Consider the following 128781-nt stretch of genomic DNA (forward strand, 5'->3'; position numbering starts at 1 on the left):
CAGCGTTATGTATGGTGTTATTGTGTTGTTGAATCCAGCTTTTCATATACAGGGGAAAAAAGTATTATACGGTACAGTGTCGAGATACAGATTCTAAGGTCAAAAAAAGATGTTAATTAAAAAAAACACACAAAACACAACTGCTATATGCAGGTTGTTGTTTTTTTTATACCCGTTGCAAAAGTGGGTTCTGAAACAAGATGGCGGGCCAGAGCCCAAACCAGTGAGCCTCGTGCAGCAGAGTGCAGGCCAGCGCGCGTGGAGGGTGTGGCTTTTCAGCTTTTTCTCCATCGTGTGTCCAGGAAAAGGGACACACGCACGCGCACACACCTCAAATGAGATTTTTGCAAAACAGAATCACACTACCCGGGTGGATGGACACTGACTTAACACATTTGTTTAGGGGCGTGACGGAGGCAACGTAGTATTTTTTTTGTACTGAAATGTATTAGAGTTTGTTTTTTTTTTATTACATCTATCTTAATATTCTTCTCATTTGTGAGCACTTTTTTGGGAGGGGGTTATGAATGAGAAAGTAGGAGAAGGGGTATGAATGAGATGGATGTAGGGAGGATATGGAGAAATCAGAGAGTGGAGAGGAGCAGTGTTAAATGTGAGAATTTTGATATTTCGTTAAGGCACAATAGAGTGTTCAAGAAGTTAATTAGTAAGTTTGGTGTGAATGTGATGTGTGTGGGAGTGGAAACATTTATACATGAGTGTGTTGAATGTTGTGAGCTGGAGGATACATGTTGAAAACGAAGGAATTAAATATAGCCAACGAAGTATGGCCTTAACTCATCTTCATTCAAATGCTTTGGCCAACCCTTCAGTGTGAAGCGCTTCACTCTCTGTAGTACTGCATCAGTCTTTGTCTGTTTTGCAATCTCTTGTGAGGACACTGGCACTTTATCCAAGAATGAGACCCTAAACACAGAACTATATCTGAGTCTGCCTCTTGAGTCTGTAGTGGTAACCACGATAATGCATCTGCATTAGCATGTTGTAAGGGTGGCTTGTAACGTATGTCATACTGGTATGCTGCTAAAATTAATGACCACCTCTGCAGCCTAGCTGCTGCTAATGTAGGCACTCCAGTCTTGGGCCCTAGTATCTTTAGGAGTGGTTTGTGGTCTGTAAGCAGAGTAAACTTTCGTCCACACAGATAGTCATTAAACTTGGTCACCCCAAAGATGATACTAAGTGCTTCTTTCTCTATCTGAGAATAGTTGGCTTCTGTTTTAGTGAGTGTCCTAGACACATAGGCTATAGGTTTCTCACTGTTGTCTGGAAACTGATGTGAAATCGCGGCACCTATGCCGTAAGGCGAAGCATCACATGCCAAAATTACAGGCAGTTTAGGATCATAGTGTGTAAGCACTGGTAAGGCTACAAGCTGTGCTTTAGTACGCTCAAACGCCTCTTGACATTTTCTTGTCCAATCCCACTCCTTATCTTTATGTAGGAGCCCAGTCATCGGCTTAATCTCGCTGGACAGGTTTGGTATAAAGTTGCCATAGTAATTGAGCATGGCTAAGTACGACCTCAATTCTGTCACATTTTTTCGGCACAGGAGCTTTCTCAATAGCCTCAGTTTTCTCTTTAATTAGTCCATGGGCCAGAGCCCCAAATTTCCTATTTCGGTACACTCAAGGTGGCAAAACTTACTTATAATTTTTGAAAGGATCCATGTCTGTAGATGATATTTTGGTATGATAACCATTCCTGAGTGGCAGCTGTATCACAGTTATCAGCTCATGAAGTTAACCACCCCCTAAAGTAAATTGCATTTTAGACGCTGGTGCATATCCTGGTTTAGCCTCATGGTCAGGACATTTTTCAATGTTCTATAATATTGTCTTTGGTATCATTTTAAAGGGGACCTTCTTAGCTTTCATTCAAGCCCTGTTGTGGATATTTCTCACAAATATAGAGGTCACTTGAGCTCTTCAACCCGTCAATAACACACATCTTTCTGCAATGTTCGCCTAAACTATATACTTTCTTTTAGCCCTGTGGCATCTAGGAATATCAGGGACACAAAACACAAAAACTGGAATACTCATAGGACTGTAAAGATTCAGGAAATGTATAATATACCCATACTATTTCATTGTGTGAGGTGATTGTGAACCTTAAATTAGAAGGGCATTATTACTAAGAAACTAACTAGACCAAAGCCAGTTAGTCCATGGGTCAGACCAGATATCGATATCACCCAAGGTGACACAACTTCACTGGTGCCATTTTATTTGGTACACTAACAGAAGTAAAATAATACATGATAACCTTTCCAAATGAGCAGCTATTTCATTTTTCTTTCAGGAAACCTGTTTCTGTGCCTCTCACGATTGTGTATTTGCCCAGATTTTTACAAATATAGCATTTCAACACCCCTGGTACTGATTAGCCTAGCTTAAACTCTGGGACAGTTCTTAGTTGGCCAATAACCAAGGATAACCAGTACTGTGTTCTTCCATTCATTGTGCTAAGCTAGGCTAACGTGCAGCCAGATAGCTTTCTACTAAACACATATAGAGGAAACTGGTATCTATCTTCTTGTCTCACTCTGGAGAAGATTGTAAGCTAATTTCCCATAATGTTAGCATGTTCTTTTAATGTATATGTTAATATAATTAGTTAAAGTGGCTACGAGGAACTTTCATCTTGTGTTGATTTTAGCGGCCTCATGTGGACAAAATACAGCTGTTGCATAGCAACTAGGTAATGTATCTATTTGTGGCTATGTAAGATAAATAATGGTAATATGACGCTGGTGAAGCAAAGTAAACTTTGTTTTAGTAGTGTTCATACACCTAAGTTACATGTATTTGTTTGTATGTGGCAGGGGAAAACTGACTGAATATGGCCACTGGTGAACAAGCAAGTTTTTACCCAATACCAAAGCGCCCACGGGTGGAGTGCATTATCCACTGTTCTGATGATACAGATAAGCTGGTTTCACTACAAAGTGTCGACTCATGGAGAACTCTGCTCAGGGCAGCTCAGATACGAAATCATGCACCAGTTTTGAAACTGGCAAAAGACATTCCTGAGGGACAGATTCCAGCAATCTACTACCACAGAAAGTGTCGCAGTATCTTCACTATGAAGCAAATTCTTGATGGCCTCCTTGCAAAAGAAAAGAAAAGTTGTGTCTCTGCTGAAGAGAAACAATCTAAGAGAGTAGCTCGACATGCTCCAAGTACATCTAGGACTTATGATGCAGAGTGCATATTTTGTCAGAAAAACAGCAAATATTCCAAGAGACAGAATACGAGAGAAGTACTGGTGCAGTGTCGAGAACTGCGAGCTGATGCAAAGATCAGGAGTGCAGCCACAAAGAAAAGGGACAGCAGAATCCTTGCCATTGTGAGTAGAGACCTTGTAGCAGCTGAAGGGCACTACCACAGGTCATGCTATAGACTTTACACCAAAGAAGAGGTTTCCAAAGGAGAGGTTGCCAGCAATGAAGATGATGATGCTGCAGCCCAGTATGAAGCTGCTGTGAATAAGGCATACAATGAGCTGTTCCTCTTCATCAGGATGGAGCTTTTTGGCAATCCTCAAGTGATGACAATGACTGATCTCTCTTCTAGACTGGTAGCTTCAATGAACTCCCAAGGCATTGCCCAAGTCAAGGAATCAACCAAGAAGCACATAAGGCGAAACCTGGAGAGTGAGTTTGCTGGAGCCTTGCAGATATTCCCTGATGAGAAATGAAAATTCCTCCTCTATCCCGGTAACTTGTCCATGAGGGAACTTGCCAAAGAAAATCAGTCTCTCAAAAGGGAGCTGCAGACCCTGAAAAGTGTCAGTGCACAAGATGTTATAGCCAAAGCAGCCATCAAATTGAGAGCAGACATTAAAAGTCAAGATGTTCCTCAAACCTGGCCGCCTGAAGTCAAACCAGAAGCAGAATGTCCTACCATTCCAGAGTCGCTCATTATCTTCCTGTACTCTCTACTCACAGGCTCAAATGATCCTGATCATGCATCCCAGAGAGTGCAGTGCCTTCTGCAGTCATTTGGCCATGACATAGTATATGCAGTGACATGTGGAAATACCAAGCCTTCCAAGCACATTGTTCTGCCATTCAGTGTCAAATCGTTGACAGGAAATGTAGAGTTGATAAACATCCTCAACCGACTTGGTCACAGTGTGTCCTATTCACAGATGGAAGCGATCAACACTGCCCTGTGTCTCCAGAAACTCTCATCATCAGGGAGTGGCATTGCCCTTCCAGCTAACATCCATCCTGGCATATTCACAACTTTAGCCTGGGACAATATCGACCGTCTTGAAGAAACTGTCAGTGGTGAGGGAACATCTCACAGAGTCAATGGGATTGCTATGCAAGCAAAGCCAGTCAACCCACTTCCTGTCCAACCCATGCCCACTGTTCCCAAAACAAAGAAGAGAAGCATTGATGGACCCCCACCAATGTTACCAACTTACAATGCTGGACAACGGGTAGGGCCACCACAAAGCAAAAAGTCAGATGCCGACACTGCAGCCAGTACTAAGCTTGCCAGAGAGAAAAACCTTCTTTGGGTCCTAGCACGCATGTCACAACAAGAAGAACAGTCAGTCAGCAGCTGGACAGGCTTCAACATCCTGACTCGAGGAGAGATGACGGTCATCCCCGACAATATAGGCTATCTGCCTACCATCAATGCTCCAGCGACACAAATGTCTACTGTCAACGAGGTGCTTAACCAGTCACTGAGCATCATGCAGTGCTTAGGCCTGAGGAAGATTGTCTGTGTCTTTGACCAAGCCCTGTATGCGAAGGCTGTCGAGATCACATGGAAACACCATGACAAGTTCCATGATATCATCGTTAGGCTTGGGGTATTCCACACCATCTGCACACTGCTGGCAATAATAGGAAAGCGTTTCCAAGATGCTGGACTCAAAGACCTCTGCATTGAGTCTGGCATGATTGCAGAAGGCTCAATTGCTGGTGTTATGGATGGCCGCAAGTACAACAGGGCAGTGCGACTACACAAGCTCCTGTATGAGGCTCTCATGCGACTGACCTTGAATGGTTTCCTGTCCTGGTTGGAAGAAACTCACAGGAATGACATGGTTCACCTGAATGAGACACTGAAGACCATTGACAGCCTTGGGAAAGAAGTCTCACAACATGCTTTGAAGGAGGTCCTCGAGAACAGCTCTTGTACACGCATCATGGATCTATTTGAAGTCTACCGTGAGTTCCTTAGAGGTGGAAACGGCAGCCTCTCGAACTTCTGGATGTCCTATTTGGACATGGTTGAAATCTTGTTGGGGCTCATCCGAGCATCCAGAGAGGGAGACTGGATGCTACACTTGGCTAGCATTCGAGCAATGATCCCATGGTGCTTTGCTTATGACAGGATGAATTATGCACGCTACCTCCCCTACTACTACGCCCAGATGTCTGAGCTGCCCATCACACACCCAGATGTGTACACAGAATTCATGGAAGGAGGCTTCTCAGTCCAACTGGGCTCCACCAATCCCTTTGGCCGAATCCCTGTTGACCAAGCTATAGAAGAAACGGTGAACAAAGACACCCAAACAGCTGGAGGGACAAAGGGATTCAGCTTGAAGCCAGGAGCTGTGACCAAATATTATCTCACAGCTGAGTATAGAAGCATGTACCTCAGACAGCTGAGAGACCTGACAGGTCAAGGCAGGTGCAAATGGTCTCATCCAGATCTACAGAGTCCAAGGATCAAGAGAGATGAAGCAGATGTCCAGTCTCTCATGGACCTTATGGAGAATAACTGGCTCAATCCTGTGTCCCCTGATGAGATTGATTTGGTTAGCCTCTCCACTGGCAACATGGCTCCACCTGATGTGACCATAGATCTCTTGAGAGCTCTTGAGAAAGGAGAAGAGGCCTACCAAGCATTCCAGCAAACAAGGTTAGATGCAGACCCACCACCTGTGAAATTCCACGACAAGATGACCAAGCAAAGTCTGAAAACATTCTCCAATGTCAGCACAAAACAAGCTCATGGAAAGAAAGCACAGGATGTGGTTCTGAAGGCAGATAGAAACCTTTTCAGTCACATGATCCTGGTGGCTGAAAGCAGGAAGGTGAATCTGAAGGATGTCCTTGCCTACCCATTGGGCCCACTACCATGGGCACTGGCAAATGCTGATGGGTCCTTACAAAAAACAAACAAGGCTGCACTTGCCAGAGAGCTTGAAAATAATGTATCTCCTGCAGAAGACATCCCAATCCCATCTACTTCCATCATTGATGGGATGAGCCTGGTCCAAAAAATGAATGGCAACAACAAAACCTTTGCACAGGTGGCAGAGTCAGCCTTGACCCAGGTCCTCCATGAGGGAGCACAGAGTGGGAGGATTGATGTTGTTTTTGATGTCTATCACCAGACTTCGATCAAAGATGCTGAACGACTGAACCGGGGTGGAGACATCACTCTCCAGTACAAGAATCTTGCAGGGGGACACCATGTCCAGCAGTGGAGAAAATTTCTGTGCAGTTCCTCCAACAAGACCAGTCTCATCAAGTTTCTGGTGGAAGAGTGGAAACTCCCACGATACAGAGCTATGCTGCATGGCAAGGTGTTGTACATGACCTGTGAGGAAACCTGCTACAAGTTGACAGAAGATGGGTGTGAGGAAGCAGCAGAACTGCACTCCACACATGAAGAAGCTGACACCCGTCTGCTCCTGCATGCATTGCATGCAGCAAATGCGGGCTCAAAGTCAGTTATCATCACAGCTGAGGACACTGATGTCATGGTGCTTTGTCTTGGCTTCCAGAAGGACATCACCTGTCCCATCTACCAGAAGTGTGGGACTCAGAACCGCACACGGTTTGTCGACATCACCAAACTGGCAAGTTCACTTGGAGACAGCATCTGTGACAGCCTAATTGGCTTACATGCCTTCACAGGCTGCGACACTGTCAGTGCATTCGCTGGTCGAGGGAAGCTGAATGCCCTGAAGATAGTGAGAAAGCACACTTCCTGCCAAGAGACTTTTAGTCAACTGGGACAGACATGGAATGTGAGTGATGAGCTGTTCCAGAAAATTGAGCAGTTCACCTGTCGGATGTATGTTGCTAATAGCAGCACTGCTGAGGTGAACAAACTGCGTTACCAGCTCTTCTGCACCAAAAGGGGAGAGGTTGAGTCCAGCCAGCTGCCACCATGTAGAGACTGTCTCTTTATGCATGTTCAACGAGCCAACTATCAGGCAGCAATATGGAAGTGCTGTCTGCAGGCTAACCCTGTGGTGCCAAGCCCTACTGAGTATGGATGGACAGACGATGAAGGCAAGCTGGCCATTTACTGGATGCGCTCCCCACCTGCACCAGATGTGGTCTTGGAAATGCTAACATGCAAGTGTGTGCATTCATGCAAAATGCCAAGCTGCATGTGCCTGTCAAATGGACTTCCATGCACAGACATGTGCAGGTTACAGACCTGCAGTAACCAAAAACAGCAGGATGGTCCAGAACTGGACTTTGAACTTGGGGAGTCAGATGATGAGAGAAACGAGCAGTTTGATGAATGACAGTGTGATGATTCTGATGGTATTACTGTGGTAGTAGTCTATTGATGCACAGGATATTGATTCTGGACTTGGTTACCCAGAGCTTGATAACAATAATGTAACCATATTCACATATACCCATTACCCTACCCATTACCATTACATATACCCACTAATGATATGGGATTACATGTATCATTGACTAAGTATATGTAAATGTCAATGTTGTTTAAAATATTAAAATAGTTCATTACCTCACTATGGTATTCCTTTTTATCATGTATTTTGATTGTGTATTTAAACAAATGTATAGACCAGTTTGTGACCTAACTGGCTTTGGTCTAGTTCTCATTTAAGGCTCACAATCACCTCACACAATGAAATAGTATGGGTATATTATACATTTCCTGAATCTTTACAGTCCTGTGAGTATTCCAGTTTTTGTGTTTTGTGTCCCTGATATTCCTAGATGCCACAGGGCTAAAAGAAAGTATATAGTTTAGGCGAAAATTGCAGAAAGATGTGTGTTATTGATGGGTTGAAGAGCTCAAGTGACCTCTATATTTGTGAGAAATATCCACAACAGGGCTTGAATGAAAGCTAAGAAGGTCCCCTTTAAAATGATACCAAAGACAATATTATAGAACATTGAAAAATGTCCTGACCATGAGGCTAAACCAGGATATGCACCAGCGTCTAAAATGCAATTTAGTTTAGCGGGTGGTTAACTTCATGAGCTGATAACTGTGATACAGCTGCCACTCAGGAATGGTTATCATACCAAAATATCATCTACAGACATGGATCCTTTCAAAAGTTATAAGTAAGTTTTGCCACCTTGAGTGTACCGAAATATCGTCTGGCCCATGGACTAAATTGGGCGCACACCCTCGGCATCAATGACATGCCCGAGGTAGGCCACACTGTTCTGAAAGAAGGCGTATTTCTCTTTGTTAAGACTCAGCCCATGTTCTTCCATCTCTGTAACACTTGTTAAGATTGCACAGATGTGCGGTGGTATCTGTTCCTGTTAGCAAAATATCGTCTAAGTAGCATACCACGCCATCAAGCCCTTGTAATACTTCATCCATAGAGTGCGCTGGAAAATAGCAGGCGCGCTAGCGACCCCATATGGCAAGCGGTTGCATACATAGAGACCTCTGCGTGTATTGATGGTGAGAAATGGCTTACTTTTCTCATCCATGTCGAGCTGAGTGTAGGCCTGCGTCAAGTCAAGTTTAGTGAAATGCTTTTCCACCTGCTAAAGTGGAGAATAAATCCTGCGGTTTTGGATGTGGGTACTTATCTACATCAAGTTACTGATTTACTGTCACCGTAATCTCCGCAAATGCGCACTGATCCATCTCTTTTCGGAATGCACACTAGCGGCGCAGCCCATTCACTATGCTGCACAGGAGAGATCATTCCCTGTTGTTCGAGTTCGGTTAACTTTTTATCCACGGCTTCACGCAGTGCATAAGGCACTGGCCTCGCTCTGCAAAATTGTGGTATAGCATCCGGTGATACGCGCAAGGATGCAGTGATGCCTTTTGCACGGCCTAGCTCTGCGCTGAAAACTGCTCTGAGTACACTTGCTCCACCGGGTCAGATGAGGCAACGCGTTTCACTTTTGACCAATCTAAGTTGAGCACTCGAATCCAGTCACGCCCCATCAGCGCCGGTGCTTTACCACGCGCCACTAGCAAGGCAGCTGTAAATGCTGCTTCCCACATCGCACATTCACTAGGATTTTACCCCACAAAGCTAACGGTTGGTCTGTGTATGTTCTCAATGTAACGTCACATGAATGCAGTTTGGACCCTTCCAGTTTGGATTTGTACAGGCTCTCTGAGATAACTGACATGGCTACCTCCATGTACAGCCTAACACCATTGCATTTTACCATCACCTTGTAAGGTTTCACATACTCACACTCATGAGACTGTATTCAGTAAAGACTATCAGTTCGCCGTTCAGAATCAGTCCCTGAGTCCGGTTCGCGAGTTGCGTCTGCCTGGTCCACAAAGTTCACCTCCAGGCCGCCTTTGGTCCGAGGCGGGCGGGCAGACGAATGTCCAGCAGACCGCATCCCTTGGTCCCTACCAGCGTCGTTGCGCTTGTTCCGACAGGCTCGCTCCAGATGTCCGTTCTTTCCACTTCCGCGACACTGGAAGTCTTTGAAGCGACAGCTCCCCGGTCCGTGTCCTTTCCCGAGGCACCTGTAGCAGTCCTGGTGGCTGTCGCTGACCTCCCTCTGGTTCTGCGCAGTTCTGGGCTCTCGGTGTCTCCGCACTCCGACATGATCCGCTCGCATATGCACAGATGACTGTCCCTTCTGCATGCTTTCTACTCCAGAATTCGTGCATTCGAAATTGTTTGTTAATTCCAGCATCTTTTGCCATGTTAATCCCTCGCCGATGGCGGTATTCAGTAACTTCCGGCGCAGCTCTTTGTTAGATGTCCCACACACGAACTGATCTCGGAGCTGCTCCTCCAGGCTCGCGCCAAAATTGCATGTAGAAGCTAATCCTTTCAAGCTAGCAATGTAATCAGCAAAAGTCTCCCCAGACTGTTGTCGACGGCTTCTAAAAGCAAATCTTTCCGCCAATACGTTCTTCTTTGGCGTGTAAAAATCCCGCAGCGTCTGTAGCAAGGTTGCAAAAGCAACTTCACTGATTTTTTTCGGTGATATCAAGTCCTTTAGCAAGGCAAAATTCTTCGGTCCAACCGCAGACAAAAGTACGGCTGTTCTCCTATCTTGCTCGATTTTGTTAGCAGACAAGAATTGCGTAAGCCTTTCTTCATGATTGTCGAAGGTTTCCGCCGTTTCGTCGAACTGTAGTCCTATATCTGTACTATACAGTGCCATCGCATACGTTAGCTGCTAAGCTGCTAGCATCGTTCAAAAATTACCGGTCAAGACGGGAGCAACCCGTTGCACATAAAAATAAAGAGGGAAATCCCATCCTCGTCGCCAAAACTTGTCATGAATCTACAGGATAACTGAATTATACAACAATCAAGGTGTATCTTGGTCTTCCTCTTTTATTTGCAAGACTGTAGTAACATTACAAAACGACTGCGTTAAGCAGGCACGAAAACACGAGTGACTCTCTTGCTCTGTCTTCTTCCAAGGGCGCGCACCAGAGTGGCGCGCGTACATTTATACAACATACACAACCAATAGACATCGAGGGTCAGAGGTCAAACATAAAATACATATTACTGCAAATAAAAACCATTTGCATTCGTGTGTATCTCCATACACTACACTAATGTAACTTCAGTACAACGCGCACCTCAAAATGTTTCTGTTTGAAGGCAAGAGTCAAGTAAGAACTAGACAGACACACCAGAGTTGACAACATCACACCGGTGACCGAGCCTACTACGTGGATAAGTAATATGGTGACTGTTGCAAAACCAGAAAAAAATGACTCTGCATCGACCTAAAACCCCTAAATCGAGCACTGCTGAGGTCTCACTACCACATGCCAACACTGGAAGACGTGTTGTACAAGCTGCCCAAGGCTCGTTTATTCACACTACTGGATGCTCGCGATGCCTTTCTAGAGGGCAAGCTCGATGACGAAAGTAGCAGTCTGACGACCTTCTGGACAACGTGGGGCCAAATGAGATGGCTAAAACTCCCGTTCAGTCTCAGTAGCACCAGGAATCTACCAACGCAAGCAACACGACCTGCCATCAGGCCTGGCTGGCATTGAACCAATAACTGGTGACATCCTGGTGGTCGGGTGTAGTGACACGGATGCAGAAGTGGAACTGGACCATGATGACAACTTGCGTGCTCGCATGGAGCGATGCAGGGCCCTGAAGCTCGGACTGAGTGAGCGCAAACAGCAGTTCAAACTCCAAGCTGTCCACTTCCATGGCCACGTACTGTCCTTGGAAGGACTGAAAATCGACGTAGAGAAAACAGGGGCTGTATTGGAGATGCCGAGACACAGTCTCTCTGCAAGCGAGCAAAACTTGATGGTACAGATGGCCATCCTTCACTGGACCAACACACCCACAGAGGGGTTAGACAGCAGCCCAGCCCAGTGCTTAATGTCACGTAGGCTCAACACTTCTCTGCCAGTCGTGGACAGCTTGCTTCTTGTAGTGATCAGAGTGACAGAAGTCACGGGGGAAATGGTGGATGGCAAAATCAACCTACGACGGATCTGCCAGGAACCTCCTAGTACTGAATGTGGAATATCATATAAGGATGAGGCCTCTACCTGGTGACCGCATGGGATGATGGCCTCTGGGCCAATGCCTCCAGAAAGTCGCTCCTCGTTCATTCATGGTGGATGTTGGCAGCACTCTACAGACACAACCGTGTAGATTTGCGTGTTGCAGAGCGCTCAACCCAAACACAGCCGTTGGGAATGTCTGAGCAGAGCAGTCCTGAACAGGGACATGGGAAAGACCGCCTCAGCCGAGAAAAGGAATGTCTCAGGTCAGGGCGAACCAGCGGCCTAATGTATCAATCGTTACTATGGGCAAATTTGTGTGTACACACCCGTGAGATTTTTTTTAGCCCTGATGTTTATCCCAGAGATCAGTATAGAACCTGGGTAACCCCTGAATTTAGACACCGATTGGCTAACACTGATATCTTTTCAGGCCTGTGTGATTGCTCGTTGCAAGAGGTAGGCAATAGATGTTAGAAGGCATTACAAATAACCATCATGCTTTGCCTATGACTATCAGAAAATCTTGAGGGCTAAAAATTCCATGGGTGTGTACACACAAATTTGCCCATAGTTAACGACTGATACATGAGGCAGGTGATGTGGAACCTCCTCACATGCCAAGTGCAAGGAACAGAGCAAGGACGGTGCCCGACACTGGGACAACCCAGTGGCACAACAGGCCATGTGTTGTACCCCTGAAGAGGGGGAGCAGAAAGACAGTGACTCGGCGTAGTGTTTCTCCACTGAATGCTTTGTCACAAGTGGTAAAGTAATAATACATTTGATACTTTCAATATCTTGGAAACATATTCCATTCATAATCCAAATAAATGTTTACATTTTTAGTTTGGAAGAAATGACCATCTATAAAGCTTGTACAGGTTACTCTTTACACTTACAAAATATTTTTTTTATAAATGCTGGAAACAATACATAACCAGACAGTCAACTAGCAACATGTGCGCCATTGTAAGCCAGCAAGATGCGTGTCTCACCTGTATGAACTTTGTGTTAACAAAGCACAGAAACGGTAGCTTTCTCTCTTCATCTACAAAGGTCAAAAACTCGACAGAAACACCATAAAAACACTCAAGTTACTCCCCTTTGATACATGCACACAAAAAGCCTGCAACTACGTATGTTTATAACCTAAAGAGCAAAACATTCCTGAAGAGGGGAAGAGAGTGACGCGGCGTAGTTTCTCACTGAACGCTTTATCACGAGTGGAGGAAATGGCGCGAGCGCTCCCCTTACTGCACAAAGGCAGGCATGAGTAATCGATCCCAGGTTAGCAGATTAAGGTTACTTTGCAGATCACTGATGGTATGATTATAGTTTGTCTTTTGACAACGACTTAACAATGAAGAATAAACAATGAATTAAAGACTTTTTAAGCATCTTAACAAAAGACGTTTTTACTGGGTTTCAAGCCATGAACCAGTCTTTTTAAACTTGTAGCAGCCCATTAGTGTATAACCGTTTTAACGTGCCATACATGCCGTCTACTCACGTAGTGGCCGCCTGTCACGGCCACCACGAAGACTGAATCTGTGACTTTGAGAGAAGCACTAGGATGTAGGTGGATCACGGCCCTTGCAAGAGCCCCCCCACACACACAGCACATGAAGAACTGTTAACTGCTTCGCATTCATTGTTAAAAAAACAAAAAAAACCATTGTGATAGGATGGAGAACACAGTATGTAATGCTATACCATTTCTAAATGTGTAAGTCCAAGTTCAAAGTTTATTCACAGAATTCATACTGTATTCTTAGTGTGAAATGCAGTTGATAAGGCTATGCAGTTTCTAAGTGGTGAAGTGTTTACATGCACCTTAGAGAAGTTGAGAAATTCTTTACATTAAGCATTCGATTACATTATGTTCCAAAGCTAAAGGAAAGGAGGTCTAACAGGTATATGTTAATGCTGAGTCTTTACTGACACCTACTGGTGAAGTAGGTTACCATGACCAGAGGTGGAAAAAGTACAAAAATATTGTACTCAAGTAAAAGTACCAATACTTTGATGAAATATTACTCAAGTAGAAGTAAAAGTACTCATCTGAAAATGTACTCAAGTAAAAGTAAAAAGTAGTTCATTTGAAATGTACTTTAAGTAAAAGTTACTTAGTTACTTTCTTTGTGTGGGGTGTGAGGGTAGTAAAAATAGGACAAGGGGTCAGAAATCCATAACTATTTTGTTTTAAATTAAAGAACAAGTGTAACAAATGTAAGCGCAATAACAATAACTTCACAACAACTGAACTTCTTGTTCAGTTTAAGTAGCATCTTCAAGTTAGTTGAGCTCATCCATTTAGTGGTACAACATTAAACATGCTTACTCTCACGTTTTCTCTCTCTCACGCTCTCTCTCACATGCACACACTCTCCCTCTCTCTCCCTCTCACCCTCTCTCTCTCTCTCACACACAGGTAAAAAGTACAAAGTAATGCCCACATGATGACGCTCATAAGTGTTGCTACAAAGTCAAACTGACGTAAAGGAGCAGCAATATTCCAGTGGAGACATGCTTGTGTGTGTGTGTGTGTGTGTGTGTGTGTGTGTGTGTGTGTGTGTGTGTGTGTGTGTGTGTGTGTGTGTGTGTGTGTGTGTGTGTGTGTGTGTTTGTTAACCGTCAAAGAATGAGAATGTGTTAATGCCATCTCCACAGCTGCAAGAGCGCTATAGAGGGCATGTGTGTGTAAGTGCGATAACAACAAAGAATACCTACACAAATGTAAGTGTAATTACAACAACATACATGTCAACACCAACAGCAACAGCTGTTATACTGCAAATCAAGGCCGCTAGTTTTGTGACACCCTGAATCACCTGTAACCTAGTCTACAAACTTCTTGTTCAGTTTAAGCAGCTGCTGATTTTCAAAGTTAATTGAGCTCATCCATTTAGTGGTAAAAACATTAAACAGGCTTGTGCACGCCTACTTTCTCTCTCTGTCTCTCTCTCTCAGAGAGGTACAAACTACAAAGTAATGTCCACATGATGACGCTCACAAGTGTTACAAAATTAAAGGAACTAACATAAAAGAGCAGCAATATTCCAGAGAGGAATATTGCAAATCAAGGCCACTAGTTTTGTGACACCCTAAATCACCTATAACCTAGTCTACAAACTTCTTGTTCAGTTTAAGCAGCAGCTGATTTTCAAAGTTAGTTGAGCTCATCCTTGCTCGCTTTGCAGTGAACAGTAATCCAGCACAACTGAAAAGCCGCTCGCAGGCAGCTGAAGCAGGCAGGCCAGTGTTGAGTTTCAGAGAGAGTTTTTTTTAAATTTGGAAAGGAGTTTAGCAGATCCATATCGTTTGGGATACAGGCTAGGTACCCTTCCAACTCCCCTGTACCTTCTGACCTTCTGGACTTTATTGAGGAGAAGAAATCATCTTCATCTGAGGAATGTTGTCCAACTTGCTCCACTTCTACCTCTGCCATCTGGTCAAGGTGTTGTCTGACATAAGCCAGACCTGTCGAGTGACAAACAACACATTTCTGACAATTAAGACTTGATTAATTTACCAAGAGTGCACCATAATGCATAATGCCTTATAGCACTGACCGCATTGTATTGAGTATAAAACAAAGTAGATCTCCAATAAACTGTTGAAAAGCAGTTTATTATAAGATGCAATCATACCTGTTTCTATGACATCAGGCCTCTCTGTCCAGGTGGTCTTGAACTTCGGTAGAAGTATTGCTGCCGCAATCAGTTCTGGGTCCATCATCATCACACCAAAACGCTTTTGGACACCATCCTGAATGGCTTTGATGAGTGGTAGACACATCTTGGATGAGGTCTCCTGCCTTTTGAGTTTTGCTTGTAGCTGACATATCACTGGAAGAAGCCACCCTAAGTGTGTGTTGGTCTCTGACTGAAGTATGTTCAAGGCCTTTACCAGAGGTTTCATCACCGAGCAGTAATCAGTCAGGAAAGCAATTTCTGCTTGAGTCAGCCTGGCATAAATAGAATACAAACAATTGTTAGGAAATCAAGCAGGAAAAGTTAAGTTTCAAGTATGTAAACACACATTCACACTTTCATACTGTTGAAGTGCAAATTAAAACTTACGTTTTCAATTTGAATTCTTCACAAATATTCCTGATTGCCTCCTCCCCTTTCTCTTGTATGATCCGTATGATTCTCTCCACAGCCATGAATGTTGAATTCCACCGCGTTTGATTTGGTCGGATGAGCTGGAGTCGGCAATGATCTTCCACAACTTCTGCTGCCATGTATGAACGACCTGTATTGTTCCACATGGCTTGACATTTCCCAAAGGCTGCACGTGATAGTCTCTTGTATGTGTCCATCTTCTTTTCTGCTATCTCAGCATCTGTTATGGCAACTAAGTTGAGAAGATGGCATGCACACCTTTGGTGTGTAGGAAGTTGGTACTCCAGGCCATTATCTTGCTCCAGGATGCTGAATGTGTCCAGGTAGTTGGCTGTGGGCTCATCATCAATTGAATCTCTGTCCGACTCAGCATCTGATTCTGCATCCTCAGACTGGCTCTGTTCTCTGAAGACACTAAAAGCTTTACCGAAGTTTGAGCCACTATCTGTTGTGGTTCTCACCACTTTGCCCCTAATTCTATACTGACAGTGTATGTCGTCAAGTGCCCCTGCAAGGACATCAAAGGTGTGGGACCCTCTTAACCAAGGCTAATTTCCCCGAGTCCACTCAAGACTACTAGCAACTAACAGCTAGCCTTTACACACTCAAGTACCAGGGGCTAGCTGTTATGCAAATTTAGCCAATGTTCTAAAGACTTAAACAGACTGCAAATATACATTACGCGTTTTGTATCTGTTTGAAGTACGATAAACATGCGGATTGTCGGCTGGAGCGAGTTCATTTGGTACTTAATGATGTGTCACGTTTGATTATGTTAGCATAGCAGCTAATTAGAATGTGCTGGCTAGCTGTGGGTTTCTTCTACTGTCAATGGTTGCAGGTGCTAGCATAAAAATGCCCACGAAATGGGGTGAGCCTGGGTTGGCTATATTAAATAAAACTACTAATGAGACAGCAGAAATACTTACCAAAACATGCTTCTGCAGATTTGAAGTGGAGTTGTTGAAAGCAGACAGGTACTTCACTGCTGGGAGGCACATCTTGCACTGCATGATGATGCTGTTACCTTTCCTACGCTTGAACAAAAAGAAATCTTCCAAATGTGGCCAAGGATTTTTTTCTGCATCTAGTTCTACAGACTTCGATGTTTCAGCTTGAGCTTCATCTATTATTTCTAGGTCCGGGTCTTCTGGACCGCTGGCCGCTGGCCGTGCCTGCTTTGTCGACCTCCATTCTAGCACTAAAAACTTCGTGCCCACTAACCTAGCTTGTCCACACGTGCCCTCTATGTTCACGCGCCAGTGCTAATCACATCATCATTTGTCACTGTTGGTTCTGGCCATTGGTTTACTGTCTATGGTGCTGGCGCGTATTTTTCCCCTGTAGGTTGAATTGTTATTTTTACTCAGTAACGGATAGGATTTATAAAGTAACTAAGTACAATACTTGAGTCAAAACGTACTCAAGTAAAATACAAAATACCGATTTTAAATTGTACTTAAAAAATACAAAATACACAAAAAAAGTATTCAATACAGTAACTTGAGTAAATGTATTTCGTTACTTTCCACCTCTGACCATGACACTATTCGGTACGTGGGGACTTCCTGGCATTCAATAAATTAAAAAAAAATTACAAGCTGAAAGAAACAGTGTTCCCTGCAAGCTCCAAACTTCTGTCTTTCCATAAAAATGTCTGTCCAGATGGGGATACAGCCAGGAATATTTTGCAGTGACGTGTTTGAATGCAGTGTCTTTTGACACATTAACTGCTTAATGGCTGGTCATGGTTCTGCAAGAGGGTCAAGGACGGGTTCCTCAAAACTGTTAAGTGTTGACACACCACTTCGCATACACATACAGTGGCTTGCAAAAGTATTCATACCCCTTGAACTTTTCCACATTTTGTCACGTTTCGACCACAAACATAAATATATTTTATTGGAATTTTATGTGAAAGACCAAAACAAAGTGGCACACAATTGTGAAGTACAAAGAAAATGATACATGATTAAAAAAAAAATTTACAAATAAAAAACTGAAAAGTGCGGTGTGCAAAAGTATTCAGCCCCCCCGAGTCAATACTTTGTGGAACCGCCTTTTGCTGCAACTACAGCTGCAAGTCTTTTGGGGTATGTCTCTACCAGCTTTGCACATGTAGAGACTGAAATTTTTGCCCATTCTTCTTTGCAAACAGCTCAAGCTCAGTCAGATTAGATAGAGAGCGTTTGTGAACAGCAGTTTTCAGATCTTGCCACAGATTCTCAATTGGATTTAGGTCTGGACTTTGACTGGGCCATTCTAACACATGAATATGTTTTGTTTTAAACCATTCCATTGTAGCCCTGGCTTTATGTTTAGGGTCGTTGTCCTGCTGGAAGGTGAACCTCTGCCCCAGTCTCAAGTCTTTTGCAGACTCCCAACAGGTTTTCTTCCAAGATTGCCCTGTATTTGGCTCCATCCATCTTCCCATCAACTCTGACCATCTTCCCTGTCTCTGCTGAAGAGAAGCACCCCCAGAGCATGATGCTGCCACCACCATGTTTGACAGTGGGGATGATGGTGTGTTCAGAGTGATGTGCAGTGTTAGTTTTCCGCCACACATAGTGCTTTGCATTTAGGCCAAAAAGTTCAATTTTGGGCTCATCTGACCAGAGCACCTTCTTCTACATGTTTGCTGTGTCCCACACATGGCTTCTGGCAAACTGCAAATGGGACTTCTTATGGTTTTCTTTTAACAATGGCTTTCTTCTTGCCACTTCCATAAAGGCCAGATTTGTGCAGTGCAGGACCAATAGTTGTCCTGTGGACAGATTCCCCCACCTGAGCTGTGGATCTCTGCAGTTCGTCCAGAGTCACCACGGGCCTCTTGGCTGCATCTCTGATCAGTGCTTTCCTTGTTCGGCCTGTAAGTTTATGCGGACGGCCGTGTCTTGGTAGGTTTGCAGTTGTGCCATACTCTTTCCGGATGATGGATTGAACAGTGCTTCGTGAGATGTTCAAAGCTTGGGAAATCTTTTTATAGCCTAACCCTGCTTTAAACTTATCCACAACTTTATCCCTGACCTGTCTGGTGTGTTCCTTGGACTTCATGATGCTGTTTGCTCCCCAATATTCTCTTAACAAACCTCTGAGGCCATCAAAGAACAGCTGTATTTGTACTGGGATTTGATTACACACAGGTTGACACTATTTAGTCAACATTCGATCATTCAGCAATCATCAAGCAACTTCTGAAGGCAATTGGCTGCACTCAGAGAAAAGGGGGCTGAATACTTTTGCACACCGCACTTGTTTTTTTATTTGTAAAAAAAAAAATTTAAATCATGTATAATTTTCTTTCTACTTCACAGTTGTGTGCCACTTTGTGTTGGTCTTTCACATAAAATTCCAATAAAATATATGTTTTTGGTCGTAACGTGACAAAATGTGGAAAAGTTCAAGGAGTATGAATACTTTTGCAAGCCACTGTATGCCAGCGGTGGCTAACCATGTGCCATGGAGAGCCATGTGTGTGCAGGTTTTCATTCTAGTCCGACTCCACCGCAGGTGATTTCACTGATACATTCTTCCTCTTTGGTTGAAGGGTAGCTAATCAGTGAAATCACGTGGTGTGGAGTCCGGCTGGAATGAAAACCTGCATACACATGGCTAGCCACCCCTGACATATGCTGACCTTTCTACTCTAGACCCATCTACGGAGTAAGTTACATTCAGACATGTTACTCTTAAGTATGTCATGGCAAAACAGTCAACCTCGGTGATGCACCTTTTAGGGTACATCGTCAACATTGCACGTCTATCAAACTCATGCATTCATTCATTCATTTATCTTCAGCCGCTTCTCCGGGGTCGGGTCGCGGTGGCAGCAAGTTAAGTTGGGCACTCCAGACGTCCCTCTCCCCAGCTCCTCCTGGGGGATCCCCAGGCGTTCCCAGGCCAGATTGGACATGTAGTCCCTCCAGCGAGTTCTGTTGGCCGTGCCCGGTAAACCTCCAAAGGAAGGCGCCCAGGAGGCATCCTAATCAGATGTCTAAACCACCTATCAAACTCAAAGAGGATCGCGTGGAATCGAGACAGCGACGCTGCAGTTTCTTTTTCTACGAAAAGTCTCTGTTGACCCAAAATACTGGCCAATTCAGCACTATAATCACATCTATGGCACATTAAGCTGCTGACTGCTGAATTGCCTCAATCTATACTGAAATTGCCTCATGAACGGTTTGATGCACAGATGATGTGATGGCATTGTCAGAAATCTTGAAGCTTGCTTGCCAAGACAAAATCATCGTGGTCAGAGGTTCCATCAGCAAGTCTGGTTTTTCCTGAAGACTGGTTACTTCCACGTCCCTCTCCATCTTGTTAAAATTGACTTCACTCTGCTCCTCTTCAAGGCTTTACCCCTCCTCAGTCCTATACTCATCCTATTTAAAATGTCAAGTACAAGTTTAAGCACATGGATATGTCCATTTGAGAGTGAAAAGACTATCGTACTTGCAGGTTCACGCTGTTCCACTGTGCATCTCAAACAGCTCGCTTCGGTGCAGCGAATGTGTCATGGTTGTGTGGTCTGGGTCATCAAGGCTCACCTGTCCCCCAGTACACGATTTGGCTCTCCAGCAAGTTATATATTCCCCCTGGTTGCGCTGGCGCTTTGTCGGACCGTCCCAAACACATACTGACTCTTGGTAGCAGATGCACCACGTCCTGTTTCGAACCTTCCTTGTTGTCTGTAGCGTCTGTTTCTGCTGTCTGGAAGTTCGTTTGTATTAGTAAAACATCGTTCAAGCACAGTCTGTCTCCGCTGTCTGCATTTGGGCGCTCAACTCCGGCTCCCGGTATGACAGTACGATCTAACAAACCGCAAGGGGGACTATATAACTTGCTGGAGAGCCAGTCAGGGAAATGGGGGACAGGTGAGCAGGGCAGGGCAGGAACAGGCTCGCCAATCAGGGAAATGGGGCAATCAGGTAAATGGGGTAATCACGGGGCAAAGCAGGGGTGGAAATGACAAGCCAAATCATGTAATGTGGGACAGGTGAGCCTTGATGGCCCGGACCACACAACCATGACAGACTGTGGTCATTTATTCACTCTTTTTACCTGTTAAAAAAGTATTCTGTAGGAACTTCACTCTACACTGTACATGCTAAACGTTAAGTTTACTTGGGGAAATGTGGGAAACTGATTCTACTTGTGAAAAGTAAGTAAATGAACTTAATTGTGTCAAGTTCGTTTCACATAAAATCATTTCACATAACTTGACACAATTAAGTTCATTTACTTACTTTTCACAAGTAGAATGAGTTTCTTAATATTTTTAAGTAAATTTAGCGTTTAGAATTTACAGTGTAGCCGCACACTGAGTGTAAAGCTCATGTTGAAAAAGTGACGTGTGTGTGTGTGTGTGTGTGTGTGTGTGTGTGTAAGCCTGTATGTAACTTCTTACTTTTACATTCCAGTGTAATTTCATGCTTGCCATAAACAGGAGGTGTTTCCTTCTTCATCTTGCACTGAATCTGAATGGCTGGAGTCAAGGGAGAGATGAATGATTTGGCCATCTGCTGTTTTGTCTGGAAAACATGCAAACACATGCAGAAGTGATACTGTAGCGAATTTGGGGGGCGTGATTTTTTTCGTACCCGTTTTCCGGGAACTCTGCCTCTGATTGGCTAGTACTCGTTGCCTCCGTTGATTAGGTTGGTTAGGGTTAGGGTGGGGTTAGGGATAGGGTTAGCCAATCAGAGATAGAGTAGGGGCGGGTCTTCCCGGAATCCAGGTGAACGCTCTCTCAACGAGTACTAGCCAATCAGAGGCAGAGTTCCCGGAAAACGGGTACGAAAAAAATCACGCGTCCGGGAACCCGTGTTTCTCACTCCGCAACCACTTGACTTAAGGGTCCGTCTACTTATCCATGCGCGTTACATTACATTTGTGTATCCACAACATCAGCACCACACATGTGAACGCTTAAGACGATCATTACAGTAACCATAAAAGTGAAAAGCAACCAAATTATCAATCAGCCAACTTGCATTAATTTCAGTGTTTGCTTTGTAATTTTGTGCAGCTGTGATTCTTTCTTCTTCTACTTGGTGTTTGTTGGCGGTTGGCAAACAACGAATTAGCGCATTACCGCCACCAGCTGGTGTGGAGTGTGGCTCAGAACGTCTATTAGTTACACTACCACCCCCCCCAAAAAAAACTCAATCTTAATTAAATTAGTTACTGTAAGAAACTGAAACGAGATTTTATAACACTCAGTTGAGTTCTTCTGTAGAATATCTACTAAATCAAATTGTATTTTTTTTCTGAGATTTTGAGTCAGACGCCTGCTTCCTGCCTCATATTTCTGACAACATGTCATAACATGCTCTCATGTGTCTTCTTGCCCACAGTAGTCACACCTGCCTGGATTGTGTTGCCTCTTTTGAAAAGTGTACTGTTTAGTCCAGTGTGTCCAGATCTGAGTCTTGAAACTATCGTCTCACCTTTCCTGTTCCTTCCTGCACACCTCATCTCTCCCACTTTCCTCTGAACTGTGTAAAACCAGCGTCCTTTCCTCTCTTCCTCCCACTGCTTTTGCCACCGTTCCTTCAGTCTGTGCTTAATAATGCTCTTTATTCCTGTCCTGTTTAAAGTAACTACCAAATCAGTGTGATTATGTTTTGTAGCCTTCTTTGCAACCTTATCTGCTACTTCATTTCCCTCAATGCCAATGTGAGCCGGTACCCATATAAATGACACCGTAAGACCCATCATTTGAGTCCTATATAATGTTTGTTGTACCTCTATTAAAATGTCTGGTCTGCTGTCTGAATGACTGTATTGTAGACTGGCTAGTGATGAACCTGAGTCTGAACAAGTAGTTGTTCTCAGTGGTCTTGTTTCCTTGATCCACAGCACTGCTAACAACACTGCAAGCATCTCTGCTGTGTGTACTGGTATTTCCTCGGTGATCCTTTTCCCTACTTTAATATGACGTTCTGGAACAATAAACGCTACTCCTACTTTATTTACTGAACTCTTTGATGCAGCCGTATAAATCTGGGCGTAACTGTGGTGATTATCAATATAAGCCTGTATGGCATGTGACTCATAATTAAACTCTTTATCTTTATTCTTCTTTTCTAATAGTGGGAAATCTACGGTGGCATCTGGAAGTGTCCAAAGTGGTGTTGCTGCCAAAGGTGCTGTTAGACTAATGTTGTGATGCTCTGCGGTGAACTGTAATACATTTGTAGAGATATACCGCCCCCTGCTGGAATGTATACGTTGTGCCGGTTGAGACCATTAACCGCACCTGGTCTGTCTACTGGTTGAACGCTGCCGGAAGACGCGCTGAAGAAGGGCGTCCTGCCTGAAACGTCCGTGTGGCAATAATGAATAGTTCAAATTGGAGTGCTGTCCGGGTCTTGTCTTTGTAAATTATACATTTGTCCCGTATCTGTCCCTGTTTGGGTCTAAGTTATGATTCAAGTTGAGCTTCTGGTGTTACGATTTAACCATTACACTGGTCTACAAAAATATAGTGTTTTTTTCTTGCATGGACTTTGGAAACTGGTTTTGGCTAATTTTGGGCTGCTGAATCCAAATCTGAGCTCAGATTTGCTCCATCCCATCAAGATTTTGTGCTCTCTGTATGCTCCTTATTCAGGATTTTACAAAAGTTGACCATCTAGTCTGGCAATCTTGGTGGGGATAAACAGGACCCCTATTCATTTCCTAAGTAATTTCATGCTAGGCTGAGTGTTTATTTATTCATTGTAATCATTTTTGCATCTATCGGTCTTCTAATGCAACAGTGTTTTTTTAACTTCGAGTGTAAAATTGCTGTTTTCTCAAAAATAATGATTTTTCATAGTTCATAAACCTGATTTGATAGGCAAAAACTAATGCCAGATTTGGATTCAGCACCCAAAAGTTAGCCAGAATCCGTTGAAAAACCCCATGCAAGAAAAATTATGTTGACCAGTGTTATCAATATGATTAATACAATCATGCGGGGTAACGTGACGTCACGGTGCTTACCGTTGTCTGATTTATCGGTTGTTGGATGCTCTTTTTTTTCCTTTTTTTTTTCAGCGTCCTCCATCTCTCCAACCAAGTTCTCTTCGGGTGGCGGCATACATAACGTGGTTTGTAGTCTGCCAGTAAACCCAAAGAAGACGAAGAAGAAACGACCATAGACTTGGTGTGAACGTAAGTTCCGTTCTAAGAAGACACTCTTAGTATTTGAAGGTTAATAATAATAATTACATTTATATAGCGCTTATTTTTAATTGAAATATAACACAAAGTTGCGTACAATGGCATGCTGGGTAATGTATGCATGACCTGGCTTGTTGCACAGCTGTTGGTAAGTGAACTCACTCGGAAAGTTGCGTGCAAGAGACCACGCTGCACAAGTGTGCCAGATCCTTGCGGCCTAGTTTCTCTGCTGGAGTCTTATTCTGTGGTTGTCTGCTGCAAGGTAGGTTGGTTTTTTCCTAAAGTGTGCTGCGTTTACACCCGTAAATTTGCAAGCGAGGGTAAGGTGGGCTGACGCTAGTGAGTGTTGTCTTGTTGTGTGTGAAGACAACACACAGCAGTGTTTCCCCCACACACGCTTGCCCATGCCCAGGTATATTAACGGCCGCCAAGGTAGATGTGGCGACCCATTTTAGCTTTCTTTTTTTTTTTAATTCCTCCGGAAGAAAGGAATCGTAGTCGCCTACTGAAAGCGCCACCTGCTGGTTGTGATGGACTGAGAGTGCGCTTCAGTGCAGAGCACAGACCACCCAGCTCCACAGCAGAACACGGACTCACCAGCGCCACACCTGTCACTGCACGGGATACAGACAATACGCCTCCCCCAGAGACCGTGAGAGAGAGGCCAAGTAGACAGGTTATCAAACCAGAAAGACTAACTGAGGAATGTTTGGTATGTTGCTCACGATGAAAGAAGGGAAAAGTGAACTGGAAATGTTTATGTTTATTTGCTTATGGGAACACGGCACAGTAAAGGGTTGCTTACAGGAAACGTTTATACTGATGTTTAAAACTGTTTTTTTTGTTATTATGGTCTCTAAACAAAGGCAGTGACATTTTGGTATACTGTATCAGACAGGTTGCTTATAATTTGCTGTAAACCTCATTATACAGTAAGTGTATGGGGATACTTTCATTTTGTTTTCAAGTTATTGTCACTTGGCCATATTTGGAGCATATTATGGTTTACTGAGTTATGGAGAGTGTTAATAGCACTTACACTGTCTTATAGTTTAACAGAGTATTCAACTAGGCTTATTTGTTCTCTAAAAAAAAGATGTACTGATACAGCCTAGTCTATAGATGGCGCTGTGGCGTTACTGATATTGCAGTACACTGTGTTGTATGTTACGCAGTAACGAAGAATAAACTACGCGCTTGAGAATAGCATCTGGCGGGAGTAGCGGCCATTACAGACGCCGTCCGCGATCGAGGAACTAGTGAACCATCTCCCCGCGCCCTCCCTCACCTGCTCGTTCTGCTCTCGCGAGAAGGATCTACTGACCATAGACACGCTACTGACAGTCGCACGCGCTCTTCAGAGAAACAAACACGCTGTTTACACGTGGTTTTAAAACGCGTTTTGGCGATCGGATCACAAGTGGACAGCGAGACACATCGCCGTTTACGCCTGCGTCTATTGTGTGTCTCCAAAATGCGTCCAGCTGACAAATTCTAATTGGATTTCGTTACTCTGATGAAGAAGATGATGAGTTCGTTACTGTCTACGTCACTTCCGCTACGAGGCCAAAGGGCATCAGTCAAGCGCAAGATTTTCCGACTAGCTGTGAAACGATAGCTAATGTTTGAAGCGCTGATATACATGAACGGACTATTCCAGCTGTTGAGACTGACCGGACTGATTCTTCCGCCCAAATGGAGATTAGGCGTCTCGTTTCACTCGTACTCCAACCACCTACACTCTCCTCTCGCGCCATTTTTTCTAAAGTTGGAGCGCTGTTACCAAAACAACCACCACGTCCTGCATTAATGACGTATTTCCTGTTACGTCCTTGTCGGAGACGCGTCAGCACGCGTAGCGTTCACGCTACAGAAGATACGGGGTCAAACGCGTCCCAGACCACCTCGGCAAGTGGTTTGAGTAACCGATTCATAAAACGTTTTGGTGGTCGTTTACACTTGTATTTAGTGCTGTCCAATTGTGATCCGATCGCAAAAAAAAATTAAAACCAAGTGTAAACGGGGAGACAGACAGAGAGAGAGAGACGTTCTCTGGTATTACGTCGTCGGACCGGATATCTTACCAGCACGGACAGGTAATGATTGTGTAATTGTTCTCTGACGTCACCAGTAGCTTCGGCTTCTATGAAAGAAACCGGCAGCTGTGCTGCGTTGGCAGCTACGAGACTCGAGAGTATTCAGCACACGTAACTTGACCGTTGCGCTACATGCAGCAGAGTTGTCCCGGCTGACGTCATAACAGTGGCCGCGTTTTCAGTTATTTCCGGTTTCAGTTACCCGCGGTCCGAAAATATTAAAATGGAGAATTCCAGAAATAAACCATGCATAAGTTCTTCCGCGCCGCTCTGAGTAGCGTGATGAAATCTCGCGCCGTCCCGCCAGTCAATCCACTTTCTAAAAAATAAAGTTTTATTTTTATGTGGACTATTGGGGGGGGGGCTATGGATTTTTGTTACAAAAACACAAAAAAATTGGGATGTTTTGTTTTTTATTCCAAAACAAGTTAACCTGTTGATTATGTTGTCATTAATGTTTACATGTGAAAACTGAACGTTTTGCAGGAAGGGGGACCTACTGATGTGTCGTAGGTTTCTTTCCATTATTAGGACAGCGACCCCCAGAGTGGTAAAAAAAACATCCTGATTTACGGCAGTGCCCGGCAGAGCATGAGTGAAGCGTGTTAGGCGGCTTGTCTGCGTTGAGTCGTTTGTGGTTCGTTTAGCCAACCAGTACACAGCAGATCCTTGTATGTGGAGCGCGGCATGACGCTTTGCAGTTTACATTTTGCCCGAAACTCATTAGAAGGAAAATCTGTTATTAAGATACATTACTTTCCTGTTCTTTTGTTCTTCCCATTTCTTTTTTTTCCAGGCTAGGGCTAAAAATGTCAGCCTCCTGTGGCAGTAATATCAGTCCTGAGAATTCTGGTCTTGGGGAAATGCAGTACGGTGGTAAAGATAAAGCAGGTAAATGCAGTGTTCTCACGGATAGTCAGCAGAAAAGTGTGTGTGTGTGTGTGTGTGTATAGTTATGTATGTAATTTTCAAAAAGATTTTATTTAACAAAACTAATTGTACTGTAAATGTTTAGGCATGATGGGCAGGTGGTCAAGTCTAATGGGATGAAATGAAATGACTTTTTTTTTTACCCTCCTTATCCATAGATGATCTGGATTGTGACCCAGACAGACTTCTTCTGTGTCCATTTGACAAGAACCACCAGATCCGTGCTTGTCGCATCCCCTACCATCTGATAAAGTGCCGAAAGGTATTGGTAGTGATCTGAGTATAAATGACAGAAATACAACTTGCATAAATGTGCTTATCTAGAACTAACATGCAGAGACATGCCTATGAAGGAATAATTCATACTGGACGTCCTGCTCTTGTACCGATAGCTTGTAAATGTGTTGTCATATTTGTTTACATTTCAGTAATACATTTTATTTAATAGGCACCTTTCTAGACACCTAAGGCTGGTTACCATTAATGGACTGGTAACCAGTGTAAAGTGAAAGGGAACAGGTGTGATGCAGTCATTGGAACTGGTATGTGTGGGGATTCAAGCAGATGAGTTTTGAACCATTTGTAATTTATTGGTGAGTTTGGAGGGTAGTGGTGAGAGTAAACCATTACAGTAGTCCAGTTCAGAGGTGACGGGGATCCCCGGTTCGAGTCCCTGTGTTACCTCCGGCTTGGTCGGGCGTCCTACAGACAGAATTTGCCATGTCTGCAGGTGGGAAGCCAGATGTGGGTATGTGTCCTGGTCGCTGCACAAGCTCTGGTGATCCTCCCACATGCTACATCCCCCTGGTGAAACTCCTCACTGTCAAGTTTCGGAGGAAACGTGGTAGTCTGCAGCCCTCCCCGGATCGGCAGAGGGGGTGAAGCGGCGACCGGGACAGCTCGGAAGAGTGCGGTAATTGGCCAAATGCAATTGAGAGAAAAATCTGGAGAAAAAAAAAAGATTCTCAGCCTATAAGGAACTCCCACTTCCGTGTTTACCAGCCACGTCATTAGTTGCCGCTTGTTGGAACCGTCATTGGTCACCTGATCAGTGGTCAAACTGGTCAGTCAGGCAGTCCCTCTAACTATGATCACCCAGTCAGTCAGTCTGGGACATTCACATTTGTAGAGCTGGACCCACTGGTTGGTCCAGGCAAAAGATGTGAGTCCTATCTGTGATGGAATAAAAACATTTGTTTCTTATTAAATGCAAGGTAAACGATTCCAGTATGTCCAAAGAAATTGAATCAAGTGCAACTGGACTTGGTATATATCCGTGAAGACGTTTCGCCTCTCATCCAAGAGGCTTCATCAGTTCGTGTCTTTCTGACTAGACCAAGCTAGTCTGACTGGCTGGTGATGAGACTCAGATATTTATCCTCTTTGGAGTCGTTATCAGAGCTAATGATGTCCATGGCTCTTTGTGATCCGATGTGAAGCAGCGACGGTCATTGGGGGTGTTAGTTTCGACTTCGTTAGTGCTCCATTCAGTGGTCATGAGTCGTTGGAGTTGTTAGTGACCGACTGTTGTTCTTGGAGGCTAAGCTTCTTGAGTCTCCTGGGTAGAGATGAAAGGATGGCATTGTAAGTGGGAGATAGGTGGTGTCGCAGACCTCCTCTGTTGAGGGATGGTTTTTTTCAGTTTCGCATAGATGGCTTCCTTCACCCCTCTTTCAAACCATCTATCTTCCCTGTCCAAAATGTGTACGTTGCTGTCCTCGAAGGAGTGTGTCTTCTCCTTTAGGTGTAGATAGACTGCTGAGTCTTGTCCTGAGGAGTTTGGCCTTCTGTGTTGGGCCATCCGTTTGTGTAGTGGTTGTTTGGTTTCTCCTATGTATAGGTCAGTTCAATCCTCATTGCATTGTACAGCATACACCAGATTACTTTTCTGGGTGTATGGTACACGGTCTTTGGGATGAACCAGTCTTTGTCGGAGTGTGTTGCTGGGTTTGAAGTATACCGGGATGCGGTGTTTGTTAAAAATTCTCCTGAGTTTCTGGGAGACCCCAGAAACATACGGGATGACTGTGCTATTCCTTCTGTTCCTTTTCTCCTCGTCGCTCACCCGGTTGGTCTTTTTGGAACGTGTTGCAGTTTTCACAAAGGTCCAACTGGGGTAGCCGCAGGTTTTTAAAGCTCCCCTCAGGTGTTTGTGTTCTTCCCGTTGGGCCTGAGTGCTTCTGGGCACATTGTCAGCTCTGTGTTGCAGAGTTCTGATGACGCCCAGTTTGTGTTCCAGAGGGTGGTGTGAGTCGAAAAGTAGATATTGGTCTGTGTGTGTAGGTTTCCTGTAAACCCCAATGTGGAGGCTCCTGTCTTCCCCAAGAAGGGTAAACTGTTGTTCTTTACGTCTTCCCTTGTGAACTTAATGTTCTTGTCCACTGAGTTGATGTGTTTGGTAAACGCTTGCACCTCTTGTGTTTGGATTTTGACCCATGTGTCGTCCATATATCTGAACCAGTGGCTCGGAGGTGTTCCTCCTGAAGGAGTTCAAGGCCCTGTGTTCTACCTCTTCCATATACCCTCAACGGCCACTTTATTAGGCACACCTGTCCAACTGCTCATTAACGCAAATTTCTAATCAGCCAATCACATGGCAGCAACTCAATGCATTTAGGCATGTAGACATGGTCAAGACGATCTGCTGCAGTTCAAACCGAGCATCAGAATGGGGAAGAAAGGTGATTTAAGTGACTTTGAACATGGCATGGTTGTTGGTGCCAGACGGGCTGGTCTGAGTATTTCAGAAACTGCTGATCTACTGGGATTTTCTCACACAACCATCTCTAGGGTTTACAGAGAATGGTCCGAAAAAGAGAAAATATCCAGTGAGCAGCAGTTCTGTGGGCGAAAATGCCTCGTTGATGCCAGAGGTCAGAGGAGAATGGCCAGACTGGTTCAAGCTGACAGAAAGGCAACAGTAACTCAAATAACCACTCATTACAACCGAGGTATGCAGAAGAGCATCTCTGAACGCACAACACGTCGAACCTTGAGGCAGATGGGCTACAGCAGCAGAAGACCACACCGGGTGCCACTCCTGTCAGCTAAGAACAGGAAACTGAGGTTACAATTCGCACAGGCTCACCAAAATTGGACAATAGAAGATTGGAAAAACATTGCCTGGTCTGATGAGTCTCGATTTCTGCTGCGACATTCGGATGGTAGGGTCAGAATTTGGCGTCAACAACATGAAAGCATGGATCCATCCTGCCTTGTATCAACGGTTCAGGCTGGTGGTGGTGGTGTAATGGTGTGGGGGATATGTTCTTGGCACACTTTGGGCCCCTTAGTACCAATTGAGCATCGTGTCAACGCCACAGCCTACCTGAGTATTGTTGCTGACCATGTCCATCCCTTTATGACCACAGTGTTCCCATCTTCTGATGGCTACTTCCAGCAGGATAACGCGCCATGTCATAAAGCTCGAATCATCTCAGACTGGTTTCTTGAACATGACAATGAGTTCACTGTACTCAAATGGCCTCCACAGTCACCAGATCTCAATCCAATGGAGCACCTTTGGGATGTGGTGGACCGGGAGATTCGCATCATGGATGTGCAGCCGACAAATCTGCAGCAACTGCGTGATGCTATCATGTCAATATGGACCAAACTCTCTGAGGAATGTTTCCAGTACCTTGTTGAATCTATGCCACGAAGGATTAAGGCAGTTCTGAAGGCAAAAGGGGGTCCGACCCGGTACTAGCAAGGTGTACCTAATAAAGTGGCCAGTGAGTGTATAAGTTGGCCACAATGGGAGATATTGGTGAGCCCATTGCACAGCCGTGTTTCTGTCTGTAAAACTGGCCCCTGAATTGGAAATATGTAGTGTTCAGGCAAAGGTCCAGTAGTTGGCAAATCTGGTCTGGGCTGAGGTTGGTCCTATTTTGGAGGGTGTTGTCACGTAGCAAACGTTGCCTCACAGTTTCCAAAGCCTCCATGGTTGGGATGCAGGTGAATAACGAGGTCACGTCGTAGGATACCATGGTTTCATTCGGTTCCAGTTTTACGCCTTGGACCTTGTTCACAAAGTCAATGGAGTTTTGGATATGGTGAGGTGTTTCGCCCACTAAAGGGGTCAAGATGTTGGTTATACATATGTTTGGCGATGTTGTACGTGACTGAATTTATGCTGCTGACGATGGGCCTGAGGGGGGTTCCATCTTTATGGATCTTAGGGAGTCCATATATGCATGGAATGTTATCTTGTGGGTAGAGACGGTGGTATTGTATCCGATCAATGGTTCCTCCTTTCTGTAGTTTCTGTAGGTATTCTATTAATCTCCTCTTGTAACCACTAGTTGGATCGCATCTCAGAGGTTCATATGTGTCGGTGTCGCTGAGTAATGACTTGATCTTGGCGTGGTAGTCTGTTGTGTTAAGGATAACCGTGCATCTCCCCTTATCTGCTAGAAGGATAGTGATGTTTTCATCCATGCTCAGGGCTGTCACAGCTTTCCTTTCCTCCATGGTTAGGTTGGAAGGACTATCCCTCAACAGAGGAGGAGGTCTGCGACACCACCTATCTCCCACTTACAATGCCGTCCTTTCATCTCTACCCAGGAGACTCAAGAAGCTTAGCCTCCAAGAACAACAGTCAGTCACTAACGGCTCCAACGACTCATGACCACTGAATGGAGCACTAACGAAGTCAAAACTAACACCCCCAACGACCGTCGCTGCTTAACATCGGACCACAAAGAGCCACGCACATCAATAGCTCTGATAACGACGGGCGTGGCTAAACATCGGAACACAACAGAGCCACGCATATCAATACCTCTGATAACGATGGGCGTTGCTAAACATCAGAACACAAAGAGCCATGAACATCAATAGCTCTGATAACGACTTCAAAGAGGATAAATATCTGAGTTTCATCACCAGCCAGTCAGACTAGCTTGGTCTAGCCAGAAAGACACGAACTGATGAAGCCTCTTGGATGAGAGGTGAAACGTCTTCACGGATATATACCAAGTCCAGTAGCACTTGATTCAATTCCTTTTGATAACCATGACCTGGATGAATGAGAACATTCACAGACAGATTCCAGTATGTTTTATTGCCATTTTAAGAGGTTTAAGCATATATTTGATGATTATCAGGATAGTATCGTGAATCACAATTATTTCAGCCAGGATAATCGTGACATGAAATTTCCATGTTGCCTCGCCCTTACTCATGGCATATCTAGAGCACATCCTAGCTTTGAACGGTGTTTTAACTTGACACTCAAATAGTCATTGGTATGGTGTAATCATACATTTCATGGCGTGAAATCCCCTTATTGGCTATCCAGTTGAGATTGTGCTTGCCGAAACATTGGAATAAGAAGTCCCGTCACTTATCCAGAACTGCTTAGTAACTGTGAAACTGGTTCATACATTGAGTTTGACAGCGAAAACGAGTCTGTGTAAGATTTGCTGTTAAGGCCTTTAGTCTATCTCTCACTGGTTCAGAATCATCAAAAACTTGCCAATAAACTGAAGACTTGCCCATTTAATGCTTGCCACCTGGTGCCAGAGCATGAGCTGGCACACCATATTGTCACCTGTTCGAACAGGAGATCTATCAGTGATGAAGGTTGTGGTAAGACCTTTATTTTTAAAAATCTATTTTTTCCCCATTTCAGTCACATTCTGATTCATTTGAACTGCTATGGCGTACTGTTTTGAGTTTAATTGTTTTTATGTTTTTTTTACAGGGGGAAACAGGCTTAAATGGCGAGTCCCAATCAGTACTTGGACAAGTCCTTGCACTGAGGAAGACTGGGATAAAGGTTAGATTGTGTTTAATCACTGGGTATTCTGTTCAGTGGCTGCATACATTGGTTTAAGCTTTGAAATGCAACCTTTTGTGACAGAATCTTTAATGTGAAGATTGAAATGAAAAACTTTAACAAAATTGTTATAAACGTGAGAGATAAAGCACTGTGGACTGTCCATCTGTGTATATGTCCTCTACCACCAGGCCTTGCGAGAACCTCAGGTCTGACAAGGCAGGGACACTTCTATTTTGCTTTTACTGTCACAGTCCATCTGAGTTTAGTTATTGTTTTGTCTCGTTTCCTTGTCTCATGCTTCCTGTTTTATTTTGATCCCTTGTCTCTCGTTGCAGATACCTTCACTTCCTGCCTTCCTGTGTTTCCCCGCGTGTGTGATTACTTGCCCCGCCGTAATGTGTTGTACCTGTGTCTAATTGTCCCCCTCGCTAGTGTATTTAGTCTGTGTGCTCCCTGTCTTTGTGCCAGTTCATCTTGATCCTTGCGTGACCGCATTCCAGCATTTTTCTCCTTGTGTTTTCCCCGTGGGTGTTCTAGATCAGACCCTTGTATTTTCCCCGTGGGTGTTCTAGATCAGACCTGAGTGTTTTCCACATGAGTGTTCTAGATCAGACCCTTGTGTTTTCCCCGTGGGTGTTCTAGATCAAACCCTTGTGTTCTTCCCGTGACTGCTCTGGAGCATTCCTGTGTGTTTTTCCCGTGAGTGTTCTAGATCAGACCTGAGTGGTTTTGGACTTTGCCTTTTGCCTGTCGTTTTTGGACACCTTTGCTGAACTAATTGACCTCTGTGTACCGAACCTTCTGCTGAATCAAGGACTTGATTTTTGCCCTGTCCTCGAGTGTGTTTGCGTTCTGGGTCCTGCTCTAGTTCCGTCCTTGACATTTACGGGTTTTGGTCACTGGAAATTCTGTATTTCTTGCAGAGACTGATGTTGCTGCTGCTGCTGCTCCTTTTGTGTGGGGCGTATCCAATGCCCTGGTTCAAAAGTTAGTTGCCTGGTTCACCAATCACTTGCAGCTTTTGTTCATGCTCGTCGATTGTGTATTCGTTTATGGCTAAACATGTCTTGTATTTCTTTTGCAGAATGGAGGCAAACGCCACCAACGACCTCACTCCTACTTTTGACTGAAGAGTCTTTCATGGCCGTCTTCTACACAGTGAATAGTCTTGTTTTTTATGGCACAAAAGGCCAATATGTTGGTCTCGTACATGAGTGGGAGCAGGTTTTTATCAAAGGGAAAACTAAACACTTTTTTTAAGCTGTAAACTGAATGATATAACTGCAGCAGGTCTATCTTTTTCCTTTTTTCTTTCTTTTTACAAAGTTATTAAACTTTGAAAATCCAAAACGGTGTGCATTCTCAGAGATGGGCCTATTTTAATATAGGCTATTTAATTTAGATAATTTTTCATTTACATGTCGATATGTGTGTAGCTATATTTTGAAACGGGAGGAAACCCTGTCTTTGCATTTTATTTTGCTCTGTTAATAAAAGTGCTTGTGGCTTTGACTTAAAACTGAACATTTAGCGCATTTAGTAGAAAATGAGTTCGACGAAGTAAGCTAATGAGAACAAGAGTGAGGGAGAGACTGCTGCAGCAATGGGAGGTCGTGTGGTTTTTACCATACAAGGCGCACCACACTTTGCTTCATCAAGCTCAAACAGCTTCCAGAATACATTCAGTGTACAGTTTCAAGACCGGTCCCATATTCAAGGTAAAATGTTCAAGACCGGTCCCATACTCAAGGTAAAATGTTCTTTCATGGCATGTTGTCTCGGTCACGTTAACCGGTCGCCTAAAGGGTCTGACCCGGTAGCCGAGGGCTAGCGAGTCTACATGGTCGTTACAGTGTAAATAACTCAAGCTGCACTTTCAGATCCCTAAAGACAGCGAGAAACGTGTTGCAGCACAGCTTCTGTATCAGATGTGCGCAAATCCAGCCGGCCTCATCTAGTGCCACAGCAGCCGGGGAAGGGGAGCAATCCCCCATTAAACAGGCCCTGGATGGGTGCGGTTTGTCACTAAATGGGCGTTTGTCAAAGCCGGGGAGACAACCAAACAGTGCACCAGCCGATGGAAGAGAGGAGAAGGACAACAGCTGCCTAAGCGCAAACCAGTGGTGGTTCTGCATGTGGCGGGAGTGTTGGAACAGTTGAGACTCGTATTTTCCAAACTCTGCGTCTCAGTTGCTTTCAAACCCCAAAACACGCTGCGCCAGACGTTCGTCCACCCCAAGGATCAGGACCCCCGGCACAAACAGAACAATATAGTGTACACTGTTAAGTACCAGGAGGACTGGCGTGACCTGTACACTGAAGAAACCAAACAGACGCTGGACAAGAGGACGGCACAACACAGGGAAGCTAACACGTCAGACCAGGACTCCACAGTCTACACCATATACAGCTCAGTCTACACCACCTACATCACAGTCTACCCCGTCTACACCACAGTCTACACCATCTACAGGCCAGCAGCCACTCTTTCAGGGGTGAGGATGTGCACATCCTTGATAGGGAGGAACGCTGGTTTGAACGGGGAGTCAAAGAGGCCATCTATGTGAAGAGGGAACGACCATCCCTGAACCAAGGGGGGAGGGGGGGCCAAGAGTACATCTGTCACCATCTTGCAATGCTGTGATTGCAAACATTCTCCAATCCTGTGTGAATAGTACGCATGACCATTGTAGCTCTAGTTAATGGTCGGTAATTTGCATATGAAACTGATCGTTAGTTTGGGTCGTTATGCCACTGTATTGTTTATAAGGGTGGGGACACGTGCAGTCAGTTGAGACTGAAGAGGTCACGTGCCCCTTTTCCACTACGTGGTACCGGCTCGACTCGACTGGCAGTGTCGTTTTCCATCACCGTAACAGTGCCCCCCAGTGTAGCTGGTCTGCATTGGTTTTGGTATCCGCTCCAGAGTTTGTTTTTTTGTTTTTTAACTTGGACAAAGGTGGTACCAGAAAAGTTACCAAAATGCCGGCACTTTCCAGTAATGGAAAACAAACAGTCGAGTGGAGCGGAGCCGGCACCATGTGGTGGAAAAGGGGCATTAAGTGCGTGATTAGCCGTTTCTCTGGATAGAAGCTGCCCCACCCAGATGAGCTGAATGATTCAGCTTTCTGTGAACACAACAGGAGGTAGGCTGCAGCAGCAAGACTGAAGAATTAAAAACCGAGACCACATCACAAAATATGCATCTACATTTAGTTTAGTTTTAATTTTATTACGCACGTGGCAACGCTTCAACGTCTTCCTGTGGTTCACCGAGATCAAAAAATTCACCAATCAATTTTAATTAAGAAAGACTAATCCGCAATAATGAGCTGTTACTGACGCTTTTAAACTAGACACACTTCCTTCTAGAACACGTGCAGCGGGCTACACCAAGAACCGCGCGTGTGTGTGTGTGTCTTTGACAGTGGTTCTGATTCTTTTAGCTCTAAAGAGCTTTGTTTAGAGAATATCGGTGAACAAAACAGTGTGTTATCCGTTACTCAGAGGGGAAGTGGTGACAGGACAGGTGTGTGTGCAGTGGTGACAGGACAGGTATGTGCAGTGGTGGCAGGACAGGTGTGTGCAGTGGTGACAGGACAGGTATGTGCAGTGGTGGCAGGACAGGTGTGTGTGTGCAGTGGTGACAGGACAGGTGTGTGCAGTGGTGGCAGGACAGGTGTGTGCAGTGGTGACAGGACAGGTGTGTGAGTGCAGTGGTGGCAGGACAGGTGTGTGCAGTGGTGACAGGACAGGTGTGTGAGTGCAGTGGTGGCAGGACAGGTGTGTGAGTGCAGTGGTGGCAGGACAGGTGTGTGCAGGTCTGTCAGGGCTGCAGTCTTTGAGGGCCAAAAACTTGCAATTTACATATCTGATCCACTTTGGGTTTGGCATTTCCAAAGGGCTCCAACACACAATGCAGGAGTGTCCCTCTGAGTTGTGTGAGTCTTCGTCCTAGCGTCCTTCTTGGCTGGCTGGCTCCTTGCATGGTTCTGTTTGCTTTGCCTCCTTCTTTAAAATAAAAAAAGAAAAAGGGCTTTTCCACATTCTCTTTTACTTTTCCTCTTCTTCTGATCTTCCTCCGCCTCCCCCGGTCGCTACAGTGTGACGTCACAGGTGTGTCTGTAAGGCGCGTGTGTAGCAGATTTGGAATGGAGTGTTTACTCACTTTGTTATTAAACATGTATCCACGCAGCCCCGCCCACTGTTTACAATAAAGCTACGTTTTATTTTATTTATTTATTTATGTATTTTTGCAGTTGTGTGTTGGGGAAAGTTAGGCATACTGTAGGGTCTCAGATGTTACACAGCCCCCCGCCACTACGGGGGGGGGGCTGCACCCGCCACTAGCCCCCCCCGCCCCGCCTCCCGCGCTAGTGCTCATCGGTGTACATGTCTTGTGACCACAGGGGAGAGATTACGTCAGAGTCACGTTCTGGGTAAAGTTCATACACATATGCTGATGTAGTTAGTGTTGGTGTCTGGTGTGATGTGGACGGACATTTGAAGACATCATGGTTGATTTGTTCACCACAAAAATGTGTGTTTTGTTTTGTTTCCCTGAAGAGTTTGGTCAGCAGCCACTACTGACACAAGAATAACAATCATCATTATTATTATTATTATGACATTTTTTTCTTCTCTTTGTTTTTTTTGTTTTTGGTCGTGTTGTTTTTGGGAAATTTTGGATATGTGTGTGTGTGCGTGTGTGTGTGCGCGTGTGTGTGCGTGTGTGTGTGTGTTACACTGCTGTGGGCTGGGGGAACGAAAAGTCATTTCTTTGTGTATGCAAGTACGTCTAAGAAATGACAATAAATTGTTCCTGATTCCTGATAATAATAATGATAATAATAATAATAATAGTAATAATAATAATAATTGTATTTATATACATACATACATACACACGTGCATACTGTACACACACACACACATACATCTATAAATGTAATTTCCCCGCGTGCTCTCAGCACACCGGATATTCTGGCACAACCGACACACAGGAGCAGCACAACCTGGTACTGAAGACTGCGCCCCTGTCCGAGTCCATGTCCTGGTGTTTCCCTTTAAACCGTGACGTCACGCGACGCAAACGCTTCCTTCGCTTCACTCGTGCCCGCCGTCCCGCAGCCCTGGGCGTGTGTGTGCGCGAGGATCCCCGCCGGAGCGGAGTCCCTGCGTGAAGACGGGAACCGAGGGTGACAACAAATTCGCCGCAATGGAGCCGTGGAAGGAGCAGCCGCTGCGGAAGGGTGCAGGTAAGCCAGCCCACACCTGACCGGTTCCCGTGCAAAGGGAGGAAGCTGCAGGAGCGTCTTCGTCTGCAGCGGTGTCATCGCCGCTGACATGTCAGGAAGCGCGCGCGTATGGAGGAGAGTGTAGGACACATCAAGGACTGTGCAACAAAAAAAAACAAGCATGATTAAACGGAGTTGTTGCGGTGCTGTGGGCGCAGAAGTGTGTACTTGACACGGCTTTGCTGTTGGCGAGACGGTGCCCAGGTGGGGGTAAGGCTGTTTCACGCCACCTCTGTTTATCTATTTGCTGCAGCTGAGGGAGGACGCTGCGCACTGCGCTCCGCCAGATGTTTGCGTGCCTTGTCATCGCGTGCGCAGATGGATGCGCGTCAACTCCGCGGCGGTCGGGCTCGATACGGGAAACGTGCGGACCACTCGTGCTGCATGCCCTAACGTTTCACCCCGCATCGAGCTATACAGGGTGCACACTACATGCGGTATGGGAGGAAATTGGGGCCCAGCGTTAAGAAACGGCTCTCTGGAGCCCAAAGTATCTGCCGTGTCGGTAGGGAGCCAAGTCGTGACGGGTTAAGTAGCTCTGCAGTTTGACCTTGCAGCATTTTATCTTGTACGTCGTGCAGGCTCTTCGTGACACGTTATAAAGACCCGCTTTCTGGGTCTTGTGGTTTTGCGCCGGTGGCAGCGTGACTCAGCAGCTGCGTGTCTGAATCCCTTCGTATCGCCGAATTCGGGATTCAAAAGGCTGTGTTGGCATGACGTAACGCTGTGCATATTGCCAGATATGAGCAGGACCCCGGTCCCGTCACCGTCCCGTGGTGAGTCACTAGGCTGACGATGCACGCGTGAGCTGTGCTGCCTTGTTTCTGCCCCTGCGCCGCCAGAAATAAGGATGTGCAGTAAGGCCACCATTTAGACGTCCATCCAAAATCCTACTAAAGGAACTGACTCTTCTAACTGTGATTTATTTCATTCATAATGCTTCAGTATGTATGACCAACACTTGCAGTGTAGTGGACCTCTTGCAAGCACACAACACTATAAAGCCTCATTTGGTTATAAACACATATGTAGGCTAGTGCCTTTTTTGTTGCTGCTCCAAACAGGAGTTCCAGCTGTGCTGGACTATGCAGAAATCCAGATGTTGCAGCCTTGGAGAGCAGAACCCGTGTTGCTTGCTGTATTATGGCACAGATCGGCTGCATCCTGTTCTGCATTGCCACCTTGACAGCAGCGGGCGCCTGGTGCTTTTTTATTTTTTATTTTTTCCACGACCATCGCAGCCAGTGACAGTTGCCCTCCTGCGCACGTTCCGCAGAAGCGGAGGAGAGACTGTAGTCATGGTGACTTGGCAGTCATCTCCATCACATGCTGTTTGTTTAGCAGTCATCTCCATCACGTGCTGTTTGTCCTGAGGTGTCCATGGTGGAAACGTCCCACTTCACCTCAAGGCTCCTTTGATTCTACTGCTGCACACTTAGTGTGTCAGTGAAGCGCGTTGTGTGATGTTACTGCTGCCATGGCGGGGTCTGTTAGTATTTCTGCTAATGGATTATTCATTCAGTCCCATGTCAGTGATGAGCTATTATCCTTTTCTGTCAGGCTGAAGATCGATGCCTGACAGTGAGAGCCTGCATGTAAATGCTCTGCTAGTTGTAGATGTGATGAAACCATTAACATAATGGCTTCAGCCTACATTAGTGGGAAACGTACCACCTCAACCCCACTTCACTGCTCCGTGACGTGTTTCGTCCAGTCAAGGGTTTAGTTGAGAATGGCGTCCGGGTGGCGCGACGGTCTATTGCGTTGCCTACCAATCCCCGTGTCACCTCCGGCTTGGTCGGGCGCCCCTACAGACACAATCGACTCTGTGCATAACTGTAGTCCACTGACTTCCGGTTTCCACTTCCTGGATAAATGTCAACGACATGTGAGGATGAAGATCATCATCATCATCATTGTGGACATAACTTGATATGTACAACTTGAAACTTTCCACCCGTGTGCTGGTAGGTGCAGGGGGAAGTGTGTGAAAAGTTGTGTGCATGTCGTTGACATTTCTCCATGGTAACTCTTGCAGGCATCGCGAAAAATATGCCATTGTCAATGCCACGCGCCAACAAACAGGAAACTGGTATGACCGCTGCAGTAGAAACCGGAAGTCAGTGGACTACAGTTATGCACAGAGCTGATTGGCCGTGGGTATGTGTTCTGGTCGCTGCACTAGCGCCTCCTCTGGTCGGTCGGGGCACCTGTTCGGGGGGAGGGGGAACTGGGGGGAATAGCGTGAGTCTCCCACGCGCTACGTCCCCCTGGTGAAACTCCTCACTGTCAGGTGAAAAGAAGCGGCTGGCGACTCCACATGTATCGGAGGCACGTGGTAGTCTGCAGGCCTCCCGTTGGTGCACCACCCCCCCGATCGGTGGAGCAGCGACCGGGACGACCCGGAAGAGTGGAGTAATTGGTCGGATACAATTGGGGAGAAAAGGGGGGGGGTCCAAAAAACAAAACAAAAAAACAAAAAAGCAAACTAAGCTACCCTGTCGCCTCATAGAGAGGTGTTGTGTCAAAAATCATCAAGAGGGTTTGACTTGTTGTGAGCTGTCCTCGTTCTCACACCATTTTCTAATTTCACGCCGGCTTGGCAGGACAGTCGGAGTACTGTTTGCAGGGTGAGGAGGAGCAGGAGACAAATCAGCCAAATGCATTGTGTAAATGCATAAGGTACAAATAAAGATTATAACCAACACTTAGAATCTTGGAAACTCACTTTTAAATGACGCGCCTGCCGGCTTCCCCAACCAACCACAGCTACAGCACCATCTGCTACCACACCGAGGGCAATAACCCTGTTCTGTAAAGTTCTGATAGAGGTTGGGGATGGGGTGCTCTTCTGACACCTGTATTTGTAGCTTTCACATAGATGGTTCGACGCTCTGCATAGCAGGCAATGCTATTAACAGTAGCCTGGTCCATTATGTCCTGTATCATCCTCTTCGTAAATAGAGACCAGAGTAGGGAAGGAGCGACACAGATGTGTGGGCTCCCATCCCCTCCCACGTGGTGTGTAGGCCTATTTGATTACAGGCTGTCAGCATTGATTTCCTGCTCCGTTGGTACTCTTTCCTTTTTCGTGGCTTTGATGGAAAATGAGCCTGGTGAGCTGTTGGTGTGATTACTAAGACTGTAACACACCAAGTCTGTAATGCCTTCCATTGCCATCCCTTCGCCCCCTAATAAGAAATTCCTGCTCTGAGATATTTTTGAGCTTCTGGCCCGAGGAGGGGCCCGGGACCACCCGGAGCGCCGTCAGTCAGCCTGTTAATGCCGCATGGTTTTCATCCAGGGCTGTCCGATTAAGGCTGAATCTGGTCACAGTCCTGTGAGGCTGTAGCGTGAGCTGGCCCCGAGGCGACTAAGGGAAGGCACTGCCAGGCCCGCTCTGAGGCTAGCGAAGACGAACCACAGCGACGCTCTGCAGCTGAGACAGGCCAGCTGACAAGACTCATGCCGGAGTGCTCTATGGTATCGTTTTGCTCACCGGCTTCATTTAGGAGAGTTTGGACACGGGAGCAGCACTAGACACTGCTTTACAATGGTGCCTTATCGACACTGGCATCTCTGGCACAGAAAGCCTGGTGAGCAGCACTCGGCTCGTCAGTGAATCTACACACAAACCTACTGACTCAATGAATTCCAACACAAATACACCTCATCAATGAATCTACTACTACTACTACCACTACTTCTCCCACTACTACTACTACCACTACTACTACTACTACTACTACTACTACTACTACTACTACTACTACTACTACTACTACCATTACTACTACCACTACTACCACTACTACTACTATTACTACTACTACTGCTACTACTACTACTACTACCACTACTACTACTACTACCACTACTACCACTACTACTACCATTACTACTACCACTACTACTACTACTACTGCTACTACTACTACTACTGCTACTACTACTTTCGGCTGCTCCCGTTAGGGGGCGCCACAGCGGATCATCCGTTTCCATCTCTTCCTGTCTTCTGCATCTTCCTCTGTCACACCAGCCACCTGCATGTCCTCCCTCACCACATCCATAAACCTCCTCTTTGGCCCTCCTCTTCTCCTCTTCCCTGGCAGCTCCATATTCAGCATCCTTCTCCCAATATACCCAGCATCTCTCCTCCACACATGTCCAAACCATCTCCATCTTGCCTCTCTTACTTTGTCTCCAAACCATCCAACCTGAGCTGTCCCTCTAGTATACTCGTTCCTATTCCTGTCTTTCTTCATCACTCCCAGTGAAGATCTTATCATCTTCAACATTTCATCTTCAACACCTCATCAATGAATGAAATCACAAATACGCACATCAACATTATGTGGCCTAAGAGTACATCTGACGCCGTCTTACAGGGCTGTGGTGCAACCATTCCCCAATCCTCTGGATAGTACACATATAGTATAGTACAACTCTTGTTAATGGCCATGGCAGTCTGCATATGAAACCGGTCGTTGGTTTGGGTGGTTATGCCACTGTATTGTTTGTAAGGGTGGGGCACCTGCAGTCAGCTGAGACTGAAGAGGTCACTTAGATGATGATGACACGTTTGTCTCTATAAACGTCGTGTCCAGATGACCTGCTCCAACTTTCTGTGATTAACGTAACGTGGTGCAGGAGCTGGCGGAGGTGGAGACAGTGATATGAGTGACGCTCATCAATAACGGCAGATCGCCTTGTTACACAGCATCACAGTACAAATCCGAAGTTACCAAGCAGCAGGGGTTAGGATGGGACTTGTTACGTGGGGGTCTCTGTGGTTTCCGGGTTGCCATGGGTGCACGTGTGTGCACATAGACTGCAAAATCTGATTATTATCATTTGACAAACTGTAAAGCCAACCCTCTGCTCTGAACACTGAAACGTTAATCAAAGTCATTCTAAAGACTGCTGGCAGTGTGCAAAACTACAGACGATGACAATAACATCTTTCTGTAAGTACACTCTCCTGTGTATCTTTCTTTCTGAACTCCAACTACGTTTGAGGTGCTATGCGGCAGTGCTGAGCCCCGGACAGCCCAATTTAATCTTTAATCCCTGGCAAGCAGTGTATGGTCATGTGGTCTGCGACTGTAATAACACATCCAACGCAGCATTTCAGAGCAGGGAACCCCATTGCTTTCCGGGCTTTAACCTGCAGCCAAAATAACACGCCTTGTAATAATGCAAATTAGACTCACCAGTGACGTTCATTGCTTGAAAAGAATGAAAAGATGCACGCGGATCTTTTAACTGAGCAAACTACTTTAAAATAACTTTTCTGTCCGAGTCCACAATCCATGAATGAATTGATTTTTCAATTGATAGCACAGCAAGGGCATTTACCCTCTGTTGCCCCATGGTGTCAAATGGGGTTGCGTGTAGCTGAGTAGCTAGACGTTTCCAAAACGTCTTGACGTATAGCCTATCATTTTTTATTGGCCGCTCTCAGCATGGGGCCAACATCATCGTGCCCCACAGCTCATTATTGAAAGCGTGTTGAACACGCGCAGTGTTTTCAACTGCTCACTTGGTTAAACGAACACTGACGGGCCCCATGTTCACCAAACGAAGACTGCTAGAAGTACTGACCTTTACACAACAGGTACAGGAAGCTATTTAGATTTTATTGAACAGCGCTACCATTGTCATATACAATAAACGTGCAACAATATTAGTTATGAAGAAAAAAATATATTACTTGTTACCCTGAATTATTGATCATGTTGCGCAACGGCTTGTCCACAGGGGTACCTCAAGGGTCAGTGCTCAGTCCCCTTCTCTTCTCAATGTACACCACCTTACTTGGTGCAATTATCCGCTCCCATGGTTTCTCATGCCGTTGCTATACTGACGATACCTCTTCCTATCATTCCCGCCTGACAGTCTCGGCACGGATATCGTCATGCCTTGCTGATATCTCTGCATGGATGAAAGAACGACATCTTCAGCTCAACCTATCTAAGATTGGGCTCCTTGTCATCCCAGCCAGTCTGTCCTTACAACAACAGATCAATATCCAGCTCGGATCAACCCAACTCATGCCCACAAAGTCTGCCCAAAACCTGTGTGTCATGATTGATGACCAACTAATCTTTAAAGGTTCACGGGGCCTGGATTGCTCGGTTGTGCCGATTTTCCCTGTACAACATCAGCAAAATTAGACCCTACCTGTCTGAGCATGCAGCACAACACTTGCTACTGGCTCTTGTTATTGACTACTTCAACTCCTTACTGGCAGATCTCCCTGCATGCACTTTCAAACCTCTGCAAATGATCCAGAACACGGCAGCGCATCTCGTCTTCAACCAACCCAAAACTGCACGTCACCCCGCCGTTCATATCCTTCCACTGGCTCCCAGTAGCTGCATGCATGATGCATCAAATTCAAGACCTCGATGCTCTCTTACAAAACAGCAACTAATAGTACACCTGATAGTATTAATTTTTTTTTTTTAATTTAAAAATTAAAAAAATTCCTCGCTTTTATGCACCCTATGCATTGCCTTTGTGCACTGCCTGCTGACACCTATGTCCTATTGGACTTGAACCTAGTTTTTTGGCACCTACTTGCGTTGTCGCCTCCTGACTAGATTCTTGCTTGTACGTCGCTTTGAAAAGTGTCTCCTACATGAAATTGTGATAGTGAATTGTAAATTTTACTGGCAACATCTGGTGGGGCCAGGCCCCACTGGCCCCTAATGCAGAGACGCTGTTGCTTATTGGGCAACCGAACTTGAGCGTTAAACATATTCTGTTAGCAACAACCACAACAAAGAAACCCTGGTGCCTCAGTACGACTGTACATGATCTGCCATTATCTTCTCTGTTGTGCTGGCCAGGTCCTTTATTCATTGTTACTACCACCTATGGTAACTAAGCTGGTCATTCCGGCAAGTTGAACCAGAAAGTAGCTCAGCAATGTGACCAACCACTGATAATGCTAAACCTTTTCGGTAATAACTTTTAACTTGTACTTTCATTTTCACTTCCAAATGTGTGGTTTAAATAGTTGGGTTGAATTGGACTTATTGAGACCCGTCTGACACTTGTGTTCCATTGCCCTGTAAGACATCACGGTAAAGCTAAGGTGCTCCCTTGCCCCAAATCTCTACAATAAAGTTGGTGAGTAAAATGAGATCATAACTGATATGCAAGATTGCAAAAACTACAAAATAAGACCCGGTGGTAAAAAACTGGATTTGCCTGTAAGGAAGGAAATCACTAAGAATTTCACTGTGATTTAATTTTGGCTAATTTTTCAGTCGGTGAATTTCACCCGCTCACTCTGTTCAGTTTTGTCTTGATAAAAATATGAAGAGTCGTCACACCTGTGGTCTGTTATAATACAGGTGCCTATTTGACGATTCCTTATGGCTTTACTTGTATGTGCCTGAACGTGATGTAATTGTTGAGTCTTTGCTGCTTCTGGTTTCTTTCATCTTGCATTCTCCTCCGTGCCCTGCCCATACAGCACATCCTGCTTTCTTTAACTCTCCGTCCGGATCTTGACTCTTTCAGCAGTGCTGCGTCGCTTTCGGTTCCCTTCGACTCCATCTCCCTCTCTCCTCCCCCATCTTCACCTCTCCTCCGCTGTCCTCTCCTTGCCTTTTCCTTCCTTGCTTTCCTCCCTCTGTGCCCTGCATGGTCTGTGTTGTGTTTGTCGGTTGTCCAGTAGGAGCTGTGCTGTGCACCGCTGCCCCTTAATGAAGCGGCCCTGCATCCCCTGCAGCGCGGGATGACTCTGCAGGATTGGCCCAGTGCATTCGTGCTGCTAAGGCCACGAGCCTCCACTTAGCATAAAACCCTGCTCATCTGCACTGCACCGCAGCCTTTCTGTTAGTGGCGTTTTTAAACACTTCCTTTTAAAGGGGGGGGGGTGTCTACTGTGCAGATACACTTTTTTTCTGCAACACCCAAACTGCTAACTGGTACCTGGTAGCTCCCCAGCTCCAAACTTCTGGGTTTGACGTCCGCTGCCACCCGGGCCGTTGTTCAGTCAGGGAAAGCTGTCACTCATTAACTTTTCTTGCTTACATTTTTTTTCCGGCTAATGCAGTGATTCATATTAACAGCCCTGCCCTCACTCCCCCCGTCCCTGACTGGGCTCGGGACCACCAAACAATTTTATGGATCAGCACCATGAAATTACAAAGGTGAATTACACAATCAAACACTAGTATCCATGTATGTTATAATTTTAGAAGAAAACGTACCCAGCTGGCTCATTAGTTATTATAGTTGTGAGAAACTCCCTATCTGCTGTTCTTATTTGAGTTTTTGACTGCCACCACGTTTGCAAAAATCATCAATTTAATAAAAAAAACAATATGTCACTGTGAATTTGAACTCAATGACACCTGGTCCATGGAAGTATCTGCACAAACCCAAGGCCAGTGTATAGCTCAGCGGTTTATGATCAGCTGATCAGCGTCACCACAATGTCCCCAACATCCCCTCGCCGGTCCACTTGGATTGTGGGTACTGTCACTAATAAAACGTGCAAACACATAGGTGATAACACAACATATTACTGAAGTTTAGTCATTTGCTCTCAAACTATGGAGGAGGAAAATAAATGAGATAAACGTGCTAACATTTTAAACACCTGGCGATCGGAATAAGAATGACTGCTCTTCTGTCTGTAACGTTGACAGTTGAGCCAGCGATGACGTCATAGTTCATCGCAGAAAGTTGAATCAGTTCATCTGGATACAATGTTTATAGAGAGAAACGTTTCATCACTCATCTAAGTGACCTCTTCTGTGTAAATCAACAAGTCCTCCAACCCATACGACCACATAGGTCGTTTGTTCCTACCCTCTAATACCGTGGTGCCCGACCCTGCTCCAGGAGAGCTACCATCCTGCCGTCTTTCACTCCAACCCTAATTGAACACACCTGATTCTGCTAATTACTTGCTGACCAAGACCTTGATTAACTGAATCAGATGTGTTAAATCAGGATTGGAGTGAAAACCGGCAGGAGGGTAGCTCTCCAGGAGCAGGGTTGGGCGCCACTGCTCTAATACGACCCACAGGAGCGTTTCCTAAATTAGCGCCCCCTATCGGCTGCAGGAAATATGCCACAGATACTTTTATCCTCTGTCCATCGTGGGTTTAAGGTCGTATGATGACGAGGCACCCGAGACAGCAGATTGTCGTTATTTGCACGACCGTTAGAGGTCGCTTAAGGCATGTGGTAGTCAGAGGGGGAGGAGCAACGACCAGGACGACTCAGAGAGCGGGGTGATTGGCCAGGTACAACTGGGGAGAAAAAGGGGGGTGGGGGAAATAAACAGACCAAAAAAAACGGCATAATGCCTTATCTAACAAACGTGTCAGTAACAGCCTCCGTCACGGTTATTCTCTCCCTTTCAGTCTTCGCATGTGTTCATGTGTAATTGACCAGCTTGCAGAGAGAAGCACAGTAGTGAGGGTACACGGCTGTCGGGCAGCTGCTGTGGCAATACAAGGTGCTGACTGTGCAGCCTGGCCTGATGATGATAATAATAATAATAGTTGTAGTAGTAATGGTAATAGACTGTGTCGGTGTGGTCGTCGTCGTCCAGTCAGATACAGAAACTGCCTTGGAGAGGTGCCAAGCTGCACTTAGCCCCGCACATCAATTATGTAAATGTGAGGGAAGCTTTTCATCTCGGATGTTCAGTAGAATTGCCAGGGAGGACAATTATGGGAGAACATATTGTAACGTGCATGGATAAGAAGACACGTTGGCCGCTGGCTCGTGGGTCTGACACTTTAGTCTAGCGGTTAGCGATGCCTCCTGCGGTGCGGGCGATACGGGTTCGCGTCCCGGCCGCGGCAGTTCCTGTGGTTACGTTGTCCCCCGAATTCGCTACAATATGCTGGTTTTGCACATCATGTAGAGAGAGTCAGACGTTTCACTAGCTGGTCAGCCGAGCATCCTTCAGCCCACGGAAACGCACAACTGTCATAATTCATAGCGTTTTACTTGGGTTGATGAAAAGGTCAGTGAATTTTAGCGTTCAAAATCCTCCTGTTACCACCCTGATCATGTGTAATCTATCAGCTAGTACTGGGCGATATTGGAATATATTATTAACACAACAATCTTAAGGAATTGCACACAGTCTTGGTATATATTCTGATATCTGCTCACATACGCAAAAATACCATATTCAAGAATCCAACCGAGGTTCATCACATTGGGTTTGGTAATGTAACGTATAATATTAAATCAAAACTAGTTTTCAAACGATACTTGTTCTTGTTCAGCACCTCCAAGTCTGAGGCCGTGGTTCTCTACCGGAAAATGATGGATTTGTAGAGCCGAAGGAACGGAGAAGACCGTAGGTTCACACTTTAGCCGTGTAGGCAACTTTCTTTAATCCACGGTAAATCCGAGAGACAACCAAACCACAGCTCGACTGAGCGGAGGTGGCAAGAATAACCAGAAAACTGGCTGGACAACCATAATTTAACCCTGCGTTAACCTGCCAGGGCAACCATGACTTAACCCTTAGTTCCTGGGTTGAATTCTGTCCCCAATACGTGTCCACCACATGAGCCCCCCCAGAATTCGCCCTAGTAATCGAAGTCAGGCAGGCGCGGATGGCCTGTCGTCCCCCCGCGGCGGCTCCGGGTAACAGGGGCCGGAGTGTCTCTGGGAGGCATTGACGCGGGCCTGTGGAGGTCGGCCTGAGGAGCAGAAGAGGCAGCTCGGGCCTCCACGGGGGGAGGAGGCGGAGCCGGGGGACGACCGCGACGAGGAGGTTGGGCTAACTCCAACGGCTGCGTCAAGTCCAGGTGTGCGGGTTTAACTCGGTCCACTGAAACATGCTCGGCCGTGCCCCCAAAATCCACCACCAGGTGCTTAGTTCCCCGTTCCAGGACGCGGAAGGGGCCGTCATAAGGGGGTTGCAGAGGGGGGCGGTGTGCGTCGTGACGGATGAACACGTAGTCCGCTGACTGCAGACCTGGGGGCACCTGGGACACCGGAGCGCCGTGTTGGGCGGTAGGGACGGGTGTGAAAGCTCTGACCCCGTCCAGCAAGGAGGCTCGTTGGTCCACAGCTGACCAGGGACGCGTTGCATTGGGCATGAAATCGCCTGGGACTCGCAGCGGCGTGCCGTACACCAGCTCCGCAGAGGAGGCTTGTAGGTCTTCCTTCGGGGCGGTCCGCAGGCCCAGCATGACCCATGGGAGCTTGTCGACCCAGTTGCAGTCGTTGAGAGTAGCCCGAAGCGCAGCCTTCATGGACCGGTGGAAGCGCTCACATAGGCTGTTCGCCTGAGGGTGGTAGGCGGTAGTGCGATGAAGCTTGACGCCCAGAGCCTCACCCACAGCATTCCATAGCTCTGAGGTAAACGGTGGCCCGCGGTCAGATGAAAGGTCGGAAGGCGTACCGAAACGTGAGACCCACGACCCAATAAAAGCCCGGGCCACATCAGCAGACGTCGTGGATGCCAGGGGAACAGCTTCAGGCCAGCGCGTAGTCCTGTCCACCACAGTGAAGAGGTAGGTGAACCCATGGGAGGGGGGTAGGGGACCAACCAGGTCGACGTGGACATGGTCAAATCGTCTCTCCGGCACTGCGAAGCGTTCCAGGGGCGCCTTAATGTGGCGGTGTATCTTAGCCCGCTGACAGGCAACACACGAGTCGGCCCACGCTTTCACGTCTCTCTTAAGTCCCTCCCACACAAACTTAGCAGAGGTCAGGCGCACGGATGGCTTACCGCCTGGATGAGAGAGGCCGTGCACAGCTTCAAATACGGGGCATCTCCAGCTGTGCGGGACGATGGGCCTGGGCTGTCCTGTGGAGACGTCACACAGGAGGGTGACACCTGTGTCGCTGAAAGGAACGTCCTGCAGGCGGAGCCCCGTGTCGGAGGCCCGGAGACGGAGGATGCTCGGGTCCGTGGCCTGGTCAGCAGCCATCTGTGCATAGTCAAGGCCTAGGTGGACCGCTCCAATCACTGCCCTAGAGAGGCAGTCAGCTACCTGGTTAGACTTACCAGCGACGTGCTGGATGTCGGTAGTGAATTCCGAAATGTAGGAGAGTTGTCGCTGCTGGCGAGCGGACCATGGCTCGGCCGTCTTGGACATGGCAAACGTGAGGGGCTTGTGGTCCACGTACGCAGTAAACTCGCGGCCCTCTAGCAGGAAACGGAAATGCCGGACGGCGAGCCAGAGACCGAGGAGTTCCCTGTCAAAAGTACTATACTTGCGCTCTCGGGGTGTAAGCTGGCGACTGAAAAAGGCCAAAGGCTGCCAAGCCCCCCCCACCCACTGTTCGTGAACCGCACCAACAGCATAGTCCGATGCATCCGTGGTTATGGAAATAGGCGCTGTAGGTGAAGGATGCGCTAGCAGGGTAGCCTGGGAGAGCGCAGCTTTAGTCTCGGTGAACGCACGGTCCCGCTCTGCTGTCCAGTCGACCGCCTGGTTGGGGGACATGCCTTTCAGCGCCTCGTACAGTGGCCGGATGATAAAGGCGGCTCGGGGAATGAAGCGGTGGTAGAATGTCACCATCCCGATGAACTCCCTGAGCGCACGAGCTGTTTGGGGGCGCGGAAAGGCCGCCACCGCTTCCACCTTTGAGGGCAGGGGGACTGCCCCGTCCCCAGTGATGCGGTGCCCGAGGAAATCAATGGCTGTCAGCCCGAACCGGCACTTCGCCGGGTTGACGATCAGCCCATGCTGGCTGAGGCGTGTGAAGAGGGCATGAAGATGGGACAGGTGTTCTTCCTCGGAGGCGCTGGCGATGAGTATGTCGTCCAAATAGACGAAGATGATAGGAAGGCCACAGAGCACTGAATCCATCAGCCGCTGAAAGGACTGGGCCGCGTTTTTGTGTCCAAATGGCATTCGTAGGAATTCAAATAGGCCGAATGGGGTAGTCACCGCTGTCTTGGGGATGTCTGAGGGGTGCACGGGAACTTGATGATAACCACGGACCAGGTCGACTTTTGAGAAGACGCATTTGCCAGACAGGTTTTCAGAAAAGTCCTGGATATGCGGGACAGGATAGCGGTCGGGCGTGGTGGCGTCATTTAGTCGGCGGTAGTCCCCGCATGGGCGCCAACCTCCATCAGGCTTAGCGACGATGTGGAGTGGGGACGCCCACGGGCTGTCAGAGCGGCGGATGATCCCCATGCGTTCCAGGTGCTCGAACTCAGACTTGGCAATGGCGAGTTTGGCGGGGTCGAGACGCCTGGCTCTGGCGTAGACCGGGGGCCCCTTCGTAGCAATGTGATGCTCCACCCCATGCTTAGCGGTGGGTGCAGAGAAGGTAGGCTGGGTGAGGTCAGGGAACTCAGCGAGGAGGCGGTTGAACTTGTCTACCTCTGAGAGAGAGTTGGCTAGACCTGCATAGGCCGCTTCCCTCCGCGTACATGCGAAGGAGGAGAAGGTTAAGGCGGCCAGACGGCTGTTCTTAATGTCCACTAGCAAACCGTAAGCGCACAAAAAATCAGCTCCGAGGAGGGGAAGCGTTACATTGGCCATGACGAACTCCCACGTGAAACGTTGTCCACCAAAACACAGTTCTACAGACCGCACGCCGTAGGTGTGGATAGGGCTGCCGTCAGCCGTCGCCAACTGGGGGCCCCGCTCCCCGCCCATGATGTCGACGTCAGTAGCAGGGAGCACGCTTCTCTGTGCGCCCGTGTCACAAAGAAATCGCCGACCGGAGATGGTGTCGAGGATGAAGAGTAGCCTGCTCGTATCGCCAACACTCATGGCCACTACTGAGTGTTGGCCCTCTCGTTTCCCGTCGGCCTGTAGTTGCAGGGGGAACGGCACCGTTTAGCTTTCGCACCAAATCGAGCGTGGTACATACAGAGTCCAGAGGGCTTGTAGCGGTCTGATGCTGTGGCGCCACCGTCGGGCCACGCCCGCGACGTCGGCGGGGGGCCAGTGAAGGTAGGAGCCAGCACCCCGGCATGGGAGGAACGTTGTGTAGCGACGAAGAATCGGTCAGCCTCCTTTGCCAGCTCACGGGGATCAGTGATGGTGGAGTTAGCGAGCGCAGTCTGGACGTGGGGCGGCATGTTGCGCAGAAACAGCTCCATAAACAGGAAACATGGCTTTTCTTGACCCAGTAGGTTTAACATCCTGCTCATTAGCTCCGATGGTTTGCCATCTCCCAAGCCCTGAACTGCGAAGAGGCGACGTGCTCTCTCCGTTGTTGACAGTTCAAAAGTTTCAAGGAGGAGATGTTTAAGTGCGGCGTATTTACCATCGGCCGGTGGGTTGGTTATGAAACCGCTTATCCTGGAAGCCGTAGCGCCCCCCAGCGCTGACACTACGTAGTAGTACCTGGTCTCGTCTGCTGTTATGTCTCTGAGCGCGAACTGTGCCTCAGCCTGCGCGAACCATGTAGCCGCGGAAGACTCCCAAAACTCCGGCAGTTTAATTGCAACGGCGTTCGTAGCCATAATGTGTGTGGTTTCAGAAAACTTATCCGAAAACCGACGTCGGGGTCACCAGTGTAGAGCCGAAGGAACGGAGAAGACCGTAGGTTCACACTTTAGCCGTGTAGGCAACTTTCTTTAATCCACGGTAAATCAGAGAGACAACCAAACCACAGCTCGACTGAGCGGAGGTGGCAAGAATAACCAGAAAACTGGCTGGACAACCATAACTTAACCCTGCGTTAACCTGCCAGGGCAACCATGACTTAACCCTTAGTTCCTGGGTTGAATTCTGTCCCCAATACGTGTCCACCACAGATTGCTTCTTCCGGGGTGGGGATGAGCTGTTGCCTCAACTCAAGTGAAGGAGTTCAAGTATCTCGGGGTCTTGTTCAGGAGTGAGGGTAGGATGGAGCGGGAGATTGACAGGGGGATTGGTGCAGCATCAGCAGTAATGTGGACGTTGCACCGGACCGTTGTGGTGAAGAGGGAGCTGAGCCGGGAGGCAAAGCTCTCAGTTTACCAGTCAACCTTCGTTCCAACCCTCACCTATGGTCATGAGCTTTGGGTGGTGACCGGAAGGGTGAGATCGCGGATACAAGCGGATGAAATGAGTTTCCTCCGTAGGGTGCACGCAGGACAAGAAATACTCCCTCAAATAACAGATCCTATTGGGCGGTACGGCGGCCCAATGGTTAACAGTGTCGCCTCACAGTAAGAAGGTCCTGGGTTCGAATCCCGGGGTTGTCGAACCTTGGGAGGTCGTCCTCTGTGTGGAGTTTGCATGTTCTCCCTGTGTCTGTGGTGGCTTCTCTCCGGGTGCTCCGGTTTCCTCCACCATCAAAGGAAACATGCATGTTGGGGTTTATACTCCTGTCTGTGCCCCTGAGCAAGGCAATGGGAAAAGAACTGGAGTTGGTCCCCGGGCGCAGCGTGAAGGTGGCAGCCCTCTGCTCCTAGCTACACGGATCACAGCTAGGATGGGTTAATTTGCAGTAACTGAATTTCCCCAAGGGGATTAATGAAGAAAACGTAATTAATTTAGTGAGAAAATTTAGGAAATAGATTCTCATCATTGTTAATCTCATCTCATGTCATCATCAGCCCATCATAATCCCTCTCCCCAGCAACGCCCTCCGGCTCCTCCTGGGGGATCCCAAGGCGTTCCCAGGCCAGATTGGACATGTAGTCCCTCCAGCGAGTTCTGGGTCTACCTCGGGTCTCCTCCCAGTTGGCCGTGCCCGGAAAACCTCCAAAGGAAGGAGCCCAGGAGGCATCCTAATCAGATGTCTGAACCACCTCAACTGGCTCCTTTCGACGTGAAGGAGCAGGGGCTCTACTCCGAGCTCCCTCCGGATGTCCGAGCCCCTCACCGTATCTCTAAGGCTGAGTCCAGACACCCTACGGAGGAAACTCATTTCAGCCGCTTGTATCCGCGATCTCACCCTTTCGGTCACTACCCAAAGCTCATGACCATAGGTGAGGGTTGGAACCAAGACTGACTGGTAAATTGAGAGCTTTGCCTTCTGGCTCAGCTCCCTCTTCACCACAACGGTCCGGTACAACGTCCGCATTACTGCGGATGCTGCACCAATCCGCCTGTCAATCTCAATTAATTAACATTAGATTAATTCCTTTATTCATATTAACATTAAAATTATTGTTGATTTTGACAACAAATGCAATACCACTAACAGACGATAAACAATAATATTGAATTATTGCCCAGCCCTGCTATCAGTAATATGGATTTTGTTTTGTTTTTAATCTAAGACATTTTGGTAGTATTTCCACCAAATAAGATGTTGGAGATAGGTAGGGAAACAGCCAGAGACAGCCGTGATGTCTTACAGGTAGGAAACCAATGAGCGAATCATGCATACAACTTGTACTTTTGTGATTTACCCACACACAAGCAAATCTTACCTTCTGCGTGACATACCGCATGTACACAGGGCCACAACATACACCACACACCGCACTGTGGGGGCCTGCTCGCCTATGACTACAGGAAATACGACAAGCAAAGAAGTGAGAGGCTGAATAGGTGTTTTGCTTGTTGTGAACGTGCACATGACAGCAGATCACCTTCTGTCCTCTAGAGTCCACGTCCACTGTCCAGTTACCAGGTAACCATTTCAGCCCAACTGTACAAGTTCTGACTCCCATTTCCACTGCTGTGTGCTGGGGGAGGGGGATGGGGGAGGAGGAGAGGAGAGTCGCATGACTCTGTTCTTTCTCAGTGTTCTCTCTCTCCTTGTTGAACAGGTAATCAAACGTATTTAAGAGACAGACTATGAAGGATTTCTACCCTGTTCATCTAGCCCACGATTCCCTCAGCAGGTCTGAACATGTGCTGGACAGATGGATTTATAATCTCTCCATATTGGGGTCCCCTGTATCATATTGGGGTCCCCTGTATCATATTGGGGTCCCCTGTATCATATTGGGGTCCCCTGTCCCAGCGTGTGATATTTATACTCTGGTCCCACAGCACATATTTGTTGAATTTTGAATTTGTGGAACGTGTGTAATGTTTTATGGAATTATGTGTGTTTGTCCAACCCCCCCCCCAAAAAATAGGACGATGATGGGAGAGCAGAAAGAACATATTTTGACAATTTTACTACCAATGAGGATTATAATGTTGAAAACAGAAAAAAGAACCACCCCAAAAACGTTTAACGTCTTCCAACAGCAAGTAGCTTTATCTACACAAATGGTGCACACACCTGAACATGAGACTAACTGTCAGTTTGTGAGGGAGTGAATTAGAAGCCAGCCTTGTGAGGTGCTTCACATCTACTACTACTACTACTACTACTACTACTACTCTACTACTTTCAGCTGCTAGCGGATCATCCGTTTCCATCTCTTCCTGTCCTCTGCATCTTCCTCTGTCACACCAGCCACCTGCATGTCCTCCCTCACCACATCCATAAACCTCTTCTTTGGCCTTCCTCTTCTCCTCTTCCCTGGCAGCTCCATATTCAGCATCCTTCTCCCAATATACCCAACATCTCTCCTCCACACATGTCCAAACCATCTCAATCCTGTCTCTCTTGTTTTGTCTCCAAACCGTCCAACCTGAGCTGTCCCTCTAATATACTCGTTCCTAATCCTGTCCTTCTTCATCACTCCCAGTGAAAATCTTATCATCTTCATCTCTGCCACCTCCAGCTCCACCTCCTGTCTTTTCATCGGTGCCACTGTCTTCAAACCATACAACATAGCTGGTCTCACTACCATCTTGTAAACCTTCCCTTTAACTCTTGCTGGTACCCTTCTGTCACAAATCACTCCTGACACTCTTCTCCACCCACTCCACCCTGCCTGCACCCTCTTCTTCACCCCTCTTCTGCACTACCCGTTACTTTGGACAGTCAACCCCAAGTATTTAAACTCATACCACATCTACAAACTCCAAATATTCCTCAAAAACACAGAGCTGAACAGGAAGATGTACACACACATATTGTGCAGTACTGGGTCTTGGCATGTGCGGGATCAGACAAGGTCACGTCCTGCTAGGACGCATGCTGACTTTGGTTGGAGAGCCTGCAGTGTGTTGCTGCAGCCACAGACGGGGGAACAGCAGTGTGACTGATGTCTGCAGGCGGTGTCTCCAAAGCTGTCTGTCCTCTAACATCCTCACCTCCCTCCTCTGCTCACTCCTCCCTTTTTGTACTTTCCAATCTATTCTCTTCCCTTTCACTTTCTTTCCCCCTCATACCCTCCATGAATCATCCCCTCCCTCTGTCATCCCTTCATCCCTCCTCTTCTCCTGCAGCTCTCTCTCACTCACTGTCACCATCTCGCTCTGCCTCCCCTCTTTCTCCCGCTTCTCTCTCATCCACCGTTTCTCCACTTCAGCGCCCACCTCGCTTTACTCCGCGTCCTCTCCTCTCGTCAGCGGAGGAGCTATCTCGCGTGCCCACCTCGCACGGACCGTCTGTGGGGCGGGATAACGTTACGTAACAGGCCTGACTTATCATAAATCCTGTGTGAGCATCCTGTCATGTGGTTTGATCTGAAGCAATGGCGACTGGTGTTGGAGGACATGCTTGCCCTCCCTGCCTGTCACACTCCCAGAGGTCGTCCTGCACTGACATGCACATACGTTCCTGCTGCATTAGGATAGTCAGTGCTGGCTCAGTTTGGCTGGTAGCAGAGGAAGCACAAGCTTTGATGTCTTTGAATTGACAATGAGCACGCTTTGGAGAATCCCTTTCTACCTGGATCGCCTTCACTCCGAGACACAGTTCTTTGCAGCATCTACTGTACGCAATATCTGCATGCAGTTGGTAGCCACAAGTTAGTAATGCAATTATGGTGAGATCTTACCATCAGAGATGGAGAGTTAAACCAGCTTGTTTAGTGTTTGGTTGGAATGAAAGCCGCACGTGGCTGGAGGCCACTGTGTGTAAATGGATCTGAGAGAAGTCACTGAAAGCCCAACGAAGCAGAAAGGTGGGCCTCTCCAGTGAAGCTGTGCTTCTACTGTCTACACCTCTGACAAGCACTCCTGCATCTGTGACTTTACAAGCATCATCATCATCATTGGCGGTCACCCGGGTTCGAGTATGACCGTCCTCCCTCTGGGTCCCTCTGGGTCTTCGAGTGGATGTAAAGGCTGAGCCTGGAGTTACATAACAGGAGGACGCCTGCACGTGATGGCTTTTTACGTGGAGTGGTTGCTGCTCCTGCAGCCACCACATGGTCCTTGGCAGGGGGTGGCCAGAGTCCAATGGCATGGAGAACCAAAACAATCAGGGACCACCCTCTGTTGCAGCCTCCATCCACCTTCACTGCCGTTGTGACCCGAAGACATCGTCCACCAGTTCCGCCGTTGAGGTCTTTGTTGGATCGCACTTCATCTGGAACCTCCGCCTTGACCTTTGACCTGTCCGCCTTGGGTGACCCTACCAGGAGCCAAGCTCCGGATGGCATAGCTCTTGGGATCATTGATACACGCAAGCTTCTCCACCACGGCAAGGTGGAGCTCCAGGTGAAGACTCTACACTGTAGTCCACTACATCATAGCCAGGGCCTTTAAATACTGCTTCTCCTGAAGGATCAGTTTGTTTTTGTAAAATATTATACAGGTTCTCCAGGGCAAGATATTAGTCAAATTTCCCCTGCTTATCATGCATATATCCTCTATATCCAGCCATGTTGTCTTCTGATTGTTTGAGGTCCTACCTACCTCCTGCCACCCCTATGCAAGTCCTCTACTCACAGCCTTGACCCCTACAAACGGTGCTCAAAGCTTTATTTATATTTCTTTGTTATTCTTTTATTTTTATTTTTATTTTTGTATATTCAGAGTTTCATTCAAACATGTTACTCTCTTCTCCGGATTGAAAAAGTGCCTTTGGCCCAGAGAATCGACGGGTTGCTGAGCACTCGATAAGAAAGGCGTCTCTGATCAAGTGAGTCCTTCTGGTGACTCCCTGCCGAAGGTGTATCTTCACCACTTAGAACATTATCACACATTTTGTCCTCACATTATACAGATGTATAATCTGCTGTTTGTTAAATATTGTGTTAGAACAAATAAGCAAACGAAGTGCATTAAGAGCCATTAGGCGTCTGTGTTAATCAACAACCTCGTGAATTTAATTATCTGGAATACACTGTGAGGAACAGGCCTCTGCCAGCTGTGACCCAGCCAGATGGATCACATAAAACATTCAACAACATCAGCTTTGACATTACCCTCCGTTCCCCCATATTAATTCAGCAGGAACCTTAAAATCCAAAGAACCCTCGTGTCAAACCCTGTAGACGGACCTGGATGCATGCAGTTATATGGACTTCAATCTGAAAGATTTAGTGGGTGATACATATAGATCTCATCTCATCCCATCCTCAGCCGCTTCTCCGGGGCTGGGTCGCGGTAGCAGCAAGCTAAGTAGGGCACAGCAGATGGCCCTCTACCCAGCAACGCCCTCCAGCTCCTCCTGGGGGATCCCAAGATGTTCCCAGGCCAGATTGGACATGTAGTCCCTCCAGAGAGTTCTGGGTCTACCCCGGGGTCTCCTCCCAGTTGGACGTGCCCAGAAAACCTCCAAAGGAAGGCTCCCAGGAAGCATCCTAATCAGATGTCCGAACCACCTCATCTGGCTCCTTTCAGCGTGAAGGAGCAGCGGCTCTACTCCGAGCTCCCTCCGGATGTCCGAGCTCCTCACCCTATCTCTAAGGCTGAGCCCAGACACCCTACAGAGGAAACTCATTTCAGCCGCTTGTATCTGCCATCTCACCCTTTCGGTCACTACCCAAAGCTCATGACCATAGGTGAGGGTTGGAACGAAGACTGACTGGTAAAGTGAGAGCTTTGCCTTCCGGCTCAGCTCCCTCTTCACCACAACGGTCCAGTACAACGTCCACATTACTGCTGATGCTGCACCAACCCGCCTGTCAGTCTCCCGCTCCATCCTACCCTCACCCCAAGATACTTGAACTCCTTCACTTGAGGCAACAACTCATCCCCACTCCGGAGGGAGCAGTCCACCGTTTATATATATATATATATATATATATATATATATATATATATATATATATATATACACTACCGTTCAAAAGTTTGGGATCACATTGAAATGTCCATATTTTTGAAGGAAAAGCACTGTACTTTTCAATGAAGATAACTTTAAACTAGTCTTAACTTTAAAGAAATACACTCTATACATTGCTAATGTGGTAAATGACTATTCTAGCTGCAAATGTCTGGTTTTTGGTGCAATATCTTCATAGGTGTATAGAGGCCCATTTCAAGCAACTATCACTCCAGTGTTCTAATGGTACAATGTGTTTGCTCATTGGCTCAGAAGGCTAATTGATGATTAGAAAACCCTTGTGCAATCATGTTCACACATCTGAAAACAGTTTAGCTCGTTACAGAAGCTACAAAACTGACCTTCCTTTGAGCAGATTGAGTTTCTGGAGCATCACATTTGTGGGGTCAATTAAACGCTCAAAATGGCCAGAAAAAGAGAAGTTTCATCTGAAACTCGACAGTCTATTCTTGTTCTTAGAAATGAAGGCTATTCCATGCGAGAAATTGCTAAGAAATTGAAGATTTCCTACACCGGTGTGTACTACTCCCTTCAGAGGACAGCACAAACAGGCTCTAACCAGAGTAGAAAAAGAAGTGGGAGGCCGCGTTGCACAACTGAGCAAGAAGATAAGTACATTAGAGTCTCTAGTTTGAGAAACAGACGCCTCACAGGTCCCCAACTGGCATCTTCATTAAATAGTACCCGCAAAACACCAGTGTCAACATCTACAGTGAAGAGGCGGCTGCGGGATTCTGGGCTTCAGGGCAGAGTGGCAAAGAAAAAGCCATATCTGAGACTGACCAATAAAAGAAAAAGATTAAGATGGGCAAAAGAACACAGACATTGGACAGAGGAAGACTGGAAAAAAGTGTTGTGGACGGATGAATCCAAGTTTGAGGTGTTTGGATCACAAAGAAGAACGTTTGTGAGACGCAGAACAAATGAAAAGATGCTGGAAGAATGCCTGACGCCATCTGTTAAGCATGGTGGAGGTAATGTGATGGTCTGGGGTTGCTTTGGTGCTGGTAAGGTGGGAGATTTGTACAGGGTAAAAGGGATTCTGAATAAGGAAGGCTATCACTCCATTTTGCAACGCCATGCCATACCCAGTGGACAGCGCTTGATTGGAGCCAATTTCATCCTACAACAGGACAATGACCCTAAACACACCTCCAAATTGTGCAAGAACTATTTAGAGCAGAAGCAGGCAGCTGGTATTCTATCGGTAATGGAGTGGCCAGCGCAGTCACCAGATCTGAACCCCATTGAGCTGTTGTGGGAGCAGCTTAACCGTATGGTACGCAAGAAGTGCCCATCCAACCAATCCAACTTGTGGGAGCTGCTTCTGGAAGCGTGGGGTGCAATTTCTCCAGATTACCCCAACAAATTAACAGCTAGAATGCCAAAGGTCTGCAATGCTGTAATTGCTGCAAATGGAGGATTCTTTGACGAAAGCAAGGTTTGATGTAAAAAAAATCTTATTTCAAATACAAATCATTATTTCTAACCTTGTCAATGTCTTGACTCTATTTTCTATTCATTTCACAACATATGGTGGTGAATAAGTGTGACTTTTCATGGAAAACACAAAATTGTTTGGGTGATCCCAAACTTTTGAACGGTAGTGTATATATATATATATATATATATATATATATGTGTGTGTGTGTGTGTGTGTGTGTGTGTGTGTGTGTGTGTGTGTGTGTGTGTGTGTGTGTGTGTGTGTGTAATATAAATCAGTATTGAGAAGGGTGAGGAGCACTGATTCTGACCATGGCCAAGAGACAGGAGACGAAGAATACTGCAGCAAGCGAGTAGATTGTACAATTATCATTCAAACCTAAGCAGTGTGTGTGTGGGGGGGGTATGTTTGTGCTTATATAACAGCAGACTCAGCTGTACGTCCTCTGTATGATACACATCCGGGCTCAGGCATGACGCAACAGCAGACAGAACGCAGCACGGCGTATTAGTTCGGTCCGCCAGCTCTACACTAAAGATGTATAGTGTACTGAAATCTGCAAGACAGCCCTGTCACATCCCTCATGCCCTCTCTCTCTCTCTCTCTCTCTCTCTCTCTCTCTCTCTCTCTCTCTCTCTCTCTCTCTCTCTCTCTCTCTCTCTCTCTCTCTCTCTCTGTCTGTCTCTGTCTCTCTCTCTCACGCACACACAGACACACACACACAGAGTGTCATCTCTCTCGTCCTCCTCCAGTGAGGTATTCATAAGAGGGGCGCTGCGGGACACTAAACGGAGATTATACGGTGGAGAGAACGTTATCCTGCAAGTAGCCTGAGAGAGGGTGAGGATTCATGATTGCATTTTTTTTATTTTCAAAGTGTGTTTTCATTCGATTTTTTGGACGTTATTCTCCTTGCCCCTGGGTTGAATTAGCTCAGTAGTAACTCTGGGAGGAAGTGGCCGTGGAGCCCGTCAGAGCTGCAGAGAGGACGACGAGTTTCTTTACAGACCTCAGGTAGCATATTGACTTGGTTTTCTAGAAAACACAGCATTTAATTGTGTCCCGGTGGGTTGCAGACTCACAACACAACAACACACACGAGTGTATGCACACAAACACACTTGGCACTCGAAAGCCCATGAATGAATGGGTGTGTGTGTGTTGTTTTGTTGACATTAATCCCTCTTTTTCCTCCTTCGCTACTCTGATTTCCGTATGTCTCTATCAGCCTCTACCCAGATAGCAAAACTGCTGTGGCCCGGACCCGTCCCACACCTGACACTTCATCCGGCCCAGATATCACATGGAATGATGGCACTTGGGTGGTCCGCTCCTGTTTGCCACATCTGGGCCAGAACCAAGCCATGACAATGCCGCATGTGCCACATATTTGCCAAAGGTGGCCCATATTTGTTTGGTGATATTTGGGCCATATTCACCATTTACCACACGGGCCACTTCAGGGTCACATCCAGATCACATGCTGCCCAGAGCACCGCAGGTTTGCCAGAAAAGGCCCACATTTGATTTGGCACATTTGGGCCATGTTTGCTATTATACATGTGGGCCACTTCAGGCTCACATCCATGTTGTCATGGCCAGAAGAAGGCCGTCAGTGCCGTGTCACTGCCTGAAGTGGCCCACATCCGGATGCTTGTCTGGGTATCCTTATTTTCTTCATAACAGCCTGTTAAAAGATGCTGGCGTGAAACTATGGAAAATGTACACTTTGAACACGGCAAACGTGGCAGACCCACATTATATTGCGGCAGTCGGCCTTACCGCCGCAGCACAGTGTGACTGGTTATCTGCACAAAGGCGCGAGGCCTTTCTGGCGTGCACGTCAGCAGCAGGATGTACCGCCCAGAGGAGGCCCGGCTGACCTGGGGATGTGATTTGTGGAGCTCTGCAGGAAGTGTTTACAGCTGGAGAATACAAGCTGCTCTGTCCTCCTCCTCTCTGCAGACACACACACACACACACACACACACACACACACAACACATAACGAAGTACACACAGTCCCATTACCATGCTGACACAGGCTCTCTCTCTCTCTCTCTCTCTCTCTCTCTCTCTCTCTCTCTCTCTCTCCCAGTTTCACCAGTTCTCCACATCTCTCTCTCTCTCTCTTTCTCTCCCTCTCTTTCTCTCTCTCTCTCTCTCTCTCTCTCTCTCTCTCTCTCTCTCTCTCTCTCTCTCTCTCGTAACATGTGGCTGTCGGTTGCCTAACACCCTGCAGTCTCTCTCTCTCTCTCTCTCTTTCTCTCCCTCTCTCTCCCTCTCTCTCTCTCTCTCTCTCTCTCTTTCTCTCTCTCTGCACTGCATGCGGGAAGGTTGGGTGTGTCAGCGTGAGTGAGGGCGTTGAATGAGTTTGAGCGTGTTTTTTGGCTTAATTCACTTGTTCTCTACTGCTTTCACTTTTATTTTATTTTATTTTCTTCTCTACATGGTGATGTGAGGGCAGATTAATTTTACTTCGTCGTTGGTTGTTGGAAAGTGACTGGAGTGGCTGGTGGGAGGTTGGTGGTGTGCAATATGGCGTCCCTCCCCGGCGAGGGCTCGCCTCCCCTGTCTATCAGACACGGGGTTAGAGTCGTGGTGGACCCGCGGTACACTGTGGAACAGATTCTCCTGGCTGCAGGAGAACAGGTCGGCTATGAGAACATCACCTACGGCTCTCGGATGAATACAGCCGTGGTGGCTTTTCTCCGAGAGGAGCGTTTAGTCCACCTGTTGGTGGAGAGGGGCCTGGTGCTAGACAATTTGTTTGTAGCCGTCTCGCTATTGTTTGTGCCGTCGACACGTGTTACCGTGTCAGGCGTACCTCCGTTTATCCCGAACGAGCTCATTGAGAAAGAACTGGGTCGTTTCGGGAAGTTTGCTGGCGGGTTCAGAACAGTCCGTCTGGGTTGTGGCGACGCCAGACTGCAGCATGTTAACTCCCTGCGGAGACAGGCCTTCATGTATTTAAATGATCCCTCAGAACATCTACAAGTGTCATTTAAGGTCAAATACGAACACGGCTTCTACACTTTGTACGCGAGTTCTGGCAGCATGAAGTGTTTTGAGTGCGGCGATGTCGGCCACAAACGCTCATCCTGCCCGCACAGGGAGCCCACAGCGGGCAGCAGTACAGGCGAGCCACAGCCTGACGGCGCCTCTGAGGGCGGTAGCCCGCAAACGGCGCAGCAGGCGGCAGGAGACACCGTAACCGGTGATCCGCAACCTGGTACGGAAGGAAATGTAACAACTGAGCAGGACAGCAATACTGTAAATGATGGTAATTTGAGTGGTACTGAAGCACAGGATGCGGATGTATGCAGAGACGAAGGACAGACAGAACCAGCGGGAGACAGTCACCCAGCCGAGGCTGAGAGTCAGGTCTCTGCAGGTGAGTCACACTGTGAAAACGCTGGAAATGAAGATGAGGACATGTTAGAGGATGATAGCCTATCTCAATTTGCTGATATTGTGTCGCAAGGTGATGAGCAGTCATACTCATTGAAAGAGATTAATGATTTCCTTGACGAAACCTATGGCAGACAGTCTGTGGATGTAACAGATTTCTTCTCGGATGTGGACAGGTTTGTTAGTTCTGTTATGAAAATTAGAAAAACAGCTGGATATGAAGAGCTCAGTAAGCAGAAGAGGTTTCGTCTGAAGAAGATTCTGACGAAACTCAGGAAAGAAAAGCGAGGAAAGGTTTCTTTACATGTACAAAACTGAAATATATGTGATACACAAAAAGTGTTTTTTTTCTCTCTCTTGGAAAGGTTTCTGTGTCTTATCCTTCCTTTTCTCTCTTCTTTTAATTAGTCCATGGGCCAGAGCCCAAAATTTCCTATTTCGGTACACTCAAGGTGGCAAAACTTACTTATAATTTTTGAAAGGATCCATGTCTGTAGATGATATTTTGGTATGATAACCATTCCTGAGTGGCAGCTGTATCACAGTTATCAGCTCATGAAGTTAACCACCCCCTAAAGTAAATTGCATTTTAGACGCTGGTGCATATCCTGGTTTAGCCTCATGGTCAGGACATTTTTCAATGTTCTATAATATTGTCTTTGGTATCATTTTAAAGGGGACCTTCTTAGCTTTCATTCAAGCCCTGTTGTGGATATTTCTCACAAATATAGAGGTCACTTGAGCTCTTCAACCCGTCAATAACACACATCTTTCTGCAATGTTCGCCTAACCTATATACTTTCTTTTAGCCCTGTGGCATCTAGGAATATCAGGGACACAAAACACAAAAACTGGAATACTCACAGGACTGTAAAGATTCAGGAAATGTATAATATACCCATACTATTTCATTGTGTGAGGTGATTGTGAACCTTAAATTAGAAGGGCATTATTACTAAGAAACTAACTAGACCAAAGCCAGTTAGTCCATGGGTCAGACCAGATATCGATATCATCCAAGGTGACACAACTTCACTGGTGCCATTTTATTTGGTACACTAACAGAAGTAAAATAATACATGATAACCTTTCCAAATGAGCAGCTATTTCATTTTTCTTTCAGGAAACCTGTTTCTGTGCCTCTCACGATTGTGTATTTGCCCAGATTTTTACAAATATAGCATTTCAACACCCCTGGTACTGATTAGCCTAGCTTAAACTCTGGGACAGTTCTTAGTTGGCCAACAACCAAGGATAACCAGTACTGTGTACTTCCATTCATTGTGCTAAGCTAGGCTAACGTGCAGCCAGATAGCTTTCTACTAAACACATATAGAGGAAACTGGTATCTATCTTCTTGTCTCACTCTGGAGAAGATTGTAAGCTAATTTCCCATAATGTTAGCATGTTCTTTTAATGTATATGTTAATATGATTAGTTAAAGTGGCTACGAGGAACTTTCATCTTGTGTTGATTTTAGCGGCCTCATGTGGACAAAATACAGCTGTTGCATAGCAACTAGGTAATGTATCTATTTGTGGCTATGTAATATAAATAATGGTAATATGACGCTGGTGAAGCAAAGTAAACTTTGTTTTAGTAGTGTTCATACACCTAAGTTACATGTATTTGTTTGTATGTGGCAGGGGAAAACTGACTGAATATGGCCACTGGTGAACAAGCAAGTTTTTACCCAATACCAAAGCGCCCACGGGTGGAGTGCATTATCCACTGTTCTGATGATACAGATAAGCTGGTTTCACTACAAAGTGTCGACTCATGGAGAACTCTGCTCAGGGCAGCTCAGATACGAAATCATGCACCTGTAGAGCCGAAGTAACGGAGAAGACCGTAGGTTCACACTTTAGCCGTGTAGGCAACTTTCTTTAATCCACGGTAAATCAGCGAGACAAACAAAACCCACAGCTCGACTGAGCGGAGGTGGCAAGAATAACCAGAAAACTGGCTGGACAACCATAACTTAACCCTGCGTTAACCTGCCAGGGCAACCATGACTTAACCCTTAGTTCCTGGGTTGAATTCTGTCCCCAATACGTGTCCACCACATGAGCCCCCCCAGAATTCGCCCTAGTAATCGAAGTCAGGCAGGCGCGGGTGGACGACAGGCCGTCCGCGGCAGCTCCGGATAACAGGGGCCGGAGTGTCTGTGGGAGGCATTGACGCGAGCCTGTGGAGGTCGGCCTGAGGGGCAGAAGAGGCAGCTCGGGCCTCCATGGGGGGAGGAGGCGGAGCCGGGGGACGACCGCGACGAGGAGGTTGGGCTAACTCCAACGGCTGCGTCAAGTCCAGGTGTGCGGGTTTAACTCGGTCCACTGAAACATGCTCGGCCGTGCCCCCAAAATCCACCACCAGGTGCTTAGTTCCCCGTTCCAGGACGCGGAAGGGGCCGTCATAAGGGGGTTGCAGAGGGGGGCGGTGTGCGTCGTGACGGATGAACACGTAGTCCGCTGACTGCAGACCTGGGGGCACCTGGGACACCGGAGCGCCGTGTTGGGCGGTAGGGACGGGTGTGAAAGCTCTGACCCCGTCCAGCAAGGAGGCTCGTTGGTCCACAGCTGACCAGGGACGCGTTGCATTGGGCATGAAATCGCCTGGTACTCGCAGCGGCGTGCCGTACACCAGCTCCGCAGAGGAGGCTTGTAGGTCTTCCTTCGGGGCGGTCCGCAGGCCCAGCATGACTCATGGGAGCTTGTCAACCCAGTTGCAGTCCTTGAGAGTAGCCCGAAGCGCAGCCTTCATGGACCGGTGGAAGCGCTCACATAGGCCGTTCGCCTGAGGGTGGTAGGCGGTAGTGCGATGAAGCTTGACGCCCAGAGCCTCACCCACAGCATTCCATAGCTCTGAGGTAAACTGTGGCCCGCGGTCAGATGAAAGGTCGGAAGGCGTACCGAAACGTGAGACCCACGACCCAATAAAAGCCCGGGCCACATCAGCAGACGTCGTGGATGCCAGGGGAAAAGCTTCAGGCCAGCGCGTAGTCCTGTCCACCACAGTGAAGAGGTAGGTGAACCCATGGGAGGGGGGTAGGGGACCAACCAGGTCGACGTGGACATGGTCAAATCGTCTCTCCGGCACTGCGAAGCGTTCCAGGGGCGCCTTAATGTGGCGGTGTATCTTTGCCCGCTGACAGGCAACACACGAGTCGGCCCACACTTTCACGTCTCTCTTAAGTCCCTCCCACACAAACTTAGCAGAGGTCAGGCGCACGGATGGCTTACCGCCTGGATGAGAAAGGCCGTGCACAGCTTCAAATACGGGGCGTCTCCAGCTGTGCGGGACGATGGGCCTGGGCTGTCCTGTGGAGACGTCACACAGGAGGGTGGCACCTGTGTCGCTGAAAGGAACGTCCTGCAGGCGGAGCCCCGTGTCGGAGGCCCGGAGACGGAGGATGCTCGGGTCCGTGGCCTGGTCAGCAGCCATCTGTGCATAGTCAAGGCCTAGGTGGACCGCTCCAATCACTGCCCTAGACAGGCAGTCAGCTACCTGGTTAGACTTACCAGCGACGTGCTGGATGTCGGTAGTGAATTCCGAAATGTAGGAGAGTTGTCGCTGCTGGCGAGCGGACCATGGCTCGGCCGTCTTGGACATGGCAAACGTGAGGGGCTTGTGGTCCACGTACGCAGTAAACTCGCGGCCCTCTAGCAGGAAACGGAAATGCCGGACGGCGAGCCAGAGACCGAGGAGTTCCCTGTCAAAAGTACTATACTTGCGCTCTCGGGGATCAGTGATGGTGGAGTTAGCGAGCGCAGTCTGGACGTGGGGCGGCATGTTGCGCAGAAACAGCTCCATAAACAGGAAACATGGCTTTTCTTGACCCAGTAGGTTTAACATCCTGCTCATTAGCTCCGATGGTTTGCCATCTCCCAAGCCCTGAATTGCGAAGAGGCGACGTGCTCTCTCCGTTGCTGACAGTTCAAAAGTTTCAAGGAGGAGATGTTTAAGTGCGGCGTATTTACCATCGGCCGGTGGGTTGGTTATGAAACCGCTTATCCTGGAAGCCGTAGCGCCCCTCAGCGCTGCCACTACGTAGTAGTACCTGGTCTCGTCTGCTGTTATGTCTCTGAGCGCGAACTGTGCCTCAGCCTGCGCGAACCATGTAGCCGCGGAAGACTCCCAAAACTCCGGCAGTTTCATTGCAACGGCGTTCGTAGCCATAATGTGTGTGGTTTCAGAAAACTTATCCGAAAACCGACGTCGGGGTCACCAGTGTAGAGCCGAAGTAACGGAGAAGACCGTAGGTTCACACTTTAGCAGTGTAGGCAACTTTCTTTAATCCACGGTAAATCAGCGAGACAAACAAAACCCACAGCTCGACTGAGCGGAGGTGGCAAGAATAACCAGAAAACTGACTGGACAACCATAACTTAACCCTGCGTTAACCTGCCAGGGCAACCATGATTTAACCCTTAGTTCCTGGGTTGAATTCTGTCCCCAATACGTGTCCACCACACACCAGTTTTGAAACTGGCAAAAGACATTCCTGAGGGACAGATTCCAGCAATCTACTACCACAGAAAGTGTAATGAATGAAAGGTCACGTGTTTAACTTGACCTACTCACGGGTGTACGTGCAGTGCGTGTGACGTATACAGGAAGTGAGAAGCGCATGTTATGAAGGTTGTATGTCGGATGAACGCTAGTAAAAGCTACACAGTTAAGAACCAACGAAGTCGGCTTGTTCCTGAATTATTCTTATGTCAGTAAGACAAGGCGTCTACGGACATTACATGGTGTCAGAATAGTCTGTGTATCGGAACACGAGCGGTCATGCCGAAGTTTAATCCGCCGAGTGAATTCAAGTTTGACTGCCCCGTTGAATGGCCGGAGTGGAAACAACGGTTTTCGCGCTTCAGGCTCGCGACAAAGCTGGATAAAGACGACGGGGAGATTCAAGTGAGTTCGCTGATTTATGCAATGGGCAGCAATGCAATGGGCAGCGAGGCTGAAAAGATATTCAGCTCGTTTGACTTCGCGGCGGAGGGTGATAAAGTGGACTATGATATCGTACTGGAAAGGTTCGACGGCTACTTTATTCCCCGCCGTAACATCATACATGAGAGGGCGTGCTTCTATCAACGTAGCCAGCAGCCAGGAGAGACAGCGGAGATGTACATCCGGACATTGTATGAGCTGTCTGAACACTGTGAGTTTGGGGACAAGAGGGATGAACATATCAGAGATCGTCTGGTAGTGGGCATAAAAGATAAGGTGCTCTCCCGTCAGTTCCAGCTCACAGCGGACCTTACTCTGGTGAAAGTCATTGAACAAGTGCGCCAGGCGGAGGCAATAACAAAGCAGCTCAGCCTCCAAGCTAACCAACCAGAGGCCCAGCTGGCTAACGTCAATGTTGTCCGACGGCGGGATGGACGCCAAAACAAAAAGGGCGGACAGCGTCATGGTGGCAGCAGTCCTGCAACCAACAAAGTAGATGAATGCGGGAGATGCGGCAAGACGCAGCACACCGATGAGCGGAAGTGTCCTGCAACGAACAGTAAGTGCAACAAGTGTCATAAAAAGGGACATTGGGAGCGTGTATGTCACTCTAAAGCGGTGAGAGAAGTCACTGAAGAGGTTAAACAGCTGTACTTTCTGGGAGAAGTTGGCAAAGAGAGCAGTCAGGAAGATTGGACTGTTAGTTTAACAATAAGTGATGTACCAATAACCTTTAAAATTGACACGGGGGCTGACGCTACTGTTATCAACCAAGGGACATTTAAAAAGCTGAAGCCAAACATAAAACTGGGACCTCCTGACACATGCTTCATAAGCCCAGGTGGAAACATCAGCTGCATAGGACAGTTTCAAGCCACAACCAACTACAAGGAGAAACAATACTCCTTTCCAGTGTATGTGATCAAGGGGAGAGGCAGCTGTCTGCTGAGTCGTCCAGAGGCAGTGGAGATGGGTCTAGTGAAGCGGATGAATGACGTCAGTGGAGTTTTCGGTTCAAGTGGACTGCTGAAAACAGACCCAGTGAAAATAGCTCTGGTGGAGGGTGCCCAGCCATACGCGGTGCATACAGCCAGACGGATACCGCTGCCACTTGTACCCCTGGTTAAGAAAGAACTGCAGCGTATGGAAAATGAGGGCATTATTGAAAAAGTGACTCAGCCCACAGAATGGTGCGCCGCTATGGTGCCGGTGCTGAAACCGAACAAGAAAGAGGTTCGCTGCTGCGCTGACCTCAGGAGGCTGAATCGAGCGGTGAAACGTGAGAAATACATGCTGCCCACTATGGAGGAAATAATGCCAAGGCTCGCAGGGTCAAAGTTCTTCACAACGTTAGATGCAGCAAGTGGGTTTTACCAGATCCCCTTGCATGAAGACAGCAGGGGGCTCACCACTTTCATCACCCCATTTGGGAGGTATGCTTTCTGCCGCCTTCCATTTGGTATAACGAGTGCTCCAGAGATTTTCCAGAGAAAGATGGCGGAAACTCTGACCGGGCTAGAGGGCACAGAGGTGTACATGGATGACATCCTTATACATGGAGAGACTGAGGAAATCCATGACCGGCGCCTAGCAGAGGCGCTGGGGGTCATTGAAACAGCAGGTCTCAAACTGAACCAAGCGAAATGCAAGTTCAAACAGAAACAAGTCCGCTTCCTTGGTCATATCATCAACGAGGCAGGCATCAGACCTGACCCGGACAAAGTGGCCGGAATAGAGAACTTTCCTCAGCCCCAGAACGTGACGGAACTCAAGAGGTTCCTCGGGATGGTGAACTATTTGGCAAAATACGTCCCAGAGCTGTCCACTGTAGGTCAGCCGCTTTATGGACTGCTTAAAGCAACGACAGAGTGGCTGTGGGGACCTGCACAGAACACAGCATTCCAAGACCTTAAAGCAGCACTCGCCACCGCCCCGGTACTCACCTTTTATGACGTCACTAAGGCTACGGTGGTGTCAGCAGATGCCAGCAGCTACAGGCTGGGGGGCGTTCTGCTCCAGCAGCACGGGGAACACTGGAAGCCCGTGGCCTACTGCTCCCGACGGCTGAGTGACGCAGAGACAAGGTACGCACAGATCGAGAAAGAGTGCTTAGCCAGCGTCTGGGCATGTGAAAGGTTCGAGAAGTACTTGTTTGGGCTTGACAATTTCAGACTTGTCACCGATCATAAACCACTAGTGCCTCTCATGAACAGCAAAGACTTGGATAATGTGCCCATTAGGTGCCAGAGACTGTTAATGAGGCTGATGCGTTTCAATGCAGTGGCTGAATACGCACCAGGCAAAACTTCAGCTGTGGCTGATGCACTCTCCAGAGGCCCAGAGCAGTGCTACGGAGATGGTGCTTCTCATGATGATGTTGCAGCGCACATTGATGCCATCGTGTGCCAGGTGCCTGCCACACCTCAAAGGATGCAGGAGATAAAACAGAGCACGGATGGGGATCTGCAGCTCCAGACAGTGTTGGGCTTCATCAGACACGGCTGGCCTGAGTATGTCGATAAAGTGCCGGAGACAGTCAGAGACTTTTATCAGGTGAGAGGGGAGTTATCTGCGGTAGATGGTTTAGTCATCAGAGGCAGTCGTATCGTCATTCCCACAGAGATGAGGGAGGTGATCTTAGACAGAATACACGACGGGCACCAGGGGATAGTTAAGTGCAGAGAGAGAGCTAGCCAGTCAGTGTGGTGGCCCAAAATGACAGAGCACATTACAACAAAGATACAGCAATGTCAATTCTGCAGAGAACACAAGAACACACAGAGAAAAGAGCCTTTAATGTCAAGTGAGCTCCCATCCAGACCATGGCAGAAAGTTGGCATAGACCTGTGTGAGTACAAAAAGCAAAACTACTTGATAGTGTCTGACTATTATTCCAGGTTTTTGGAGATCCTAAATCTACCAACAACTACTAGCAGTCAGGTTGTAGCTAGGCTGAAGGCTACATTTGCACGTTTTGGTATCCCTGAAATTGTAGTTAGCGATAATGGGCCACAGCTAGTTTCAGAAGAGATGAGGAGGTTCAGTGAGGATTATGATTTCATCCAGGTGACTTCAAGCCCACACTACCCCCAGAGTAATGGACAGGCAGAGAGGGCTGTTCAGATAGCCAAAAGCATATTAAGGCAGGAAGACCCTCTCCTCGCCCTGTTGACATACAGAGCTACACCCTCTTCTTCCACTGGAGCCAGTCCAGCGGAATTGCTCATGGGTAGGAGACTCAGAACCACCTTACCCACATTGCAGCATAACCTGAAACCGGCCTGGCCTAAAGAGGAACTGATCAAAACCGCTGACGCCGCAGCCAAATCGAGGCAGGCTTTCTACTACGACCGCAGGAACGGCGTGCGGACACTGCGCCCACTGAACTCGGGTGACGCAGTACTCACCAAACTTGATGGACAGAAAACATGGACAATGCCAGCAGTTGTTCACAGTCAGAGCTCCACTCCCAGATCCTACATAGTGGAGACAGCTCAAGGTGAACATTACAGAAGGAACAGGCGCCACCTGTTGGCCACACCTAAAACACTCACCTTTGTCAGCAGGGATCCTGACCATGTCACTCCAGGGGAGAGTGGAAACACGGATGAGTCCCGAGTAGCAGAAATGCCAACTTCCACACCATATGTTACTCGCTCTGGCAGGGTGAGCAAGCCTGCAATCCGGCTGGATTTGTGAGGCGTATGGACTTGTGTACTGTGGGGGATTTTTTATTTTTTTGTGAAAAGGGGGGTGATATACAGGTTAGAAAATCATCTTAGAGGGGGAGATGTAATGAATGAAAGGTCACGTGTTTAACTTGACCTACTCACGGGTGTACGTGCAGTGCGTGTGACGTATACAGGAAGTGAGAAGCGCATGTTATGAAGGTTGTATGGCGGATGAACGCTAGTAAAAGCTACACAGTTAAGAACCAACGAAGTCGGCTTGTTCCTGAATTATTCTTATGTCAGTAAGACAAGGCGTCTACGGACATTACAGAAAGTGTCGCAGTATCTTCACTATGAAGCAAATTCTTGATGGCCTCCTTGCAAAAGAAAAGAAAAGTTGTGTCTCTGCTGAAGAGAAACAATCTAAGAGAGTAGCTCGACATGCTCCAAGTACATCTAGGACTTATGATGCAGAGTGCATATTTTGTCAGAAAAACAGCAAATATTCCAAGAGACAGAATACGAGAGAAGTACTGGTGCAGTGTCGAGAACTGCGAGCTGATGCAAAGATCAGGAGTGCAGCCACAAAGAAAAGGGACAGCAGAATCCTTGCCATTGTGAGTAGAGACCTTGTAGCAGCTGAAGGGCACTACCACAGGTCATGCTATAGACTTTACACCAAAGAAGAGGTTTCCAAAGGAGAGGTTGCCAGCAATGAAGATGATGATGCTGCAGCCCAGTATGAAGCTGCTGTGAATAAGGCATACAATGAGCTGTTCCTCTTCATCAGGATGGAGCTTTTTGGCAATCCTCAAGTGATGACAATGACTGATCTCTCTTCTAGACTGGTAGCTTCAATGAACTCCCAAGGCATTGCCCAAGTCAAGGAATCAACCAAGAAGCACATAAGGCGAAACCTGGAGAGTGAGTTTGCTGGAGCCTTGCAGATATTCCCTGATGAGAAAGGAAAATTCCTCCTCTATCCCGATAACTTGTCCATGAGGGAACTTGCCAAAGAAAATCAGTCTCTCAAAAGGGAGCTGCAGACCCTGAAAAGTGTCAGTGCACAAGATGTTATAGCCAAAGCAGCCATCAAATTGAGAGCAGACATTAAAAGTCAAGATGTTCCTCAAACCTGGCCGCCTGAAGTCAAACCAGAAGCAGAATGTCCTACCATTCCAGAGTCGCTCATTATCTTCCTGTACTCTCTACTCACAGGCTCAAATGATCCTGATCATGCATCCCAGAGAGTGCAGTGCCTTCTGCAGTCATTTGGCCATGACATAGTATATGCAGTGACATGTGGAAATACCAAGCCTTCCAAGCACATTGTTCTGCCATTCAGTGTCAAATCGTTGACAGCAAATGTAGAGTTGATAAACATCCTCAACCGACTTGGTCACAGTGTGTCCTATTCACAGATGGAAGAGATCAACACTTCCCTGTGTCTCCAGAAACTCTCATCATCAGGGAGTGGCATTGCCCTTCCAGCTAACATCCATCCTGGCATATTCACAACTTTAGCCTGGGACAATATCGACCGTCTTGAAGAAACTGTCAGTGGTGAGGGAACATCTCACAGAGTCAATGGGATTGCTGTGCAAGCAAAGCCAGTCAACCCACTTCCTGTCCAACCCATGCCCACTGTTCCCAAAACAAAGAAGAGAAGCATTGATGGACCCCCACCAATGTTACCAACTTACAATGCTGGACAACGGGTAGGGCCACCACAAAGCAAAAAGTCAGATGCCGATACTGCAGCCAATACTAAGCTTGCCAGAGAGAAAACCCTTCTTTGGGTCCTAGCACGCATGTCACAACAAGAAGAACAGTCAGTCAGCAGCTGGACAGGCTTCAACATCCTGACTCGAGGAGAGATGACGGTCATCCCCGACAATATAGGCTATCTGCCTACCATCAATGCTCCAGCGACACAAATGTCTACTGTCAACGAGGTGCTTAACCAGTCACTGAGCATCATGCAGTGCTTAGGCCTGAGGAAGATTGTCTGTGTCTTTGACCAAGCCCTGTATGCGAAGGCTGTCGAGATCACATGGAAACACCATGACAAGTTCCATGATATCATCGTTAGGCTTGGGGTATTCCACACCATCTGCACACTGCTGGCAATAATAGGAAAGCGTTTCCAAGATGCTGGACTCAAAGACCTCTGCATTGAGTCTGGCATAATTGCAGAAGGCTCAATTGCTGGTGTTATGGATGGCCGCAAGTACAACAGGGCAGTGCGACTACACAAGCTCCTGTATGAGGCTCTCATGCGACTGACCTTGAATGGTTTCCTGTCCTGGTTGGAAGAAACTCACAGGAATGACATGGTTCACCTGAATGAGACACTGAAGACCATTGACAGCCTTGGGAAAGAAGTCTCACAACATGCTTTGAAGGAGGTCCTCGAGAACAGCTCTTGTACACGCATCATGGATCTATTTGAAGTCTACCGTGAGTTCCTTAGAGGTGGAAACGGCAGCCTCTCGAACTTCTGGATGTCCTATTTGGACATGGTTGAAATCTTGTTGGGGCTCATCCGAGCATCCAGAGAGGGAGACTGGATGCTACACTTGGCTAGCATTCGAGCAATGATCCCATGGTGCTTTGCTTATGACAGGATGAATTATGCACGCTACCTCCCCTACTACTACGCCCAGATGTCTGAGCTGCCCATCACACACCCAGATGTGTACACAGAATTCATGGAAGGAGGCTTCTCAGTCCAACTGGGCTCCACCAATCCCTTTGGCCGAATCCCTGTTGACCAAGCTATAGAAGAAACGGTGAACAAAGACACCCAAACAGCTGGAGGGACAAGGGGATTCAGCTTGAAGCCAGGAGCTGTGACCAAATATTATCTCACAGCTGAGTATAGAAGCATGTACCTCAGACAGCTGAGAGACCTGACAGGTCAAGGCAGGTGCAAATGGTCTCATCCAGATCTACAGAGTCCAAGGATCAAGAGAGATGAAGCAGATGTCCAGTCTCTCATGGACCTTATGGAGAATAACTGGCTCAATCCTATGTCCCCCGATGAGATTGATTTGGTTAGCCTCTCCACTGGCAACATGGCTCCACCTGATGTGACCATAGATCTCTTGAGAGCTCTTGAGAAAGGAGAAGAGGCCTACCAAGCATTCCAGCAAACAAGGTTAGATGCAGACCCACCACCTGTGAAATTCCACGACAAGATGACCAAGCAAAGTCTGAAAACATTCTCCAATGTCAGCACAAAACAAGCTCATGGAAAGAAAGCACAGGGTGTGGTTCTGAAGGCAGATAGAAACCTTTTCAGTCACATGATCCTGGTGGCTGAAAGCAGGAAGGTGAATCTGAAGGATGTCCTTGCCTACCCATTGGGCCCACTACCATGGGCACTGGCAAATGCTGATGGGTCCTTACAAAAAACAAACAAGGCTGCACTTGCCAGAGAGCTTGAAAATAATGTATCTCCTGCAGAAGACATCCCAATCCCATCTACTTCCATCATTGATGGGATGAGCCTGGTCCAAAAAATGAATGGCAACAACAAAACCTTTGCACAGGTGGCAGAGTCAGCCTTGACCCAGGTCCTCCATGAGGGAGCACAGAGTGGGAGGATTGATGTTGTTTTTGATGTCTATCACCAGACTTCGATCAAAGATGCTGAACGACTGAACCGGGGTGGAGACATCACTCTCCAGTACAAGAATCTTGCAGGGGGACACCATGTCCAGCAGTGGAGAAAATTTCTGTGCAGTTCCTCCAACAAGACCAGTCTCATCAAGTTTCTGGTGGAAGAGTGGAAACTCCCACGATACAGAGCTATGCTGCATGGCAAGGTGTTGTACATGACCTGTGAGGAAACCTGCTACAAGTTGACAGAAGATGGGTGTGAGGAAGCAGCAGAACTGCACTCCACACATGAAGAAGCTGACACCCGTCTGCTCCTGCATGCATTGCATGCAGCAAATGCGGGCTCAAAGTCAGTTATCATCACAGCTGAGGACACTGATGTCATGGTGCTTTGTCTTGGCTTCCAGAAGGACATCACCTGTCCCATCTACCAGAAGTGTGGGACTCAGAACCGCACACGGTTTGTCGACATCACCAAACTGGCAAGTTCACTTGGAGACAGCATCTGTGACAGCCTAATTGGCTTACATGCCTTCACAGGCTGCGACACTGTCAGTGCATTCGCTGGTCGAGGGAAGCTGAATGCCCTGAAGATAGTGAGAAAGCACACTTCCTGCCAAGAGACTTTTAGTCAACTGGGACAGACATGGAATGTGAGTGATGAGCTGTTCCAGAAAATTGAGCAGTTCACCTGTCGGATGTATGTTGCTAATAGCAGCACTGCTGAGGTGAACAAACTGCGTTACCAGCTCTTCTGCACCAAAAGGGGAGAGGTTGAGTCCAGCCAGCTGCCACCATGTAGAGACTGTCTCTTTATGCATGTTCAACGAGCCAACTATCAGGCAGCAATATGGAAGTGCTGTCTGCAGGCTAACCCTGTGGTGCCAAGCCCTACTGAGTATGGATGGACAGACGATGAAGGCAAGCTGGCCATTTACTGGATGCGCTCCCCACCTGCACCAGATGTGGTCTTGGAAATGCTAACATGCAAGTGTGTGCATTCATGCAAAATGCCAAGCTGCATGTGCCTGTCAAATGGACTTCCATGCACAGACATGTGCAGGTTACAGACCTGCAGTAACCAAAAACAGCAGGATGGTCCAGAACTGGACTTTGAACTTGGGGAGTCAGATGATGAGAGAAACGAACAGTTTGATGAATGACAGTGTGATGATTCTGATGGTATTACTGTGGTAGTAGTCTATTGATGCACAGGATGTTGATTCTGGACTTGGTTACCCAGAGCTTGATAACAATAATGTAACCATATTCACATATACCCATTACCCTACCCATTACCATTACATATACCCACTAATGATATGGGATTACATGTATCATTGACTAAGTATATGTAAATGTCAATGTTGTTTAAAATATTAAAATAGTTCATTACCTCCCTATGGTATTCCTTTTTATCATGTATTTTGATTGTGTATTTAAACAAATGTATAGAGACCAGTTTGTGACCTAACTGGCTTTGGTCTAGTTCTCATTTAAGGCTCACAATCACCTCACACAATGAAATAGTATGGGTATATTATACATTTCCTGAATCTTTACAGTCCTGTGAGTATTCCAGTTTTTGTGTTTTGTGTCCCTGATATTCCTAGATGCCACAGGGCTAAAAGAAAGTATATAGTTTAGGCGAAAATTGCAGAAAGATGTGTGTTATTGACGGGTTGAAGAGCTCAAGTGACCTCTATATTTGTGAGAAATATCCACAACAGGGCTTGAATGAAAGCTAAGAAGGTCCCCTTTAAAATGATACCAAAGACAATATTATAGAACATTGAAAAATGTCCTGACCATGAGGCTAAACCAGGATATGCACCAGCGTCTAAAATGCAATTTACTTTAGGGGGTGGTTAACTTCATGAGCTGATAACTGTGATACAGCTGCCACTCAGGAATGGTTATCATACCAAAATATCATCTACAGACATGGATCCTTTCAAAAATTATAAGTAAGTTTTGCCACCTTGAGTGTACCGAAATATCGTCTGGCCCATGGACTAAATGGACGGTTTGCGAGTAGGGAGTCTAAATATTAACGGAGGACGAGACAGAGCTAAGCGAGGTGTGGTAGCTGAGCTGATTAGAGCTAAGAACATAGATGTGCTCTTCCTACAGGAAAAACACAGCTCTGCAGACAACGAGATAGAGTGGGGAATGAGTTGGGCAGGCCAGGCTTTTTTGAGCCATGGTACCAACTTAAGTGCAGGTGTAGCTGTTCTCTTCTCGCAGCGCCTCCTTTTGACAAATGTTTTGACATGTGAAGTGGAGCAGGGCAGGATCCAGGTAGTTCAGGCAACAATCCGAGAAATACCCTTTGTGTTTATAAATGTGTATGCTTATAATACAGGCACTGATCGCTTGAGATTGTTTAGCAAACTGAGGGATAAACTCAAACAATTTAATAGTGGCTCAATCATAGTGGTGGGAGGAGACTGGAATTGCACTACACACCCTACAGTTGACAGAAACTCAGAAGAGCCCCATCCACCGTCAGCTTCTTTTCTGTCCACTGTGGTTGCAGAAAACGACCTTACGGATGTTTGGAGGACGCTTAATCCAACAGTTAGGCAGTACACATGGGTAAAAGCTGCGGAGGGTAGTGTGAGGGCAGCCAGGTTGGACAGGATTTACCTCAATCAAACATACAGCAACAGGTTGATTAAGTCCACGATATCACCTGTGGGATTTTCAGATCACCATTTAGTAGTGGCAGATTTTTCTTTACAAGTTCAATTTCGACCCTGTTCCCACTGGCACTTCGATGTGCGGCTAACGCAGGATAAAGCCTTCTGTCAGTTCTTCTCTGACTTCTGGAGTCATTGGAGGCTGAGGAGGAGGGATTTTGAGAGCGTAGCTCGATGGTGGGAGGGAGGAAAAACACAAATTAGGATTTTCTGTCAGCAATACAAACAACACACTCTCGGTGTGGAGAAACTTTGTCTTGATGAATTAGAGAGAGAAATTAGGATATTAGAAGGCGAAGTAATTATTGGACATGATGGTGACAGCAGCTCTTGGGAAAGTAGGAGGAAGGCTTTAGGTAGGTTCCTACATGAGAGAGCAAAGGGCGCTTTAATCAGGACCCGACTTGCCACCATCAAAGACATAGATGCTCCAACTTCTTTTTTCTTTAAACTCGAGAGGAAAATTAGAAAGAACAATGTGATGATGCACCTCAAACTTCCCAGTGGGGCAATTACAACTGATCCATCAGAGATGAGGAAGTTGGCCATAGACTTCTACAGCAGCCTGTTCAGTGCGGAGACCTGTGACTCCGGCTGTGTGGGGGAGATACTGGAGGGACTGCCTCAGCTGGGTGAAACACAGGTGACTTCGCTGGAGTCCTCCGTCTCCTTTGATGAGATGTCTGCGGCGGTTCAGCAGCTCAGCTGTGGCAAAGCCTCTGGAGTTGATGGACTTCCTTCAGAGTTCTACAAGACGTTTTGGACTCAAATTGGACGAGACTTACACGATGTTTTTTAAAGAATGTTTGAACTCTGGAACTCTACCTTTGAGTTGTAGATGGGCTGTCCTGACACTGCTACCAAAAAAGGGAGATCTTGGCCTACTGAAAAACTGGAGGCCAGTTTCATTGTTGTGTACTGACTATAAGATCATTGCAAAATGCTTTTCAAATAGACTCAAACAGTGTATGGACACGGTTGTACATTACAGCCAGACGTACTGTGTTCCTGGCCGTACAATTAAGGATAATCTTTTTTTGATACGTGACATTATTGCCATATCTAAGCTCCAGGAGCTGGATGTTGGCCTGCTTTCCTTAGATCAAGAGAAGGCTTTTGACAGGATAGATCATTGCTATCTGTTCAAAACACTTAAAGGTTTTGGTTTTGGGGATACATTTGTTAACTGGATCAAGTTGTTGTATTCCGGAGCCAGTGTTCTGTTGAAGGTAGGAGGTGGACTCAGCCGACCTGTCTCTGTTAGGAGAGGTATCAGACAGGGTTGTCCCTTATCTGGGATGCTGTACTCCCTGGCCATTGAACCACTTTTATTTCAGCTCAGGCAGGGGCTCCCAGGGCTAACCTTTTCAGGGAAGATCACCACTGCAGTTAGCTTATCAGCATACGCTGATGATGTCACGGTTTTCATAACAACCCAAAACGATGTACAATTTCTCAAAAAGAAATTGGCCTTATACGAACAAGCTTCCTCTGCAAAAGTTAATTGGTCAAAATCCGAGGGCCTCTTGCTGGGTTAGTGGAACAATAGAGAAAAGCCGACATTACCAGCGGGGCTGCAGTGGAATACAGAAGGGATAAAATGCCTAGGTGTCTTTCTAGGCAGTGACCGCTTCCTGAGCAAAAACTGGGAGGGTTTAACCGAGAAGGTCAGTGCCCGATTGTCTAGGTGGACTTGGATCCAGCCTCAGTTGTCCTATAGGGGGAGAGTCTTGATTGTTAACAACTTGATTGCCTCGATGTTCTGGCACCGGTTTACAGTTTTAGAACCTCCGGACACGCTCATACGGGAAGTACAGAAGATGCTGGTGGACTTCTTCTGGGGAGGCTTTCACTGGACCAAGTCTGCTGTACTGTTCCTACCAGTGCTGGAAGGAGGCCAGGGCCTGATTGACCTCCGCAGTCGCATCATGGCCTTTGGCCTTCAAACTGTGCAGCGCCTTTTATACCATGACCAGCGACTTTGGAGTGAAACAGCGTCTGTGTTGCTTCGGAGGGTCATGAACCTGAACTATGACAAGCACCTTTTCTTTCTGGACCTGGCTGGCATGGATTTCACGACAACACCCTTCTATCAATCTGTTTTCCACGCTTGGGAAACGGTCTTGCGCACCAACCGGGACTACTCCCAGCTCTATGGCAGTGTCGGGGAGGAACCACTGTTCCATAACCCACTGATACAATGCAGGATGCTCAGCTCCGCAAGTGTACAGAGATCCCTCATAAGAGCTGGACTTAAAAAATTAGCGTGTCTTAGATCAGGAGGACAGTGGAAGACGGCGGGCATTTTGAGCCAAGAGACTGGCTTTAAATCTCTTCGTTTGATGGAGAGATTGTTGGGAGAAGTGGTCAGTGCACTTCCTGGCTTCTTCAGGGAGGTACTAGGGGCGGAGTGTGGAGAGGATCAGCCAGCTATGCTGCCTGTCTTTCCATCTTTGTCACTCCGTGCAGCAGTGGAGGAGCAGGAAGAAGTGAAGGGGGCCATTCTGTCCTTCAAAACGCCAGAACTACATGACCTCTCAAGCATGTCACAGAAGGCCTTGTACGCAGTCACTGTAAAGGTTCTCAACAGAACATCACTAGCTGGCTTGCAGGAGTCGAGGTGGTTGAGTTTTTTGGCACGAGGCTCATCCCCCAGGGGCAGCTGGAGGTCCCTGTACAAACCCCCCATTGAGAAACGCACTGCGGATCTACAGTGGAGGGTGGTACACGGGGCTGTGGCTACGAACAGACATGTGGCACACTTTGATTCTAGGGTAGGGAGTCAATGCTCTTTCTGCAGTGATGAGGAAACTCTACAGCACTTATGGCTTAGATGTCCCAGGTTGGGCCCTCTTTTCTCTGTACTGCAGCGGTGGCTCAGCGGTTTAGGAGAGGTTCTTGTGGACAGCTTGTTTGTCTTTGGTCCGAGGTACATGGCAGCACAGTGCGGACGTATCACCTTGGTTAATTTTTTGATAGGACAGGCGAAAATGAGCATTTGGCTTAGCAGAAGGAACAAGATGAAAGGCACAGGGTCCACAGACGCCATGCTCATGTTCAGGGGTCTAGTGGCTGCTCGGCTGAAAATAGAGTTCATGTTCTTCAACCTTAGTTCAAACCTAGAAGGATTTATTTCTATGTGGGGACATGGGGATGTGCTGTGCACAGTGGAAGACCAAGTGCTTATTCTTAATCTTTGAAAAAAGGGGAAATAGGGGGAAGGTGTATCCTTTGTTTTTACTGTGTATGGCGATTGTTGTGTTTTTCCACTATGTATATGAGTTTTTGTGTTGATGTTATCTTGATGTGACTGAAGAATTGGAACATTAAAGGCTTGGTTAAAGGTCAAAGGTCTCTCTCTCTCTCCCTCTCTCTCTCTCTCTCTCTCTCTCTCTCTCTCTCTCTCTCTCTCTCTCTCTCTCCCACTTTCACTCTTTTGTGAGTCCAGTTCTCCACGTCTCTTCTCGCTCTCTCAAGGGATCATATGTGTCTCTTGCAGGCTGGCTGTCACAAAGGAGCTAAGGCCTCCGAGAGAGACGGACGGAGGGAGAACAGAAGAGTGTAACGGTCGAGAGAGAGAGAACAAGAGAGAAAGAGAGGAGAGCGAGCGAGAGACTGTCTGGGCCCCATGTCTGCTCCTGCCCCAAGCAATAGAAGGTCTGCGTCGGGCTCACGCAGGTAAGCAGCCAATCAGAAACTTTTGCTTCATTTTCTTTCAGGTAGACCACTCACCTGCAAATCCTGCATCTGTATTTTCCTCCTGGGTTTAAAAAACTAGCTAGCTAGGATTTTATCCCAGGTTTACATCCATCATACTGGCACATGGCACATGTACTGCAGCATGGTGTAAATGGTGAGATTCATTGTTCGTCATGTATGTGCTGTTATCGAGCCCCACATCAGCCACTCCTGCGGGGAGTCAGCCATGGTGCCTCAGACTGTGGACTTGTGTTACTCGTGGTCCGCACCACATGCAGCTGTTGGTCTTTACATCTCGCAACAGAAACACTTTCATTTTGATAAATGCTGCTGCCTCCACGAGCTGTTTGTGGGTAAACATCTCAGCTACATCCTACTCCTGCCACCGCAGCCTGTCCTGTCTCTTTGCGCCTCACGCTGGTTTATTTTGTAAACACGCATGTAGACGCAGACCCTCATTTCCAATATATACTTTTAATCCATTGATATCGATCAATAGTGATCTTTTGTATTTTTTTTCCCATTCATTGTCACAAAAAACCATGATAAAGTTGGAAGGAAACAGAGCAACACACATACTGTCTACCAAAGCCTTCCATATGGTTGGGTTATGTGAAACACGGCTGAAACCAGATGTTCTCCTTCCCTTAAATGAAGCTTCCCCACCCGGGCTACACTTACGCCCATGTAGCTCGGGCAAATAAACAAGGCGGAGGATGTCGCCTTAATATTTAAGTCCATTTTCAATTTAACTTCTAAACTTGAATATTAATTGCAGTCTTTTGAGACTTATTCTAAGTCCATCTCCCTCAGCCACAAACAGACTGTGCTCAGCCCATATTTTTTAGTGTGATTGCCCAAAGGCTCTCCACATTCCTGCAAAGAAACAACTTTGTTGATACATCAGTGCAGAAAGCCGGGATCCATGGCTTCTCAGGATGTCTGGAGCATGCTAATATCATCTGGCACCAGATACAAGCTGCCAAGAAAGAACGGAGAGACCTGCACGTGGTTTTCTTAGACCTTGCCAACGCTTTTGGATCAGTTCCTCACAAGATCCTGTGGACGGCGTTTGATTTTTTTCCATGTCCCCAAAAATATCACGGAGTTGGTCAAGACCTATTTTCAGGATCTCCAGTTCTGTGTCACAACACAGAACACCACCACCACTTGGCAACATCTGGAAATAGGCATTATGGCGGGCTGCACTATTTCCCCCCTGGCATTCATCATGGCAATGGAGCTCGTCATCCGTGCATCGCGATGGGTGGTGGGAGGCGAAAGGTCCAGGAATGGCCTGCGTCTTCCACCAATCCGGGCGTACATGGATGACTTGACCACCATAGCAACAACAAAACCATGCACCAGGCGCCTGCTGCAGAAACTCCAGGAGAACATCAAGTGGGCACGAATGGAGTTTAAACCAAGCAAATCTCGCAGCATCTCCATTGTCAAAGGCCAACTAGTAGATGAACGGTTCTGCATTAGTGATCAACCAATCCCCACGGTCCGGGAGAAGCCCATCAAGAGCCTCGGACGGTGGTACAATGCAGACCTCAAAGACACCCAGCAACTGGAGCAACTTCGCCAGGATACAATCAGTGGCCTCAGGCAAATCAACAACACTGCACTGCCCGGGAAGTTGAAGCTTTGGTGCTTTCAGTTTGGGCTGCTACCCCGACTCATGTGGCCAATAACTATGTACGAAGTCTCACTATCTCATGCCAATCGCTTGGAGAGGCTAGTGAACTCGCAGGTGAGGAAGTGGCTTGGACTGCCAAGGTGCCTCAGCAGTGTTGGACTCTACGGCAATGGAGCCCTCGCACTGCCAATTTCCAGCCTGGTTGAGGAATTCAAATGTGCCAAAGTGAGGCTGGACATGTCCCTCACAGAATCCCGAGACCCAATAGTGAGAGGAGTTGCTCCAACCCTAGCAACAGGGAAGAAATGGACCCCGGCTGCAGCTGTACTGGAGGCGAAATCTGCCCTCCGCCACCGAGACGTAGTAGGCCATGTTCAACAAGGCAGAGGCGGCCTTGGCCTGGGAATAAAAACACCTACCTGGCAAAAGGCGACTACTACCGAACGGCAAACTATGGTGGTTGAGGAGGTCCGCCGACAGGAAGAAGCAGCCAGATGTGCTAAAGCCGTAGCACAAGCCAAACAGGGTCGCTGGATGAGGTGGGAGGGTGTTGAAAAGAGGAATCTCACATGGAGTGAGCTCTGGAGCATGGAATCAAACAGGCTGAGTTTCATCATCAAGGCCACATATGATGTCCTGCCCTCTCCCATAAATCTAAATCTCTGGTTTGGAGAGAATCCATATTGCTCCCTGTGTACAGCCCCAGCAACCCTCAAGCATATCTTGGTGGGCTGCAAGACCAGCCTTACCCAAGGCAGATACACCTGGCGACACAATCAGGTGCTCAGGTGCTTGGCAGCTGAACTCGATTGCAAGAGGGTTTCCATCAATGCCCAACCCTTCAACAACCAGGAAGGGCCCCGGCGTTTCCCAGCTTTCATTCGAGAGGGGGATAAACGGAAGGCCAACCCTTCATTTCCCAACTTAGGCTCACTAAACTCAGCCAGGGATTGGGAAATGCGAGTGGACTTAGGCCAGAAGCTCATCTTCCCGACAGAGATCGCAACAACCACCTTGCGACCAGACCTCGTCCTCTGGTCCAACGCTAACCAGCTCGCTTACATCATTGAGCTCACAGTCCCCTGGGAGGATGCAGTCGATGAAGCGTACGAGCGTAAGAAGCTGCGGTACGCCAACCTAGCAGCCGAAGCAGAGGACAGAGGCTGGAAGGTGAAGGTGCGCCCTGTGGAGGTGGGTTGTAGGGGCTTTGTTGCCAGCTCCACAGCAAAACTCCTGAGGGAACTAGGAGTCAGGGGGCAGGCCCACAGGAGAGTGATCAAAGAGCTAGCCAACACTGCTGAGAGGACTAGCCACTGGATCTGGCTCAAAAGGAGAGACGCCGTCTGGGCTGCCAGGGTGAACAGCTAACCACAGGTCACACACCCAGGACCGATCAACCTGTGGTGGGCCTGCCTCAGCGGAGGGTGTCTTGTGATAAAAGGCCAAAACACCCTGTGATGCTGAGGTACACAACTGATGATGTGTCCTGGTGGTGGCAATGTCACCTTGGCAGACATCTCCAGTTTGATCTCCACTGAATCTGTTGCAGTGCAAACACTAGGGATTTTAACAACCAGTCCTTTTTTTGAATCTAAACTTGAATATTAATTGCAGTCTTTTGAGACTTATTCTAAGTTCATCTCCCTCAGCCACAAACAGACTGTGCTCAGCCCAGATTGTGATAGTCTATCAACCTCCTGGCCCTTACTCACTATTTCTTGAAGAATTTGTCTCGGGTATTGTTACTCACTCTGATGGGATTCCAGTTCTTGGTGATTTCAATATTCATCTGAATAAGGCCGCTGATCCTCAAAGTAGAGCCTTTCTGATACTAGCTGATACTTCCCACCTCGCTTCCGGTGTGGGAAGATGGCGGCACAAATTCACGTTTGCAGCGGCCTCACTCAGTACCGTTCATGCAGTGTCTTTGTCCGCGTCTGCGTCTAAGTTTGTCTTCAGTTGATGGCTGGGAGAGCTGGCGCTGGATCGGCTGGGAGAGCTTGGTCTGCTGCGTCCTGTGAGTCCAGGGACCACGGCCCTGCCTGAAGCTGTGCCCAAAGAGGAAACACCGAGGGTGGTCTGAAAGGATGCGGAAGCGGGGCAGGCTAAGCTAACTGCTAGCCCATGCAGACCAGCAGTTCCGATAACACCGAGGGCGGTCTGACAGATTGTGGAAGCGGGGCAGGCTAAGCTAACTGCTAGCCCATGCAGAATGGCAGTTCCAACAGTCATCCTGGCTGGTGTTCGTTCTCCTGGGTAGAGATTTATTTATTTATTTAGTTAGTTAGTTTAGATATATGTGTTAGTCTGGATATATGTGTTCTTGTAATTCTTGGATATGTCTTTGTGTCTTTGTGTTGCACTGCTGTGGGCTGGGGGGAAATTGTGTTTTGTTTCATTTCATGTGCACAAGTGCATGAAATGAAATGACAGATAAGTGTTTCTGATTCTGATTCTGATTTGGGGTTCACTCAGGTTGTTCGAGAGGCGACTCATTGCAGTGGTAACACCCTTGATTTGGCTTTATCTAAAGGGATAGCTGTTTCTGATCTGAATCAGAATCAGAATCCGCTTTAATTGGCCAGTGTGCCTGTGCACATGAGGAATCTGACTCTGGTTCACAGCAGCTTCTAGCAGACTTACACAAAAAAGAAGGGGGAAGGACATTGGAGGCAAGCATGTATGCACAACAGCTATGATGCTACTTTACAGAGTTTGATTATGGTTGACTAATCAACAACCTATGCCCATTTTATTATACATTATTGTTTATATACTATATTGCCCATACACTATACTATATACCATACCACAACCCATCATGCCCATACAATGCTATGTACTCCTGCTATATTATATAATATAGTATCTTATGTACCAGAAGTGTACTCTATATGTTCACATACCATCCATCTCACAACTACACACTACATTATATACCTATATTGCAACAACAACAATATCAATAATTGTAACCAGTATACAGTATATTTAAAATTGTACATCTGTATTGCACAAACATTTGTTAGTGCAATACAAAGTTTAAAGAAGTTTAGAGCGGTAGTGCACATCGTAGATATGTAGGTGAGACATCTTGACCAGAGAGGCTGTTTACAAAGTGTCATACTTACATAAGAAGTGTTCATCATTGCTGTTAAGTGTTCATGACAGAGATGGCCTGTGGGAAAAGACTGTTCTTATGTCTGGTGGTTTTGGTGCACATTGCTCTGTAGTGTTTGCCAGAGGGTAGGAGTTCAAGCAGACTGTGTCCTAGGTGTGGGGGGTCTGTGCTGATTCTGCCTGCTCATTTCCGGGCTCTGGAGGTGTACAAGTCCTGCAGGGTGGGCAGGGGAGCACCAATGATTTTTTTCTGCTGACCTTACTGTGCACTGCAGTCTGTTCCTATCCCGTTTTGTCGCTTCTCCGAACCAGACCGTAATGGATGTGCACAGGACAGTTTCAATGACAGCCATGTAGAACTGGCTCAACAGCTCTTGTGGCAGATCAAATCCTCAATTTCCGCAGAAATAATATCCTCTGCTGGGCCCTTTTGAGGATGGAGTAATGTTAGTCTCCCACTTCAGGTTTTTGGAAATGGTAATTCCCAGACACTTGAAGGTTTCCACGGTTGACACAGAGTTGTTGGATATTATGAGGGGGAGCAATGCCGAGGAGTGTCTCCTAAAGTCCAGTCTCATCTCCACAGTCTTGAGCATGTTCAGCTCCAAATTGTTCTGACTACACCAGCACACCAGCTGCTCAACCTCCCACTGATATGCAGTCTCATCACCATCCTGGATGAGTCCGATGACTTTAGTTTCATCTGCAAACTTCAGTAGTTTAACAGCTGGGTCCTTGGAGGTGCAGTCGTAGTGGGGAGAGGACACATCCCTGGGGAGCACCAGTGCTGACTGTCCGTATACCAGAAGTGACTTCTCCAAGCCTCGCCTACTGTTGCTGTTGCTGCTGCCTGTCAGGAAGCTGGGAGAGTTTTCGAGGACAGGATTTCTGGAATGATGGTGTTAAACACCAAGCTGAAGTCCACAAACAGGATCATTGCATGTCGTTTGCTGCATCATCCACTGACCTGTTTGCCCAGTAGGCAAACTGCAGGGGGTCCAGCAGGTGTCCTCTGACGTTCTTCAGGTGGCCCAACGCCAGTCTTTCAAAAGTCTTCATGACCACAGACGTCAGAGCGACAGGCCTGTAGTCATTCAGTCTTGTGATGGAGGGGTTCTTTCGGACTGGAATGATGGTGGAGCGTTTGAAGCAGGAGGGGACTTCATACAGCTCCAGGGATATGCTGAAGATCTGCGTGAAGATTGGAGCCAGTTGGTCAGCACAGGCTTTAAGACAGGATGGGGGGGACACAGTCTGGACCCAGTGCTTTCCCTGTCTTCTGTCTCTGGAAATCCTGTACACGTATCTTGAATGCAGCCTGAAAAAAAAGGGGGGAGGGGAGTAGGGGGTTGCCAGAGGAGTAATGGGGGCTGTTGTCAATGGGCTGGAGTGGGCGAGGGTTGTGAATTTGTCTCTCTTAAACCTGCAATAGAAGACATTCGGGTTGTCAGCCAGGTCTTTGTTTGCCTCAGCATGGGGGGATGGTCTTCCGTAGTTTGTGATGTCTTGCAGGCCGCTCCACACTGACACGGGGTTGTTGGCTTAAAACGTTTTTTTCAGCTTTGAAGTGTAGCTTCTTTTAGCCACTCTGATCTCCTTCGACAGTGAATTTCTGGCCTTCTTGCACAGGGCTCTATCCCCACTACTGTAGGCATCTTGCTTGGCCTGCCAAAGTGGTCTTAGTTTGGCTGTGAACCATGGCTTGTTATTGTGTGTGCAGAAGGTCTTGGTAAGGCACACACGTCTTCACAAAAGCTGTTGGAAGATGTCACAAAGCCAGTTAGTTCATCCAGGTTGCCAGTTGCAACTTCAAATACACTCCAGTCTATGCAGTCAAAATAGCCTTGCAGTTCCTGCTTTGCTTCGCTGGTCTATTTCTTCACTGTTTTAACCTCAGGCTTTAAAGATTTTCGTTTCTGCCTGTAGGTTGGAATAAGATGAACCAAGCAGGGCCCCAAAGCTGCCTGGGGGACAGAGCGATATGCATCTTTAAGAATTGTATAGCAGTGGTCCAGTGTGTTATTTTCCCTGGTGAGACAAGTAATATGACGTCTGTATTTTGGTAGTTTGTGGTTTCATTTTGCTCTGTTAAAGTCTCCAAAAATTATGAAAAGTGAGTCCGTGTGTTTTTGTTCCAAGCCGGTAATCTGGTTGGCCAGGGTTCGCAATACATGCTGGTCTGGGGTGGGATGTAAACACCGACCAGGATGAAGGATGAAACTCCCGCGGTGAATAAAACGGCTTGAAGTTTATGAACAATGACTCCAAGTCAGATGCCACAGTATTTACTTAACACTGTGGCATCTGTACACCAGCCTTCGCTTAAGTAGAAGCAAATTCCTCCGCCCTTCGCTTTTCCCAGTAACGTGATCCACTCGGTGTAAGTGGAAGCCCGGCAGATGTAAGCCGCTGTCAGGATTGGATTTGCTGAGCCAGGTTTCAGTGAAATAAAGGGCAGCAGAACATGCAAAGTTCTCGTTTGTCCCATTGAGGAGAAGGAGCTCATCCATTTTGTTGGGCACGGAACAGAAACCTGCCAGGTGAGTCGCTGGGAATGCAGGTCGAAATCCCCACTGTTGGAGCCTCACCAGCGGCACCGGTCCATTTCCCCCGTCTGCATCGCCTCCATGTCTCACAGAGAGCTGCTGTTCCCCCAACTAAGATCTCCAAAAAACGTTCTGGCTTTGTGAAAACCTATCTGAAGTTAACTGCCTAATGTTAAGCAGTTCTTCTCTACTGAAAGTAACCGGGTTTGAATAACCGGACACACCGAGAATAAACACAAAGAAAGAAGGTACTAGAGAGCTGTACCGAGGCTGCCATCCCCGGAGCCATCTTGATGATGCTGGGGATGGCCGGTGTGTGCAGATTGCAGCATGCAGGGGTGCATGATTAATCAAAATATGGAACTGTGTTTCTGTAGCTAAGCTGACCTTTGCTCCGGCTCCTGCAAGAACACCAAAACTCCTCTCTCCCCGTCTCTCTCCCTCCCCTGACATCACTCTTTCTACTGCACTCATGGTAGTGTCAGCATTTTAAAGTGCTTGGTTTCTGTTCTTTGTCCCTGGCTGGGACTTTGTAATGACTCTGACAGAGGGGCTGCTGCATTATCAGCTAGGAGAGTTGCTTTCATGGTGTATGTAGCACACTTGATAAGAATGACACTTACAAGGGCTGGTGTTTTTGTTGTTTTACTCCATCTGTCAAATAGACATTACAGAGGACACGTTTTCAGAGCATGGCTCACTATACGAACGGCAACACTCATCTGACGACTCTATGTCCCAGAGTGCACGGCGAGAGCCAGCACTACGTCACACAGGCTAGAAGCAATTAACCTGCAGTGCCCTCCTGTGGCGAGAACCGGCTATCACAACAACACAGCAGACAATTCTCCTCTTTACTAGTAGTGAGTGGTCAATGAAGGTAAGTATATAAAATAAAAAATAGATGGGGGGCTACTAAATCCCAAGTACCCCACACTCTCCCCTCAAAAAGATAATGGCGTCCCGACATAACAAATCTACCAGTCCACATTGCATAACTTTTCATTGAAAAGATAGGTTATTACTAAGCAGGAGTCAATCTGGATACTGTACTGTAATCAGTCATAACATATAACACACATCTCCTATTAATGGTATATGTTTGCAGTAAATAATGTGCACTTGAATCCACTGCTTCGTCCGTCTTGAGGCCGGGGAGCTATAGTATCTGACTAAAAGCAAATAACTTTGTAATAGTAATATCCCTGGTGGTAACAGGTGTGTTCTAAAACCCCAATGCTACAGTAACTCTGTGTCTGGTGATCACAGGACAACTAAAATCACATAGCTATAACAATTGTAACATGTCAAAAGTTTTTTTTGTTTTTTTGTTTTTTTTTTGTTTTTTTTTTTTGTTTTTGTTTTTTTTCATTTATTTATTTATACTGAGTTGTCTGATTTGCTTATCTACCAGACACACTAGGCTGCCCTAGTCTGTGATAAGTAAACACTGGTGTAGGTTTTCTATTTCTCAAAGGATATGCTTTTTCTCTGGCAGGCTGCACAGCTTCCCCTGGAGGAGGCTGCAAGGCATCTTCTGGTGGAGGCCGCAAGGCATCTTCCAGGCTCTTGTCGTCATCGGGCTCATCCTCTTCTTCAGCTCCAGATGTCTCGCCATTCTCTGACACTGTCCCATTGTCCTCTATTGTTGCAGGCTGCTCCGCAAAATCCTCTTCATCTTGACCGTCTCTTTCCTCCGGATAGAACTCCAAGGCATCTGGGCTCAGCTGACTCTGGATCCGCTCACTGGCTCTGACTGTTGGTCGTCCCACGATGCATCTCCAGTTATCCTCATCATCTGAGTCACTGTCCTGTTCCTGGTTCCACTGCATTTGTCTGTCTGTCTTCTTTCTCTCCCGTCTAGGTTTCACAGGTAAGTCCTCTTCTCTTGGTTCCACCGGCAGGAAGTCGCATGGCAGAAGAAGGTTCCTATGCATGATTCTGGTTCGTCCTTTTCCATTCTCCGGCTTCAGCTCATACACAGGGCTGTCGGCGTGCTTCCTCTGTGTTACTACATGCACCTGGTCCTCCCAGAATGGTCTTAATTTCCCCGGTCCTCCTTTCTCGTTCAGGTTGCGGATGAGAACCCTGCATCCGGGATACAGCTCTGTCCCGTGGGCCTTTTTGTCGTATAGTGTTTTGTTTCTGGCCCCCTCCTTCCGTGCTGTCTCTGATGCTAGGCGATAGGCGTCATTCATGCGGGCCTTCCACTTCTCTGCATATTCTTGAGGGGATAGTGCCTGGTCCTTTGCTCTAAGGCCAAACATCAGGTCAATGGGAAGTCTTGGATTTCTGCCGAACAACAGATAGTAAGGTGCAAATCCGGTCGCTTCATTTCGGGTGCAGTTGTATGCATGTATCACCTTTGGGAGTGACGCTTTCCAATCCGTTTTCGCAACCGCTGGCAGGTTTCTCAGCATCGCCAGAACCGTTCTGTTGAAACGCTCGACCTGACCATTTCCTTGCGGGTGATACGGTGTTGTGTGAGAACCCCTGACTCCACTGTACTCCTGCAGCTTGGCGAAGAGCTTATTGTCAAACTCCTTCCCTTGGTCATGGTGCAGCGTCGCCGGGAAACCAAATCTCAGCACAAAGTCCCCGAATACCTTCTCTGCGGCGGTCTTGGCAGCTTTGTTTCTGCATGCATAGGCTTGAACAAAACGGGTAAAGTGGTCCATAACCACCAGTATATACTCGTACCCTCCCTTACACTTCTCTAAGTGTAAGAAGTCAATGGAGACCATCTCAAATGGGTGTGTGGTCACGATGTTGGTGAGAGGGGCTCTGGTTGGTTTGTTGGGGCGCTTGGTCTTCAGGCAGCTACACACCTGTGTGATGTAATGTTCCACATCTTTCTGCATGTGAGGCCAATAGAAACGGTCCCTCAACAGGTGCAACACCCTCTCCACGCCTAGATGGCCCAGGTCTCTGTGCAGTTCTTTATATACCAGCTCATGGAACTTTTTCGGCAGGACTAGCTGAGTTCGGGTAGCTGTTTTCCGGCGCAGGATGCCATCATCATCAAGGCACAGCCGATGCTTCTCTCTCATGAGTGTCGCAACACCCCTGCTCGCACACTGTGTTTTTCCCCGAGGCCACTGATTGGAGGTTATGTACTTCAGCACCTCTCCAATGACAGCATCCTCCCTCTGGGCGTCTCTCACCGTCTGACTGGGTATCTCTGCCACAGGTGATGTATGTTCCTTCTCAAACTCGGCTAGTGCTGTGGCTATGGTTACCGGACACATCCAAGGCTCAGCTCTCTCCAGCTGTACTGACAGCGCCTGGGTCACACTGTTCATGACCCTGGGGTTGTACTTCTTGTGAACAGGTCTGCATGTACTGCTCCATCGGCATGCGTGAGAGGCCATCTGCGTCCCCATTGGCTCGTCCAGGCCGGTACTTGATAGAGAACTGGAAATCGGCTAACTCTGCTACCCACCTGTGGGTGGTCGCATTCAGTTTGGCTGTCGTGAGCACATAGGTGAGGGGATTATTGTCTGTGTAGACAGTGAATGATGGAGCGTGGTAGAGGTAATCTCTAAATCTCTCACATATGGCCCATTTCATCGCGAGGAACTCCAACTTCCCTGAGTGGAGATGGTAGTTCTTCTCAGGAGTTGTCAGTGTCCTAGACCCATACGCGATGACTGCCAGCCCACCCTGTGACTGTCTTTGATACAATACTGCCCCGAGGCCCTCTCGTGACGCGTCGCAGTGAAGGATAAAGGGCTGTTCAAAGTCTGGGTAGCCCAACACTGGTGGCTGGATGAGGAATTCAATCAACTGACAGAGGACCTGTTGGTGTTCAGCTGTCCACTTAACTGGGTGAGAGGAGGGCAGATGGTCTCGGGAGCCCTTCCTCCCCTTGTCCTTTCTCTTTTGTTTGAGCTTCCCCGCTGCTGTCTTCTCTGGGGTGAGGAGGTCATAGAGAGGCCTTGCGATTCGGGAGAAGTTAGGTATGTAGGGCCGGTAATACGAGATGAATCCCAGCATCTTCCTGAGCTCTCCGATGGTCGTAGGTTCTCTCTCCTTCAGTGCCTGGACCGGGGCCACATCAGCGGGGTCCATTGTGTATCCATCCTTGGTCACAAGCCTTCCCAGGAACCTTACTTGGTTTTTGAAGAGTTCACATTTTCTTGCCGTCAGCTTGATTCCATGGCTTCTGTAGCGGTGCAGTACTCTTCTCAGGTGCTGGAGGTGTTCGTCGAATGTGGTTGAGTGGACCAGGTTGTCATCTAAATACGGCTGACAAATGTTGTCCCTCAGCCCAATCAAACATTCCTCCATGGACCTCTGGAACTCTGCTGGTGCTGAGGACAGTCCGAAGGGAATTCTCACCCATTCATATAATCCCCACGGGGTGATGAATGCAGTCAGTGGACGGCTGGACTCCTCAAGAAACCCCTGGTGATATGCCTTCCCCTGATCCAAGACAGAAAACCAGGCACTCCCCTTCAGGCTGTCGAGCATATCCTGGATGCGTGGTATTGGATGGCGGTCTGGGATGGACCTCTTGTTCAACTCACGGTAGTCACAGCAGAGGCGGAGGCTCCCATCCTTTTTCCGCACACACACGATTGGGCTTGAGTAGGGTGATTTTGACTTAGTTATCCAGCCTCTGTTCAGTAAATCCTCGAGGTATTCCTTCACTTCTTTATGAAGAGGCTTTGGGACTGATGTGTATGTCCGCTTCACCGGTGTGGTGTCACTCAGGCGGATCTTGAGCTGGAGTGATGGAATAGTCCCCACATCATGGTCATCGCGTGCGAACACACTACTCTCCTCCCGCAGTAGCTCTCTCACCTGCAGTTGTTGTTCAGGTGTCAGGTGGTTCAGAGGGACAGGCGGGTCCCATAGATCTTCCTCCTGGTGTTCCGTCTTGACATCACCTGGCCCTTTCAGCTTTGTTGTGTCTCTAATCACAGGTCTTCGTTCTGTACCTGTTGTGGAGGTCCCTGGGATGACTGGGTTCACTGTACTAGTCCCATCCACATCCAACGGCTTCACGGCGGCAGGGTAGATGGCTCTAGTTCTTTGGGTCTGCCCCAGGGGAGTCCGTGGCGGCAGTGTGATGTCATGAGCTGTGACGTTAGACACTGGGACAGCGATGCGTGACCAGGTTCCCTTCTGTAAACATACAATGTTTTCATCCACCTTCAGGCCCTCTGGCCACTTTGGGTTCACATTAGGCTCAAAGAGGACGTTCTGGTCTGCTTGGAGGGGCCCTGCTCTAACACCACACTTAACAATCTTTGTCTGGCCCGCCGGAATAGTCATGCTTTCTCGGCCCACTTTAACCATCCCCTCACCTTCCATATCATCTTGGCTGTTTATCAGCTTCACGAGGACTTCAGCCTTCTTGTAGTCAACCGCGAACGCAATGCTTAGTGCCTTTGTGATTACACTTGATGGCTGTCCAGCTCCAGACTCTAACAGGTGTTCAATTACATTGTAACCGATGATCGGTTCTTCTGCGGTGCCCTGGTGTGTGGTTACTAGTATTGGCACAGTGAGTTCCATTGGTGGAGTCTGAGTGGTGCTATTCGGTGCTAACTGGACAGTCACTTCCACCCATCCAGAGAAAGGAATGGTTGTCTGGTTTGCTGCTTTACCAGTCAGGGTGCCAGGGCCAAGGATCTCTTCTGTGCTTCTCACCTTGGTGTGTGGGAGATGTTTTCTCCTCCATTCTTCACTGATTAGGCAGACCTGCGACCCGGTATCCCACAATGCCTGTGTGGCTACACCATCAATGTAACAGTTTATCATGTATTTCTTTCCAATTAGGTTCAGCAGCTGTGACTGGCGTTTTGAGGAGATATGACTCACTGTGGGTGCTTGCTGTTCCCGCCCTGCCTCGTCTCGCTGTCGGGCAGACACTCTGGCTTCTAGTAGCTGAATACTGTCGTCGATGAGCTTGCTGGTGACAGTACAGCTAGACGTGTCTACCTGCTCCGATTTTTCAGGCCTCTGAGCTCTACACCCTCTTGAAAGATGGCCACTCTGTCCGCATTTGAAACAGTGGTTGCACTGGTCGCCCCTTTCACTGTCTTGACAGGCTTTGCATCCGCGCTTCCTCACAGGCTGCTGCTGACGAGAAGGTCTTTGGCCAGAGGAGTGGTTCATGGCTTTTCTCATCTGTTCCATTTCTCCTTTCAGCTGTTGGATTATCTCGTAGAACGCAGACTCCTTTTGGTTCCCTGCCTGTGTCTTAAGGGCTTTCACACTCGCGGATGTTGATGGTGACGACTCCTGACCCCCGACCACTGCAGCTTCCGCTCCTAGATACTGATGTGCCTCAGCTCGCACTTCCCGCACTCTGGTTTCCTTACTGTGGGAGCTCTTCTTGAATTTCCGCTGTCTCTCTGACTCGAAACTTGCGGCCTCTATCATCTTAACAATGAGAACATCATCAGTAGTTGCTTGATCATCGAGATAGCTCTTGAGCTGATATTTTACCTGGTCACTCACTAGCCCAGTTCCCACAGCTCTTAGGAACTTCTTCTGTATCAGTTCAGGGCTGTATTGTTCATCAGAGCCAGGCTCTCTCGCTGCTGCTAAGAGTCTCTCTTTACATGCTATGGCTCGGAACAGGAAGTTCTGTGGTGACTCCTGACTGTCCTGTGTGATGTTGATTAGTCGGTGATATAGGTCCACAGAGCTATCCTCTTTGAAATGGCCTTTCAGAATGGTCCTCAGCTGAGGGAGGGTGAGTTCGGTTTTGATCTCTAACAAGTCACGGAGAGTCAGCCCAGGGCTGATGGCTCGGATTACAGCCTCTATTATCTCCAACTCGCTGTGGCCTTTTCTCACCCCCATATCAATCTGATGCGTAAGATTTATATAAGACAACTTGTCTATCTGCCCCCGTTCTCCTATTTGGCCATTTATCTTAAAGTCTCTGCGTATGGTTACTTCAGGGGGTTGGATTACTGACGGGATTGGGTTTGAAGGTTGACTAGGTCTACTGGGTTCTTTAAGACTTAGTTTCTCACTGAGGCGTGATATCTCTTCCTCAAGCGCTTTTGTGGATGCAGTAAAGCTGGACTGTAAGGCCTGATATTGTTCATGTAAGCTTGCCAATTCAGCAGCATCCTTGTTAGTACTGTCTGCACCTGCACCAGTATGTGACTCCGCCCCTCTCTGCTTCATTTCACTAGAGAGGTCCACTAGTCTGGACAGAAACTGACGTGCTACCTCTTCATCCTCCTTCTCAATTGCTTCATCCACAGTTTCACTAATAAGTCTGATCAGCGCATGCCTCTTTGTCTGGTTTTCAGTGGGGACTTTAGCAATAACACACACCTCTTTTAACTGGTCCAGCCCTAACTGCAGGAGGGTCTCACTCAGCCTGTCTTGCAGTTGCTCAAGCTCCAGTTCCATTGTTGGTCACGTGTTCTCACTCCGCTCCCCACTTCTTCTCCTGACAATGGTGGCAATGGCGCTGATCCCGGGTTCCGGCACCAATATTTGTAGCACACTTGATAAGAATGACACTTACAAGGGCTGGTGTTTTTGTTGTTTTACTCCATCTGTCAAATAGACATTACAGAGGACACGTTTTCAGAGCATGGCTCACTATACGAACGGCAACACTCATCTGACGACTCTATGTCCCAGAGTGCACGGCGAGAGCCAGCACTACGTCACACAGGCTAGAAGCAATTAACCTGCAGTGCCCTCCTGTGGCGAGAACCGGCTATCACAACAACACAGCAGACAATTCTCCTCTTTACTATTAGTGAGTGGTCAATGAAGGTAAGTATATAAAATAAAAAATAGATGGGGGGCTACTAAATCCCAAGTACCCCACATGTAGATACAGTCAGCAGGGTCCAAAACTACACTGACCAATCGGCCAGTCGAGAGAAAGTTTACCGTAAGCTGAACACAGTGTATTGACTACTGTATGTTGTTTCCTCTTACAGCTGCTACAGCATCACTGCTCCTCCTCGATCTTTTGTAATGGACACAGGTCAAAGCATAAAACCATATTATCCAGCTGTCATCTTCCATCCTCAGAGGCCAGTGACAACTGTACATCAATTTACTCACACTAACTTTTGTTTCATCCATTAACCCACTTGACATGCTTCTATGTTGTCAACTCGTCAATACGCTAATGAATCTTGTATTACAGGTATGATGCATATTACATTATTCCTATTTTGGGTGACTCATTTTCAAGCCTAGATTTACATTTGCGTCCCAGTGTCAGGTAATTGATTTGGACAGAACTGATTTGGTATTGACATCAGTAAATCATAGGCTTGCCAGCTAGAATGGTGTGGTGTCCCATGTTAAGTGCTTATTGCCTACAGTGCATGCCAAACTGTTTAGAGTGCTTAACAGTAATTACACTCACAGTGTTACACCTATAGATCCTATAACAATTAATTTTTTTTAAAAAGCTTTCAAATGACAAGTAAAACCTATATAATCCATTGTGCAAACAAATTACGGAAATCATCCACGTATGGCTCCGCATACAGATGAATTAGTTCACGAGTCAGAGCCAGGAGATATTATGGTCATACTGGCGGTAGTGACGGCATGTGGTTTGGTTGTATGGCTATGGACAGTATATTCTGTAGTCCTGGGCATCCTGTCTTTCATTTCTCCTCAGATTCAACCCCCTGAAGGTGCTACAGTCCAAACACCGCTTACAGCAAATGCTGGCGTCCTCGCCCGTCCCGGTGCCCAAGCCGGTGTCGGGGACGGCGGCGGCTGCAGCGGCAGTGGCCTCAGCGCCTGTGGCCATTCCTGTGCCCACGCCCCCTGCGTGAGACAGACACACTTCAGTTACAGTCTCAGAGAGCATGCTCCGTAACTGTAGCTGTAGCCCTGGCATGCACTGTAGCCTCTAAAACAAGACTCCATGATTGCAGTAGATTCAACAGTACGAAAAGATGCAGCGTTCATGTTCACTTTGGCTCTGGAAATGTGACGTACGGGAGCGTTACCGCTCGTTGGCTTCTCTTGTTTTTGCCGCTCTTTGCGGTTTGTTCTCCCCAAGTAATTTTTTTGTAAACATGGCACCGCTTCGTCATAGAAGGGTAACGACTGGTTCTCCCTATTGCTCACAATGCTAAAAAGCCAACTTGCTGCCTTCGGTTCTGTCTGTGATCACTTATTTTGTGTTCCATCAGCGTATAAAACAATACAGGTATTGTTACTGACATGTCTTTATGTTTCTGCTGTCAGACAGCTGCTCGTCTATTAAAAAGTGATTTGGTCAAGAGTCACAAAATGCTAACTGGCTAATTGCAGGGGGTCAGCCCATGGTCCCTTAGCCCTGTGGGCTATCGAATAGGTTAGCTATCGGTTAACCGATTATCGGAAATGTATTTAATTAATTGTAATTTGAAAATACAAAAAGACATTCTATACAAACTAATATCACATTTTAGGCAATTAATAGCCTAAGATGGGTCTGACCTTAACCTCCCTACATTGACAAAATGAGCTCTGCTAATTTCCACACAATATGAAGTGGCCAATCAGAACATCTTGGAGGTGGGAGGCTGCGAATTCAGGGGTGCATGCTGCGTGGTTTCTGTCAGTAAGTTCAGCTGATTATTGCCTTCTGTGAGGATGGTAAACCATGCCTGCAAAGGTGAAGAGATGCTCAACTGGTGCTAATGATTGCAAAGTGGTGTCGAATCTCACAAAGAGTGGCCTCATCAGTGGATATGAATCCAGCGAGGAAAGGTCCTTTCTGGGGTCCTCCAGATAGTGGAGGTTCTCCAACTCTGCTTTGCTGTGGCTGGGCAACATCTCTCTGTCCAACTGGCTCGGTTCCTGATGTTGGGATTGGAGACAGTAGAGCCACACAGGGAAAAAAGGTTGTTATGAGTTTACATAAAATTCAGGGATTTTTAATGTCACAAAAATATTTAAAAACATGACATGAAACTAGCCACTTATTTATTTTTTAATTGATGAATATTCATTTTTGATGATTAATTTATGAAATTGCGACACTGAAGTGAGAGTAGTTTACCTGTACCCTGGTCAGAGAAGATGAATAAATCATCTTCATTCTCTTCAGCGGTGTTTGATGAGGCAGTCTCACGTTCTGACACAAGGCCAAGCTCTTCAGCTGAGTGCAGAAACAGGTAATGTATCCTCTTCTTCTCTGCAGCTAGTTTGGGAGGCAAACATTTCATCTTTTGAGAAACAGGTGGGTTGCTGTAGCCAGGATGGCTGCATTGACATTAGTCCTCAGCTGTAAGAAGCAACTAAACCTTTTCTCAAAGCCAGCTGTGGTGGCTTGCAAAATATATGAGCCTTACCGCAGGTTTGAAGCTTGCAGGTCATGTAGGTTAGCCTGAACAGCAAAGAGGGTAGTTCTGAGCTCACCATAGTAGCATGAGGTCTGACCTTGAAGGTCTCACCTTGGGCTTGAGGACCCTGCTGTATTCCTCAAGGAAATCAAGCTCTACCTCTCTGAACAGTGGGAGTTTCAAGGCAGGCATGATCTCAGGAAGCTTCTCCCGAAGAGATGTCAGCTGACTCAAACAGTCTTAAAGAGAACTCCACCTACAAACGCAGGGTGTCTTCAGTTGCTGATTGGTCACGTCATTGAGTACTTTCACATATTTTGGTCTACCAGAAGCATTTCATAGGGCTGAACACTTTGCCATAGATGAATGATTCAGCCTGGAGAGGGTTGAATTGCCTTTAGTTACCCTTTTGGCATGAGTAGTTGAACCCAAACTCAGTGTGCAAGTTGAACACCTGACGTGAGGTAGTAGTATGATAGCACACTCTGACACCTCTCCCTTTGGATCTATTATTACACATGAAAGATCCTGTTCCTGCTCATCTGTCTCATCCTGTTCCTCTGAAACAATGGTGATACTGAACTCTCGATATGCTGCTGAGAAGTGTGATGCATTGTCAGTTACAGTAGCCACAACAGTGTCAGTTGTGAGTCCATATTCTGAATGGATTTCCTCCAGTAGTTCTGCAATGTGATTGTAGGGATGTTGACTGGGAAAATGTCTGCAAGCAAGAGCAGCTGATTCACGTTCTAGCCTGTCTGTCTGTATCCAGTGTACAGTGATTCCCATATAACTTGTTTTTTTTTTTAGTTGACCAGATATCTGCAGTGGTGCAAATGTGTTGTATGCACTTGAGTCTCTCCTTCAAATGTGCTGTTTTATTATTAACGTCTTCATCGATTCTTCTCCCAAGTGTCCTCCTGGCACATGACTTTAGCACCTTGGCAAAGTCCCTGTACCAAGTCTATAAATTCTTTATGCTCAACAGTGGCCAACGGGTACATGCCTTTAGTGACAAAGGATGTGACAAGTGAGTCAGTTTTATTTTGCTTCACTGGACCACATTCAAAGGGAGTAGTTGGTTTGTATGAGGTCCTGTTTTTTTGGGGGTTTTTTTTGTTTTTTGTTTGCTCTTCCCACTGGCAAAATCCTTTTCGTGGTCTTCAAATTCCTTTATTTTGTCAAGAGTGCCTTCGTTTCAAGTGGGTTTTAAAACGTGACGTCACTGCAAGAGAGCCCCCTGTTATGACCTTTTTGTTAGTGCACAGCCGACACTCAGCCCCTATCTTTCCGGTTGGGATCTGCCTCACTATTTGGAAGTATTTCCCATCCAGCGTTGCACTTTTGAGCATTGGTGTGGCTTCTTCTTCTGCAGATGTGGCAGATGATGGGCCAGCCTGGCCAGGCTCTGATGATTCATTGCACCCATCTCCTGAGATGACTGACTTCTACCTAAAGAAAATGTATAAAGACACCATTAAATTGATTAGGCCTACTAGCTGCAACTTAAAACCAACAGCATTCAAAAAACACTAACGACTCACATAATGGACACTAAAATGCAGTCATTTATGTTACTTGAGCATCATCCAGGAATGGAGTCAATTCACGTTGAATTTTATTAACTCGTTATAATTGTAAAATTGTAACTCGTTATAATCCATGCTGTACAAAAAGATGAACGAGGTCTAGCTTTAGAGTAAAGATCAGAATGAAAGATTTTTAATAGATACATGACTTTCTTTCTTAAAATCTATGATGAGGTTTTTGTTTTGTTTTTTACCTGGATATTTATCCCCTGGCATAGCAAACACTGTAAAAATGTATCCTCATCCTCAAGAGGACTGTGCAAGCTATTTCCCTGACAACTATTAAGAATGGCCGCTATAAAACATCTAAATGTAGCTATGTTTAAAATTACTTTTGTCTTGAGTTACAGAATTTGCTAACAATTAATCTCGCTAATGAAGCTTCCCATATGATGATTTACCACGAGATGCCACTGTTCCAGGCTGCCTGCGCGTGTCTGTGACGTTAGCTGGTATGCTATCTCAACTAGCTAGTAATGTTAGCTGGTATACTAGCGTTACTTGGTATGCTAACGTTACTAGCCAGTATATTTGCCAGTTCTAGAGCACATGTGTTTGCTAATTGCGTCCGCGCGCATTCCACTTCTGACACCAATGTAGCGAATTCGGGGGGCAACCACAGGAACCGCCGCAGCCTGGACACGAACCCGTATCTCCCGCACCGCGGGAGACACCGCTAACCGCTCGACTAAAGGGTCCGACCTACTGCCCGTGGGTAACGGGTCGGACCCTTTAGTCGAGCGGTTAGCGATGGGTTCGCGTCCCGGCTGCGGCGGTTCCTGCGGTTGCCCCCCGAATTCGCTACAGTACTTTGTTGCAAATCACATCTTTTTTTTCTGTCCAGCAAAATACAAATTACAAAACACTCAAAAGTAATTAAATATGTATTTTTAATACATCTTCTTGAAATAATGCCCATCTCTACTTACAGGGCTGGTAGCATTTTGCAACCCTCGGTCAAATCTTTCTTTTTAAAGCATTTCAGTTATCAAAGATATTATTTCGCTGCTCCCATTAGGGGTCGCCACAGCGGATCATCCGTTTCTAGCTCTTCCTGTCCTCTGCATCTTCCTCTGTCACACCAGCCACCTGCATGTCCTCCCTCACCACATCCATAAACCTCCTCTTTGGCCTTCCTCTTCTCCTCTTCCCTGGCAGCTCCATATTCAGCATCCTTATCCCAATATACCCAGCGTCTCTCCTCCACACATGTCCAAACCATCTCAATCTTGTGTCTCTTGCTTTGTCTCCAAACTGTCCAACCTGAGCTGTCCCTCTAATATACTCGTTCCTATTCCTGTCCTTCTTCATCACTCCCAATGAAAATATTATCATCTTCATCTCTGCCACCTCCAGCTGCTCCTCCTGTCTTTTCATCAGTGCCACTGTCTCCAAACCATACAACATAGCTGGTCTCACAACCATCTTGTAAACCTTCCCTTTAACTCTTGCTGGTACCCCTCTGTCACAAATCACTCCTGACACTCTTCTCCACCCACTCCACCCTGCCTGCACTCTCTTCTTCGCCTCTCTTCTGCACTCCCCATTACTTTCGACAGTTGACCCCAAGTATTTAAACTCATACACCTTCATCACCTCTACCCCTTGCATCCTCATCATTCCACTGTCCTCCCTCTCATCACGCATATGTATTCTGTCTTGCTCCTACTGACTTTCATTCCTCTTCTCTCCAGTGCACACCTCCACCTCTCCAGGCTCTCCTCCACCTGCTCCCTACTCTCGCTACAGATCACAATGTCATCCGCAAACATCATAATCCACGGACACTCCTGTCTGATCTCGTCCATCAACCTATCCATCACCACTGCAAACAAGAAAGGGCTCAGAGCCGATCCTAGTCAAACAAAGTTGTCGAACAGATATGTAAATGAATACACCTGTATTGTGTTATATGCTGTGTTGAACCACAAAATAAGAAATCACAGACAGAATTGAAGGTGACTACAAGTTGTCTTTTTAACATTGAGGGCACTGGGAAAGACTAATCTTTATCCTACTAAAATGAAGCTGAAGTACATCGAACACGTTTGTGAAAAAAGCCTATTCGGGGGCCCGCTACGGCATGTCTCTACGGGTCTCAGGGTTCTTCTCTGGCTTGCAAAACAGTCACTGCTCATGCACTCTACTGACACCTTTCTGCTAAGCCTCTTTGCATCTAGAAGAGCGAGAGGCTCACCTTTCTGCTGAGCCTCTCTCGGCAAAGACTCATCTAAATTATTGCTTCCACTCATGTACAGCATTTGAGCAGCAAAAGTAATGACTTGTGAGACAATGCAGATGGTAAAGACACGGGGGTGAACAAATTTAACTGATTCAGTTAGTTACCTGTCCAACAGGAACAAGCCAATTCAGCATAATTTGGAAATATGTTGTCCATTTTCGGAGCTTTACATCTTGAAAGAGCCACACTAACATTTACTTGTTTTCTGCCTTTGTTGGTCTTGAAGTTTCCTTTTGACTTCTTTTCTCTTTTCAGCCTATTTCTTTTCTAGACACTGCTGTGTCTGCCGGTCACAGGCTCGCTGCACTAGGCAGACAAGGAGCCTCTGTAAACAGAAGCAGCTGCAGCCAATGAGTGCAAAGCTCTTTTTCTAATAAGCCTTTCTGGTCACATGGTCTGAACATGGCGGCAAACATGGCGGCGCAACCCGCACTATGTATTATTCTTAAATTATTAGCTCATTCTCAACCTATGAAACAATTTGAATCCTCCTTTCATGAGTGAATATTCTTTTAAACAATATCCGTAGAATGATCATTTCGATCGTTAGATAATGTTATTTTCCCCGAAAACATCGCTTAGTGGGCCTTTAAGAAAGAACCGGTTGTGGGTGTGTGTCCTTGTCGCTGCACTAGCGGCTCCTCTGGTCAGTCGGGGCGCCTGTTCGGGGGGGGGGGGCTGGGGGGAATAACGTGATCCTCCCACGCGCTATGTCCCCCTGGCGAAACTCCTCACTGTCAGGTGAAAAGAAGCAGCTGGCGACTCCACATGTATGGGAGGAGGCATGTGGTAGTCTGCAGCCCTCCCCGGATCGGCAGAGGGGGTTGAGCAGCGACCGGGACGACTCGGAAGAGTGGGGTAATTGGCTAAGTACAATTGGGGAGAAATTACTGCTATTACAGTCAATAAATTGAATTTATTGACTGTAATAGCAGGTTTGCTCTTGCATATCAGTCCAAAGCGGAGCCAATATGCAAAAAAGGTTTGCATAATGTAAAACCTGAAATGTATTGCTAACAACATTTGGACCTGCTAACTTCTATTCTGTCATTTACTGGAATCATGAAAAATGTGTTTAGGGGCTACATGCACTGTAAAGATTGCACCAGAGTTGTGTTGTGGAAATCTAACTGCAGACAGTGATCCATTCATCCCTGACAATCACTGGTTTCTAACAACCCCCGCTTCTAACGTGACGCAACTACAGCATATTGGCTGTAAAGAAATAACCAGCTCCGCAGCAGACAGTTGGTGAGACACTTACATTGCTAGAGCCATATTCCAAAATTAGCCCTTGTAAATTTTGCATTGTGCTTCTCCCAGCTGAAATTAGCTCAACTACATCAGCAAAGTCTCTGTCTCCACTTGAACCTTGCAGTCATGGTGTAGCTCCTGGCCTGAACCACTGACACTTTAACACTGTCCCATCGTTGTGAAATGCCATTGCTCACCAACACCTACCCCAGACTCAAACACCCACAATGCCACCTGCTCTGTCCCAGAACATGGATGGGACACCCCCTCAGTCTGCACCATAAAAAAGCTCACTCACGGTGTTATGTTCTTTATCTATTTACTGCTATTTCTAAGCACTCTGCTTCAGCTGCTTTGCCCCGATGGTGTCTTTCTGCCCATGTTTCTGTTTTTGTCATGACCTGATCATCTTACACCTCCCCTTTACTCGTTATCTGCCCCATGACCTGATCCTCTTACACCTCTGCCCCCTCTTTCCATGGCTGCTCTGATTGACCCTGCTTGTCTACGCCCCTCTCCAGGGAGGCCAGTGATTGGGCAACAATTTATGTCCTCTTAGAATAACTGATTATTAAAACTTGTTGTCATGTTTTACTTGACAATAATTAATTTGGCAGGAAATCTTGTGACTGACATTGCCAATCACCGTTCCTGCAGTGCCCTTCCCTTTTCCTTAATGCTACTCAAGTAGTTGTGTAAATTAGAAAATACAATTATGATATTGCATACTATAAAGTGTTTCTAACAGAATGACAATAATTTAAGGTGAAAATGTAAATCTGTTTTAGTAAAATGCAATGTCTATTTTGCATGCATGTGTAACTTTGCATTGTTTTTACATGTGATTGTGTTACATCATGGAGAAGGGGTTCGGATGAACGGATTAGATGATGCTGCAGTTCTCTACGATGGTGCAAAGTGAAACTGCATAATCTGGGCTCAGGAGGGGACACACAACAATTCTGTGGTTATTTTCATCTCAGCAGTCCTGCAGCACAGAGACAAAACAAAAACACGTTTGCTGATGGCACCTGCACAAAAAAGTTAGGGGGGGGATTAAATTGCATTTGGTTCACACGGCTTCATTGCTGAATAAATCCTGGATTATGGCGATGTTTTATTTGGCCTTTCGGTCCTTTGCTCATCCATGCAGATGTTCGCAGACCAAAACCATCCATTTATAGAATAGGTCGCCGGCCTGATTAAAACATCGCTGTCGTTAGTACAGATGATGTGTACTATGGATGGAGTCATGTTTAGATGATCTCTAGGGTGCTAGCAGATGTGTCACAGATTGAGTTCATGTTTTATTTTACCTAATTATAAAAGCAAATCTGCTCTGGTACGACACATTAAGCCCAAGAGCTTCCCCAGGAGGAGCTGTTCATTGTAGTTAGCCTGTTATGAGAAAAGATTTGTTTATTTTTTGTTTTCTCGACATCGTGAAAATACTTCTTTCTCTTCAGTGGTGAATTTCAGAATGGGGCGGCACGGTGGCGTGGTGATTAGCACGGTCGCCTCACAGCAAGAAGGTCCCAGGTTCGAGCCCCGGGGTAGTCCAACCTTGGGGGTCGTCCCGGGTCGTCCTCTGTGTGGAGTTTGCATGTTCTCCCCGTGTCTGCGTGGGTTTCCTCCGGGTGCTCCGGTTTCCTCCCACAGTCCAAAGACATGTAGGTCAGGTGACTCGGCCGTACTGAATTGTCCCTAGGTGTGAATATGTGTGTGTGTGTGTGGGCCCTGTGATAGCCTGGCGGCCTGTGCAGGGTGTCTCCCCGCCTGCCGCCCAGTGACTGCTGGGATGGGCTCCAGCATCCCTGAGAGCAGGATAAGTGGTTTGGATAATGGATGGATGGAATGAGTGTCAAGAGTTGTCCCACTAAATGACCACAGGGGTCCTAAGCTAACAGGGTGTCACATTAGAACAAGTAGATGTTTCCTGGTAAATATATATTGGGTTTGTAGGATATTAACACCTACTTACAGCCTTAAAGGTATGTTTCATCATGTGAGAGGGTAACCTAAATCAGTGTTTCTCAACCGGGGGTCCGCGGACCCCTAGTGGTCCGTGGTGTAATTGCAAGGGGTCCGTGAAAATAAAATATCTTTAAAAAAAAGATCCTATGACATTTATAGAAATAGGATTATTTTACTCAAATGTGACTGAGACCTTTATCTACCTAAACTATAAAGGGTAACAGGACTTTTTCTCTAATTACATCTGTTTCACAAGTGTAATTTATTGTATTTTAATAAGAGATCTCGCTCCCGTTTGCATTGTTAAAAGTTACTGCATAAAAATTCTGTTTTTACATATATCTGAAAGTTACTGAATACATATTCTGTTTTGTTACATATATCTGAAAGTTACTGCATAAGAATTCTGTTTTGTTAACTATATCTAAGTTACAACTGAAAGCTCTTATTTTTGCCCCAAAGAGTGAATAAATGCTATAATGCAATTTAAAATGCAGTTTCTACTGTTTCTATCAAATTGCAACCCCCCTCCCCCAAGTTTAGGTGGAGGGGTCCTCAGGGTAGATCAAAAATACGCAGGGGGTCCAGGACCCCAAAAAGGTTGAGAACCACTGGCCTAAATTACCAAAATGGTAAATAGCTAAATTGTGATTACCTCTTTTTTAAGACCTCATGGAGGAGGACCTGTGTGGGACCTGTGTGATGTGTGAGCTTGTTAGTGATTGACAGTATTCTGTCCCACACACCCTGCAGCACGTGTATAGGGACAATACCACACCGCCGAGTCAGGATGCATTACTTCTGGGCAGACAGCTTCAAATGTGCAGTTTAGCCTTTGCGCTGGACAGTTCAGGTGTCATCAGCTCCTGTCCTCCGCTGGGATGTAACACCCTGTTGTCTCTGCCTGGTCAGGTTTGACTACTGCAGGTTCATAGAGTTAGACTACGTTCCCATGGAGACAGGCTATATGGTTTCGATGCGCCCGACTAAAGGATACGCATCGACCAAGTCGCCGACTAAAGGATATGCATCGACCAAGTCCCCGGACCGCCACAGTCGCTCAGCAAACTCGCCCTCCAGCCCGCATTGTCGGTCTGTGGTCAAAGTTCTTCTTCTATCCTCTTGTCTTTTCTCCACGTCAACATTGATTCCCTTGAGCATGGACTTGGTCTGAATGTTGAGGCACTTTGCTTTAGTGTGACATTTGGGAGTCCTGACTGGAGTGTTTGATGATCACCCAGTTCCAAACCTCATGTCCGGTCTGACCTTCCACTCTGTGTTGCACACACATCTGATTTATTAACTCATCTTGTTGTCCATCAGTGAAAGCTTCCTTCCTTTCAGGAATGTCTTGCTGCCCACGTGTGTTTAAGTGGCTGTTGTGGCATTTGGTTTGGCCTGGGCTGTTCCCACCGTTGCAGATTGCATGGCACTTGTCAAAAATCCCATCTTTAAAGTTGTGATATCACGGGGGCCTCCGGGTAGTATTCCATTGCCTACCAACACGAGGATCGCCGGTTGGAATCTCCGTGTTACCTCTGGCTTGGTCAGGCGTACCCACAGACACAATTGGCCGTGTCTGCGGGTGGGAAGCCGGATGTGGGTATGTGTCCTGGTCACTGCACTAGCGCCTCCTCGGGTCGGTTGCGGCGCCTGTCCGGGGACTGGGGGGGAATAGCGTGATCCTCCCACGCGCTACATCCCCCCCTGGTGAAACTCCTCACTGTCAGGTGAAAAGAAGCGGCTGGCGACTCCACATGTATGGGAGGAGGCGTGTGGTAGTCTGCAGCCCTCCCCGGATCGGCAGAGGGGGTAGAGCAGAGACCGGCTCGGAAGAGTGGGGTAATTGGACGGGTACAATTGGGGAGAAAAAGGGGGGCAAAGCCAAAAAACAAACAAGCTGTGATATCACTGCCAGTGTCCCCCCCCGTGGTGAGTCATGTTAACACACTCATGAGGGTTACTCTCGTACAGTTGTGGTGATCGTGGTCTTCTGAATAATGTAATTGTCCACTTGTCTGTATATGTGTGTTATTGGCATGCTTGTCAAGGCCACTGTGTGTTCCGTTTATTCCCGTCTTGGTTTGTGAACAAGGCCGTCATGTGATTTGAGCCGCAGCTCAGAGTTCAACAGACACCACAGCAGTGTCTGTAGTACAAGTCCACAGTGTTGTCCGTCCTTTAATAGTTTGACCCTGCCGTGAGCAAGACTGCGCCTGACCCTCCTTTTCATTGTGCTGACAGGCGGACGCCAGCGCCCCCCAGCACCAGAGAGCCCTTTGGCAACGCCTCTCTCAGCAGCAGCAGCAACTCCGGCTCCTGTAAGGGAAGTGACTGCAGCCCCACCAAGGGGTAAGTCACTAGATAGCACCTAGTAATTCAATGTTGTAGTACTTCTGCGTCGTTTATTTCACCTTGATGGTAATTATTTTTTTGTGAACTTGTCATTTCATGTCAATTATTTGTTAAATTTAACATATTAGGTTGAAATTTATTAAATTATTATCATTTATAATTTGTTATTATTATTTATATTATATTTTTTAATATTATTTATTACTATTATTCCTTATAATCTATTATTTATTATCAATTTATGAAATTATTTATTCATTTGTTAAATTTAACATATTAGGTTGAAATTTATTAAATTATTATTATTATAATTTTTTTATATTATTATTATTCCTTATAATCTATTATTTATTATCAATTTATGAAATCATTTATTCATTTGTTAAATTTAACATATTAGGTTGAAATTTATTAAATTATTACATTATTATAATTTATAATTTGTTATTATTACTTATATTATGTTTTTTATATTATTATTATTCCTTATAATCTATTATTTATTATCAATTTATGAAATTATTTATTCATTTGTTAAATTTAACATATTCGGTTGAAATTAACATTTAAAGAACCTGGTACATTTTTATATCCCACGTGGCTTAACATGACTTCTTGAACAGCAAAACCTGGATCCTGGATCCTGGGTCGAATGAACTGTAATGGATAACTTTTCCCCCTCCCCTGGCTTATATTTTTATTCCGCTAACATTTCAGAGGTAGATACTCCAGTTTACACAAGTAAAACAACGAAGAAAAAGCGGAGGAATCTGTCTGTTTGCATTAGCTGTTATGCCAAATGCAGCGAGCGAGTAATAAAATAAATACCCGAACACGATGGGACAGCCCCACAACTGCAACATCTACTACCACCGCACTGCTGTCCAAATGCCACTTCAAATGACTCTCCTCAGGAAGTAAAAAGTTGTGTCCAACAGAATAACAAGTCTTCTTCGTGGTCCTAATGTTCCCCAGACGCCACCAGAAGTACACGTCATGTACAGACAACCATGGCATCCGGCCCCCGCCTCCAGAGCAGTACCTCACACCGCTGCAGCAAAAGGAGGTGTGTATACGCCACCTGCGGGCCAGGCTAAAGGAGACCATTGACAGACTGCAGGACAGGTGAGATGCAAATAATGCTAGTCCGCCACCCCCCCTCCCATTATCCAAGCTGCTTACCCGAATTTGGGTCGCGGGATGCTGGAGCCTATCCCAGCAGACATTGGGTGGCAGGCAGGGGGACACCCTGGACCGCCCGCCAGGCCATCGAAGTGCCAACTTCCTAAAACGAAGTGTCTTAAAACGAGAGCCAACTGGGCGTCCGGGGGGCGTGGCGGTCTATTCCGTTGCCTACCAACACGGGGATCGCCGGTTCGAATCCCCGTGTTACCTCCGGCTTGGTCAGGCGTCCCTACAGACACAATTGGCCATGTCTGCAGGTGGGAAGCCGGATGTGGGTATGTGTCCTGATCGCTGCACTATCTCCTCCTCTGGTCGGTCGGGGCGCCTGGTCGTGGGGGGGGGACTGGGGGAATAGCGTGATCCTCCCACGTGCTACGTCCCCCTGGCGAAACTCCTCACTGTCAGGTGAAAAGAAGTGGCTGGCGACTCCACATGTATGGGAGGAGGCATGTGGTAGTCTGCAGCCTCCCCGGACTGGCAGACGGGGTGGAAATATACCACTATTTTAATCTAAGAAATACTGGACTTACACAGATAAAACTAGTCTTCTTGTCACACAAGGTACGTGTGAGTCAGTAAATTTATTTGACTCTATGACTCACTGTCTTTATCGCGCGTCTCATTTTTCCTTCATCCTGCTTAAATGTTGTTGATCTGACCCATCTCTTCCTACATCTTTCCCTTTCCTTCTACCCTGGCCTCTTACTCATTGCTCTCTTACCCCTCCTCCCCTCCTGCCCGCTTGTCCCTCACAGGGACACAGAGATAGATGAGCTCCGAGGCCAACTGTCCAGGATGCAGGAGGACTGGATCGAGGAGGAGTGTCACCGCGTGGAGGCCCAGCTGGCCCTGAAGCAGGCCCGCCGGGAGATCCAGCAGCTCAAACATGCTGTCGATACAGTCCGCGCCAGCCTCAGCGAGGCGGGGGGGATCAGCGGAGATGTAGGGGTCCAGAAGTACTTTCAGGACATCAACACCCAGAACCACAAGCTGGAGAACCTGCTGCTGAGCATGGAACTAGCCCAGACAGCAGCAGCGGCCAAGGATGGGGAGGCCATACCAGGCTGCAGGGGCCGTGTCGGGGGGTCGGCACCTGCGTCTGTATCAGGAGAAAGCCCTGGAGGAGTAGCCAAACCTCCTGTAGGGGGAAGGGGGTCCTGCTCTTGTGATGGCTCCCCGGCTCGCTCCCTGACCCAGAGCTCAACCTACACAAGGTTGAGCGATCAGACTCTGGCCGATCGCAATGGCAATGGACCAGATATCCCTTGTCTGTCAGGTGAGGGCACCCAGGACAGTGGCTTTGTGTGCTGTGGGGAGAACAGTGTCCCCAGCCGGGCAGACCTGCTGCTGGAGGCTGCCTTCCTGTCCGAGGAGACGGCTTCCCTGCTCAATTCCTATGCGCAGACCCTTCCACGCTCCCTACCCAACTCTCTGCCCCACACCTTCTCCCACACACTGCCCCACACCATGCCCAACTCCTCCACCTTCGAGAAGCTGTGTGCAGGCGACCGGCTGTCCTCTTTACGTTGTGCCCTTGCTGGAGTGGGCAGTGTAAGCCACCCGTGTCTGTCTCACCACCACCTTTACCTTCACCAGCTGCGGGAGACGGGTATCCAGACTGAAAGCTGCCCTGTTCCTACAGCAATTGGTTGCCCCTCTGACCTAGACACCATTGCTGAACAGCGCACCTTCCGCTCTCATGCCTGCAGCCCGACCTCCACCTGGATGTCCGACGAGGGTGACGAAGAGCTGGACTCTATCACCACGACTACCTCGGTAACCACGGCGACAATCATGACAACGGCCACAGAGCCCATTCAAGTCTTGAAAACGCCTCCAGTCCCTCCTTTTCCACGCTCAGCTAGCATGTCGTGCTCAATAGGACTTCCTTTGTGCAGGGGAAAGGAGGCAGAGGAGGAGGAGGAGGAGGAGGAGGAGGAAAAACAAGAGACAGAGGAGAGAGAGAAGGAACCCATCACCAAGAAGACAGAGAAGTTAAAAGTTGCCGGGTCTGCTGCAGAGGGGTTGCTTAACATCTCTGAGAGGAGTGAGGAGGTGAAGGCAGAATGGAGGGAGGGGAGGGGGGAGCAGGTGGGCACAGTGGAATGTAGCACAGTGGGGAATGAGGCGGTGGTGGAGGAAGCAGCAGCAAGGAAGCAGTGGGATTTAGCAGGGTTAGCCGCAGGGAGACAGAGAACATTGAGGCTGGAAGGATGCACTGGTAATGACAGGCAAGAAGAGATCAAGCCAGAGGAACTTGGTATGGGAGAGAGACACCAGGAGCTGCAGGCAGAGCCGGTAGATGTATCTAAACAGATAGAGACAGAAGAGGTAAGTCCAAGGATCAGCCCAGGGTTATCACCAGGTGTAGTGAGGCCTCATACCTCCCAGCCAAGACGATCAACCTCCCACGAGGCGATAGCTGGGGTCACCCTGGTGGAGATGTGTGATGACGAGGAGGACGGTGAAAATGGAACTAGCGAACTGAGGGATGAGGAAAGTGCTATGGCAGCAGAGGAGGACCCGTCGTCCACATCAAGCTGCACTTCTGTCCAGAAAAGCTACTGGAGCCGTCACTTTCTTGTCGACCTGCTGGCTGTGGTGGTCCCTGTGGTGCCCACAGTGGCATGGTTCTGCCGTGGCCCGGTACGTGATGGACAGCCCATGTATCATATAGGATCGCTGCTACGCGGCTGCTGCACGGTGGCGCTCCACTCATTGCGGCGGGGAGGTGGGCTGAGGCACTACCCCGCAGGCGGGGGAGATGTCGGGGGGACGCAGATGTGAGAGGAGGGTCTGCCTGTGCACCACTTCATCTAGGACACTTTGAGCGCTACAGCCCTTCAATATGACCTTTGACCTCTCCCCTTTGGTCCAGGGTCCTTAGCTTGTTTGGAAGAAAAAAGGGTGATGGGGGGAAAAGATGGCATTTTCCTCTCCTGTTGGTCTTATAGTAACCGGTTTAGATTTATGGCGCTTTATAGCTGAGGGCAGCATCAAAACCAGGCAATGTGCATCTATGACTTTGCTGACTTGAGAGTTTGAGCCTAAAATTAGTCAAGATAGAATTAGTTAAGCTATCGTCATTAACTACCTGACCCCTCTCCCAAAATGCTGGTCGTAATTCTTAGTCTCTGTCACTCATCCACGCTATGCTACAAAACTGTCTGCCGGGAAACCGTCTTTACTGGTTTAGCCAAGCAAGTTAAGTAAGTAAACTATTAATGTATGACAGGTGTGAACCTGAATGAAGCCATGCTTATGTTTTGACACTAATTGTTTTCTTAATGAGCGTTGGCAGAAACAAAGATTTACTCATCTATGTCCGTGTTCAGTCTGGGTGAGTTTCAGTTTGTTGAAAGGATTTGCTGTCTGCACACATTTGTGTGCATGAAATGAGCATAATTCAGGTGTGTGTTTGTTTGCAGGATGCATTGACTCTTTCACGTAGTTTACGACACATGTAGCCAAAGCACATAGATGTCTGGAGGCAGCTGTGTCTGTTTCGGTGGTTATAATATTGCTCATTCACCGTTGACTGGCTAAAAGGAAAAATAGGCTGGAAAAAAAATCACATTTATTTTTTACGGGCTGGATCATTAGGTCTTGAACACAGTGTCTTGAAGCTTAAAACAAAGGAGCCAAGACACTCAAGCGCTCAATGTTGTCACGAAATTGTTGAGCCTGTTCATTGATATTTAATGCAGGACACTTGTGATGACTGGACCCAGGGTGAGTCATCTGTTTCATTCCTTGGAGCACCCCAAAGAAACATAATTAGATTTAAAAGCTGAAAAAAAACCAAACAAAAACAAAATCCGAGTCCATGAACTCGGTCTCGTATTCATTCTCAATGTAATGAATAATGTTCTTTTTTCGGGGCGGATAATATCATATATTACAGCCTGTGTTCTCTGGCTTCAGACATTGAGAGAGTTGTCTACACATTTCTATTCATTTGTCAAGTCTTACTGAGAAACAGTGATTATGTTGTAAGGTGGAACTTCACCTTACACATATTTATTTTACCTTGAAGACTCGAGTTTAAACAACACCGATAGTTCACAAAACGTAACAGGTGACAAGCTCTTTATAGAGATACGAGGATTTGTACTTTGGGTAGAGCACCTCTGCAAGAGAAAGAGCAGACAGCACACCAGGATAGATTGTCAGAACAATTTTTCTAGAGTTCTTTAACAAGGAACCATGAAAGTGCCCTGTTGTACACCTACTACACTATCATGGCATAATAGGTGTACAACAGGGCACTATCGTGGGTTCTTGTTAAAGAACTCTAGAAAAAGTTGTTCAGGGCAATTTCACTACGTAAAACACCACTAACTGAACAATAAAATATGCAATAAAACTCAATTCTGTTCAGTCTTAAACAACAGTATTCACACACACACACACACACACACACGCACACACACACACACACACACACACACACACACACACACACACACACACACACACACACACACACACACACACACACACACGGGTCTAGTGATAGAACAGCAGCATAGTTACGAAATGTTCCTTTAGTATATAGGCTATCCGAGAAAGGACTAACCACTAGAAACAGAATGAAAGAATAGTAAACCCACAGGCCGAAGAAGCTGGGCTAGTTTACAATTACCACTGTAAACTAAAAGTACAACAAAGTGGGCGAACACAACTAAAAGGGAAAGCGTCCCAAAGCAGCTAGGCTGAAGTGACTCGACACAGCAGAAGCGCTCGTCTAAAATGCAGGAGAATGCTCTGCAACTCGATATCCCCCGAGCCACAGAATCACAAAGCACAATACTCTCCCCCGACGGAATCGAAAATCTACCCAGGATCACAGTAACACACGGGAGAGAGTCATGTAGCCTCCGCCTCACTCACTCTGGAACGCCCAACCGGAAACACCGGAAGTCTTTCAGCAGAAGACGCCGACTGGTCCGCTGATCATGCCATTCCCCTCATCTGTTCGCCGGCAAACCAGGAGGCAGGAGGACAGAGTGCAGGTGACCAGTACAAGCAGGTACTAAGATGAAACATTATCCTGCTCTACTACCCCTTACACACAGTTTTATCAACTCTTACGGGAAAGTAGTTTTATAAACAGACAGTTGTCTGTAGACATTCACTGGCTCAGTTTGACTTTTTAATCACGATCTGAATGAAGTGACATGTGATATGTAACCACGACGCTATGCTGTATATTTCTGCTAATTTACTGCTGTCCTCGTGTAGTTTAACCATCACTAACCGGTAGCCTGTATTTTAAGTCCACTATTCAAGAGTCAGAGGACTAAGTCGTTGCAAATGACAAAATATTCTAGAGAGCATTTCAGGACTTGGCCAACTTTGCCACATCCAACACAACGTTGATCAAAAAAAGGGATCGGTGACTTGTTGATGTGATGTGCAGGATTAGTGAGAATAATTATAGTTGTAATCAGGGTGTTTTGTTTCTCTCGTTTAAGCTTTATGAAAACGCTTTGATTGGAAATGCTGTCGGAATCTGATGGTATTTTTCAGCAAACACTTGCTGAACATCTGAGATTGGTAACAGTGGTGAGTCATCAGCCTGCAGCTGTTCAAATAAAAATAATTATCAATGTCAGAGATGTACGAGTCAACCCTGACACAACCAGCAACAACAGTCTGACAACAATTCTTTCTTTTCTTTTTTGTCATTTAAAGAAACACACAGAATGGAATTCAATTTATTTACTATTCTGTTGACATGTTTTTTGCACTATTATTCACTTTATGAATTCTAAGCAATTACTTGAAGTTGAGATTGTACGCCCCAGTGCGACCACCAAGTTCTGTCTGATGGTTTAGTTCGTGTGCAATGTCTTTTAAATTTTCTGTATGACAGATTATGTTTTTAAACCAAAAAAAAAAAAGCAAAATTGATGAAATTGTAGTTCACAGAAGCTACTTGTACCTTTGACTAGTTTAGCTGTGATTAACTGTTTCTGGACTGGCGAGATAAATCGTGAACACACCTCTGCTAGAGTCTAGAAGATACAGTCGCAGTACATGTCTGTTTTTCTTTGAACGATGTTTTACAGTTGCCTTTCATCCATTTCAAGAGCTCACATGGAGCGCTTACATTTATATCACCATGCTTATCAACATGCTGTATAAAAATATTCTAGGATCTCTAGGATCTCTATCCTTTAATAACAAATAGGAACGGGGAGTAGGATTTCCTTACGTCCAAAGCTTTCAACCAACAAATGTTCAATATGCTCAAGGATAAATGCTCCAGCATTTTTGTTACATTCTGTAACAGCCGTCACACAGACGCCAATGATAAATTTGACAATCCCTCTTTGCACTTGGTTTTCACTTTATTTACCTCCATTCACCTTGACTCAGCTGGTCAGGGGGAGCCATGCAAGCAGCATTCAGCCATGCAAGCATAAAGGGTATGTTAAATGGCTAAAGGACTCTTGACAGACACCACATCCAATGTTGTCATCTGCTTTACTTCGACTTTCTCGCACATATAGTTTCTTCAGCATCTTCCCCTAACACAATGCATTTCCGTCTCATGATTAATTACATTGCGGCAGAGTTCCTGTAGCCATCTAGGCCAAATTAGCTCCAGTGGTGAGAAACCCGGTTGGTTGTGAGGACAGCTTGCTGAAAGTGTCCCAGGAGGCATCAATAGTTCACTGTTGAACGTAAGCACACACACACATATAAAAATATATATATATATATATTTATTTATTTATTTTGTAACGTGCATGGATAAGTAGACACGTTGGCCGCTGGCCGATGGGTCTGACCCTTTTGTCGAGCGGTTAGCGATGTCTCCCGCGTCCCGGCCGCGGCAGTTCCTGTGGTTGCCCCCCCCCCTCCCCCGAATTCGCTACAATATATATACTTTATGAGACAGTACAAGCTTGTACTGTCTCATAAAGAATTTACTTGGCTCATTTGTTGAGCACTTTCCCTACCGTTGAGTGTTTCTTTTAACCAACTTATACATATATATACTAGCGAATTCAACGGGCAGCCGGGAACCGCCGCAGCCGGGATGCGAACCCGGGTCTCCCGCACCACGGGCGACCACGTTAACCAGTCGACTAAAGGGTCCGACCCGGGTTCACGTCCCGGCTGGCCCCCTGAATTCGCTACATTGGTGTCAGAAGTGGGATGGTGAGTCCGTGAGGCCATCGGAAGCGCGTGTGCCCAGAGGCGTGAGGGAGCCGGTATGCTGAAGCACGGGGACGCGCTTCCCGAAGGAGATGGTGTAGTGTAACGATCATGAATGAGTAGACTCGCTAGCCCATGGCTAACGGGTCGGACCCTTTAGTCGCCTGGTTAACGAGTCGCCCGTGGTGCGGGACACCCGGGTTCGCGTCCCGGCGACGGTGGTTCCCGGCTGCACCCCAAATTCTCTACAATATATATTGTTGTGGGGTAACAGGTCTGAGAATGTGGGAGGCAGCCTCCTCCTCTGAATGTGAATCCACTGAATAATGAAATCTGTTAGCACATCAATCACGTGAATGACAGCCAATCAGCATCGCAAAGATTTAATTTGAGTCCCGCTGTCAGTTTTACTTGACTCCACCTTGGCACAGACTCGAGGATGTGCGCCCAGTCTTCCGAGTGTCGCTGACAGCGTGTCAGACTATATGGCCAAAAGAATGTGGACACCCAAACATCACACCATAGAAAGTGCTATTAAGAGGCTAAAATTATCACTGAGAACATTTAATATAACTCCTAAAAATCTATCTGTCTTTCTGTGATTAAAGAATCATCCAACATGTGAATGGACCACTGATGTGCATATGCAGTCAGTTATTTATCTTTTTATCGCTACTCTGTTTCTTTTTTAGTGATCACGGCAATAATTTAACTTCCCTGACATTCCAGTTCAGTTTAGCGAGCGACGTAAAGGAACTAAGTATGTATATGTAGGAGTAGTGCCATGATTTTAAAAAAACAAAACAAATGATTTGGGGTCAAAGGAGTAAAAAGCCTCGGCGGCACAGCGGTTAGCGCTGTCGCCTCACAGCAAGAAGGTCCTGGGTTTGAACCCCGGGGTTGTCCAACCTTGTGTGTCATTCCAGGTCACCCTCTGTGTGGAGTTTGCATGTTCTCCCCGTGTCTGCGGTGGGTTTCCTCCGCGTGCTCCAGTTTCTCTCCCCACCATCAAAAAGGCATGCATGTTAGGGTTAGGACTCCAGTTTGTGCCCTTGACCGAGGCATGGCAAGACGAACTGGAGTTGGTCCCCGGGTGCTGCACAGCGGCTGCCGACTGCTCCTAGCTACACAGCTAGGATGAGTTGCATGCAGAGTGTAATTTCCCTACGGGATCAATAAAGTATATCAAAAAGAAAAAGCCAATCAAGTTGAAGCTGTAAACTGACCTAAATGAACCGTAAGTTGCAAGTGTTTTGGACCTGAACAGACTGGTGATCGGACTGGTTCTTTGCGGCGCGCACTTTGCGGAGGAAAATAATGCAACGACATAAAACGAAGAAATAATAATTTGCGCTCAAAGACAACGCCACAAAAACAAGCCTATCAAAGACACGTCATTTCTAGCATTGCCCAATAAGAGCAGAAAGGCGTACTACTTCTTTCAGAATTGAGTTTCTATCCCGGCAGAGTAAATAAATAAAGCCACTGACCCCTGTGAAGAGGCGCCTAAATGAGACACGATTCAGCACCAAAGATTCAAAAAGCGGCGGGTCGATTCACATAGCGTTCCCAACGGGATATAAATAATTTGTCTTTACACTCAGCAGGGTAAGCTTACGGAGGCAGTTTCTCCTGGAGGCCAAAGGAAGCCTGGCCTCCCCATAAATATATTCTAATAAAGAAAACACTCTATCAGGCGGCACGGTGGTGCAGTGCTTAGCGCTGTCGCCTAACAGCAAGAAGGTCCTGGGTTCGAACCCCGGGGTTGTCCAACCTTAGGGGAGGTCATCCCAGGTCCTTTCCGTGTGGAGTTTGAATGTTGTCTGCGTGGGTTTTCTCCGGGTGTTCCGGTTTCCCTCATAAAGACATGCATGTTAGGGTTAATACTCCTGTCTGTGCCCCTGGCCGAGGCATGGCAAGGCAAACTGGAGTTGGTCCCCGGGCGCTACCGGCGGCTGCCCACTGCTCCTAGCTACACAGCTAGGATGGGTTAAATGCAGAGGAAGAATTTCTCCACGGGGATTAATAAAAAAAAATATTCCCACGGCTGTGTCTTTAGTGAGTTTTGCCATTTTCCTTGTTTTTCTTCTTTAGCTGGTGTTGCGAGTGAAACAGCATCCCTCTGCGTGAATTGCAATATGTAGTTTATGTCCTCTGTGCTGTCTAGTGGTCAGTGAAATGCTGCCATCGCTCAAAGGAGACTAGTTTTGCCTGGTTTCCCTTAGAGAGAGAGAGGAAAAAAAGTTTTAGCCAATCATACTGAGGCCAGGCTTAACTGAGCTCAAAACTGAATAGTCAATTCATCGTTAAAAAAAAGGGAGGCCATGTTGAACCTTGCTTCTCACCAATCAAATGTATCGACCACAAATGACTAGACTCGCTAGCCCTTGGCTAATGGGTCGGGCCCTTTAGTTGACTGGTTAGCACAGTCGCTCGTTGTGCGGGAGAAATTGTGCTGCGTACCGCGTAAGCTTCTTTGGTTTAAAACATTTTTTGTAGGAGTTTTACTTTTACTGTAATGTTTCACAAATTTAGCTTCCCCATACCTGCCCAAGCGCCACCTATGCATCACACCCATATGTGCTTGTTGAACATCTCATTGCAAAACGGTGAGCATCAGAATCAGAATCAGAATCATGTTTATTTGCCATATAGGTTTGCACATACATGGAATTTGACTCCCGTTTCATAGCCCTCTCAGTGTACGTAACATAGAATAACGACACTACAACACAACAATCTTCAGATATATACAAAAGGATTGACCTTTACAGGCGAAATAAGAGGTGATAAGGTGCAGGTACAGAGACTATATCAAAGACGCTGAAATAGATGTTGCCAGGTTACTTATATACATGCTCTGTAGCACCTATCAATGGGGTGGAGTTGGAACAGGTTGTGACCAGGGTGTGATGGGTCTGCAGTGATGTTGCCTGCCATTGTCCTGAGTCTGGAGGTGTATAAGTCCTGGATGGAGGACAAGTTGGCACCAATGATTTTCTCTGCAGACCTAACTGTCTGTTATAGTCTGTCATTGTCCTGTTTGGTGGCTGATCCAAACCAGACAGTGATGGACGTGCAGAGGACAGACTGGATTATTGCAGTGTAGAACTGAATCAACAGTTCCTGAGGTAGGTTGAATTTATTGTGCTGGCGGAGAAAGTACATCCTTTGCCGGGCCTTTTTAATGATTGTGTCTACACTGGATGCCCACCTTGGGTCCTAAGAGATTGTGAGATTGTAGAACCCAGAAATCTGTAGGTTTTCACCATAGACACCATGCAGTTGAGTATGGTGAGGGGGGAAGTGTTGGGGGGCTCTTCCTGAAGTCTACTGTCATCTCCACTGTTTTGAGCGTGTTCAGCTCCAGGTTGTTATGGCCGCACCAGAGGGCCAGCTTATCAACCTCCCATCTAGTATATGCAGACTCGTCACCATCCCGGATAAGGCCAATGATGGCTGTGTCGTCCGTAAACTTCAGGAGTTTAACAGATGGGTCACCTGAGGTGCAGTCATTTGTGTAGAGGGAAGAGTAGAGGGGAGAGCACACATCCCTGGGGGATGCCAGTGCTGATTGTCCAAGTGCTGGATGTGATTTTCCCCAGTCTCACCAGCTGCCTCCTGTCTGTCAGGAAGTCATTAATATGGAGTTGGACCCACCTTTGCTGCTTTAATAGCCTCCACTCTTCTGGGAGGCTTTCCACTAGATTTTGGAACATGGCTGTGGGGATTTGCACCCAATTCAGCCACAAGAGCATTAGTGAGGTTGGGAAACTAACACTGGACAGAAAGCCTGGCTCAAAGTTGGCATTCCAATTCATCCCAAAGGTGTTGGATGGGGTTGAGGTCAGAGCTCTGTGCAAGCCAGTCAATTTCTTCCACACCAAAATCAGCAAACCGTCTTTATAGACCTCACTTTGTGCACGGAGGCATTGTCATGCTGAAAAACGAAATGACCTTCCCCCAAACTGTTGCCACAATGCTGGAAGCACACAATTCTCTAGAATGTCATCATATGCTGTAAAATTAAGATTTCTCTTCACTGGAAATAAGGGGCCTAGTCCAAACCATGAAGAACAGCCCCAAATCATTATTCCTCCTCCACCAAACATTACTGTTGGCACAATGCATTCGGGCAGGTAGCGTTCTCCTGGCATCCGCTAAACCTGCCAGATGCACGATTCATCACCCCAGAGAACATGTTTCCACTGCTCTAGAGTCTGATGCCGGTGTGCTTGGTGATCTAACTGCGTTTTAACCGAACGCAAAGCAAGATCTCGCTTCACTTTCCTCAAACAGGTTTGATCACTTTCCTGTAAATTGAGCAAGTGAATTTCGTGTCATGTAACAGCAATCATTTTTGATTACACCAACGCTGCTAGCAAGTTTGCTAGACCTCGTAAAAGACAGCTAAGTTATAGTGATCCGACTTCCAGCTCTTTTTCGTGATCCAGAGCATTCGGCTCAGCTCAGCAAGAGGAACTAAATGATGTATAATAAATGACGTATGATATATAATGTAAAAACAGTATTACACCAAACACTAATACACATGTGTATTGAACAGTATATTTATATTGAACTGTTTCGTATGTTGGAACCCGGCACAACATACAAGTCTCACCATGCTTGGCTCTTAATGTTATTACCAAAGTGAGACGCTTCTATATCGTATTTAGCAAATACGTTATAAGATCATGCTATTGTTCTGTCTTGTATTCCATCCATCCATCCATTATCCAAGCCGCTTATCCTAATCAGGGTCGCAGAATGCTGGAGTCTATCCCAGCAGTCATTGGGCAGCAGATAGGGAGACACCCTGGGTAGGCCGCCAGTCCATCACAGGGCCATTTATGTACATTTACATATATTTACATTTTCATACAAACATACTGACATTCGTTTGTATCAATCTGCTATGGAGACTGCATTGTATTTGTAAATTGGGCGGCACGGTGGCCCAGTGGTTGGCACTGTTGCCTTACAGCAAGAAGGTTCTGGGTTTGAACCCCACGCCAGCCCAGGTCCTTTCTGTGTGAAGTTTACATGTTCTCCCCATGTTTGCGTGGGTTTTCTCCGGGTGCTCCGGTTTCCTCCCACCCTCAAAAAGACATGCATGCTAGGGTTAATACTTCTGTCTGTGTCCCTGACGAAGGCAATCTGTCTTGTATTGATTTACAATAAATAAATAAATAAAAGAAAAAGAAAAAGAAAAAAATAAATCGGCTCGACGGGAGCCGGCTCATAGACTTGTTCGCGACCAACACATCACTGCTAAAAAGTGAGTCATAAGTTCATCATAAGTTCTCTTGCGATCTTACCTCGTGGTCATTCTATTTACCCCTTTGCTCGCATTGAATGGAAGTGAATGGGAGGCAAATGTTCACCAATGTTAATTTCGCGCATGTGTGACCGCTGTGAGTGGCTGCTCGGCCATGGAAACCCATTTCATGAAGCTCTCGATGAACAATTCTTGTGCTGACGTTGCTTCCAGAAGCAACTCGAGGACAGACGATTTCTATGCGCTATGCTTCAAGTACTCGGTGGTCCTGTTCTGTGGTCTTGTGTCTTCTACCGCTTCCAGGCTGAGCTGTTTTTGGTCCGAGATGTATTCACTTCACAATAACAGACTTACAATTGACCGGGGCAGATCTAGCAGGGTAGAAATTTGGCCAACTTACTTGTTGGAAAGGTGTCATGATGAAAGTCACTGAGCTCTTTGTTACGACCCATTCTGCAGCCAATGTTTGTCTATGGAGACTGCATAGGTCATGGCTGAAACGCACTAATTAAAAGGGGTGTCTTCACACTTTTGGCCATGTAGTGTGTTTAGAAAGGGGAGAGGCATATATCTGTTAAAAGCCAATTAAAATGAGTGAGTTATGTTTTTTGTTGACAGCTCCTAACTGCATGTACCTAACCTAACCTGTATTTGTTGTATAACCACTACGTCCTACCTTTTGTTATAAGGGTAGTTATCTAGGGTTAGTTGTGTGGGCAAACGCAATCACCTATACTGCTTTCAGTGACCATGTTTCTATCCAACTGCTCACGTACAAACTCAATGTCATGACCCAAAACCATTCTCTCTGCTTAAATATCATTGATGTTTTGTGTGATCGTGTTGCTAGACTAACAACTTGACAGGTTTTAGTGTGCGGTCGTCATTCCATCCCCCTTTTCTTTACTCCTAATGGATTCATTGTGGAGAATTATGAAGTGTAAAGGCAAACCTCCACAAAACAGATCGGGGCCTGGATTGCTCCTGCATTTGATTCTGACAGTCAAGTCAAGTCAATTTTTATTTGTATAGCCCATTATCACAAATTACCAATTTGCCTCAGTGGGCTTCACAACATCCCATCCTTAGACCCTTGCATCGGATCAGCTCCCTAAAAAAAAAACTTTAACAGGGAGAAAAAATAGGAAGAAACCTCAGTCTTTCCAGCATCCAGTGTATCTGTCTCATCCTAAAGTGATGACACTCGTTGGGCCTTGACTCATTTGTCCCTTGCGAAGTTAAAATGGGGGTTCTTCAATCAGACCTGGATCTCTGGCCATCCCTGCAGTTAATGGTCTGTCTTCGTAAAACAGCATTTGATTAAAATTCTTTCCAAAATGTCAGTGTTGCCAGTATGTTGAGATTACTAGATAGGCACTACACTGATACTGTTTTATGCCGGGATCAGACTACACGACATTTTCGTCTTTCATGGTCGTCGCCATGTCAGACGACGCAATCATGGGGCCATACATTCTTGCTGCGTCTTGGCCGGGAGACTGGCAACACTACACGTATGACCCCGACCAATCATCGTACGCGGCCTTTCACGCTCTTGCGCGAGCTCGTCGGTCGTCGGGGACGGGGGTAAAGAAATTGTCAATCGCGGCTACAGAAACGCTATGTGTGATGCTGGCGGTCTTGTGTTGCGAAAACAACGAAACACGTACTGTGGGAATGCTAACCTAGTGTAACCGGCTATTTTCTTGCCCGGTGCGGTATTCGATACGGGGTGTACTGCACCATAAGGCGACATCACTAACCGATCGGCTAAAGGGTCAGACATGTTAGGTAGGGACTAACGTGTCTTATTACTAGTGTACACTAGCATAGCTTAACCAGCTACTCACCGGGTCGCTGAAGCGCCTCCGCTATTTCCCGCCAACAAATAATCTTTTTTTGACTGTGTCAGTGTTCTCCCTCGGGGAAACGTCAAAAAGGCAGGGTTATTGTCACCTCCCTCGGCTTCGTCGTTCGACTTGGTAGCAGCAACAGCAGCGTCGCTTTGTCGTCGCCATTTTTACATATGCGCTCCAGCGGAGCACTCTGTCATCCTATTGGTCGACGTAAAGGAACACGTGGTATGAGACGTCATACTAGGCAGGAGAGTAGTAAAAATTCGGACGTGCTAGACTTTTCGTCGGGGTGTCATGGGGCGTCCCAGACGCCACATCGCTGTTCTTCCAATTGTCACACCGCACGCCTGCGACCCTAATGGCTGCTGGGATAGGCTCCAGCATCCCCGCGACCCTGAGAGCAGGATAAGCGGTTAAGATAATGGGTGAATGGACGGGGTAAGACGTTCCCGACGTTCATAATCCGGCCCGACACTGGAAATTCGTCTGCAACAGCAAAATCGTGTCAAAATCGGGCTGAAATCGTGGTGTGATCCCGGCATTGTTTTACACGTTGAACAATTTCCAAGACACAGTGTGATTGAAAGAAATGCTATGATATTTCAAATTGCAAAACTGACATTAGAAATTAAACACCTTGCTGTAGTGAAATACCAGCTTTTGAGGTTTGTAGAACCTGATAATGTAATAAATTCCCAATAATGTAATAACCCCGATAATGTAATAAAAATCTGCTCTTGAGTCCATTGAAAATGCAATAAAACCCGATAATGTAATAACTTCCTGATAATATAATAAAGTGCATTTCCCAATAATGTAATAAACTTTTTACCGATAATGTAATAATGTGTTACATTAACGGGACGTTATTACATTATCAGGTTAGCCTTCATTTCCCTGGTCCTGATAATGTAATAATTCCCCAATATTGTAATAATTTAACAGCAGACCACCCATAAATGGATTCAAGCGGTGATACTGTTTAAGCAACGCAAGCTCGAGAGGTCTAGCGCCACCGACAGGTCAAAGTTGGACGTGCATGAATGCTCTACTCTTCCTCAAAGCTACCTCCAAGCTACTTCCACACATGTTTTTTCTCAGTTGGATCATGATCATTTTAAAAGGTTTGTCTTACATCATCTCAAATTTTCAACTCAACAAATTCGGACATTAATAGTTTAATAAAGTTATAATGCTGTAAAGGACAGAATATCAAGGATTTGAAAACATACTTTTAGGATTTGCATTTTATTACATTATCAGGGAGTTACTACATTATCAGGTTTTATTGCATTTTCAATGGCCTCAAGTGCATTTTTATTACATTATCATGGTTATTACATTATCGGGGATTTATTACATTATCAGGTTCTACAAGGTTGTACCAGGCTCTATGTGTACAGGTGAGTGAGTGAGTGATGTGGTACAATGTCTGTTCTGGAGATCATACAACACCTATATCCTGGACATCAACACACACAATGCTGTGAATGTTTTAATGTTTGCTGGAGGATCTATGTGTTCTTTTCTTAAATCTTTGAATGCTCATTTTATGCTTTTCTCATCTTCCTCTGATTATGCATTCAATATAAACAAACTTACACAAAGGTTATACATGGTCCTGTAACATACCAACATTAACATTTCTAATGCCTTGTATATAGAAGATCAGCAGACATCATCACAAACACTAAATGTACTAACTTATAAATTCTAATTTTGAATGGCAATAGTTGTGTGTACAGTAACAGGTCTCCAGTCACACTCCCACTATGCTGTATGACGAAAAACCTAAAGCTCCTATATTAAACAGCATGGAGGAAAAATGCTGTTTGTGTCTGTCTTAATTGTGCCGCTTTCTAGATGTTTGTCCTTCTCTTTGTTTTGTTCCCCTTGTTTGATGTTGTGACACTATTTTGTAGCTTTCAGTTACTGCTCATTTGTTTCCACCTTTTCCCTTGCTGGTCAAATAAGATTATGGTTTGTAGGTTCAAAAATTACAATAATCTAATTTCAGACCTCCCTCGGAATAGGATTAGGTCTAACCTATTTAGTCCTAGACAACAACACACATTCATTCCAACCTCATCAATTACCCGCAATAGTGATCTAGTGGCCAAAGCTTTTGACCCTTGATCCCTGCCAGAAGATACCGCAGTTGCAGCACTCAGCTAATCCTAACAGACTTTTGTCTTAAACCTTAGAGGATTTGAAACACTTGACATGACCCGTAAGAGCTGTTCGTGGGAAGTTAACATTCGTATGAGTGGCGGCTGAGTAAATCAATCTGAAAAACATTGATTGACCAAATTAATTTAGCTCTAAAAGGCTCACAAAAAGGTAGCAGCTATCTAATCCAAGAGGATATCATGTTACTTTACCCCAGAAAGAGGCAGAGGGTCAACAACAGAAATCTCTCACTACTTTCTGCTGCTCCCGTTAGGAGGCGCCACAGCGGATCATCCGTTTCCATCTCTTCCTGTCTTCTGCATCTTCCTCTGTCACACCAGCCACCTGCATCTCCTCCCTCACCACATCCATAAACCTCCTCTTTGGCCTTCCTCTTCTCCTCTTGCCTGCCAGCTCCATATTCAGCATCCTTCTCCCAATATACCCAGCATCTCTCCTCCACACATGTCCAAACCATCTCCATCTTCTCTTGCTTTGTCTCCAAACTGTCCAACCTGAGCTGTACTTTTAAAACAGTGGTTTTCAACCTTTTTGGGGTCCTGGACCCCCTGCGTATTTTTGATCTACCCTGAGGACCCCTCGACCTGATCTTGGGGGAGGGGGGTTGCAATTTGATAGAAACAGTAGAAACTGCATTTTAAATTGCATTATAGCATTTATTCACTCTTTGGGGCAAAAATAAGAGCTTTCAGCTGTAACTTAGATATAGTTAACAAAACAGAATTCTTATGCAGTAACTTTCAGATATATGTAACAAAACAGAATATGTATTCAGTAACTTTCAGATATATGTAACAACAGAATTTTTATGAAGTAACTTTTAACAATGCAAACGGGAGCGAGATCTCTTATTAAAATACAATAAATTACACTTGTGAAACAGATGTAATTAGAGAAAAAAGTCCTGTTACCCTTTATAGTTTAGGTAGATAAAGGTCTCAGTCACATTTGAGTAAAATAATCCTATTTCTATAAATGTCATAGGATCTTCTTTTTAGATATTCTAGTTTCACGGACCCCTTGCAATTACACCACGGACCACTAGGGGTCCGCGGACCCCCGGTTGAGAAACACTGCTCTAATATACTCGTTCCTAATCCTGCCCTTCTTCATCACCCCCAATGAAAATCTTATCATCTTCAACTCTGCCACCTCCAGCTCCACCTCCTGTCTTTTCATCAGTGCCACGGTCTCCAAACCATATAACATAGCTGGTCTCACAACCATCTTGTAAACCTTCCCTTTAATTCTTGCTGGTTCCCTTCTGTCACTAATCACTCCTGACACTCTTCTCCACCCACTCCAGCCTGCCTGCACCCTCTTCTTCCCTCCCCGTTACTTTGGACAGTTGACCCCAAGTATTTAAACTCATACGCCTTCGTCACCTCTACTCCTTGCATCCTCACCATTCCACTGTCCTCCCCCTCATTCATGCATAGGTATTCCATCTTGCTCCTACTGACTTTCAT

The 128781-nt window shown here is 46.8% G+C and overlaps 2 protein-coding genes across 2 annotated transcripts; both read left to right on the top strand.

The window, feature by feature from the left end:
- Nucleotides 1-23938: 23938 nt before the first annotated feature.
- Nucleotides 23939-33960, top strand: LOC130130272 (gametocyte-specific factor 1-like). Its single transcript, XM_056299939.1, has 7 exons — nucleotides 23939-24010; nucleotides 26912-27006; nucleotides 27204-27307; nucleotides 32508-32637; nucleotides 32753-32827; nucleotides 33754-33817; nucleotides 33915-33960. The coding sequence occupies exons 2-7, from the start codon at nucleotides 26925-26927 to the stop codon at nucleotides 33958-33960; spliced, it is 501 nt and encodes a 166-aa protein (XP_056155914.1). The 5' UTR covers nucleotides 23939-24010; nucleotides 26912-26924.
- Nucleotides 33961-38053: 4093 nt separating this feature from the next.
- Nucleotides 38054-113714, top strand: snphb (syntaphilin b). Its single transcript, XM_056299946.1, has 6 exons — nucleotides 38054-38088; nucleotides 82423-82601; nucleotides 109520-109627; nucleotides 110606-110755; nucleotides 111571-112636; nucleotides 112838-113714. Exons 2-6 carry the CDS (start codon nucleotides 82552-82554, stop codon nucleotides 113600-113602), a joined length of 2139 nt encoding a protein of 712 aa, XP_056155921.1. The 5' UTR covers nucleotides 38054-38088; nucleotides 82423-82551; the 3' UTR covers nucleotides 113603-113714.
- The last annotated feature ends 15067 nt before the right edge of the window (nucleotides 113715-128781 follow it).

The sequence above is a fragment of the Lampris incognitus genome, chromosome 2 (genome assembly GCF_029633865.1).
Source record: "Lampris incognitus isolate fLamInc1 chromosome 2, fLamInc1.hap2, whole genome shotgun sequence".
Lineage (NCBI taxonomy): Eukaryota > Metazoa > Chordata > Actinopteri > Lampriformes > Lampridae > Lampris > Lampris incognitus.

What these genes read in the sequence shown, in the direction of transcription:
- snphb (XM_056299946.1), top strand. Translation starts at nt 82,552, where the DNA reads ATGTCTGCTCCTGCCCCAAGCAATAGAAGGTCTGCGTCGGGCTCACGC. An exon ending in TCTGCGTCGGGCTCACGCAG is followed by an intron (nt 82,602 to 109,519) that starts GTAAGCAGCCAA and finishes TTGTGCTGACAG; the next exon opens with GCGGACGCCAGCGCCCCCCA. An exon ending in CGGCCACAGAGCCCATTCAA is followed by an intron (nt 112,637 to 112,837) that starts GTCTTGAAAACG and finishes TCTGCTGCAGAG; the next exon opens with GGGTTGCTTAACATCTCTGA.
- LOC130130272 (XM_056299939.1), top strand. Translation starts at nt 26,925, where the DNA reads ATGTCAGCCTCCTGTGGCAGTAATATCAGTCCTGAGAATTCTGGTCTT. An exon ending in ATCTGATAAAGTGCCGAAAG is followed by an intron (nt 27,308 to 32,507) that starts GTATTGGTAGTG and finishes TCACTGGTTCAG; the next exon opens with AATCATCAAAAACTTGCCAA. An exon ending in TCCAATGCCCTGGTTCAAAA is followed by an intron (nt 33,818 to 33,914) that starts GTTAGTTGCCTG and finishes TTTCTTTTGCAG; the next exon opens with AATGGAGGCAAACGCCACCA.